The sequence below is a fragment of the Oryctolagus cuniculus genome, chromosome 3, assembly GCF_964237555.1.
Source record: "Oryctolagus cuniculus chromosome 3, mOryCun1.1, whole genome shotgun sequence".
NCBI lineage: Eukaryota > Metazoa > Chordata > Mammalia > Lagomorpha > Leporidae > Oryctolagus > Oryctolagus cuniculus.
In genome coordinates this window covers 172,376,186-172,520,364 of record NC_091434.1, presented here as the reverse complement: position 1 = coordinate 172,520,364, position 144,179 = coordinate 172,376,186, and positions in this window count along the sequence as shown.

Genomic DNA, 144,179 nt, shown 5'->3' with positions numbered 1-144,179 from the left:
AATGCACCTTCTGTGTCTAAGAGCATGTGACAGTCATGAAAAAACAACATTGTTCTATGAAAAATACGGTGAGTAGAGAAAAGACTCAATAACCAAGTACTGGATTATGTGAAAATAATAAAAAAAAAACAGTATGATGAATAATTCTTTGTGAAAACTGAGCAGTTCTGGGGCTCCTGTCAGAGAAGGACAGATGAGGACATAAAATGAGCCTGGTGAGCCTGTCTCCTTGGATGCAGAGGAAATATCTCCCCGCACAGCATTCAGTGTGCTGGAGGGCAGAGCAAATAAACACATCCTTGCCCTTTGGTGTTCTCATCTGTGGTGTGTGATCCCACTTTAACCTTGGGACAGATGGCCAGGAAGCTATTCCAGGCGTTAATCGGATGATTCCTTTGAGAGACTGATGTATCTCCCCATAAGAAACGCCGTCTATATGCAGATACGTACAGCATGCAGTCACACATGTTCATGATTTTGGAGGTACGCAATGCCCTCATTATTTTTTGCTTATCATGTTAGTCCTGGGCAGCTTGAATATCAGTAGGCAATTCCTTCTGTGCAGGTTTTCTGAAGGTTCTTAATGTTAAAGCTAATTATGCTACCATAGCATTGGTCCCAGTACCTTGTTAGCTAGCTAGTTCTTAACAGGAATTTTTTCCCCCTCATTCTTTCTGAGTTTTTTTTTTCCCCTGCCAAATAGCAGATAATGATGAGCACAGATAATTTGTGATGCAGAGTGAGGAATGGGAGGAGGAGTAAGGAAAGGCTCTGCTCATTAGATCGTGACAAAGATGGTAGAAACCCAGGACATTAAACAAAACTGCCTGAGTCGGGGAGATAAGGAAGTCAGTGGAAATTCAAAATCCTTGTCTGGATATTTTCGGGTATATTTTGAGGTTCCACATCTTTTCTGGTTATATTCCGATGCATCAGTTGTTCTCTGAAATGGACTTTTTCTTTAGAAACACAAGTTCTGCAGTGCCTAATCTTAGACAGCTCTGAACTGGATTTTCTCAAGGCCGTTGTCACAGCTGTTTGCACAGCTCTTCAGTGCAGGCCTCTCTTCACCACCATGCAAAGCCCTCTCTCTTGTCTTTGGTGTCCAAGCCCCCACTCCCTGATTTACTCATCAAGCTCTTCCATATGATTTACAACCATTGCTTCCAGGAAGTTTGCTTAGGAAGCATACTGTTTTTGAGATTTTGCAGTTGACTAATATCTTGACTGAGGATTAATTTGTCTTTTAGATTGAAAGCCTCATTTTATTATATTCTATAGTACTATGTAAAAGTTTGCTCTTTTATTTAGTGCTTTTCATGCAATGAGGTTTTTTTTGATGAACACTTTGATAATCTCTCATCCTCTTAAAATTTTATAGTAACGCGTGTTGCTACTTGTCTGTTCTCATGTCATGAGATTGGGCACTTAATGGGGTTTTTCCCCAAATTTTTAATTTATTTGCATATATGTGAAAGATAACAGACACAGAAAGACAGAGACATTTCCCATCTGCTTGTTCACTCCCCAAATGCCTGCAAGAGCCAGGGCTGGGCCAGGTCAAAGCCAGGGGACTGGAACTCAATCCAGGTTTCCCACATGGGTGGCAAGGACGCAAATACTTGGGCCATCAGAGCTGAGACTCGAACTCTGACAGGAGACAGGAGACTTTCCCTCCTACTTCCTTTTTCCTACTTCTTGCTTGATCTTTCTGTTTTCATGTTTTGAATGTGACTAAAGTACCTGGTGATTCCAAGCTGTCTGTTTCTATTTCCTAGAATTCACAGAAAGTGATTTGGAAGATCTTTCAACGCTTGACCTTTTGCAGGATAATCTTTACAGGCCACTTAATTGCAGAACCCTCAGTTGAGGGATTTATTTTGATGACTCTCTTCTGCTGATCAGTTTCTTCAGAAACAACATACCCCACTTCTTACTTCAGAGAAATGAGGCCAGGTACCAGAATTTTCTGAATCAACATAGAACAGAAGGCAGTGAGGCGCTGCATTTGAAGGAGGCTTTCGTTTTATCCCGTTTTCAGCATGTTATCACTGATCTCGTGTGTACCTAGTGCCCACAAACCTAATTCTTTCTCAACTTTCACTCCTCCAGTAACTTCAGAGTGGAGATATTAGTCAGCTATGTATTTTATGTAAACACTCAGGCAATTCTACTTCCACTGTCTCATGTCCTCAAGCTCCACCCTGCACCCTCACATTAAGATCTCTCAAAAACCTCTCATTCCTGGGGTTTTCTGATATTATTTGGCATAAATCATCATCACACTAGTTCAGTCCCCTTATAAACTAACTCTAACTCTCTCTCTCCCTCTATCTCTGTGGGGAGCAACTCGGACTAGACTAAGTTACTGGAATTAAGACTTATTCTATGCATCTGCTTTCCCACAATATGGTGCTGAGAAGGGAAACAGCTTCTACACAGCTGCCTCCAGTTCAACCAATAAACTGTGGGACCTGCTCCTGATTGGAGGAGAGCAGCGTACTCGGCGTGTGGGCAGCCGAGTTGGGATTGGTGAAAGAGGACTATAAAGGAGGAGAGAGACGGCATGCACCAGGAACATCTAAGGGGAACATCTAAGGGGAACATCTAAGGGGAACACCTGTGCAGCCCCCGAGAGAGCCGGCCGGCGGTGTGCCACTCCCCTGCGGAAGTGGGGAAAGTGGCCAGGGGGAACCGCCCTTCCACGGAGGTGGAAGGGACAGTAGCCAACCCGGGAAGAACCAGCAGCAAACCCGGGGAGGGCCGAGCAGACGAAAGAACAGCGCAGGGTCCTGTGTTGTTCCTCCACGAAGACGGGGAGCGACAATCTCTATCTCTCTCTTTCTCTCTTTCTCTCTCCCCTGCTTCCAGTTCTTTTTTTTCTCCCTATATCAATCCCAGCAATAGTTTGTCCATTGTTGGGGTATTTGGTAAAAAATACAAAAAAATAATAAATCTTCACTCTTTTTCCTTGCCTTACTTCTAAACCATTTCAAAAAGTAAGACAAAAAAAAAAAAAAACACTAAAATTGTGAAATGTTAATGATGATATTAAATGCTTCTTTTATTGACAAGAGAGTAGATTTCATATTACTGAGCCTAGAATGAAACAGATTTCCCCACTTGGAAGCACAGAACAGGAGGCAACTCTAACCCTGAGGTGAAGCTATTTGTATGGACCCAAAACATAATCTGTACCACCCTCAGGCAGCTGGCTTCTTACACAGCAAAGAACACACTGGCTACACAAACCTGCTTTCTTCTACAGATCAGATCCTGTTGAGCGGAATGAATAGGTAGAAAAAAGCCGAGGGGATTTCACCAAATGGTTTGTATTCACGAGGAGGTAAGCATGAGAAGGAAGAAACACCACCACCTCCAATATTCCTCAGGTTCTTGTCTCTTAACTCACTGGCTTAACCATAAAAGTTCTGGTCGGCTGTGATGTGATACCTCCCTCTTGGGAAAAGATCTATCCCAGGAATCCATCATGATGAGACTCTACATTTAACAGCTGCTCATTTGTTTTACCTCTTGGATATGGGTCAAAGACAATGCATTAATTAAATCATTCTCAAGGCCACTTTGTACCCAAGGCTGAAAAGTCATTCCTTATTCTTTTTCCCTTCTCACGTTATGGCAGCCACCTTTCAAGAAGCCCTTGATCAGCTCAAATGACATCATAAATGATTTCAATAATAAGTTACATAAAGGCAAAATAATAGAAATTCCAGCAACATAGAGATGTTTTTGATGCAAATATAAATCCCCTACAATTCTCAGAGTTCCTGGTTGTATGTGTTGGATGGGGGTGGGGCAGATTCAATTATTAAGTCCCCTTGTAAGTCAAAGCCCAACGATCAAAAGACGTATAGATCCATAGTTAAATTATATTATCTTTCTGTATTATAATAGGTCAAAGAAATTTAAGCCCACCCAAATTTCTTCCTTCTGCTCAATTCAAAGCCTAGTTGTGTTTGTGTAGGTGTTCAAATGTAGTGGGGGAAAAGTACACATTATGGATCAGATTTCCTGGGTTTGAATCTGGTGGGCATTATCCAACAGTTGTGTGACCATGAAGTTTTTTTTTTTTTTTTAACTTCTGTGTCTCACAGATACTTAATTTGCAAAGTGTCAAGGGCCCCGTCATCCAACTCAAGAATTTGATGTGAATATTTTTTTAAAGATATAAATCTAGGGGCTGGCTCTGTGGTACAGCAGGTTAACACCCTGCCCTGAAGTACTGTCATCCCATATGGGCGCCAGTTTGAGACCTGGGTGCTCCACTTATGATCCAGCTCTCTGCTATGGCCTGGGAAAGCAGTAGATGATGGCCCAGGTCCTTGGGCCCCTGCACCCACATGGGAGACACGGAAGAAGCTCCTGGCTCCTGGCTTTGGATTGGCACAGCTCCAGCCATTGCAGCCATTTGAGGAGTGAACCAATGGATGGAAGACCTCTCTCCTCTCTCTCTCTCTCTCTCCCCCTGCCTATTCTCTCTCTGTGTAACTCTGGCTTTCAAATAAATAAATAAATCTTAAAAAAATAAAGTAATACATCTGAATTCCATAAAAGTTTTCTTGGAATGCAATAAGGCACAACAAGCAATTTATTCTCTTCCATGACTTCAACCTGTACTATCCGCCCCAGAAATGGGTAGGATTCCTTTGGGCCCTTGGAAGTTAAATTGATTGATGAGACATCTTTCTCATTTTAGAATTCAAGTCACTTATTTCTGTTTTTATTTTCATTTTATTTGAGAGGCAAACAGAGATTTTCATCCACTGATCCCTGCCCAAGTGTTCACAACAGTGAGGACGGACTGGACCTGGTTGAAGCTACGACCCAAGAACTCAATCTGTGTCCCCCATGTGGGTGGCAGAGACCCAAGTATTTGGACCATCACCTGCTTTTGGAATCATCACTTGCTGGAATCAGCAGAGGAGCGGGGCTGGAACACTCCTATAAGGGATGCAGGCTTTCCAAGCAGTGCCTTAGCATCTTGCCTAATGCCTGTCCCTGGAATCCAAATGAATAACAGAACATCTTCAAGTGTGATGACGCTGACTACACTTACCAGATTATACAAAATTCCCAGGGGCTGGAGAGAAACCACAGGCAAAATTATGCTCCCAGAAGTCCGCATTTGGAATTGCCAAAAATCGTGGTGCATTCTCAATGATAATTGACTACAAGTGCACAAATAGAGAACATCTTTATTTAGTTTTGCCATCATTCAAGTAATTTATAATCTGATCTGTGAATTTAAAATGCCTATCAAGACACTGATATAGGTGCACACATTTTCAGTAAATGGTAGAGGGTGGAGGGGATTGCCACATACATACTGTTTGTTTTCTTGAGAGGCATTTGTGTAATAGCAATTGTGCTTACTAAATATTTTGAATTCGGAAACTTTCTTAAGTTCTCAGTACCTTCAGAACTTCATAATTTCCTTTCCCACTTTGAACCCCATGTATCCATGTGCCTATGATAAAATTCAGAGAGTAACAGGGAGACACTGGATAACTGTGGCCAGCTACTCCTTTCAAATGCACTAGACAAAGCTATGAGCTGTGGGGTGAGTTTATCACCCAGCACATAGAAGGATACCCTAAAAATGAGGAGAAATTCCACTAACATTTTTTCTTTCACTTTATCATAGAAGATACATTGTACTTTGTCAACTTTTGTTTAGTTTTGTTATAATCTTTCTGTAATTCTGTCTAAATTTATTAATTTTCTTCCCCCTACTTTCACTGGATTAATTCTAAGTTTTTGAATTGGACAATTAACTCATCAATTTTACCATTTCTACTGTTCATTCTATAAAATCCTATTATTTTAGCCTCATCCTACATGTTTGGATTGCTTAGCATTATGAACATAATTCATTTAAAAATTATTAAGAAAGGGGCCGGTGCTGTGGGTAGCAGGTGAAGCCACCTCTTGCAGTGCCAGCATTCCATATGGACACTGGTTCGAATCCCAGCTGCCCCACTTCCAATCCAGCTCTCTGCTATGGCCTGGGAAAGCAGTAGAAGATGACCCAAGTCCTTGGACCTCTGTACCCATGTGGGAGACCCAGAAAAAACTCCTGGGTCCTGGCTTCGGATTGTCTCAACTCTGGCTGTTGCAGCCATTTGGGAAGTGAACCAGTGGATGGAAGATATCTCTCTCTCTTTCTCTCTCTCTCTCTCTGCCTCTGCCTCTCTGTGACTCTGCCTTTCCAATAAATAAATAGATCTTTAAAAATTATTAAGAATCCATAATGATGTCTTCTTTGTGAATTACTTAGCGGAATATTTTTAAATTTTGAATTCTGGGGCCTGCACTGTGGCATAGCATGTAAAATCACATCCCATATGGGTGCCTTTTCGAGTCCTGGCTGCTCCACTTCTGATCCAGCTCTCTGTTATGGCCTGGGAAAGCAGTAGGAGATGGCGCAAGGCCTTGGGCCTCTGCACCCATGTGGGAGACCTGGAAGAAGCTCCTGGCTCGTGGCTTTAAATAGGCACAGCTCTAGCCATTGCAGCCAACTAGGGAGTGAGCCATCAAATGGAAGATTCTCTCCCTCTCTCTCTCTCTCTCTCTCTACCTCTCCTTCGCTCTCTGTGTAACTCTGACCTTCAAATAAATAAGTGAATCTTAAATAACTAAATAAATTTTGAATTCTTTAGAAGGTTTTAATCCTTATCTTTGCTAATTTAATTGTATTATAGTAGTGAAATAGGTTCTATGTAAGACTAATTTTTTGAAACTTATGGAGACTTGCTTCAAAGCCTATCATGGAACACATTTATAAAGTTCCATGTTGATAAAGAATGTATTGCCTACTTGTTGGATGTGGTTTTCTTATATTATATAATCTCTATCTGCCCACCTAGACTTGGAAATCTCTAATCTTCCTTATCATTTAGCCCACTTCTTTTTGTTTAATCCTCTACCCCACTTTTTTTTTTTTCCTAATCCTCTGTGCCAAAGGAGGCTGACATTTTCAGAATGCATCAAGAACAGAGTTAATGGCAGAATGCAGAATCCTGATTCTCCCTCACTGGAGGCCTGATACTGGCAGTGGCCACGTTTCTCCCCTAAGAGCCATGGCTTCTGTCACAGCAAAGTGTTCTACAGCTATTGTGTAGCAGCATCTTCCTGTGGTTCAGAGACATCTCTCTTCACTCACTTCTTTACACTCAGAGATGTTCTACGCTACAGCTGGCTCCTGGAAACTCTCTCTTCCCTTGCTGGTTTCCCAATACTCTGCCTACAACTCCAATACATAGTTACCTTATTGACTCCTATTCCATTAACTCAGCTGAAAGTGCTATTTATACATATGTATTTGTTAACATTGCTAATTGTGTTGTTACTTTTTATATCATTTCTTTCTGTAGAGGAAGGTCAATTATTAACAGCAATGTCTTTCTTTTTAAAGATTTTTGGAAAATTTATTTGAAAGGCAATGTGACAAAGAGAAAGAGAATTTTACTCCTCAAATGGCTGCAACAGCCATGACAGGTGCAGGGTGAAGCCAGGAGCCTGGAACTGCATGGGGGTCTCTCCACATTGGGGTCTCTCTCAAGTTCTTGGGCCATGTTTCACTGCTTTCCCAGGGCATTAGCAGGAAGCTGGTTTGGAAGCAGAGCACACAGGACGCAAATGGGCACTCTAAAATGGGATGCCAGTGTTGCATGCAGCAGCTTAACGCTGTGCCCATAACACCAGTCTAACAGCAACCTCTTAAACTACAGACATGTTAATGGTATGGTAAATAAGTTATTCTCTCAGGATAATTCTTTGGGGAATTATCATTTAGTTAATTGTTTTGAAGTTATTCTGTTTATAACTAATTGACTTGTTTTTGCTGCTAATTTCACATTATAAATTATTTAGTTAATTGTTTTGAAGTTATTCTGTTTATAACTAATTGACTTGTTTTTGCTGCTTATTTCACATTATAAATTTTGATTTCTTGAGTCCTAATTTATACACAGCAAAACTCACCCATTAGTATAACCCCTATGAGTTTTGACAAGTGCAGATTCATCCAACAATCACCACAGTAAAGACTTAGAGTAGTAGTATCACCACCTCCCTGAAATTCCTTTATAGTTACCCACTTCTCTTATCCCTAGTTACCCAATTCTCTTATCCCTACCTCTTAGAAACCACTAAGCCATTTACCTTTCCCAGAATGTCCCCTAAATGGGCTTGCATAACGTATCACCTTTCAAGTAGATAGTCTTCATTTAGCTTATTGCAATTTAGATTCACCAACATTTGGCTTGTAACCATAATTTGTATATTCTCATTGCTGTATTACTTATACATGATAGTAGATACATACATACATACATATATACATATGAGATAAATGGAAGAGGAAGAGAGACGGGGGGTAGATTTATCCACATGTTGCACAGGTGGAATATTGTCAGATTTTTTACTATAAATAAAAAGTAACCATTTGAACACAGAATACTAATCACTACAGTCTGAGATGGGTGGAAAGGAAGGAAGGATAAAGGAGTTTGGATTAAAAAAAAGGAAATTTGGTTGTGGTTCATTAATTGTGACAAATCTACTAACTTGAGATGTTAATAAGGGAAATGGAGTGTATGGGAACTTGTATTTCTACTTCACAATTTTTGAAATGTAAATTTAAAATTATTCTGAAACAAAAAGTTAAAAAAACTGAGCCATTATAAAATTTGCATATAGAATTTGATACTAATATTTCTTATTTTTATTGAGTATAATCAGCATAGAATTAATGAGTTATAAGGAAAGTTTATATTTGGCAAACTGTTTACCAAAATGGCTAAAGCAGCTAGATACAGTAGTTAGGGTGCCTGCTGGGATCCGTGTGGCACTGGAGAGCCTGAGATAGAGTCCCACCTCTGTTTTTGATTCCAGCTCCCTGCTAATGCAAACCCTGGGAAGCAGCAGTGATAGTTCAAGTATGTGGGTCCTTGCCACTGACTTGGGAGAGCTGGATTGAGTTCCAGACTCCTGGCTTTATCCTGGCCTAGCCCTGGCTGTCACTGGCATTTGAGGAATAAACCAGCAAATGGAAGGTCTCTGACTCTGTCCTGGCTTTGGATCAGCGCAGCATGTCAGCTGTAGCGGCCATTTGGGGAGTGAACCAATGGAAAGAAGACCTTTCTCTCTGTCTCTCTCTCTCTCTCACTGTCTATAACTCTACCTGTCAAATAAATAAAAGAAATAAAAGAAAAAAAAGAAAAATAGATATAGGATAGCACAGTGTACTTTGCATCTAGTACCACAAACTCGGGATGCAAATACAAATATATGTGCCATTTCTGTGCATTTGTAAGGTATAAGGATAATTTTCACTATCTTGGAAGACTGATTACTTCTCCTAGGTTCCATGGCTAACTTCCAGATAGCAGCTTAGCACTTTATGAGAGATGCAGCTCATAATTAAATGCATTTATACAGTAAAAGACTTAACAGCATACCGAATTAAGTTACAGGAAAGAATGTCCCACCCAATTTTCTACATGAAGCTGGTGGTAGAACTTGGACAAAGACCCAATTCCTGTTAGGCTAAATGTGTAAGGTGTTTCAATAGTAATGAGGATCCATTGAGCGTATCTCTTAAGATCTGGACATCTACAGCCACAAGGACCAATTACTGTTTAGTTTGCTTTTTTCCCCTTTTCCTATTCCAGACTCCTCATTCATATGGATATTTAGCATCTAATTATACATATTTTGGTATTTGACCAGATAAAGTTGCTCCAAATGTTCTTTGCTGGTTCTGCATCATAAAGATTGTAAATTTAAATCCTGTTAAACAATAAAAGTTTATATATATATATGTGTGTGTGTGTGTGTGTATATAATATGTGTGTGTATATATATATATATAACAATATCACATTAGTTTGGAATAGACTAATTTGTACCTTTTCATTTGGAATGAATTGGGTTTAAGTTTATTTTATTGTATTTGTGAGAAATTAATTTATGAACAAATGGATGGTATTATATAAACTTCAGGAAGAATGGTTAATCATTTTAAGAGAAGAAATTTCTTTCGATTAACATGAATCATCTGTTTTTAATAGTTGACATGTTCATTACAAATATTGTCTTTTCAATAAAACAAGTCACGGATATTCACTAAGAAAGCTTCGTTACAATGGTTTATTCTTCATGTTAGCAGAACTTTTTTTAATTAAAAAGGTAAAAAAGAAAAGACATTACGAATTCAGAACCCACTTCACCATTTCAATTAGCTTGACAGACATAAACAATTAGATTAAATCTTTGAAAAATTGTGTGTTTTAAGTTCTCTGACAGACTGACAAAATGAGAACAATACAGTAATAAATGGTGCATGTCTTTAAAAGAGATAGCTTTGAGAAAGAGCAGATACAGCTAAGTCATGCTAACTGTAAGTTGTGGGAGAAAGAACCAGGGCATCATCCAGTTGCTCACTTCCTCTTTTCTTTCCCTCATCATGGAGCAAACTATCACTTGTTTCTTCAAAACCGCTTTCATATGCCCATTTCTCTAGGCAAACTTTTCTGACCCAGAATCTCAGTTAGAAGCCATTTTTCTGTTTTTCGAAATACTTGCATAATCTCTTTCATAGTGCTTCTTGTATGACAATGTAGTAATACGTTTACATTTAAACAATTACATCTCTAATCCTCCCACTAAGCTAAGGTCATCAAACCTTATCTTACCAAAGAGAGGAACTATGTCTTCCTTCTCCATATACGGGCCCAGGAATAGCACCTGTCACAGAGTAGACACTAGATAAAAACGTGGCATTTAGGCTTTAATTCTAGAACTATTTTATACATTGACAATATATTATCAGCATAATTTTTATCATCCATAAAATTTCATCTTATACTGACAATCTTCATAGGCAGTGGAGGAAAATGAACTTACTCCTGAAATTACTTTTTCTAACTTAGTCATTTTATTTCAATATCTTTGAAGCTCTCCTCAAATTTGGCTGAAAACTTCCCAAATTTCATTCACTTAAGCAATTCTAACCCAATGAGTTAGAGAAAAGAGATTATATAGGAATAAAAGAGAAAAAATTAATTAAGAAGAGAATAAATCAGAAATATCATGCATTCAAGAGACTGAAGAAGAGTCAATATCAATATACTTTTGTTAAATACTTATTATTAATTTTTTATTATATTTGTTACCAAAATGAGCTGTCTCCTGAATCCAAGTAGTCTAGGCTTCAGAATAAAAGGTGAAAAATGATTTTCATTCTTGCAACATGTTAGTACCAAGAATGGAAGAAACCTACAGGAATTTCACTTATATACCCATTCAACTCATTATTTTTGTTCTGCCCTTTATAAGTTGTACAGGATAAGAAAAGTCATTTAACTGCTCTTTCAGTGGTAACGGAACAATGCTGAATAGCTAAGAAGATGACTATTAAGAAGAAAAGTTTATGAAAATTCCTAGTAGGCACTCAGTTTAATTTATTTTAGATAGTGTTGTTCTTTATCTGTTATTTTGGATAAGAGTAGGTTTCTTTAGATTATTAGAAACATTCAAGATGTGTAAAAATTTGAATATTCTTCTTGTACTCACATAATTAAAGACATAATTAAAAAGTTTTATGCCAATGCCATGATGTAACAACCCAGAGTGGAGAAAGCAGCTTTCCACTCATAGGAGCTGCAGAGGAGCAATGACTTCTCAAGGTCTAGCTCATCAACAGGTGTCTGTGACATTTTGTTTCATGGTAGAGGTAGTGAACAGTTACGCTTTCTCTGAGTTCTACTGCTATAGTACCTGAAGTGGGACAACTGTGACATGGGCTTCCCGCTGTCCTTCAAACAACTACTGAAATAAAAACTTGGATGATGCTTTGTTGTTAATGTTGTTCTTTCCATTGCATGCTTTTTAGATAAAACAGTGGGGAGGAAGTTCCTTGTTCAGAATCTTCTAGTTGGGAGCTACACAAACCTACTTCTGCATGGAGATTATTTTTCCCCCGATTTGGACGAGGGCCAGGGATGCAAGGTTAAGGGAGGCGAGGGAATCAAAACTCACATGATTATTTCACCCTTGGCTGATATTTCTTAAGTCCACTCACATATAAGTAAGCACATACGCACACATCTGTAAACCCTCAGACATCTCCCAACAAAAAACATGTTAGTGGACTAATACCCGCATACCTTCAAAGACATGAAGAATAGTTAAATATGTGAGCAAGAGACTTGGTAGGTAAGGGAGAGGGTGGGCAGGTAATCAAGGCACGTTATAGATAGAAAAGGGAAATAGGAGTGGGTCTACAGTGACCAAGGAATAACAGTATGCCATGTTTTTCCATTGACAGCATGAACACAACCATTTGGAGAGACAGACAGGGGCGGCATCTTGGAGTGAGCAAAGATTTTAAATTTATCTGCGCTAGGGGCAAGCACTGTGGTGCAGTGGGTTAAAGCTCTGCCTTGAAGCACCGGCATCCCATATGGGCGCTGGTTCTAGTCCTGGCAGCTCCTTTTCCGATCCAGCTCTCTGCTATGGCCTGGGATAGCAGTGGGAGATGGCCCAAGTCCTTGGGCCTCTGCACCCACATGGGAGACCCAGAGGAAGCTCCTGGGTCCTGACTTTGGATCAGTGCAGCTCTGGCCATTGCGGCCATCTGGGGAGTGAACCAGCGATGGAAGACCTCTCTCTCTGTCTCTACCTCTCTGTGTAACTCTTTCAAATAAATAAAGTAAATATTTAAAAAAATTTTTATTTGTGCTCATGGAGTCACATGCAGCCATGTTTGGCCTTCTCCAGGTGCTTTCTGATACCAATTGAGACATTTATTTATTTATTTATTTTGACAGGCAGCGTTGGACAGTGAGAGAGGGAGACAGAGAGAAAGGTCTTCCTCCTTGTCGCTCCCCCTCTTCATGGAGGAACGACACTAAACCCTGCCTAGGCTTCATATCCGAGTCACGGCACCATTATGTCGCTCCCCGTCTTCGCAGAGGAACGACACAGGACCCTGCGTTGTTCTTTCGTCTGCTCGGCCCTTCCCAGGTTTGCTGCTGGTTCTTCCCGGGTTGGCTACTGTCCCTTCCACCTCCGTGGAAGGGCGGTTCCCCCTGGCCACTTTTCCCCACTTCCGCGGGGGAGCGGCACACCGCCGGCCGGCTCTCTCGGGGGCTGCACAGGTGTTCCTTCAGATAGATGTTCCTGGTGCATGCTGTCTCTCTCCTCCTTTATAGTCCTCTTCCACCAATCCCAACTCTGCTACCCACACGCTGAGTACGCTGCTCTCCTCCAATCAGGAGCAGGTCCCGCTGTTTATTGGTTGAACTGGAGGCAGCTGTGTAGAAGCTGTTTCTCCCTTCTCAGCGCCATATTGTGGGAGAGCAGATGCATAGAATAAGTCTTAATTCCAGTAACAGTCTAGTCCGAGTTGCTCCCCACACCTCCTGTTGGCTTACCCCCCAAATGGCTGCTACGACCTGAAGCCAGGAGCCAGGTGCTTCCTCCTGGTCTCCCATGCGGGTGCAGGGCCCAAGCACCTGGGCCATCCTCCACTGCACTCCCTGGCCACAGCAGAGAGCTGGCCTAGAAGAGGGGCAGCCGGGACAGAATCCAGTGCCCCGACCGGGACTAGAACCTGGGGTGCCGGTGCCGCAGGCGGAGGATTAACCTAGTGAGCAGCGGCACCGGCTGAGACATTTAGTTTTAAAAGGCTATATCTGGTGATTATTTTCTTAAGAAAATAGATTCTTCTCTTCCACAGGACATGATTTTTCCATGCTTAACAGCAAATGCCTCCAGCCTTTAAATCAGTAATCACATTCATCTTCCATTGCTTCCTTTGCATCTTGTCACCTGTTAGCCAGACTTGACACCCTGTGCTTGATATCCATGCATTTTTTTTGTCACTAGGATGTAAATGCCTTATTTGAAATAGATCATGAATTATAATTTGCCACTTAAAAAGTTCACCAAAACTCTGCCTGTAGTAGTCAAATATGCAGAAGAATTCTGGACACTGCATATTTTTTAATTTATTGAATTGAATGATCTGTTTAACACATCCATGTCTAGAGGCAATAAGCACCTGTACATGATGAGGATTTTTAAATTGGTCTCAATTTTTAAAGAATGCACATGTCTTATTTATAAAATAGAAGACCTTGACCATGAAAATACACACACATACATATACCCACAGGAGTTGATATTTAGTCTAGACAACACAGAATTTAAAGCTGTACTCGCCTTCACAAAAACAATTCTGGGATGTTATGGACTCCTTCCACATTAGCAGACTTTCCTGGGTTTTCTTAAGATAAATACAATGGCCTGATAGCCTGACAAGCTCTGGCAAGAGCTCTGGCCTCTAGAGAACCAGCCCTGCCCGTGTGGAGAATTCTTCAACCAGCCTGTACTATTAAACAGAAGCAGAGGAACTGGTGCGGCTTGATGGATTGTCCTCATCTCTGAGGTTGGCCTGCTTCATCCCCAAGGCTCTGGTAGTGAACTCACAAAAATGAGTTGGCAGAGAGAAGAGTAGGGGAGATCATATTTTCTAACTGCTTCCTATTCTCTTGGAGCCCATGATGCTGAACTGCAATGATGCCTTGCCTTAATAAACAGGACCCTTTCTGACACTGGATCCACAGACTACTTGTGGGTAAATGACACTTAGCGGATGTTAACTACTTAGCAGGTAAGGTGCTAGTCACTTCCCCCATGGCAAACCACTGAACCCCAATAATCATTCTCACAAACTGGTACTGATATTGATTTTACAAATGAGGAAATGGGGGGGTTGGAATGACAAACACTTGACAAAGTGCACCCTGAAAATAAGTGGCAGGACCTGGAATCAAATCTGGTCAAGGAAACCACTCAAGCATTGGTGTTTGCCATGTCACGCCTTGACTCTTCAGGTGCGTGGAATGCAATAGGAGTGCAGCCACACCACAGCACACTCCAGACTGGAATCTTCCATCCAAGCCTGCTATTCTGCTGACGGAGATATAAATTTCCACCAGGCAGGAAAAGTCACAGCACGGTCTGAGAAGTTGTCTGTTCTCTGGCAAAAAATCCTTTCTCACCAGCTATAAACCTAGAGATGAACGTGAGAAGAGTGTTCTTTCTGATTGAGGTCCAACTTTGTGGCTTGGAAATCAGATGGCTTTTCTCTACAACCACACTTCTGCATCCACAAACCACAATGTGTCTGTTTACCACAATTCTTTTTTCATACCATGTAGTAACTATACAGGAGATACCTTAAGGTGACTCTTCATAATGTACTGTATGTTTCTCTCTGAAAATAAAATAAAATAAAAAAACTTAGAAGATAGGATTCTGGATGTTTTTCCACCATAAAGAAATGTTAAATGTTTGGGGGGCATATATTTATCCTGATTAGACTTTACAGAATACATACATGCATTAAACATCACATGATGATGCCATGTAAATACATCCAATTTTTATATTTATCAAGTCAGTGCAGCATTCTCAAAATTAACAGTGCTCTGAAGTATCAATATTTTTGAACAGGATATCAGAAGGTAACTGAGAAAGGGCCTGTGTTTCAGGCAATGGAAACTTGTAATTCTATCCCTGCACTTACTGGTGTGATGGATGCTTACTTAACTAAGTTCCTGTCTCCACATTCAGATACAAACTTCAGTCCAGGCTCCTCCCTGCACTGGGCACAATGGCCAATGGTCTGCCTCTACAAATGAAGACAAAAGAGGTGAGGAGGGACCTATGCTTTTCCCTGCATGAGTTTGGGTTTGAGACAGACCACACATTTCATTCTGTATTCAAACTTCCCCCATAGTCAGTAACAGTATAGAGGTGACTGATACTTTTAGGAGGGTTTCCAGGGCAGTTTTTCCCTAAAAGTTACCTGAACTCACAGAATCTTTGATTTCTCCATTGGTATAACTAGAAAAATATAGACAAATAAAAATGCACAGAAAACACACTTCAAGAATGACGTAAGAATTAAAAGCAAAACTGCCTTTATATTGCATCTCTTCAAGTGATAAATAGATTGAAGATACTAAAAGGAACCTTCAGTCACTACAGGAAGGGGAGGGGGCTTGCGTCCATCAGATTTAATGTTATTGCTTTAAGGACAGTGTTACTCCTCTTCATGTCTCTGGCAGTACCTACTAAGCCTCGTGTGCATGACAGGCACTGAAAATGTCAAATTTATTAAATTAAACTGACACAAGGTTTATAGCTAGAACATTCAAACTGAGGCTGGAGCTCAGAAAATTTTAAAAATATTACAAAGCCAAACTAAAATTTCAACACTCTATCTTGTAAATCTATGTAGATTATAAAACCTCAATAGATATCTGTTGATGTTCAAATTTTATTATCAGGTACCACCTTCATTTTGGACAAATAAAAACTATAAATATTTAAGGTGATGGGATTTTCCTAAAGATTTACTTATTGATTGAAAGTCAAAGTTACAGAGAGAGAAAGAGAAAGAGAAAGAGAGAGAGAGAGGATCTTCCATCTGCAGGTTCACTCCCTAGATGGTCACAATGGTCAGGAATGGGACAGATTGAAGACAGGAGCCAGGAACTTCATCAGGGTCTCCTTCATGGGTGGCAGGTACCCAACCAATTGGACCATCTTACACTGCTTTTACAAGGTCATTAGCAGGGATATGGATTGGAAATGGGGCAGCCAAGACACACACTGGCACCCATTCGGGATACCAGCATTGCAGTTGGCAGCTTTGCCTATTATGCCTCAATGCTGGCCCCTAAAGTGATGTTTTGATAAATGTATAAGCTGTAAAAGGATTAATACATCAGGTTAATTATAACACATCCATCACCTCACATAGTTGACTTTTTGTGTGGGTGACAAGACCATTCAAGATCACTTCTGTTAGTGAATTTCAGCTACACAATACCATAATGTTAACTATAATCATCATACTGTGCATGAGATCTTAAAAACTTATTCATCCTGTGTAACTGAAATTTTGTACCCTCTGACCAGCATTTCCCCATTTCACCCATCTCCCAAAAGCTGACTACAGAGTGCAACCATCATTCTATTCTCTGTTTACTAGTTTTATTTTTAAAATTCCATGTATAAGTAAATCATGTGATACTCAATTTTCTTTGTATAGCTTGTAACCCTCAGCCTAATGTCCTGTGGTTTCATCTAAGTTGGCAAAATAACAGGATTTCCTTCTTTTTAAAGACTTAATATTCCAGTGTATGTGTGCATAAAAGCCCATTTTATATATTGCATATGTTTACATAATAAATATATTTATATGGTTAAGAAAATGTGGACCACATATAAAAATGGGATATACATGAGTACACTCATTGATATTTAAGTGGGATCAGTATTTTTACAATTATGTTGCAGTATACAAACAAAGCATAAGTATCACTGAGGCATAGTGATTTCATTTATTTGTGTCAAAGTGAGATCCATTCATATATGCCAATGCAGAACTTCAGGATAATATGGAAGCTCTACTTTTAATTTCTGATTAACTTCCATATTATATTCCACAGTGATTATTCCAATTTACTTTCCCATCAACAGCATACCAGGGTTCCCCTTTTCTCTCCATCCTTGTCAACATTTGCTGCATTTTGTCTTTTTAAAGTCTTCACTGTGATAACCATTTCAGTCACGGGGCAAAAGTTAGCTAGTTTCACTCAGTCATACTCGTCGATTTTTACTTTTGGGGACAAATACCATCAAAAAATCAATGCCCAGGCCAACAACGTTATTTTTATTTATGTTTTCTTCTAGTACTTCTACAGTTTCAGTTTTTAAATCTAACTCCTTGATCTATTTTTGAGTTAACTGTTGTATGTAATGTGATATAAAGGTTTGCCTTTTTTTTTTTTTTAAAGATTTGTTTATTTACTTGAAAGGCAAAGTTACAGAGAAAGAGGGAGGTAGAGATCTTCGCGACTTTGGTTCACTCCCCAAATGTGTTGCAATGGGCAGGGCTGGGCTGGGCTGAAGCCAGAATCTTCTTCTGGGTCTCCCACATGAGTTCAGGGGCTCAATCACTTGGGGCATCTTCCACCACTTTCCCAGGCACATTAGCAGAAAGCTGGACTAAACCAAAGCCCATATGGGATGCAGGCATCACACGAGTGGCTTTACCCACTGTGCCAGGTGGGCTTTACCCCACCTTTATTCTTTTATGTGTGAACATGCAGTTTATGTAGCACTATCTATGATGACATCTTTTCCCATTGTGCATGCTTGGTACCTTTGGTGAAGAGCAATTGATCTGTAAGCATTTATTTCTGTGTTATCTATTCTATTCCTCTGGTCTGTAGTAGGGCCAATGCCATGTTGTTTTATTTACTATCATTTCATATTATTTTAAGATCAGGTAGTGTAATGCCTCTGGCTTTGTTCTTGCTCATGATTGCTTTAGCTTTTCAGAATCCTTTGTAGATGCATGTGAATTTTAAGGTAGTTTTATTTTCTACTTCTGTGAAAAATTCTGGAAATTTGATAGGGATTGCATTGAATCTACAAATTGCTTTGGGTGGTATAGACATTTTAACACTATTAATTAGTTCAATCAATGACATAAGATATATTTCCACTTATTTTTATGTTTTTTTTTTCTTAGTTTTCAGTGTACATATCTTATACCTCCTTGGTTAAATCTGTTCCTAATAGTTTTTGTTGTTGTTGTTTTTGCTGTTTTGTTTGCAGATAGTGCAAATGAGACTTTCTTAATTCACATTTCAGATAATTTTTATTAGTATTCTGAAATGCAACTGATTTTTCATGTTTATTTTATATGCTGAAACATTACTGAATTTGTTTATTATTTCTAACTTTTTTCCGGCATTTAAGGTTTCCTTTATTTCTTATAACCAGAAGGCAAATTAGGCTGATCAGGACTAGGACTTATCATAAGATCAGAACAGAGAAATCTGAACATACAGTCCCCACAAATCTCCAACACTAACGTCAAGGCACTGATACAGAAGGAGTCAGATCTTGAGATTGAATTGGGAATATCTTGGGAATTAGTAACATCTTTAGGATTGCCTAAATATAAAAATATGGTATCTGCTAACCTAAAATTTTACCTCTCCTGTTTATGCCTTTTCTTTTGCCTAATTGCTCCGACTAGGACTTCAGTACTGTACTGAGTAGAAGGGATGAGAGTGGGTATCCTTGTGGTTTTCCAATCTTAGAAGAAAAGCTTTTAGCTTGTTGCCATTGATTATGGTGTTAACTGTGTGCTTTTCATATATGACCTTTATTAATTGGAGGTAAATTCTTTATCTCCTTGTTAACTGTTTTATCATAAAAGTACATTGAATTTCACAAATACATTTCCTTCATCAAATAATCTGGTTATATAATTTTTATCCTTCATTTATCTAATATAATGTATATATTTACTGATCAGTATATACCAAGTCATATCTTTGTTTCAGGGATAAATTTCACTTAATTATGATGTTCAAGACTTTTAATAAGCTACTGAATTCAGCTTGCAGATTTTTGTATCTATGTCAAATACTGACCTATAATTTTCTTTACTAGTAGTGTCCTTGTCTGTTTTTGGCATTAGAATAATGCTGACTTCATTAAATGAGTTTGGAAATGTCTTCTCTTTTCAACTTTTTGGATCAGTCTGAGAAGGATTGACATTAATTATTTAAAAAATTTTGGCAGAATTCAGTCATCAGATCCTGGATTTTTGTTCGGAGGATTTTATTTAGTATTTCAATTCTGTTGCTCATTATTGATCTGTTCATATCTTCTGTTTCGTCACAACCCAGTCTTATTGGGTTGTGTCTAGGAATTTATTCTATTCTATTAAATTTATTTGTTTATAACTGTTCATAGTTCATATAATTGTATAACAATTATATAATTGTTATTGTTTATAGAACTTATGATTTTGTATAGTTGTGTGGTATCTGTCACAATGTCTCAACATTTATGATTTTTCTTATTTAAATCTACTTTCCTTTTATGGTTAGTCTTGCCAAAGTTTTGTCAATTTTGTTTATCTCAAGAAACATGCAGTTTCATCTACTTGTTCATTGTTTTTCAATTACGTGTTTCATCTATTTCTGCTCAGATCTTGATCATTTACTTCCTTCTGCTATATTTGACCTTATTTCTTATTTTTCTAATTCCTTAATGTGTAAACTCAGGTTGCATATTTTATATATTTCTTCTCTCTTTATTCCAGTATCCATCATTACAAACTTTCCCCAAATACTGTTTCTTCTGTATTCGATAAATTTTGCCATGCTGCATCCTCCTCATTTTCCTCAAGCTCTCTTTTTATTTTTAGTATGACACTTTTCTTGGCAGTGTGTTGTATAGTTTCCATGAGTTTGTGAATTTTCCTGTTCATTTTCTATTATTGATTTCTATTTTCATACAATTGGCGTTACGAAAAATACTTAATGTGGTGTCAATTTTCTTAAACATATTAAGAATTTTGTGATTTAATATTTGATCATTCCTGGAGAATGTTCAATGAGCACTTGAAAAGAATGTATATTATGCTACTACTGGATACAATGTTCTTTCCATGTCTGTTACGTCCTTTTGACATATAGTTTTGTTTAAGTCCAGTTTCTATACTGACATTTTGTCTAGATGGTCTACCCAATATTTAAAAAAATGAGGTACAAAAGTCTACTAGTATTACTGTATTGATGTCTATTTCTCCCTTCACATCTATTAATATTTAAATAATATCTAATAGTTGCTGTATTTAGTTGCTCCAATACTGGGCAAATATATATTTTACCATTGCTATATGCCCTTGATTAACTGACCTCTTTACCACATATAATGATCTCTTTTGATTCTTGACAGTTTTTTTAAAGATTTTATGTATGTGTGTATGTATGTATTTTAAAGGAAGAGTGACAGAGAGAAACAGAGAGAGAATCATCTTTCAATCCACTGGATCAATCCCCAAATGGCTGCAGCATCTAAGGCTGGGCCAAGCTGAAGTCAGGATCCAGGAACTCCATTCTGATCACCCAACATGAGTAGCTGGGCCTAAGTGCCTGGAACATCTCCTACTGCCCTACTGCCCTTTCTGGTACAATTGCAGGGAGCTGCATTGGAAGAGTAGCTGTAATTCAAATTGGCACTCATGGGACACTGTCATCACAAGCAGGGACTCAACCCACCATGCCATCATACCACCCCTCTTGTGATCGTTTTTGACTAGAAGTCTGTTTTGTCTGGTGTAAGTACAACCACCAACCACACGTGCTTTTAATTACCATTTGAATAGATCCTCTTTGTACATCACTTTGCTGTTAGCCTAAGTATGCTCATATGAGTAAAATGAGTTTCTCATAGACAACATACAGCTGGACCTTATGGGATTTTTTAAATCCATCTAGCTACTCTTATATTGGAAAAATACATTTATTCATATTTAAAATAGTTATTGATAGGTAATGACTTCCTAATACAGTTTGTTTATTGTTTTCTCAGTGTTTTGTAGTTCTTGTTTTTCTTTCATTTTCATTTTCCTCTCTTGCTATCTTCCCTTGCGATTTGATCATATTTTGCAGTGATTTGCTTTGACTCTCTTTTAAAAATTATCTATTTAATTTATTTGAAAGGCACAGTGACAGAGAAAGAGGGAGGCACAAAGAATCTCCTATCTGCTAGCTCACCAAGACATTCTGGGTTGGGCTGGGTTGAAGTCAAGAACTCTAGCCTGCTCTCTCACATGGGTGGCAGGAGTCCAAATACTTTGATCCACTGCCTTCCCAGGAGCATTAGCAGGGAGTTGGGTCAGAATCGGAGCAGCTGAGACTTGTGTTAGCATTCTAATATGGTATATCGGCGTCACAGGCTGTAACTTTACCCACTAAGCCACAGTTCTGGCCCCATGTGCTCTGATTCTTTTCTCTTAACCTTTTGTGCATCTACCAAAGGTTGTTCTTTGTGGTTACTATGAGGTTACATAGAACATTGGATAATTATGCACTCTATTTGAAGCTCATAACTGCAACTGTATAAACAAAATCTACACCTTAAACTTCTATCCTACATTTTAGGTTATTGATGTCGCAATTGAAATTTTTATGGTGTATATTTTCACAAGTTGAGGCACTGTTTTTTAATTCTATTTTAACTTTAGTATTAGTATTAAAAGTATTTAACAATGACATTATAATATGAGGATATTCTGAACTTGCCTCTATTCTACCTTTATAATAAGTTTTACGTTTTGCTTCTATTTTTGTATTGTTTTTAATATCCAATCATTTCAACTGTAAGAAATTCTTACAGAAATTCTTATAAGGCAGGACTAGTGATGATGAACCACTCCTTCAGCTTTGGTTTGTCTAGGAAAGTTTTCATACTCCTCTTCTGGACAGTTTGCAGTCTAGCACGTTCTCGGTTAGCAGATTGGTTTATTTCTTTCAGCACTTTGAATGTATCATCCCATTTTCTTCTGTTTGTAATGTTTCTTCTTGGACGACTCTTGATAGCCATATGAAGAATCTCCTGTGTGTGAGCACATTATTTTCTGGTGTTTGTTTTTTTTTTTTCCAAAAGTCTCTCTGACTTTTAAGGATTTTATTGCAGTCTCTCTGTGAAATTTCCTTTTGCTCCATCAATATTCTTGAATACTTCACCTACTTGAGCTTCATGGGTCTGGATGTTCATTTCTCTTTTCAGATTTGGGAATTTTTCTGTCATTCTTTAAATAAGCTTTCTGCCTCTCTTCTCCTCTTTCCTTCTGGGACTTCATAATCCATACATTTGCTCATTTGATGACACTCCTATAGTCTCAGAGTCTTCCTTTTCTTTATATTTATTCTTTGTTTCTTTTATTTCTTAGCCCAGGCACTTCCAAACTGCATTTTTTCAAGCTTACTTTTTCTTTATTTTAGCAAGTGTGCTGTTGAAACTTTCTACATTTTTTTTGCTTCAATAATTATGTTCTTCAAGAATTTCTGTTTAAATTTTTTTCTAATTTTGAATCTCATTCATGTATTGCTTTTCTGATTTTGGTTTTCAGTGTTTTCTCACTGAACTCTTAGAACATGATTCTTTAGATTATTATAACAATACAGTTATGGAGATCTCCATTTTTTTCATGGTTAGTATTGGAGAGTCATTTTGTTCCTTTATCTACTGAATTTTTTTAATTTATTTTCTTATTTTGAATTAAGTAATACTTGTACATTTGGTATGTGTGGGGAGTGTTAGATTATAATATTTCAACCCATATGTGCAACATAAACTTGATCAAACCAGGCAATTAAACTTCCAGTTTTTTGATTTTTCTTGGTGTTTGGAACCTATCAGCTTCTCTCTTCAGTTGTTTATATAACATACCACACATTCTTTCATTCTTGTAAATTGCAGTCAAGCCACTGTGCTGTAGAACACAGTCCCATTATTTCTACCCATCTGTATTTTGATACTTATTATCCAACCTCTGCCCATTCCTTCTCCTTTCAACCTTCCCACCCTGTAGTAATCACAAATTTAACTTCAGAACAACCATTTTTTAAAATCTTCCACATATGAGAGAGAACTTGAGGTATTTGTCTTTCTGTTTTTGGCTTATTTCATTTCATGTAGTGATCTTTAATTCCACCTATTTTATGCAAATATCAGAATTCCATCCTTTTTGTGGCTGAATATGTCATTGGGAATATATAGCACATTTTCTTTATCCATTCATCCATTGATGGACACCTACGCTCATTCCCTATCTTGGCTGTTTTGAATTGTGCTTCAATAAGCATGGTCGTGTAGGTTTTCCTAAATATGTGTATTTAATTTCCTTCATATATATATTCAGAAGTAGGAAGGCTGGGTGACATGATAAATTTATTTTTAGTTAGTTGAGGAACATCCATATTGATCTCTGTAATAGCTATAATAATTTACATTCCCATCAACAGTGTGTAGAAATCTGTTCCAACATCCTAACTGGGTTTTCTTTTTTTATAATAATAATAATTCTACATTGAGTGAGATAATGCCACACTGGGGTTTTGATTTACATTTCCCTGATAGCTAGTGATACTGATCATTTATTCATGCATTTGCTGGCCTTTTATATTTCTTGTTTTCTTTTCTTGAGAAAGATCTATTCATATCAGTTGTCCATTTTTTAGTTGCCTAACTTGGGGCTTTGTTATTGATTTTTGAGTTCTTTGTATATTTTGGATATTATTCTTTATCAGGTGAATAGCTCACGTCAGTTGTTTCTTCACTCTGTTGATTGTTTCTTTTGATGTATAGAAGAGTTTTAGTTTGATAGAATTCCATTTGTTGGCTGTGCTTTTGGTGTATGATCCAAAGAATCATTGCCTATGGCAATGTCTTGAAGCGTGTCCTTAGATTTCTCTCTAGTTATTTCACAGCGTCAGGTCTTACACTTAGATCTTTGGTCCATCTGACGTGATTCTGTGTAGGGGAAAAGAGAAGGGTCATTGTTTAATCTTCTCCATACAGACATAGAGTTCTCCCAGAACCTTTTACTGAAGGGGCTGTCCTTTCTGTAGTGTATGATTTTGGTGCTTTTGTCAAGCATCAGCTGCCTGAAGATACAGGAATTCAGTTCTGGAACTGCTATTCCATTCTGTTGGTCTATGTTTTTCTTTTTATGACAGAATCCTGTTTTGGTGGTGATAGCTTTGAATTGGGCAATGTGATTCTTCTTTTTTTGTTCTTATTATTCAAGTTGTTTTGGCTCTTTGGACATTTTTGATAAATTAGTTGAGATCTATGTGATTCTCACTCAGTAGAAGTCATTATTTTCTGTCATTTAACCAGCATTAAATTTCAGATTTATCTGAAACTGTAAGTTTTTTTGAGGTGACCATGTTGTATAACTAAGAAGGTAGCATCACAGCCCAGTTTTATGGGAAATCACCCAATTTTCCAGGGGACGAAATCACAAGGCTGAAAGCAATGTATTTTGTGTCTATGAGCAAATTGAATCATGCCTGAAAAATCAGTGACTGAGTCACATTTTAAGAAATTCATGGATTTTTTTACTGAGAACAGAAATAACACTAATGTGTGACTATCCCCTGTTGTAACTTTAGCCTTACTCAACAACTATGTGTATTTGTATATATTTGCATGAGGATCTTCTCACTTTATTGAATATCCATGGTTGGTGAGAGTAATAGATAAGTTGTACACAGTTTTTGAAATGCCGCTGAATACTAAAAATCCTACTAGTCGCTTTTACCATGGAGGCAACATGAATGAAATCAGCATTAGAATTACTGAGCATACATAGTTAGATAAAGCTATTTGAATACACTACTTTATGTTTCAGTTTTTTAATCATTAGAATAACAATAGTCATACATGCCTAATAACGTTTATAGGGAAATTAAACAGTATACATAAAGCTCTAGACCTATGTGGGATCATAAGAACAAATCTTCTTATATTTGAACACATTTCTGTTGACTACTCATAGTAAGAAAGGTGTAAATACCATTTTTAGAGACCTTTTGTGAAGGGGAGAAAGACATTTTAGAGACCTATTGTGAGCCATATGAATTATTATAGATCATGTCATTTAATCATCTCAATCATACATCAGGTAGTTACTATGCACATCCAACAGCTATAGAAAAGTGAAGTTCAGAATGTTGGGTTAAACTTGTCATAAAGTGACCTAGCTTATTAGTGAAAGATACAAGATTGGAAATCAAGTCTCTATCCATTTCAAAGTGCATGAATTATTTTTCTTATTTAGAAATCACTTTATGAGTGAATGTAGAAGGCTCATATGTATCTATCTTGATTTACTAAGTCTTCATTAAGCATCTTCTTAAGTAGCCAGAAAAATTACAAGAAAACGCTATAAGTTATATAACTTGGTTTCTGGCCGCGTAGTCTTTAGAGTCTGAGGAATAAACATTTTTGAACTGCCAGAGAGACCTCTCTCCTTCCTGGGGAGAAGGGAGATACTTACACAAGCCCAAGAAAATGGAAATTGTCACCTGCACAGCCAAATCAGCCTGTCAGCCAGCCAGAGTCAGACAGCGATTGCACAGCTGACATCTGTATCTCCTTATTAATCATATGCCCCAACTTGGCCAGAGACACAGACTCCGAGAAAGCGGCAGCAAAAAACGCCAGCTCTTCGGTTGCTCTTCCCTCTATCAGAAATGTAGCAGCATGAATATGACTAAATTGATATGTTGAGGGGAGAAAAAAGCCATCAGTTGAAGGTCTAAATACTGCAACGGTCCACATTATTGCTCAAGGCAGTGTTTTTACAATTTCATACGTGAAAATATGCGGTGTATTTGTGCACTGTTGCCTATTTTTTAACCCATTTAAGCAATTCCATCATGTTTTCCTGGATACCTTGATGTATCCTGAAGCACCGAGTATGTGAATCACAAAGGACAGTCTTTGCTATGAATAAAAAAGGGCCACTTCAGGACCTGCATTGTGCAGCCTCTGCCTGCAATGCTAACATCTTGTGTGGGTGCCCCTCTGAGTCCTGGCTGCTCCACTTCTGATCCAGCTCCCTGCTCATGCACCTGGCAAAGCAGCAGAAGATGGCCTAAGTGCTTGGGCTACTACACCCACATGGGAGACCCAGATGAAGCTCCTGGCTCCTGACTTCAGCCTGGCCCTGCCCTGGCTGTTGGGGCTATTTGAGGTGTGAACCAAAAGATCTCTCTTTCTCTTGGTCTCTCCCTCTCTATATATAACTCTTTCAAAATAAATTAATAAATCTTTTTTAAAAATGAACCATTTCTCAGAGATCTCTTATTTATTTTATTTATTTTATTTTTGATCCTTTTGTGTCCTAGATAGGACTTGTGTCCTATGATGCTTTTTTATTTTTTTATTTATTTATTTTTATTTTTTTCACAGGCAGAGTGGACAGTGAGAGGGAGAGAGACAGAGAGAAACGTCTTCCTTTTGCCGTTGGTTCACCCTCCAATGGCCGCCAAGGCCGGCGCATCGCGCTGATCTGAAGCCAGGAGCCAGGCGCTTCTCCTGGTCTCCCATGGGGTACAGGGCCCAAGGACTTGGGCCATCCTCCACTGCACTCCCTGGCCACAGCAGAGAGCTGGCCTGGAAGAGGGGCAACCGGGACAGAATCCGGCGCCCCGACCGGGACTAGAACCCGGTGTGCTGGCGCCGCAAGGTGGAGGATTAGCCTAGTGAGCCACGGCACCAGCCGATGCTTTTTTAAATTCTACCCTGTTAGGGATCTTCCGTAAGTCTGGAGTCTCCTTTAAGCTCTAAGAACCCAGGTCCTTTCTCCACGGGTGCTTTCTTTTGCCTGCCCTAACTTTAAGGTCTGTTCCTTCCAAGCTTTGTGCGAGAATCGAGGGAGGTATACATAGAAATGTATTTTTCAAAACATAAGAAAGTATTTAATATTCATAAATATCATATGTGATTACACATATAAATATTAGCATCAATATATGTCTATGTATGTCTGGGTATTTATCTATTTCTATATTTGAATATAGAAATGTGAGTTATATATGTATGCTACATATAATTTACATGTATATTGTCCATATTTAATTAGATTCATATATGTTTATACATATATATATATGTGGGGGCATATACATATTCATATCTTATATATTGGGGGGAGAGAAAGAAATGGCACTATTGCTTTAAATATGGGCCCTACAGTCACGTATCACTGTGGAAAGTGGCGTGTCTTTTAGGAAGTTTGCCGGCAATACTGCGCAGAGGCTAACAGCAATATCCCCACCGGATTTCTCTCAGTGTATTGAGACACTGAAGGTTGTATCTGTCTAAGTGGATTTATGCCTCATACCACCTCCTGTACCTTAATTAGGCCTTACAAAATGAGATGAATACTAAGACAATTTCTGTAAGGAAACTGTGGTATGACCATAATCTAATAACACTAGACCACATAAAGAAGACAATGGCTGAGCTTACACTTCTATTCTATTATATTCTGCAAACATCTCTGTCAACAACTATAGAAACAAAAGTATTTACTGTCAAGATTGTGATACCTGGCAGATATTAGAGTAATTAAATATACAATTTTATTTATGTAAAGTAAAGGAGAAATTTTAATTATGGTTGATAGATTAAATGATTTGGAGGAAACAAAAACTTGTTCTATAGAGAATATTTTTTATAAATTGGATATTCTGAAATACTACCATAGTTATGTGATTTTGTTGCTGAATTGAAGTTAATCAAATAAAACTATGTCTGGATACTTTATTAACTTAGAAGGAAAATGCAAAACAACTTAAAAGCATTATTTTCCATCTAATGTAAAAATGTTTCATGTAAAGATTTGATTTGTTTGTTTAAAATATCAAAGTTCAACTTCCTCCTTTATATTCACATGAAAAATTTCTTGACATCAGGAGGATGTATAACAATAAATAACTGCAGTGTCTTGAGTAAATGTAAGAGTGCAGATATTCACAAACTGTGGTTGACACACAAAAGAACTGATCAGCATGGATCTGGAGGGCTAAAAATTAATTTGAATGTTCTTAAATTGACCTTTTAATACCAATCAAGGAGATGACAGGATGTTATTTCAGAAGTAAAAATAAGTACTTGGCAGATAACCCTTAAAACACAGTGATGTACTTATTACGGTAACTGTAGGAGGGAAACTGACAGAGTCTCTCTTTGACCAAACTCTACTCAAGATCCCTAAACTTTTCAACAAGACCACAGATTTTGGGCTTCCATGTTTGTTTCAGAATCCTGGCAGGTCAGTTTAACCAGGATCCCACACTTTCTAGGTCTGATTACCCACAGCATCTAATTGGTCCCTCTTTGTCACTCCCCCTCTTCGTGGAGGAACGACACAGGACCCTGCGCTGTTCTTTTGTCTGCTCGGCCCTTCCCGGGTTTGCTGCTGGTCCTTTCCGGGTTGGCTGCCGATCCTTCCACCTCCATGGAAGGGCAGCTCCCCCTGCCACTTTCCCCACTTCCGCAGGGGAGCGGCACACCGCCGGCCGGCTCTCTCGGGGGCTGCTCAGGTGTTCCTTCAGATAGATGTTCCCAGTGCATGTTGTCCCTCTCCTCCTTTATAGTCCTCTTCCACCAATCCCAACTCTGCTACCCACACGCCGAGTACGCTGCTCTCCTCCAATCAGGAGCAGGATCAGCTCCTGCAGGTTATTGGTCGAACTGGAGGCAGCTGTGTAGAAGTTGTTTACTCCTCTCCCAATGCCATATTGTGGGAGAGCAGATGCATAGAATAAGTCTTAATTTCAGTAACTTAGTCTAGTCTGAGTTGCTCCCCACACCTCTTCTCCCACCATCCCTCAGGGCATGTCTGATCACCTTGCTCTGCCTTTGGCAAAAATCCTTTTAGATCAGCTTCACCAGAATCTGTCCGCTACACTGAGATTTCCTCTTCATTGTTTTCCATTCACCCTGTTCAGGTGCTGTAAACAGTTACTTCTCATGCTACATTCGGAACTGAGCCCAGTTCTATACAGAGACCCTTCTTCAATCCCCAGTAAAATCTGGCTTCAGCCCTTCCACTACCGTCCATCTCTGGGTTTCTGTTTTCTTCTGGTTGTTGTTGTACTTTGTTTTGTGGTGGTTGTTGTTTTTGACAACTACTGCTGGAATGAAGCTTGCAAGACGTAGGGAATACTCACAAGTGAAGCAGGACAAATAGACTGGTTAGTTAACTGTATCCTTTGAAAGAGCATGGCCTCTCAAGGTTATGGGAAACTGTCCAGGAAGTGAAACGTCATGGTTATATTTACAGTACAATAAAATCATTCAGGTATAAAATTAGAGAACTGTATGGAGGAGCTAGCAGTTTGGAAGTGGATTAGCCAGTCAGAAAACACTTGAAATATTACATAACAAATGGTGCCGAAAAGACCTTGAGGCCATGAAGACACGAGATAAAGGATGGAATGGAAAATAGAAAATAAAAAATGCTCCTCACACGTAATTGAAAAAAAAAAAAAGGAGAACAGTCTAGGGCTCAGAAAGAAATGTAGAAGAATCAGAGTCATTCACTGCACATTCAATGCAGATACTCACATTAGGGACTTAGAATGCAAGGCATGTAGTTCCAGCTATCTAAAGGTGCTCTCTCATCTGATCTCTTCTCCCAGAATTGTTTTCTACATTTCCAAAATATACCGCTTCTCTAATTACTGATAATACCATGATCATTAAAGGGGTAGAAATGGTGGCCTGGGGGAATATGGAATACAGCTAAAGCTTGTTCACTGGGGAATCTAATGACATTTAAACAAGAGAATTGAGCTAAATGTTTTTTTCAAATGATCACATCATGTAAGAGGATTCCATGTTAAACACTGTAGAGTAATTTGTAGTAAACTTAGTTCTTGGCAATGCTGGCATATGCCAAGCTACAAGTGATCAGTTGGTAATACTGCAATTGTCCAGTCTATGCAATATGTGTTAGCCAACTCATTGAAACTAATGATGGAAAGTTATGCATTCAGAGGCTAGACTGTGTTGGGAAAATATAAAACTCATGTAGAATGAAGATCACTCGCTATTAAGTAGGAAATAGTATATATAGCAGGCAAACATAAGTCAAAGTGAGAAGTAGAAGACGTAGGGGAGCCATTGTTTTTTCCAGTGGTACAAAAACTATTATTACGAATTTGATGGATAATTTGTTGCAATTTACCTGCACTCTTCCAGGAGGCAACAGAAAATGTCAGAACATGGAGAAGATGGAATTCTGGCTTTTACTGTTTACTGGAGTAGACTAGGGATTGGAATGGACTATGGTCGATGATCCAACACCATGTGCTCTGACAGCAGTGACTAAGAAAGGACTAACTGGGAGGAGCAGTATCTGGGAAGGTTCTTAGAGGAGATGAAAACTCAGTAGGGCCTTAATGAGGTGAATAATTTACCAGAAGTGGGGCCAGTGCTGTGGTGCAGCAGGTTAAAGCCCTGGCCTGAAGCGTGGGCATCCCATATAGGCGCCAGTTCTAGTCCCAGCTGCTCCTCTTCCAAACTAACTCTCTGCTATGGCCTGGGAAAGCAGTAGAAGATGGCCCAAGTCCTTGGGCCCCTGTCCTGCACCCACGTGGGAGACCTGGAAGAAGCTACTGGTTCCTGGCTTTGGATCGGCATAGCTCCGGCCGTTGCGGCCATTTGGGGAGTGAACCAGCGGATGGAAGACCGCTCTCTCTCTGTCTCTCCTTCTCTCTGTAACTCTGTCTTTCAAATAAATAAAATAAATTATTTAAAAAACAAAGCATTTACCAGAAGAAAAGAGAGGGAGAGAACGCCACATAGATAGCACATTTTGTGCAGAAACAGAGAGATCAAAGATTGTAGCCTAAATTGACCAAAATGAAAGATTTATTTGACTATGTGAGGCACTTGGTGAGATAGGAAAAATGGGAAAAGCGAAGTTGTCATGAAGAGACACACAAGCTAGGAAAGAGAAACACACTCTACCTGGATAGGGACAGGACTTGTATGCCAGTCTGAAGAACACGAGCTTGCTTTTCTTTGAAAAGAGGAGTAATAGAAGTTTTAAACTGAGAAATAATAGGAGGATACTTCAAAAAGGTTTGTGGAAAATGCATATTAAGAAATAATTATACTTGGATTTCAACTTTTTGCAACAAATTAAACATCTTCTCATTCCATTTTCCCAAACTTTTTTCCCTGTAATCCTTCATATATCATAAAGATCATTCTTATATCAATGAGTAAAACAGAAAATATACTGGTATTGTGGAATTTCAGAAAGAAGCTGTTAATATGGCCAAAGGCATTTTCTGACTTCATCTCTCTTGTGAAATGGAGAGCATTAACCATTTTTGTAAAGGATAAAGCAATAATGAGTTTGAGTAGACAGTCTGTGGTTGCTAAGAAATTGTAGCCTCTCTGGTGTCTGCCACTAAATAAAAACCATCTCATTTATTCCAAAAATTCCAACTTCTTTTTTCTTCTTAGTAGAAAGCAAAATGGAACAGAAACATATATCAGCAAAATCTTTCTTCAAAAGTGCTAATAATACTTTAAAATACTTTAATATCTGATTCATTTTATGCTTTCAATAATTTTTAAATCAACAATTATTATCTTCCTCTAACAGACTGCAAATATTCAAGTGTACTGATTAGTAACATCAATTTTAATTATCACTTTCTCTGCTATTTGACAGCATCCCAAACTAAGATGCTCACAATGAAAATAAAAAACTTTTCTTTTTACATAAAATGCATAAGAAAATCATTAAAGTATCTCTAAATTTCCAAGGAAATCATGCCCAATATCATTTTCTTGTATGTAAGGGGAACCTGACAGTAGATATTCATCTGAACATCCAAATTCTTTGGAAATTCCAGACATAAGGGATACCAGGTTCATTTGAGGCTCAGTCCTCCAGGGTGTTCTTTTCACCTGCATATAAACGCTCTTCCCTATTAACAAAATGGGTTTGACAACCAATATCACTCTTACTAATTGCTCCTTGAAGTTCTCTAGAATTACTTTTTTCTTTTGTGAACCAATGATAGCACTTAGCTCATCAGAGGCCTGTTTTGAGGAATAAATATTTTAATCCATTTAAAATACTTTGTCTAATGTCTAAAGTGTGTATTCAATACACTGTAGCTGTTATCAATATTTAGAAATCACAGAATCAGACCTAAAAGTAATGTCAATGATTCTCTGAGCAACCAAGCGTTATGATTTAATAGAATTTGGCTCCCCAAACTCATACAGATGTTTAAACTCCAAAGTCTTATGTTAATAGTTGAAGGGTTAAGGGGAGAGACTTGATCTAATTATGGCAACTGAGAGGCGGCTCTGGTGGGAAGGCTTCAGGTCTCTGGAGGTTTGGTGTCTGGAGGGTTGGCTACATGTAACCTGAGCAGGCTTCTGTTGTCAGCTCCCTGGTTTACCATGCAATCATCCCTCTGCATTTCCTCTGCCACTACCTCCACCGGAAGCCAGGCTAACTGGTCTACCTGATCATTCACTGTGATAACCTTCTCTCCAAAGCTGCTCCTCTAGAGTATTTTAGTTAAAGCTGACTAACAGACCAGCTAATTTGGTAATTAAGAAATACTGAGATCTTGGACTGATGTTGTAGTGTAGTGGATAATGCTGCCACCTGCAATGCTAGCATCCATATTGGAGCTTGTTCATGTCCCAGCTGCTCCATGTCCAATCCAGTCCCTGCTAGTCACCTGAGAAATGCAGAAGATGACCCAAGTGTTTGGGCCGATGCACCCAAATGGGAAATCTGGAAGAAGTTCCTAACTTTGGCCTGGTCCTGCCATGGCTGTTGTGCCATCTAGGTACTGAACCAGCAGATGGGTGATGCCTCTCTGTTTTCTCCCTATCTCTCTATAGCTCTGACTTTCAAATAAATATTTAAAAAAATACTGAGATCTAGACAGAAAGACACTGCCCAGGGTCACACAGCTAATTCTTTACAGTGCCAAGATCATAACCCATATCATTTAGATTCTGGGCTGGCATCCTTTCTGCTATCATGCAACAACTTTCGTGCTGCAGGATACACTGTGAGATGTTTTGCAGTGGATGTGTGGCAGCTCTGTCTGACATAAATGTGTGTAGCTAAACTCAAGCCATTTGGATGTGCCCAAGGGATTAGAAGAATAAACAAGAGCGTGCTTCACACTCTGGCGCAGACTGAAGAATCAAACACATTGATAACGTGTGCTGCTCTCTTTCACCTCTGCATTCTTCAGGATTTGTAGATCTTCTTTCCGCAGAGGGAGCTGACTTCTTTGAAAGACAGCTAGGGTGAGACGTGGGCCCTGAACCCCAGAGTGCATAGCAGGTGAAACAGCTGCAGGAGCCCCAGCCCCGACACGGAGCACCCGCCTCATCTCCAGGCTGACAGATATCTGCCAGCAGCATCAGATCTGTCAGCTTCTTCACTCCTCTGGAATGAGCAAATAGTCTGGGCCCTGATCTGAGATGAAGACAAGACACTAGCATCCTCAGTAAAAACTGCACTCCTGCACACACATGCAATAGCAGTTTATGACAGGAGAAAAGGGTAATCGAATTGGCCCATATTTAGTACATTAAATGACCATGAATAATGTCATACTCCACTTGGGAGAGGCAAATGTCTCCCATCAGGACCCAGCTCCAGCAATATCATGTACAATACTAAGAATTTTCCAGGCCGGCGCCATGGCTCACTTGGCTAATCCTCCGCCTGCAGCACTGGCACCCCGGGTTCTAGTCCTGGTTGGGGTGCCAATTCTGTCCCGGTTGCTCCTCTTCCAGTCCAGCTCACTGCTGTGGCCCAGGAGTGCAGTGGAGGATGGCCCAAGTGCTTGGGCCCTCACCTGCATGGGAGACCAGGAGGAAGCACCTGGCTCCTGGCTTCAGATCAGCGCAACGTGCTGGCCATAGCGGCCACTTGAGGGGTGAACCAACGGGAGGAAGACCTTTCTCTCTTTCTCTCTCTCTCTCTCACTGTCTAACTCTGCCTGTCAAAAAAAAAAGAATTTTCCATAGAGAAATGTTTAGTTTTTAATAGCAATAAAAATAAAAAATAATTACACTCTAAATAGAGCTATCTTCACAATGCATTTCTGTCTTAAGCTTCAAAATCTCTGCAAGAGACTAAAAAAAGTTAATTCCTGAGTTTATTTTCTTTTTATGTGGTAAAATAAGATGATCTCTAAGGTCTTCTTTATTTTGTATAACATTGAGTTTAGCCATTTAATGTTTAATTGTACCTACTGATTGTCTTTCTCTATGATCATTTACTAACCTGTACTAGGAAGGGTTCCTATTGGCCGAGGAAGAGTTTTTAACAAAGTAATTTATAGGCACTCGGGTAATTTTCCAGAATTATTGGAACCTATTTAGCCTCTGAATCACTGAGAAAACAGTAGTCACATCTAAGGATCAAGATATGAGAAGAGGTGTGGTGGAAAGAGAAGGCCATGCCAAGATGGTCACTGGCAAGCGAGCGTCAGTTACTCAGGAATGGCTTCGAAACCAACCTGGCAACAGAGCCTGCCTGGCAACAGGCTGTGATTGGATGGCTTTGGAAGCCACATGGCAATGGAGCCTGCCTGGCAACAGGCTGTGATTGCTTAGGGCATAAACCGTCACTTTGCCCTGATTGGCTGCCTTGGCTATATAAGCTGCTGTACCAACTGAAATAAACGAGTCTATGGGCTGCTCGCCTCCGGCCTCTTTTCACCCAACTCCTGTGGTCTGTGTTGTGACTCCGTACCTCTTGCCCCCACCACACTCCTCTTCTCAGAACAAATCAACCTCAACATCTGGCGCCCAATGTGGCTGAGAGAGAGACAGCGTGTTGGAATCAGTGAGGTCCCCCCTTGATTTCGGCAAGTAGGCCCCTCAGTGTTTTGTGCGCTGTTCAGTTCTGTGAGGGTGAGCACAGGAACAGGGGGGTATCTTTCTCATGTCTGAGCACTGAAGAGCGGTGTGCCATGCCAGCTCTAGCCAAAGGAAAGACACCCACAGCACTGCTGCCACAACAAACCTCAGCGGTCACCACACAGACCACAGGACTCCACACACGGAGTCACCACACAGACCACAGGAGTTGGGTGAAAGCAGGCCAGAGGCGAGCAGCCCATAGACTCTTAAGCCCCTTTCCTTGTCCTTGTCCTCAGTCTAAGTGACCCCAGGTTAGGCACACACTGCCCAGAAGTGTACTGCCGCTTCTTGGCTCCTCCTTTTACTTTAAGTTCACCTGGCAAATTCACGTAAGGGACTGATCATCCCAGAATTCGGAACCAAGTCATCTTCCTTCACTCATGAGAGGTGACACTCCAGAGACACTGTGTGGTCATACGGCCTTGATCTAACGAATCAAGGAAGTCCCCCACAAAGCACAGGACATACGTATGATCTGATACACCACTGTCTGTTTGTCTAACGTAGGGAACACCCTGCATAATGCCATCAGCCGCTGAGGTTTGTTATGGCAGCAGTGCTGTGGGTGTCTTTCCCTTGGCTAGAGCTGGCATGGCACACCGCTCTTCAGTGCTCAGACATGAGAAAGATACCCCCCTCTCAGAATCCTACTCAGATTACCAAACATAATGAATCTGTGAGTGATAAGAGCCTGACACTCCAGGCCTCTGCCTCACAGACAATAGGCGATGACTTAGGGAGAGAGAGCTCTGACAGTGAAAATGAAATGACAGCAGACAATGCTGCAATGCCTAGTCAGCCACCCCCCAAATACCCGTGGGATGAACTTAGACGAGCTCAAGGTAATAACCCATGCGAGGTCATCCCATCCATTCCCAGTGAGGATCCCCACATTTGTGGCAGTCCACAGGTACCATAGGCTCTCAGGGCAGTCACTAGACCCCATCCCACCTGCACGTTTGCTGTTAATGTCAAAGTGGACACAGAATTCAGACCCTGGATTCCAGTGCCTGTAAAAAGGCTTCTGCTAACCAAGGGCCAAGGATATGCTTGTGTCTTTCCAGAAAATGTGGGACAGCCCATTTAGGTACCAGCCAGAAACATCAAGCCTGCAACTGACAGTCAACCAGAACCAGCTGAACAAGACTGAGAGTTCACCTTGTTAGTGGATGCACCTTCTACCAATTGTCAAGCTACTGCCCTATCATCATATCCTGAGGAATGGCCCACAGCCGCATCTGCTACTGCTTTATAGACCACTTAGCTCTGGTCAGCCACTCAAATGGCCCACAGCCTGTGTGCAGTCATGCCATTCCTGATTACCATTGTTCCTCATTCCTACCCCTATCTGAGCAAGCACTCCTGTGGTCTCCTATTTTGTACGCTAGTTAGTCAATGACAGGTAAGATCAATCTAAGATAGGCACAGCTGCATACAGAGACCACATGGAAACGGGGTCAACAATGGTATGGCCAATAATCTTGCCTCCTGTTGTTCAATATAAACAAAAAGGGGCAAATGTGGTGGAATGAGAAGGTGAGAAGGTCATGAGAAGGTGAGAAAGACATGAGAAGGTGAGAAGGTCATGCCAAGATGGCCACTGACAACAGAAACTGCCTGGCAACAGGCCGTGATTGGATGGCTTCGAAACCCACCTGGCAACAGAGCCTGCCTTGCAACAGGCTGTGATTGGATGGCTTTGGAAACCAACCTGGCAACAGGCTGTGATTGGTTAGGGCAGTGTCAGCATCCCAAACAGGTACCAGTTCAAGTCTGGCTTCTCCAATTCATATCCAGCTCCCTGCTAGAGCATCTAGGAAAGCAGCAGAAGGTGGCCCAAATGTTGGATTTCTGCACCCATTTTGGAAACCTGGAAGAAGCTCCTCACCCCAGGCTTCTGATTGGTGCAGCTCCAGTCATTTTGGCTATTTGGGGATTGAACCAGCAGATGGAAGACCTCTCTCCCTCTCTCTGGCTCTCCCTTTCTCTGTCTGTAATTTTGACTTTCAAATAAAATAAATAAATCTTTAAAAAGTAAAGAGATGAGAAGAAAATAACAACAATAATACTTCAAAACATTTTGTATTTCACAAACAACTTTCTGTGCAGGGGTTTACACAATGTCTACAGAAAACCAATGGAGTAAGTTATTTTCAGAGTTTTTCTGTGAAATCTGTAATTTGGACAGGTAGTAAAACTTGCCAAGGACTCACAATCGTAGCCACAAGTCAACAACAGGCCTCTGTCAGTCCTAATCCCCAACACCAGCCTACACTTGTCTCCTGATGTGGGATCTTGTATTCACAATGAAATACATATGTCAGGTAAAGAAATGATAACATAGCCGGCACCACGGCTCACTTGGCTAAGAACATCTACCCAGGCCAAGTGGGAGTTATCCCAGGTATGCAAAGATTGTTCAGCATTGGCAAATCCGTCTACATGATATATCACATTAACAAAGTGAAGAACAAAAATCATATAATTATCTCAATAGATACAGAGAAAGCATTTGATAAAATACAGCACCCTTTCATGGTGAAAACTTTACACAAATTAGATATAGAAGAAACATTTCTCAGCAAAATCAAGGCAATTTAAAACAGACCCATGCCCAGTGTCCTACTGAATGAGGAAAAATTGGAAGCATTCTCACTGAAATCCAGAACCAGATAATGATGCCCACTATCACCATTGCTCCGCAATATAGTCCTGGAAGTTTTAGCCAGAGACATTACGCAAGAAAAATAAATCAAAGGGATACAAATTGGGAAGGAGGAAGTCAAATTATCCCTATTTGCAGATGACATGATTCTATATATAGGGCATCCAAAAGACTCCACTAAGAGGCTATTGGAATTCATAGAATAGTTTGGTAAAGTGGCAGGATATAAAATAAACATACAAAAATCAATAGCCTTTTTATACAGAGACAATGCCATGGCTGATAAAGTGCTTTTAAGATCAATTTCATTCATAATAGCTACAAAAAAGTCAATACCTTGGAATAAGTTTACTCAAGGATGTCAAAAATCTCTATGATGTGAATTATAAAACATTAAAGAAAAAAACAGTAGAAGACACAAAAATGGAAAAATCTCACATGTTCATGGATTGGAAGAATCAATATTATCAAAATGTCCAAACTACCAAAAGCAATTTACAGATTCAACGCAATACCAATCAAAATATCAAGGACATTGTTCTCAGATATAGAAGCAATGATTCAGAAATTAATATGGAAACACAGGAGACCCTGATTAACTAAAGCAATCTTATACAACAAAAACAAAACCATAAGCATCACAATAACAGATTTCAATACATACTTCAGGGCAGTTATAATCAAAACAGCCTGATACTGGAACAAAAACAGATGGACAGTGTGGGGAGCAATTCGGACTAGACTAAGTTACTGGAATTAAGACTTATTCTATGCATCTGCTCTCCCACAATATGGCGCTGGGAGAGGAGAAAACAGCTTCTACACAGCTGCCTCCAGTTCAGCCAATAAACTGTAGGACTTGCTCCTGATTGGAGGAGAGCAGCGTACTCGGCGTGTGGGCAGCCGAGTTAGGATTGGCGGAGGAGGACTATAAAGGAGGAGAGAGACGGCATGCACCAGGAACATCTATGGGGAACATCTAAGGGGAACATTCTGCTGAAGGAACACCTGTGCAGCCCCCAGAGAGCCGGCCGGCGGTGTGCCGCTCCCCTGCGGAAGTGGGGAATGCGGCCAGGGGGAACTGCCCTTCCACGGAGGTGGAAGGGATAGTAGCCAACCCGGGAAGAACCAGCAGCAAACCCGGGGAGGGCCGAGCAGACGAAAGAACAGCGCAGGGTCCTGTGTCGTTCCTCCACGAAGACGGGGAGCGACAGGACAGACCAATGCAACAGAATAGAAATCCCAGAAATCAACCCATGTGCCTACAACCAACTTATTTTGACAAAGGTGCTAAAACCAATCTCTGGAGCAAGGATAGTCTCAACTTCTGTGGATAAATATCAAGGAATATAATTACTAGATCATTTGGTAAAACTATGTTTAGCTTAGTAAGGCAGTCCAAATTGTCTTCCATAGTATCTGTCATTTGTCTTCCCACAAGCACTGAATGAGAATTCTCTTTGCTCTATGAACTTACCAATACTTGATATTGTTGGTTTTCTGGATTTTGAATCAGTCCATCTTTAATCTCACATTTCTATAATTTTTTATCATTCTAAGATATATAGTATTAGAGAACTTCCAAATATATACTTTTCACTTAGTCTCATACCGAATATCCAATATCTGCCAAACATACAATGCTTCTAGTTTTCCCTCAAAAACAGCATTCTGCAATTATTGATAGGAATGAAAAACCAGTACTTGGCTCTACCTTTGGTAACTCATGGTTAGATGATTCACAGAATCTTGGATGTGCTAACAGGAGCAACTGCAGAGATCCTAAACCCTGAAAGAAAAGGCAGCTACTGTAAAAAGGGAACAGAAATGTAACTGCAACCTACCTCCTTATCTTTATTATGGAATTAAAGTCTTGATATCCAAGGAAAGGGCAAGAATAACTGGTCACAGGTTATTAGTGAAAACCCATTGTATGTGAAGGATTGGAAGAAAAAGTAATATACTCTTGATAAAGGGGACAAATTAAATACTGGACCAAGAATGACAGCTACAGTACTGGCAAGTGTTTGTGTAGTTCACATTCTTAGTTTTAAAGACACAATATATGCTTATGGCTGAAGTTAAAGTGGAACATCAAAAAGTTTCCCTTAACTCACACCACTGGCTATCAGTGATTGAGTATTTGTCATATTTAAATACTGCTAAGGCAACTCTAAGAAATCTACTCTTTTTAGGCACAATTTAAGATGAGAAGTATGAGCATGGAGCTGAAACTGAGGTAACCACTTGGACAAATCAGCTCCTCCAACCTCATCTACTGCAAACTATAAATGATAACCAAGAGGAATTTGAATATTGTGGTATGGGGAGCCAGAAGAGTGAAAGACCTCAAACTCAGGATTAATCTTGGCTGAATTTCCACATGCCTTCACACTAAATCGTAGCAGAATAAAAGTATGCCAATTACAACTAATAAAAACTATTTTTTAAAAAAGCTATACTTTTTACATGTCTGTGTTTTAACAAAAATTAATAAAGTAAATAAAAAGTAAAGAAAAAAAACAACAGACATAAAATAGCTAAAAAGTCAACAGAATCAAACTTATATATAATGACCCTTTTGGAACTATTAAATAATCATGATTGGTATGATAAATGATGGCATGGAATATCAAATAACCATTCTTTTTTTGGTTCAAGATTTATTTGTTTATTTGAAATACAGAATTAGAGAGAGAGAGAGAGAGAGAGAGAGAGAAATAGAGAGAGTTCCATCCATTGGTTGACTCCCCAGATGGCTGCAAAGGCCAGAGCTGTGTTGATCCAAAGTCAGGATCCAGGAGCTTCTTCTAGGTCTCCCACGTGGGTGCAGAGGCCAAAGGACCCGGGCCATCTTCTACTGCTTTCCCAGGCCACAGCAGAGAGATGGATAGGAAGTAGAGCAGCCGAGATTCGAATAGGTGCCCATATGGGATGCCAGCACTACAGGCAATGGCTTTACCCACTATGTCACAGAGTTGGCCCCTCAAATAACCATTCTTAGTATGATAAATGCCTCAATTAAATAGGTACACAGCAGTTAAGTTCAGATTGGTAATGTTAGCAGAGAAACAGAAACTGTAGGAAAAACAAAATTAAAATATCAGTATGAGTTGAAGTGTGCTTTCAACAGGCTCAACAGTGGAATCAAAACATCCAAGGAAATAATAAGTGAATTCAATGCAGGCCAGAAGAAATTACACAATATAAAACTCAGAGAGAAAAATGCAGAGGCATAAAACCCAAAAATTTGCAAGAGCTGTAAGAAAAGATCAAATGTTTTAACATATATGTTATCAGAATTCCACAAAGAAAAGGCAAAGAAAATAAATAAAATGTTTTTGAAGAAATACAGACATACAGAAAACCATAGATCCAAGATACTCAGAGAATATTAAGTGAGATAATTTTTTTTTAGAAATACATACTTTAGGGGGCAAGCCTTGGGTGAAATTTAAGCCTCTGCCTGCAATGCCAGCATTTACATATGAGCCCCGATTAGATCACCAGCTGCTCCAATTCTGGTCCAGCTCTCTTTTTATGGCCTTTGAAAGCAGGGGAAAGATGGCCCGAGTACTTGGGTCCTTGCGCCCATTTGGTAGACCTGGAAGAAGCTCCTCGCTTCTAGCTTCAGCCTGGCCCAGCTTCGGCTATTGCAGCCACTTGGGGAGTGAATGAGCCGGTGGAAGATTCTCTCCCTCTCTCTCTCTCTGGATCTCTGCCTTTCAACTAACTAACTAACTAACTAACTAAATCTTAAAAAAGGAAATGCACACATAGGCATATCATATTTCAAAGGTGGTAATAAGAACAATTTGAAGGCAGTCAGACAAAATAGAAAAAAGACCACAACATAACAAAGAAAACCGAAAATTTTTGATAGAAACCATGCCACTCCCATTTAAAAAATGAACACTGGAATTATAAAATATAGAAAGGAAAAAATAACTATCACCCCAAACTTCTCTACCCAGTGAAAATATCTCTCACAATTAAGAAGACCTTTTTCAACCAGACCTCTTTAACAACGAAAATTAATTTATGGGCAGCACATCTACAGTTCTATACTACAGGGTCCATTCAAAGAACTTCTTTAGATACACAATTGAACCTAAAGAAAGAAGGGGAGAGCACTGGAAATTGAAAAAAATACTTTTCTACTTCATTTCTCTACAAAATAACTGTCTACTTAAAGCAAAAATAACAGTAAGACAATGTGTGTACATAGTACATGTAAAAGAGAAATATATATAAAAAAGAACATTGGATGAACTGAAGCAATTAAGGCTACAATGTGAGATCTTTATACTAAATAAGATGTGTACAAAATTATTTCACTCAATCATATAAGTATGCATGAGGATACAATTATATAAATAAATAAATGATTTCATAGTTTAAATTAGAAAGGAATCCTTTCCTTTAAGAATATTCTGATAACTGTAAAAAGGATTCAGAAAATAGAAAATAATCATTAGACCATGACAATAATTACTCCGGATGAAAAGGTATGCTCATAGTTTATAAAACTGTTGGACAGGGTATTTCCTGTAGCAGCTGGGGTACTGTTTGGGATACCCATATCCCATATCAGAATGGCTGGCTCCAAATCACAGACACAGTCCTGATTCCAGCTTCCTGGTAATGGGTACCCTGGGAGGCAGCAGATGATGCCTTGAGTATTTGGATCCCAGCTACCCAAGTGGCAGACTGGATTGAGTTTCTGGCTCTTGGCTTTGACTTGGCCCAGTAATGGTTATTGTGGGCATTTGTTGTGGATTGTCCCTTTGCCTTTCAAATACATAAAATAAATATTTAAAACATAGAATCAGTGGACATCAGTTTGAAAAAAAATAGGGTGTTTGAATAGTATAAAGTTATTTCTTCCAATATATTCACCAAATTTAAAGGGAAAGTATCAAATTTACAATAAAAGAACCAGATTTTACCATCTTAACCGAGTGACCAAAGACGAAAATCACCACAAATAAGACATATTGGCCTCCTATGTAATTTGTAGAATTCATTACAAAGAGTATTTTGTAATGAATCACTTTCATGGATTTCTTGGTCCCCCGAAATACATAAACAAAATCATGAGAAAATCTCAAAATTACTCCAATTGAGGGTCAGTCCACAAAATAACTGACCAGCATTCTTTAAAAGCCAAGGTCATGAAAGACCAATGGTGATTAAGGAATTGTCAAATAATATGAAATAGCAAAGAGACATGAAAACTATATGCAGTATGGAATACTAGGTTGTACCCTAGAATAGAAAAAGGATACTAATAGAAAAATGGGTGAAATTCAAATAAATTCAAATCAATGTTTAGTTAATCATGTTCCATAATTTTAATTTTTAAATTTGAATTAAACATTTGCTCTTTTAACTTATACATTTTTTTATTTATTTAAATGGAACCTGAGGCCGGCGCCGTGGCTCACTAGGCTAATCCTCTGCCTAGCGGTGCCGGCACACTGGGTTCTAGTCCCGGTTGGGGCGCCGGATTCTGTCCCATTGCCCCTCTTCCAGGCCAGCTCTCTGCTGTGGCCAGGGAGTGCAGTGGAGGATGGCCCAGGTGCTTGGGCCCTGCACCCCATGGGAGACCAGGAGAAGCACCTGGCTCCTGGCTCCTGCCATCGGATCAGCGCGGTGCGCCGGCCGCAGTGCGCCGGCCGCGGCGGCCATTGGAGGGTGAACCAACGGCAAAGGAAGACCTTTCTCTCTGTCTCTCTCTCTCACTGTCCACTCTGCCTGTCAAAAAATAAATAAATAAATAAATAAAAATAAAAATAAATGGAACCTGAGTATATGAAATACAGGAAATTTGTTTCCTTTATATAAATAAAGAATTTAAATAAGAAAAGAGTCTTGGATTAAAAGAATTAATATCAAAATGTTCATACCATTAGAAGCACTTTACAGATTCAATGCAATCCCAATCAAAATACCAATGATACTCTTCCCTTGATCCACAAAAAAATTGCTAAAATTCATATGGAAACACAAGAGATCCCGAATAACTCAAGCAATCTTATAAAACAAAAACAAAGGTGAAGGAATCATAATACCAGATTTCAAGACATACTACAGGGTAGTTATAAGCAAAACAGCCTGATGCTGGCACAAAAATAGATGTGTAGACCAATGGAACAGGATAAGAATTCCAGAAATCAATCCACACATCTACAACCAACTAATCTTTGACAAAGGAGGTAAAATCAATCCCTGGGGCAAGGACAGTCTCTTCAACAAATGGTGCTTTAAAAGGTGGATTCCCACACGTGGAATTATGAAACAAGATCCCTACCTTGTACCTAATACAAAAATCTACTCAAAATGGATGAAGGACTTACATCTACTACCCAATACTATCAAATTACTAGAGAACAATGGGAAAACTCTGCAAGACATTGGCATGGGCAAATATTTCTTGAAAAAGACCCCAGAAACACAGGCAATCAAAGTCAAAATTGACAAATGAGATTGCATCAAGTTGAGAAGCTTTAGCACTGCAAAAGAAATACTCAGTGACTATGCAACCGACAGAATGGAAGAAAATATTTGCAAATTATGAAATGGTAAAGCATTAATAACCAGAATCTCTAAAGAGCTCAAGAAACTCAAAAACAACAAAACAAATATTCCAGTTAAAAAAAATGGTCAAAGGAGTTGAACAGGCATTTTTCAAAAGAGAAAATTGAAATGGCCAACAAACACATGAAAAAAATGCTCAGGATCACTAGCCATCAGGGAAATGCAAATCAAAACCACAATGAGATTTCAAAATTCTAGCTAGAATGGCTTTCATACAGAAATCAACAAAGAACAAAAGCTGGAGGGGGGAAGGTACCCTAATCCACTGTTGGTGGGAATGTAAACTGATGCAGCCATGTGGAAGACATTATGTAGATACCTCAGAAATCTGAAAACAGATCTACCATATGACCCAGCAATCCCACTCCTTAGAATTTATCCCTAAAATGAAATCAGCATATGAAAGAGTTATCTTTACCCCGTGTTCATTGCAGCTCAATTCATAATAGCTAAGACATGGAATGAACCCAGATGTCCATCAACTGAAGACTGGATAAAGAAGTTACAGTCTACGTATAACATTGAATATTACACAGCAGTAAAAAAAATGAAATGCTATCTTTTGAAACAAAATGGATGTAACTGGAAACCATTATACTTAGTAAGTAAGCCAGTCCCAAAAAGATAGATATCATATGCTTTCCCTGATCTGTGGTAACTAATAAAGTACCTAAAATGTGATGTACTGATGTGAAACCAACATTTTGAGATTCAATGACTGTTTGCATTCCTTGTCTCTACTGTTGAAGAACAGTGTTATTTTTCTTCATAATATTTGCTGGACTTTTTACCTAGTGTGGGGTTAATCTTATGAGTATTAAGTAAACTGAAAATAGGTCTTTGTAAAAATAATGAGTGGCAACAGGAGAGACAGGAGGAAGGGAGGGGGTAGCATAGGTAGGAGGGAGTAGGGTATGAAGTATCACTATATTCCTAAAACTGTATATATGGAATGTATATACCTCAAATAAAATTTTAAAGAGGAGAAAAAGGAGAAAAAATATTTATTCATTTTTTTCATTCATTCATTTAAAATGTAGAGCAACAGTGAGGAGAAGAGACAGAAAGAAAGTGATCTTCCATCTACTGGTTCATTCCACAAATGCCCACAACAGCCATCATTGGGCCAGAACAAAGCCACAGGCCAGTAATTCCATCCTGGTCTCCCCAATGGGTGCCAATTGTCCAAGCACTTGGGCCATCATCCACTAGGCAGATTAGCAGAAAGATGGATGAGAAGTTGAGCATCCAGGACTCAAACTAGGTATTCCCATCTGTAAGGCCAGTGTTCCAAGTGGGGGCTTTACTCACTGTACCACAATGCCAGCTTCCATGGTAATATATTTACATTAGGGGGAACTGAGTAAAGAATATATGTAATTTCTATTCTATTAACACAGCATTTTTAAATGTAAAATTGCTTCAAAATAAAAAGTAAAATGAAAATAATTTTTTCACATAGTTCAATAGATACCTGGGGTTGGCGCTGGTGCGTGGCAGGTTAACGCCCTGGCCTGCAGCACCGGCATCCCATATGGGTGCTGGTTTGAGTCCCAACTGCTCCACTTCCAATCCAGCTCTCTGCTATGGCCTGGGAAAGCAGTAGAAGATGGCCCAAGTCCTTGGGTCCCTGCACCCACGTGGGAGACCTAGAAGAAGCTCCTGGCTCCTGACTTTGGATCAACACAGCTCTGGCCTTTGCAGCCAGTTGGGGAGTGAACCAGCAGATGGAAGACCTCTCTCTCTCTCTCTCTGCCTCTCCTTCTCTCTCAAACTTTAAAATTCTTCTCAGAGCTTCTCACAGTCTGTTATCTAGAAATGTTTTGAGAGCATTTTAAGTGAGTTCTGCTTAGAAAAAGGATGTTCAGCATAGAAAAGAATAGACAGATACATGATTGATAGATAATCTAGTTTTCTTTACTCTGGTAATGCACTGTTAACAATCTCATATTTATATGAAATCATATAGGTATGTAGATTAAACAAAGGGAGTAGAGGAGTGGAAAATATGACACAAGTATGAATGAAAGAAAAAGTATAGATTATGAGAGAGGGAAAAGAAACTGGCAGCTCAGTGCCACAGCATTGTAAAATCATGACTCTCAGGAACTGTGTGGGATTCAAGCAAGGACATTTGTTTTGTTTTTTGTTTGTTTGTTTGACAGGCAGAGCACTTGGGCCATCCTCCACTGCACTCCCGGGCCACAGCAGGGAGCTGGCCCGGAAGAGGGGCAACCGGGACAGAATCCGGCGCCTCGACCAGGACTAGAACCTGGTGTGCCAGCGCCCCAAGGCAGAGGATTAGCCTATTGAGTCACGGTGCCGGCCGACATTTGGTTTTTGCATGAACATTGTTTCACATGAAAAAACAGGATAGAGAGGGCATTGTTAGAACTTGAATTTTTCAGCCTTCTTAAAAAGATTCTGTACGTAACTGTATGCGTGAGTGCTGGAGGTTTTGCCAGTCTGATTTTGTGCTCATGGGTAAACACAGTGCTTGTTTTTGGGCTCTCGGGCCAGTGAGCTTGTTGATGAATGTTTAGCTTTCGGTGATCCTCTCTTATTTCTCTTCTCTAGGCATGTTTCCTAACAGTCTGGGAGAATGTCCCTGATGGAACTGAAACATCTTATGTCTGAGACATTTTCTGTGCACGACCCCTATCTTACAAGATTTGAGTTGATGACCCAGTCACAGTTCAAAATATTCTTTTAACAGATAGCATTTTCTCATTTTATAGCAGCTATTTTATATCACATTTATAATAATAATAACTGCTTTACATTTTTTACTTTCTCAGAATATTTTACTATTTTCTTTCATCCCAGGGAAATTATTCATACTTTTATGAAAATTAATAATAATTATGTCAACATTTGTAAAGGATTTGATTTTTTTCTCTCCATCTCAGTTGAGAAAGCACAAAAGAGAAATTGAAAGATAAGGCAGCAAAAATCAGCTGGCAACAACCATCTTTTGGCTAGAAAGTCTGTAAAATATACAACGGATTTTTGGAAAAGATTATAAAGACATATGTATTTATCTTGCTCACTAATGCCTATTACAGAACAATGTAGCATTTGGGAATTGAGTAGTCATTGAACTGAAAAGTAGCTGCTTACTTATATAAAAATTTGTTTTGTATTTGAAAGATTAAAATATGCAGCCTTTCCAATAAAATGTTGCTTTCATATTCCACAGCCTTATAAATTATCAATACCTTCCAGAAAATAATATTGTTAGTTATTTGTTTGACAATTCTCAATGCATGATAGATAAAATATACTTAACAAAATGTGGCCTTTGATGCTCCCAATAACATCATTATATTCTGCAGGAAATTTCCATTCTAAAATTAATTTTGTCTTTGGCACTGTAGAATACATGGAGGAAACCTCAAAGGACTTGGTCCTCTCTCTCCAAGCACCCCAAGAAAATATCCATTCTGCATCAGCATAGCAACCCATCAAGTTCTATCATTTCATAGTTTTTATGACTCTGAAAACAGTGTCCACCACTGTTCTGATTTTAGAATAAACTCAAAATAATTATCTCATTACGATAAGAATGATATAATAACAAGACAAGAATGCTTATACAGCTTGCTGATAAGTGGACATGGGATAAAAAAGCATAAAATTTAAGTTAATATAATCAGAATGGGACTTTTAATGCAGTAACATGGAAAGTAGGTAAAAGCCCTTAGTTTCTAACCCCTTTTAGGAAACATTTTGGGAAGGTTTCATGCCACCTACAACTTGTGTCTTCCTTTTAAAAACTCAGAGTCCTCCAAGGCCTCCTTTCAAAATGTATACACATACAGAAGTCATTCCAAATTTTTAGAGTATTTGTAATGAATTTTCATATATATGGCTGTGACAAAATTATTGAAAGACCTTAGTTTGCTCTCTGTAGTACCAAATAAAACCAAAATCCCTTTCTTCATGCAAGTTTCCAACCAATCATTATACTAATATAACAACATTACAAGCAAGATCAATGACTATCTTTTGATAACCAATTATAAAACTATATAAGATATGTGAAGCAATTATTTGTAGGCATTGTACAAGAGATGGGAAATGATTATGATCTAAGGGAGACAGAGAATTCCCAAGGTTAGCCCCACAATTGTCCCAGTGCTCTGCCTTGGATAAAACTCCTCAGTGATGACAAAGAACCGCTGGAAAGCAGTAGGCCAAACAGCTGCCAGAGTTCAGAGTTGAGGATAGTTTGTGTTCGCAATAAACAGAATGTAGAAGCATAGTAAGACATAAGGTTTTCGGTACAATGCTTCCAAGAGCATTGGCTTGGAGTTGTTTCAAATTAGCTCAGAATAAAGCTACTCTGAAAACAGCATAATAAAACTTACTAGTAAAACTTTAAAAGATTCCCCTGATGACCAAATAACCTAACAGTGTACAAGAACAAATTCCATTCTTTAGAAATATTCATTATTCAACAACATAAAACTCATGATTTCCAACCCAATCAAAAATTACTAGACTTTAAAAGTTGGAAAAGATTATCAGTATTCAGGAGAGAATCAATCAAGAGAAAAAGACTTAATGAGAAATGAGTTGTCTAGCAGAAGCGAAGCTATAAATATACTAAAGGACATGAAGGAAAACAAGAATTAAACAAAGAGAAAATTGAAAACACTAAAAAAGTGCAACCATTGAACTTTTAGAAATAGAAAATATAATATCTAAGATAAAAACGTACTAGAAGGAATTAATAGCATATTGCACGTCACAAAAGTAAAGACCACTAACATGAAAGCATTATATTAGATGTATCCTAGATGAAGCATACCAAAAGAGAGAGAGAGGAAATTATTATCAGAGCCCACCTGACTTGTGGTATAATATCGAACAGACCAAGAAATCTGTAATTAGAGAATAAGGGGAAAGAAAATGCGAGAATTAAAATATTTGAAACTAAATACAGACCATATTTTCTAAACCTGATGAAAATCAAGACTCAGAGACTCAAAAAGTTCAACAGACTGCAAAATAAAAACAAAATTTTCACAAAAAAGCAAGGAGAATCATAATCAAATTTCTGAAAACCCATGAGAGAAAAAATAAAGACAGAAAAGACTTGAACAGGTAAAAATCACAGCACAATTTTTGAAAGTAATGAAAGCTAGAAGACAACAAAGCAGCATGTCCAATGTGCTGAAAGGAATATACTGTTAACCTAGAATTTTCTATCATATAAAAATACCTTCACAAAAGTCAAGTCATATATAGATATGTTTCAGATGAACAAAGGCCATTAGAATTTGTGGCCTATAAATCACTATTTTAAGAGATTCTGGGGGCCAGCGCTGTGGTGCAGCAAGTTAATGCCCTGGCCTGAAATGCTGGCATCCCATATGGGCACCAGTTCGAGACCTGGCTGCTCCACTTCTGATCCAGCTCTCGGCTGTGGCCTGGGAAAGCAGAAGATGGCCCAAGTCCTTGGGCCCCTGCACCCACGTGGGGGACCTGGAAGAAGCTCCTGGCTCCTGGCTTCAGATCAGCACAGCTGTGGCCACTGTGGCCATCTAGGGAGTGAACCATCAGATGGAAGACCTCTCTCTCTCTCTCTGCTTCTCCTCTCTCTGTGTAACTCTTTCAAATAAATAAATAAATCTTTAAAAAAAAGATTCTAAAGGAAATAAATTAGACTAAAAATGATAGCAGAAACAAATTTGGATATACATCAACAAACAACAGTAGGAACAATTACACAGTGAGAATGATAAACACATGGATTAATATTCTCATATTGTATCATTATATAATCTCTTCAAGAGATCGATTTTTAAGGACATGGATCAGGGACTGGCATTGTGGTATAGCAGGTATAGCTGCCACCTGCATCACACATGTGTACCAGTTCGAGACCTGGCTGCTCCACTTCTAATCCACCTTCCTGGTAACACACCTGGAAAAGCAGCAGCAGAAGATCCAAGTCCTTGGGCCACTGCCACCCACGTGGGAGACCTGGAAGAAGCTCCTGGCTACCAACTTTGGATGGATCCAGCTCTAGACTTTGAGGCCACTTGGGGAGTGAACTAGCAGATGGAAAATCTCCCTCTCCCTCCCTCCCTCCTTCTCTCTCTCTCCCTCTCCCTCTCTCTCCCGCATGCATGTGTATATATATGTGTCTGTAAACTCTTTCAAAAATAAATCTTATAAAAGACAAAAACAAACATGTGTGGCATTTATTACATATATAGGAACAACACATATTACAACAATTGCACAAAGGATGGGAGGGGTAAATTTAATGATGATGTGTCAGCTTTTTTACTACATGAGAAGTAATACAATATTTATATGTAGACCTTCATAATGTCAAATTTATATTTTATACCCAGAGCAAGGGTTGGCAAACTATAACCCACAGACAAATCTGGTCTCTTGTGGACCCAACTTAATCAAACTTATTTGTTTCTATATAATCTATGATTGTTTTTGTTTGACAAAAGCAAAGCTGAATAGTTATGATAAAAATTGTATGACTCAAAAAACAGAATATTTGTCATGTTACATAAAATGCTTTCCAACATCTGCTCTCAATTAAATTACTACTTTAAAAATAGAAGAAAGAGGTATAGATAATGAACAAATAGTGAAGAGAAATGAAATCATAAAAAAAATCAGTACAACAGACATTCCAAAAGGCAAAAGAGTAGAGAATAAAATACAGATTGAACAAATAGAAAACCGATAGTAGATAATAGTTTTAAATATAACCATATCTGTGCTTATATTAAAGATATATACTCTCAAAAACTTCAATTAAAAGTTAGAAATGGGGGAAGCTTCTGTGTAGCAAAGGAAACAATCAATAGCATGGAGTAACTTTTGACACAAAGGGAGACAATATTGCAAGCCACTTATCTGACAAATGATTAATATCCAGAATATACAAGGAATTAAAAAAACAAGAGTGCATTTAAGAAGTAGGCAAAGTACCTGAATAGACAGTTCTCAAAAGAAGAAATATAAATAGCCAACATTTATGAAAAAAATCACTACTCATCAGGAAATGAAAATCAAGACCACAATGAGATTATTACCTGTTCACTTTCAAAATCACCATTATCCAAAAGACAGAAAGTAACAAATACTGATGAGGATGTGAAGAAAGAGTAGTACTTAGATGCTGTTGGTGAGAATGTAAATTAGTGCAGCCACTGTGGAAAATAGTATGGAGATTAATTTAAAAACTACAAATAGAAGTGCCATATGATCCTCCAATCCCACTACTGGGTATATACCAAAAAGATATGAACTTACAGCATCAAACAGCAACCCACCTCCCCATGTTTATTGCAGCACTGCTCACAAAAGCCAAAATGTGGAATCAACCAAGGTGTTCATCATCAGAAAAATGGGTAAAGAAAATGTGGTAGGTGCATATGTATATGTATATATATATATATGTATATGTGTATATATATATATATATAATGCTATTCAGCCATAAAAAGAATGAAGTGCTATCATTTGTACCAAAATGGAAGAACCTGAGGGCAACATGCTGAATGAAATAAGTACGACACAGAAAGATACTACGTGTTCTCCTGCATAATGTGAATCCTACAAAACAAACTCAATGTGCACACAGAATGTTAATTACTTGAGATGGGCAAACCCACTGCCTGCAATGCTGGCATTCCATATGGGTCCTGGTTTGTGTCCTGGCTGCTCCACTCCCAATCCAGCTACCCACTAATGTGCCTAGGAAAGCAACAGCAGATGACCCAAGTCTTTGGGCCGCTGCCACACATGTGGAGACCCAGACAAAGATCTTGGCTCCTGGCTTCAGCCTGGCTCAACCCTAGTCCTTGTCTCCATCTGGGGAGTGAACCAGAGGATGAAAGATATCTATCTATCCCCTCAATTCTCTCTGCAACTCTGACTTTCAAATAAATAATATTTTTAATTGGCGAAACTTGTTTCAAAAAATAGGTTAACTGAATATGATTGACTGGTTGTGACACATACATTCTAATATGAGATGTTAATAACAGGGGAAGCTTAGTGTGAGTGCGGAGTACATGGAAACTGTATTTCTTCACAATTTTTGCTTCTTTAATGTGAAACTATTCTGAAATAAACAGTTAACAATAAAGGAAGGGAAGGAGAAAGAAGGAGAGAGGAAGAAGAGGAGAATGAGGAAGAAAAAACAGGAGAGGAGGGGAGGGGATAAGAGGGGAGGAGAGGAGAGAAAACGGAGGCAGGCATTTGGCACAGCAGTTAAGATGCGCTTTGGGAGGCCTACATCTCACGTGGGAGTGTCTGAGTCTGAGTTGTTGCTGTCTTCAAATTCAAGCTTCCCGCTTATGTTCACCCTAGCAGACAGCAGGTAATGGCTCAAGTAGTTAGGTCCATGCCACCCATGTGGGAGACCTGGGCTGAGTCTGGGCTCCCAGCTTCACTTAGCTCAGCCCCAGCTGTTGCAGACATCTGGGGAGTGAAACTGCAGATGAAAAATCTCTCTCTGTCTCTCTGTGTTTCTCTCCTTCAAATAAATTATATTTTAAGTCAGAAATTATAAGATTAAATAAAAATGCAAGAGTAAAAACAAGAGAAATAAAATCACATAAGCACACAGTCTCATTTATGAATATTTTAGCAAGAAGCTAAAAGTGCTCAAATTCCCCTTAAATAATGAATATGTAAGCAAATTTTAGTACTGCCCTACAATGGATAATTACTCAGCAATACAAATGACTAAGTAGCTGATACAGGTGTCAGCTATGTTTCACCACCATTCTACTAAATGAAAGAAGCTGCCACTAAAGATTATATGTTATCTCATTAAATTATTTAAAATTCTAAAAAAAAGGTAAAACTATCAGGAGGGAAAAGAGAATAATTGTTCATATTTGCAGTCATGGGAGAGACTGACTACAAACGGTGACAAGGAAACAGTGTGTGGGGGGAATAGAAAGATCCATATGTAAACTGAGGCGGTCAGTTGCACAAATGCATGTTTGTCAAAGTCAATAAAACCAAACAGATGAACATGATGACTTTTATACGATATAATTTATATAGTCCAATATCACACTCCATAAGTAGGGTTATTACAGTACCCAAAAAGTATGCTCAATAAATATATGGTAATATTGATTCACTATTAATATTAAATAAAATATAATACTATCTTCAGCAAATTATATTATTGTCATTAATTATATCAGTATAACTCAGTGAAGCTGATTTAAATATATTTATGGGTAGGTTTGTTATTTTTAAAAGCCAAAACTCCTCCATGATGTTATCAGATAGGTGGTAGCTACCTTGGAGTATAATAGTGACAGAAAGGATAGACAAGATGGTTTTTTAAATATATTTGTAATATTCACTTTCTTGATTTAAGTGCCAACTACATGGATATTTTATTTGTGTAAATTTCTCAATGTATTTTCCCAGTACATGTAACACATCAATAAATTTTAAATAGGAATATAAGCAATAGCAAAGGGAAAAATAAAACACTGGAATTTCTTAATGATCTTAAATTGTTTGCACATCTGTATTGCAATCTTTCATCTTTAAAATGAAATAAATTGAAAAAGAATAGTAACTATTCACCATGAATGCACTTGCTATTAACAGTTTGAAAGTGTCTCTTAAGATCTTGTTGGAGGCAGGTTTCCACTTGATAAGGCATCATCAAGAGAGCCTCACTTGTGGTCGGGTGCCCTGGTGACAATGGTAATGGCTGGATTTCCTGCTGAGGAAGTATGCAATCATCTCAGCTATGCCTGAAGAATTTTGAGTGGTTAATGGACTTTGCATTCAACAGCAAAGTATGACATGACACAAACATTTTCTCATACGTTATTTTCAATATTTCTGATTAAACCAAGGGGTGTCTTTAACAGGTCAACAATTAACCCTTTTTAGCAGAGAGCAAGAACTGTGTATGATATATAATGATAGTTTTCCCAGTGAAAAATTTCCTTATGAAGTAATATTTTTAAAATTTTTATAAGGTGTATTTATTCATTTAGGAAGCAGAGAAACAGAGAGAAGAGAAAGAAGGGGAGGGCTGGGGGCAGAGGAGCTATCAGTCTTCCACCCACTGGTTCATTCTCCTAATGGCTGCAAGAACCTGGGCTGGGTCAGGCCAAAACCAGGAGCCAGGAGCTTCTTCCAGGTCTCCCATGTGGGTACAGGTGCCCAAGTACTCAGGCCATCTTCTGCTGCTTTGCCAGGTGCATTAGCAGGGAGCTGGATCAGAAGTGGAGCAGCCAAACTCAAACCGGGGTCCATATGGGATGGCAGCACTGCAGGCAGAGGCTTAATCTTCCATGCCACAGCACTGGCCCCCATGAAATAATATTTAAAGAAAACAGACAGGAACCTTGAGGATAGATACAGAGTGATAATGTCATATTAGCATTGGCGGCACTTTAGGTGCCACGTTTGTAAGGAGAAATCAACAAAAGAAACAATTTGGATAGAAAGGAGTTTGACCAATAATTATTTCCAGCATATTGAATTTCTCCTGCAAAATAAAAAAATGCTTCCAGTTTGGGCAAGAGAGCACTAAAAAGAATGCTACTCTGTATACTGATGGACACTTAGATAGAGAGATTGATATGAGATGAACTACATGTCATGACTTCATAACTTTTCACAAAATTAAACTGTATACTTGGTGGGGGAGGCCTTGCTTTTGAATGTATTGCTGTTAAAAAAAACTATTTTTCCAAAAAAGATAATAAAGTACTGTAAGCCAAAGTCAATTCTTGGCTGAATACTGCAGGGACTTCAGAGTTGACTGATTCTAAGAAATGAGACTGCAACTTGTGCAGTTGGTTGTGTCTAGAAGTAAGTCCCCTGTCACACAGGAAGTAGAAAAGAATCCAATGTTCCCAACAATAGCTCCCTGCCTGTGAGGATACAAAAACATGTTTTAATCTGTAAAGAAAGCAGACTTTGCCTTGAAGATACCAGCTCTACAACAATAGGGTGCCGAGGGTGACAGTGTGTTTTGCTGGTCATTTGCTGCGTGCAGCAGCACTTGGAGCAGGACCATTTAACTCTTTTGTTATTTATTTCAGCAATAAATTGAGAGGTGAGGACAGGGTCTTCCTGAAAACTTTAAATTGACCTCCTAGTGGCTCCATGAGCAAAAGAAATAGAATGAACAGTCACCAGAAGACTGAGTCATCCTGCAGCGAAAGCTCTCCAACACAGCACACTGCCACGTTTTCTGCTTTAAGTGCTATGTAGTCTACAGAACAGCAGACGGATGAATGTGGCCAAAGAACCTGTATGAAGCTATTCTTTAAGGGTGTGAATTTTACTGCTTAGCTGCAGTAGAAAGACCTCCAATTCATGTATCTTTATTATAAAATAGCATCCTCACTTGGGTATAAATATCAAAAGATTAATGTACTTTGCTTTTGTTGGCATATCTATTGTCAAATGTAAGCTAAGTGCCTTCTGCTTTTATGACTGTTTTAAGAGTATGAAAGACATGGCTCTGTCTATCTTCAAGGGTATGCAAATTTTCTGAAATCCAAACATATTTAAGAAATGCAAACACATTTGTATTGACTTAGAACTATAACCAAAGACTGAGCTTTGATTTGATATTTAAAAAGTATTTCTTTATAGTTTCAACATCTCTTTATATGCAACATTTCATTTAGTTATCACAACCCTGTGAGGTAAATATTTTTGTGATTTCAATTTGATAAATAGGGAAACTGTAATTCAGGGAGATAGCTATTTTAATAGCTTTAATAAAGGTTGGAGCTGCTTATAAACTGTAGTTCCATTCAATCAGGAGACATTTTGAAAGTAGCTATTTTGTGCCAGATACAGACAGAGGAAAAAGAAAATCAAAGCAGAATGCCAGTATTAATGAGATATGGTATAGCAGAGAGCTAGAAAATAATCTATCAGGGCCAGCACTGTGGTGTAGAGGGAAGCTACCACCTGTGATGCTGGCATCCCATGGGAGCATTAGCTTTAATTCCAGCTGCCCTACCCATGTGGGAGAGCCCGATGATACGCCAGGCTCTAGACTATGTCCTGGCCCAGCCCTGGCCATTGCAACCACTTGGAGAGAAAGCCAGCAGATGAAAGATTCTCTCTCTCTCTCCCTCTTTCTGTAACTCTGACTTTCAAATAAATAGATTAAAAAGTTATCTATCAAAAGGCAATATTGTTGTTAGCCAGAAAGTAAGTCTAGAATGGCATAGAAACACACAGAGCATGGGCATTTAATGCAGTTCAGCAGTGTTAGGAAGGACTACTGAAGGCTACTCAATTAAAATTTTAGGGATCAATGAAGATTAATTAGGTAAAGCACTGCAAAAGGCATTTAAGGCAGCGGCATCAGTAAATAACAAGGAAGGGAGTTCTACCTGATCCTGGAACCAAGGAATCCACAAGCAGGGCTGGCTAGTGGGAGCATGGGCTCTAACAGCGCAGTGATGACAACTGAAAATACTGATGTGAGCGGCCACGTTTTGAGAAACCTTCAAATACTGCTAAGGAGGTTGGAGGGTGGCTTAAGGCAACAGGAAGACAAGAAGACATGTTAGTTGGAATGTACCATTATTATATTTGTTTTTATTATAAAAACAAAACAGAGATACCTAATGACAGCATATGTGAGAATAGCTATAAATGACAAGCAGGCCTGGATGCAGGTAAATGAGTTAAGAGGCTGAAGGAATTTGGAGCCCACAATAAAGGCAGTTAAGAAGGAAAAAGTCACAAAGATACCAAGGAGAATACAGAACAGAGGCAACTGTGAGTTTACAGACTTGGTCAACTCTGGATATTAAAACATACAGAATGTCCATGGAGTTCAATCTCACGAGGTGCGCTGAACTCGAATGTTCAATGGGGTGGTTAGGTCAGAAACACTGGATATGTAAGTCAAGAGGCCAGAAACCCAAACTAAAATTCTATTTTTGTTTCATCAGTATTTACATAAACAAGAAGAAAGGATTAAATTCGTCAGACAGAATATTAAAAATGAACACTGAAGACACACCCCTGGAAAATATGCAAAGAAACCTGAGAAGGAGAGAAACCTTAGAAAAATGAAAAACAAAGAAAAATACACAGTTTTGAGTTGGGTATAGTGGTCAGAAGTACTCAGTACTGAAACCTCAGTAAATGTGGATTCTGCTTTCATGGATACAAGCAACCATTGATAAAAGCTGTTAAAAAGAGTTTACATTTGGACTTTATACATACAGACTCCTTTCTGTCATTACTCCCTTAGCATTACAGTGTAACAAGTATTTACGTAGCATTTGCATTGCATACGTTATTTATAAGTATTCTAGAGTCGATTTGAAATATGTTGGAGGATGTGGGTAGGTTATATGCAGATACAATACCATGTTATTTAAGGAACTTGAATATCTATGGATTCACGTAACCAATTGGGGCCCTGTAATCAATTATTCAGAGTTACTGAGGGCATCCTACAAATTTCTTCAGATGCAGGATACAATGGAGACTCCAGTGAGAACACTTTAGTGAGGCAGCATGGACAGATATGTATGAACCACAGATAAAGTGAACATCACGATTCCTTCTGGAAACTTGAATGAAATTGTTCAGGGTGGCACAGGACTATCTCCTGGACCCAAACCATATCCTGGTCAATTTATTCTGACTCTAAATTTCTGTTTTCCACTTTTCCTTTCTCTTTTTAAAAAAAAAATTTGAATAAACTACTAAGATTATTTTCTTCTGACCAGATTTGTCCAGGTGGTTAGAATTTGTTGCTTATGAGGTAATAGTTCTCCCTCAATGACAGTTTGCACTCTTGACCTCAGCTAATGGCTCTGTAAATGTGCACCTTTCGACTGAATAGAGGAAATGAGGAATTGTGAGAGTCTCAGAAATCTCATTATCAGCCTGTGCAAACCACAAGTCACGGATCTGTAGTATCCTCCTTGAGTTAAAGCATAGGACTCCTATTGATGCTAAAAACAAACAAAGAAACAAGCATGTAAATCTTTAGAGACTCAAAAACAAAGGTAAGAGTTGTGCTATATTCCTAGGATTCTAAGCTGCAAGAATGGTCACCACCTCCTTCATGCTCCGATATTTATAATAGCCGAGCTAGTCCTAAATAACTGTGAGATTTTCAGTGTTCCCTGTTCTTCACTTCGTTGCTTTTTGATTACTCAAATTTCACATGTTGTTTTGGCCATTTTATACTGAAATTCCCTTTCCGACAATACACTCTTTTAAATTTTATTTAAGGTAAAGAAATTTCATGTCTTTTATCTATTCAGACTTAGGCAGATACTGATACTTCCCACCCTACTGTCCTTCTGCCCATGATTCCCCCTCTACTCTTCCTTCCTCTCTTATTCCCTCTCCTATTGTTTATAATGGTCTACTTTCTGTTTACTTTATACTCAAAATATTAACCCTACACTATGAAAAGAGTTCAACAAATACTAAGAAGGAAAAACGTGGTTCCTCAACAGTGGAGGCAAGGACTATAAGCAAGCATCGAATCTCCAAATGTCAATTTCACTCCTATACATTACATTTTCGGTACTCTGTTAGTTTCCACAGATCAGGGAGAACTTATTGTATTTGTATATTTGGGACTGGCTTATTTCACTAAGTATAATGCCTTTCAGTTGCATCCATTTTGTTGCAAAATATAGGATTTCATTCTTTTTAATGGCCGAGTAGTATTCCATAGTGTATATATACCATGTTTATCCAGTTATCAGTGAACGGACATCTGGGTTGAGTCTGTATCTTAGCTATTGTGAATAGAGCTGCAATAAACATGGGGGCATAGATCACTCTTTCATCTTCTGATATTTACTGAACCTGCCCTCTTTATGCCAGGCATGGAACCACTTTGAGTCCTTTCGTGACTGGAAGCAACCTTGTCTTCGAGGAGCACACAATTTTGTGGCAGAGAGAGGAAATGCGAAATGCTTTTCTTGACAAAGCTTCCTCTCTCTTGGCCGTATTGCAACTCCTACATATCCTCCCACTCTGTGTTGTGGAACCACTTCTTCCCGAAGCCTTTAATGATGAGAACTACAGTAGAAGCTCTGCTGTGTCGGCTCTCCCACGGCAGCCGTGGCAAATTAAAGCCCCAGCCATTCCCTATGGCAAACGCTGGCTAACTGTCCACCCACTTTGCCAAAGCGGGGTTTCTTCAAGGACAGGACTTTTGAGTTGGTGACATTTCCTTTCCAGAGACCAACCCCGTGCATTTCAATTCCTTACACAAGTTTGTTGAATGTAACTTTACTATAAAGCAATGAAGGATGCATCATAAGAGAAATATGAAGTCCTAAAAGCATTCAGAAAAGAGAGTACAAGGTGGAGGCTTTAAATAAGCCTAGAAAGTTTGAGTAGATTTGGACCGGGTAGAAATGAAGCGAGGGTTGTGTGAGGACTTTATACAGAGCGATTAGTGTGGAAAAAAAAAACCAAACATCTAATGGGTGTCTACAGCAGGTGCATGGGAGAAAGTGAAGGCTATCAATGAGGCTGGACTGTCGCAACCAAAGACTAGCTGGCTGAAGCAACAGACATTTATGATCTCACAGTTCCAGAGGCCAGGAGTCTGAGGTTGAGGTGTCAGTGTGGTCAGATTCTTGTGAGATCTCCTTTCTGGCTTTCAGACAGTTGTCTTCTTGCTGTGTCATCAGATGGCAGAGAGAGAGAGAGAGAGAGAGAGAGCGAGCAGACTGCTGTATCTCCTTAGAAGGACACTAATCCCATCAAATGGGTCCTACTCCCATGACTATATATAAATCTAATTATCTCAAAAATTCCCTATCTCCAAATACCATAACATTGGAGCTCAGAGCTTCAGCATACCCCTTTTGGTGGGGGACACAGCTTAGTCAACATCAACCAAGGAACTAAATTGGGAAGTTACAATAGAATCCAACCCTGAAGAATTGTATGTCAGTTCAAGAAACTTGCTCATCCATGACCATAACCACATTCAGGAATAAATTCATCCCTGTAGTTTTAACACTAAAGCAAGACAAGGCTATGTGCTTAATAGAAAACCATGTCAAATGAACCTTTCTTAGAAGTCTTCCAACTCAACATATGAGAATGTTAAGCCAGGGAATTATGGCTTTTCCAATGGTGAGACAATGTAACTGCAGGGTAAGTTAGCACTCATGGTTTCAAAGCCTGTGGACTGCTTAGCAGTGGGTCAGATGTCTTTCAATTCAAAAATCCAAGGACCACTTTTCTATAAGACTGTGAACAGACAGCAATTATAGCCATGACTCTGAATGTGTAGTGCGTGGCTTGTTTTACTGACACCCTGGAATATTTCAGGAGCTTATGTTTCAGGGGTCTCATCTGAATATGACTACTTGGCTGGTGACATGGCTACAGTAAAACTCCGAAACTTGGAAAATTCTGCCTTCAGTATCCATGGAGCCCAAGTAAGTATTTAATTACTGTAGTTGTTTTAGGTTGTGGCTTCAATACCATTAGTTTGCCATTTGGAGCTGGGGAATGTCACTATGGTATGATGCTCATACAGTCCTAACAGAGCTCGGGGTTTTTATTCTAATGCCCATCCATCTTTACTTGACTGTGTTTAGATGGTATGCAAAGCTATGCAAACCATTTCCTTAGAGGAACCACTCTAAAAAGTCATGAATATTCATCTGGAATTTTTCAAAATACTGCCAGAAAGAAAATATGGGTGCTATAAATGAAACAAGAATGTCAGAATGTTGAAAAATGTTGATATCCAAAATGTATATGTTGATATTACAGGATATATACATGGTGGTTTAATATACAGTCTTTCTTCTTTGTGTATGTTTTTAAAGTTTCAAACTAAGTATATTTTAATGGAGAGCTTAGACTCCAACAAGCACTGCATATTACGCTGGCGTTCTCCCAACTCACTGAAGACGTATCATTCGATGAGGATTCAGGACAGTTTGTATACTGGATGCCTTGACAGAGGAAGGCAAACCACTACTCTTTTCTGCGGGGCTTCTGGGGGCAAGTGCTGGTGTGAAGCAGCAAACTAAGTGCCAGTGCAGATGTGTTTGCAAAGTCATCTTTTTATGATATATGTCATGATGGGGACAGCTTCTCTGTATTTTCTTGACAGTGCACAATGAAGCAGTAAGTACCTATACTTTTTTTCTAGTTAGATAAAGTTGTTAAACTGGGAAATAATGTTGTATAACATCTCTCCTGCATCGTCTTTCATATGGAGACAAATTCATTTTTGTTCTCCTGGAAAGCAGTGCTATTTCAGCTGCATGACAGGCAAGTTTTGGGGTTATAGACATTTCTCAGTGATGCCCCTGGTCAAATGTAATAAAAGCCATCAGTAGGGATCATGATGACTTCATCCAACCAAGCTGTCCGCTGTCAAGTTAAGGAACTCAGAAAGTTCCAAATCAATTATACAGTCTAACAAAAGCACAGCAAGGCAGGTACAAGATACCAGAGCCAGAAACAGTTTGAGAAACTGCAAAATGTAAGATCTTACCTAAGTTTTGCCCCAAGTCCTGGGGTGGGGAATGGGAAGTAGAGTCTGCGAAGAGAACCTGGTCCCAGCTTTCTTTGGATTTCTTGCTAACCTTGTCCCTGTGTCACCCTGAAGTCTGGCGTGGGTCCATGGAGGCCTCTACCTGCTCTATTCCCATATACCTCCCCGGTCCATGACATCAGCTGTGTGTTGGCTGTGTGTGTCAGCCCTGAGCGCAAGTGACTCCTGCAGGATTTCCTCAGGCTCACCTGAGGCATTTCTCTTTTCTCCGCATTCTTACCACCATATTATGACTGCTGTTTCCTTTTTTTTTTTTTTTTTTTTTTGACAGGCAGAGTGGACAGTGAGAGAGAGAGAGACAGAGAGAAAGGTCTTCCTTTGCCGTTGGTTCACCCTCCAATGGCCGCCGCGCTGCGGCCGGCACACTGCGCTGATCCGATGGCAGGAGCCAGGTACTTATCCTGGTCTCCCATGGGGTGCAGGGCCCAAGCACTTGGGCCATCCTCCACTGCACTCCCGGGCCACAGCAGAGAGCTGGCCTGGAAGAGGGGCAACCGGGACAGAATCTGACGCCCCGACCGGGACTAGAACCCGGTGTGCCGGCGCCGCAAGGCAGAGGATTAGCCTAGTGAGCCGCGGCGCCAGCCCTGTTTCCTTGTTTTTACTCTGATGCTGACTGGGTACTCTTGAATTTGCAAATGCTCCTTTTCTTTCTGGACTTTAACAGTTCATGAAATCCAGAGACATGGCAGCTCAGGCACACACTACCCAAGTATGAGACATGGGGTCTGATCAGCGCCTGGTCAAATACTGTTGTGGTTCACAGGCAATACGGTTACCTGATCACAAGCCATCTTGGTGATATGCAGCCATCCCTGGGAGAAGTTCCACTGCTAAGATCGTCTATTAAACTCTAAACTCGACCATTCCTTAAAACTATAACATTATAAGATTCACTATGTCCATTACGGTCAGCAGCAGCTGAGTAAGCAGCACAAGAATACAAATTAGGAGCAGTACACTCAGATTTATTAGGGGAACTTACAGGCCTCTAAAGCAGCTGAGCGCACGTCATCCTCCAAGTCTTCGCTACCTACCAGGAAGAACAGGTGAGCCAGGCCAGCTGGCTTCTCATGGTACATGCACCAGCAGAGGGACTCTGCTTATACCACTCTACACAGTCCATTCGTAGGGTAGTTTGAAGGGACTGGCAGTCTCTAGTTTACTATGTAACGGTGAAAGCTTCCTAGCTAGGAATAAGGCCTTTTTCTACTTGCCTTTAGCTGGATGAATTTGCAAATTCATACTCCTGGTGTCAGCTTAGGGCCTTGAGTTTCTATAAACCAACCTAGCCCTGCTAAAAGAACTCACTATGAAGTTTCCAGGAGAGGAAAGGCATAGAACCAAATAGGACTACAGATAACAGAATATTTATCCATCCACTCTTACTATGTTTTTGCCATTGTTTTTTCTGCTTGCTCTCTCATTAGAGTAATGTTTGCCATTATCATCTTCATATCCTTTGCATAAGAATAACCTGGGAGATATGTTATAAATTCGTGTCAGGAAGGGTGTTGGGCACAGTGGTGAGAATGCCCGCAGCCTGTACCACAGTTCTTGGATTCAAGACCCAGCTCTACTTCCAACTCCTATTTGTGCTACTGTGATGCCTCAAGTTCTTGGATCTCTGCCACCCATGTGGGGAACCTGGTTCGAGTTCTGGGCTCCTGGCTTTGACGTGGCTGTAGCAGGTACTTGAGGACTGAACCAGTGGGTGGAGGCCTCTGCTTACCTCTCTCTCTCTTTCTCTCTCTACCTTTAAAATAAGGAAAACTATTTTTCTTATCAAATTCCAGTGTCTAGGCCCCATCTTAATCTGAGTAAGTCTGAATAAAGGAGGTTAGAGCCAGAAATAGGTGCAGTAAAGTTTAATGAACTACATTCTAGAAGAGTGTTTCTCAAATTTCCCAGTTACCTTTGTTAAAAAGTCCAGTTCCCAGAATACATTTCAGACCTACTGAATCAGATCCTCCAGGGAGCTTCCAATGATCAGGGACTATTTCTAGTTCATCTCAACACTCCCAACTCTAGCAGAGAGCTCAACATACAGTATTAAAAGCATTAACTAAATTGTGACAAAAGTGTAATTGTGAGGCTTTTTTAAGAATTTGAAAGAAAAATAAAAGAATTAAGAGAAAAGTATAATTTTATTTTTCAAATTATGGAACATTATTTTCCTAAAGGAAGTTGCCAGAAAAGAAGTTGAATCAGAACAGTACTGATCTTCTGATCCTAGAAGTAGAAAAAAAAAAAAAAAACAACATAAAAAACAAAAAACCTTTTCATGAATGAGAAAGAAATTAACACAATCATTTACTCATAGGAGAGCTTAGAGAACTTACAGGAAACCTCTCACTATCTCTGACCACTGAGGCAGTTTGAATAATAAACTAAGGGTGGAGTCTAACCATTCTTGGGCAACACTGACTGAATAATGTTGTGGGCAGGGAGGGCACCCACTGGTTCACTCCACAAAGGCCCACGATGGGCAGGGTCAGTCCAGGAGAAAGGCCTCAGTTCAGGTCTCCCATGTGTGCGGCAGAACTCAATTAGTTGAGCCATCTCTGCTGCCTCCTAGTGTCTGCACTGGCAGGAAGCTAGAGTCAGGAGTCAGAGCTGGGTATTGATCCAGGTACTATGACATGGGATGTGGGATCCTGACTCCTGTCTTAATCACCAGGCTAAATGTCCATGCTGATGGTATCATATTAAGTATGGATTCAAGGAACATGATGGCCCATGCCCCTGGAATCTCCTTAAATTCTAATCTCACTGATACTGCAACTCCAAAATTGCTACAGAGTAGCCCAAATCCCAGAATGGGAATATATATATATATACATACATATATATATGTATATATATATATATATATACATATATATATATATGTATGTATAAGAATCGTGATAGACATAACCACCAATTATATATAAAGTTAGAGACATTTTGTGATATTTCACAGCACATTTTTATTTTTCAGATGTAAAATCCCTTAATGAAAACCACAAGGTGTTATTTCAAGGAAAGACTAACCACTATGTGATATTTCATTATTCCCCCTGTTCCTATGCTACGCCAGCCTCCCCCAGCAATGCCCATCCCATTTTAGCCACCTTTTTGCCTTTGGGAGACCTTCAAAGAGATAGAAAGCAAAATGGAAAGTGAAAGTTTAGGAAAAGAATTGAATACTATTTTTGCAAAATTGGATTCCAGTGGCTCCTGAAGCTTCTGAGTAGAAATGTCACTGGCAATGGGATATGCAGTGTGGGGAGCAACTCGGACTAGACTGTTACTCGAATTAAGACTTATTCTATGCATCTGCTCTCCCACTCGCCAACTTGAGTGATGACCTGCAGGAGTTGATCCTGCTCCTGATTGGAGGAGAGCAGCGTACTCGGCGTGTGGGTAGCAGAGTTGGGATTGGTGGAAGAGGACTATAAAGGAGGAGAGAGACAACATGCACCAGGAACATCTATCTGAAGGAACACCTGTGCAGCCCCCGAGAGAGCCGGCCGGCGGTGTGCTGCTCCCCCGAGGAAGTGGGGAAAGTGGCAGGGGGAACCGCCCTTCCACGGAGGTGGAAGGGATGATAGCCAACCCGGGAAGAACCAGCAGCAAACCCGGGGAGGGCCGAGCAGACAAAAGAACAGCACAGGGTCCTGTGTCGTTCCTCCACGAAGAGGGGGAGCGACAATGCAGGTCTGAATCTGGGGCAGAAATCTGGGTTTGAAACACATATTTGAGCATCACCAGCATATGGCTAGTAATTGAACTATGGGAGTTGATGTTCACGTTTCTTCCTCTACAGCCAGACTTCTGAGTGTTACTACTGCTCCTGGGGACTCTTACTAGATTCAAAAAGTTATCTTTTAAAGGAACAGCTTAGTTTTATATTCCAAATCATAAAACTTAAGATTCTTTCTGTTTCTTATGCATGAATGAACAGTCGCAGACTGAAATGTTATCAGCTTGAGTTGACAATGGAGTCCAAGGAGAAACCAACGAGAAAGAGAAAAGTGTTACTAACTGTGGAATCAGAAACAATGTAAATGAGAAATCTGTATTTGTAGAATAGTTTTTCTAGAATATTTAAGTAATTAAGGATAAATATAATTATATAATTTGGATCATTTAATATACACCTACTGTTTAAAAATCAGTTCTATATAGAACTAATAAGGGTATTTATATCCCCCCAATATTTGGCTGCTATATCACTCTTTAAAGCATTGGAATTGATACGATCTGTAGGAGTTTCCATTTGAATACTTCAACTTTGCTGGGTCTCACTATTTGGCTAGGTATTCAGGTATATAGACTTCTCTGGGAAGTATCAGTACCCATGGGTGTGTGTGTGTGTGTGTGAGAGAGAGAGAGAGAGAGAGAGAGAGAGAGAGATCTGAGCTCCACCTTTTATATTTCATCAATAGCTATTCTAAAAATCAAAGAAATGAGTTTTTCTAGAAAGAAGAATAAATTAAAGACAAGATGGAGCCATAATCATGCCTTAAACTTCGTCATCTTTAGTAATTATTGTCTCCTATTTCGGGGGAGGAGAGAAATAATTAATCTCTGTTTAACTATTCTTTATGCATTCTGTCTTCTCTCATAATATTCTCCTACCAATTTATATTCCTCTCTCTTAAATATTTAAAAGCCGTCTAATTTTTCATCCAGTGTGTACCTAGGCAGATGTAGCATGTTTAATTAAAGGATTTGCCTTTACCTAGACTTTATAATTGATTTTTTAACCACTTCACAAAAATCTTGCAAAAACAAGTAATTATAAAATGCTAAATGGAGTTTCAAATTTAAACAGTCTTTGGCATTCCGTGGGTTTAGTGTGATAATAAAACTCCTAGGATTATCTGTGCTCTTACCCTGACACTTCAGAGTGTATGAATAACCAAATAGATTTGAAATTATTTATGGAAATTTAGGAACAGATATTATTAAAACTATAAAAGAACCTAGAGATTTTCAAATCCAAATACTATACTTCTCCCCTCAAAGTAGATATAAGACTACAGGGAATTATAGTGACATAGGAAAGTCAGAAATTATTAAAGAATAGAGTTTGTACAGTTTATTCTCTAATTAGTGCTTCCCCATAATTTTACTCACCTGAAATTTCTTTTAATTAGAAACAAAATATTTTTATATAATAAAATGTTATTGGCTTCTAAGTATGACTTGGTGTTTAATATGAATGATGGAAAATTATTCTCAAAACTCTATTTTTAGGTCCATACAAAAGTACTCAACATCACTCATCATCAGAGAAATGCAACTCAAAACCACCTCACTGCAGTTAGATTGACAATTATCAAAAAGACAAGGTTAACAAGTACTGGTGAAGATCTTGAAAGAAAGAACCACTTGCATACTCTTAGTAGGAATATCAGTTAGTTTATCCATTGAGGGAAACAGTATGGAGGTTCCTCAAAAAACATTAAAATAGAACTGCCATATGACCCTGCAAATCCACTGCTATCAATATATCAAAAGGAAATGAAATAAGTCTCCTGAAGCCATATCTACACTCCCATGTTTACTGTGGCACTATTCAAAGTAGCCAAGAAATGGGAACAGCCCAAGTGTCCATCAACTGACAAATGGAAAATGCAATGCACATATACAATGGACTAGTATTCAGCTATGAAAAGAATAAACTCTGTCAGCTGTGATAACACGAAGCAACTGGAGGCCATCATATTAAGTGAAGTAAGCCAGGCACAGAAAGACAAGTGCTACAGGATCGCACTCCTAAGAGGAATCCAATAAAAGTCGATCTCACAGAAGTTGGCAGTAGAATCATAGTTACCAAAGGCTGAGGAGAATTGTAAGGAGGGGAGGATGAAGTTGATTGATGGGTACTAAGTTAAGTTAGAAGAAAGAAGTTTCGGTGTTCCTTTGCATAGGAGGATGACTACAGATAAGGAAAATGTACCATGTACACACATACATATATATTTAAATCTAGGAGAAAGGATTTGAGTGCTTTCATCATAAAGATATTAAATGTTTGAGGAGATACATATGATTATCCTGATTTGAACATCACTCAATGTATACATGAGTCAAAACAGAACATGGTACTCCATAAATATGTATAATTTTATGTATCAATTTAAAATCATTTTAATTAAAATGAAGAAAAACTAGATTTAAAAAGAAAAACACTATTTTATTGTTAAATTTGTTTTTGTTCGTCTGTTATCAACACTTACAGTTTATAATTCTGATTTGGCTAGGAAAACATTCAAGTCTGTTATTGCCAACTATAAATTTATCCCAACTTGACCAGAGAGCTTATGAGAGAATTTATTGAATTGAGTATACTGTACTTGTCACATATGCTTATTCAGCTATTAAATCAATACGGAAAAGACTCAGGCCAGTGGCATATCTTTGTTCTAACTTTTTATTGGTTACTGATGACGTCACATTCTGTTCCAACTGCTTGATGTGATCAGCTAAAAATCAACTCTTGGCCTTTTTTTTTTCTCCCAGTGATCAACAGGAAGCCTTCATGGCATTTCTGGGATTTTTACTTTATTAAATCAGAACTAAATAATAAATACAAACAACAAGTTACAACAGTTTACCCATTTGTAAGTAGAAAATGATGTCCGGTAACCACAAATTCTTTGTTGTATATCTCAAAAAAAAGTATTTTGCCTTAGTTTTGAAGAATATTTTCTCTGAATGAGACTTTTCCACTGACATTTAATTTCCATTGTTTAATTTTTTCCTTTTTTCTTTCATCACTTTAAACTAGCCATTCCATTGTCTTAAGGCTTGTGTCTCTGATAAAATTCTTGGCAATTTTTTGTTTCCCAATTTCCCTGGCACTGTTTAATCAATCTGAATTTTTTTTCTCCTGGCTATGGGTTACATTTTCATGTTTATTTATGTGGATTTTTTTTAATTTGATGCTGATTTGAAGATTTTGTTATTGAGCACTGGATGTTATCATTTGTCTTATAGTATATGAAATGTATTTTGGCTGGAAATTATGGTACTTGCGAATAACTTGATATTTTCAAGGTGTTTGTTTGGCAAAAATATCTATAGGAGATTTTATTCCAGGACTATTTTACCTATATTCTAAGAATTCACCCTTCAGGGACTTTGATTAATGCCCTGGAGGCACAGGGGACTTTTCTACTCTGGATAAATCTGAATGTTTATCAGCCCTGTGCATGTTTTGGGAAATGTTAAGCATTCCTTGCCTAATGTCACAGACTTTCACTCTATACATGCAGATTGTGTTCATCAATAGTCTCAAATGGACAGTGCAGATTTTTGGAACTATATCTGCTGTGCAGTAATCAGCTTTGATTCCCTGTGACTTATTTTCTTGAAATCAGATCTTTGTTTTTTCAACTCAACAAGTACCGAGAGCTGTGCTTGGGTTCCCCCTCTTTCCCCAGCAACCAGAAGTTGACTCCCCACATCAATCTGACACATTTTGTTTCTCTTCTCTTAAGGATCCAGACTGGTGTTGCTAGTTGTCCAATATGTAAAAATTGCATAGTTTTTTTTTTTATTTTTGCATGTCAATGGATGAAAGACTAGAAGAGTACTACTTTCTCTGTCATGGCATCAGTGTAATCTATATCTTTGTTTTCTGTGGATTATCATCACATATGCTACCAAAACCTCAAGCAATATCATATTTCCTAAACCCATGTTCTGTGTTATTAGAATTTCTGCCTGCCTATTGGTCCCTATTATGTACATTTATGTGCAAGATCTTTTTAAAAAAGATTTATTTATTTATTTGAAAAGCAGCATAATAGGGGTAGAGAGGGCAAGAGATGGAGAGAGAGAAACAGAGAGATAGAGAGATTACATCTGCTGTTTCACTCATAAGTGCCTTTTCAACAGCTAGATGTGGGCCAGGCCAAAGACAGGGGCCAGAAATTCCATCCTGGTCTCTCACATGGGAGACAGGGGCCCAAGAATGTGGGCCATCTTCTGATGCTTTTCCAGGAACATTAGCAGGGAGCTGGTTTGGAAGAAGAGAGCCCAAGACTCCATCCAGCACTCCAATATGGGAAGCCAACATTATAAGTAGCAGCTTAACCCACTACGCTATAATGCCAGCCCAAAGAACTTTGTGTTTACCTAAAAGTATAATGGATAATTTTCAGGCAACAAATGAGACTTGCATTCTGTCCTTAACTGAACCACAGTCAGCACATTGACTGGTATATTGAAAGGATACAGTTGTGCAGTCATGCCACCAAGAGAAACAGCTGTGGTGGAATGAGAAGGCCATGCCAAGATGGCTGCTGGCAAGCAAGTATCAGTTACTCAGGAATGGCTTTGAAACCCACCTGGTAACAGAGCCTGCCTGGCAACAGGCTGTGATTGGATGGCTTTGGAAACTGCCTGGCAACAGGCTGTGATTGGTTGGAGCATAGACTGCCCCTTGACCGGATTGGCTGGTCTTGGCTATATAAGCTGTTGTACTAACTGAAATAAATGAGTCTGCGGGTTGCTTGCCTCAAGCCCGCTTTTACCCAACTCCCAGGGTCTGTGTGGTGACTCCACGCCCCTTGCCCCCACCACGCTCCTCCTCTCAGAAATGAATCCACTGCAACATTGTTGAGAAATCAACTGCAACAAACAGCCAAGGTAGAATGAGTGAGGAAATGATAACTATTTCAGTGGCAGTGTTTTTAAATGTCCTCAATTATGGGTTGTATCCTCATTTTTTAAAGGTGGAACTGTGCAATATTCATCTTAGAATGGAAAAAGCGCTGTGGGTTCTCGCCACAGTGCAGGGCTGGTCCCAATGAGCAGAGATTTAGTGGCCTGATTTATACATTCTCCAAGGAAGCGTCTCTTTCTGCCTTGAAAGGAAAAGCTGATTTTTCACTTGTTTGTTTTTATTTTTGGTGGAATGGACAAAGTTAGAGAGGAAATGGAAGTGGAATAGCGGCCAGTAGTAAGCCACATTAAAAGGGCTCTCTGTGTCTGGTCTATTCAGCCCTCCTCTTTAGTAATCATGAGATTTTGATAAACCACCAATAATAATGATAATGGAGACAATGAGATCCAAGTGCGTCCCCATCAAAGCAGTGCAGTGCTGACCCTAACTTCAACCAGTAGGGGATTCAGTGTCTAAAGACTGAGACCTTCCTTGACTTTTTGGTCCATTCTTTGAGTCATTTATATAGTGATTATTTTTTCCTAAAAGAATTTTTCTTGCCACATCTCCTACGGCTTTTACTATGATTTTTATGTTGTTTATGTCCTAGGTTTATATTTAGTAATATCAAGTATTATAGATGATGATTTGATAAAATGGTAACAAAGAAGTTTCCTAAATTATATTTCTCTTTCTGCAACTCCTGCCAAGGAACATGAACTTATCGTAGTTTTAGCTTTGTCATATATATCTCATTACTTCAAACAACAAATCAAACCTATATCTCTGAAGCATTGAAGTAGATAGATAGATAGACAGACAGACTGATTTAATTCAATTTGTGTTTTGCCAAATTTATGTCTGGATAACTTGAAATGAAATGAAGTTGAGAAAACTACCTCAATATTTAACGTGTTAAAATTTTTGAGGAAACTTACAAATATATGAACTTTCATTTCTCGTCACATTTGTACTTAATATTCTCCAATATAATAACATCTTATTTTATGTTAGTATGCATTTACAGTATGAAATAAGCCTTGTAAGTCTAAATACTATGAAATATATGATAAATGTAGGACTGAGGACATGAGAAAAATGGGGGCAGCAGATAAAGAGAAGCAGAGAAAGGGAAAACTCCTTAAGGTCAAAACTTGAGCATCATTGGAAATCAATGCCAGAGACGTCATAAGATGTGAATATGTACAAACACTTATGCTTGCTTCAAATACAGCTTTGCAAGCCACCATCAAAGGCTTAGTATATAAAATTTGATATGCTTTCAAATAAATTTTCAGTTCTTTTAATTACTATGACTTTATTATATCAATGAATATCTCCCCTATGTTCTAGTAATAATTCCATTGACTTAAACAAATGACATCCAGATTATATGCAGTTACGGTCCATTGTTTCCTTTTTTTTTTTTTTTTTTTTTTTAAAGCTTGGGCATCATCAATCGGATGCTAATATCATCTTACTGGTGAGACTTAGTTTCTCTGGCCAGAGATTTTTCAGGTCAGTAATGGGATTCAACAACTTAGCCAACATTCACTTGTTAGTTGTTTCTTTTTTTTAAAGATTTACTTTATTCATTTGAAAGACAGAGCTACAGAGAGAGGTAGAGACAGAGAGAGAGAGGTCTTCCATCCACTGGTTCACTCTCCAGATGGCCACAATGGCCGGAGCTGCGCCGATCCAAAGCCAGGAGCTGAAAGCTTCTTCCGGGTCTCCCATGTGGGTGCAGTGGTCTAAGGACTTGGCCATCTTCTACTTCTTTCCCAGGCCATAGCAGAGAGCTGGATAGGAAGAGGAGCAGCTGAGCCTCGAACTGGTGCCCATACGGGATGCTGGTGCTTCAGGCCAGGGCGTTAACCCGTTGGCCACAGCGCTGGCCCCCATTGTTTCTTTTTATCATTTGTTTGGCAGTCATACTTTTCCATCATTAAATTAGTAATATAAATAATATAAAATTTTGGTAAGGAGAGTGTCAGCAGATTTTCAGCAGTGTGGGGGCTAATGCATGAAGAAATACTGAGAAATAAGATCTTACTTTGAAAAAATAGATGGGAAGACAGTGTAAAAACAGTAGGAGATGTGGCAAGAAAGATTCTTTTAGGAAAAAAAATCACCATAGAAATGACTCATACGTTAAATACACTTTAAGCCTCACAGGGATAGGAACCTTTATTCTGGTGATGGCCAAAAGGATATTTATAACACCATTTGCGGTCCATACAAAATTACCAACTTAAAAATTAGCTTGTTGGAGATTTACTGAAGTTTGATTCTTTCCTGCAGTTGTCTTGGCAGGACCAGAACAAATGATTTCCTGGGCCTGAAATTGGCCATGGCAGGATGGTCCCCGTCCCTACTGAGATTTTTGTTAGATATAAAAGAGGTCAAAATCTAACACCTGTCTTTGAAGGTTTTGCAAAAGCAATACCAATGACAACAATTCCACAGAAAAGGGGCCCAGTGCTGTGGGCCAGCATTCCACAGCATTCTACATTCTAGACCAGCATTCTGCATCAGAGTATTCTTTGGGTAAAGTCCCACCCCTCTACTTCCAATCCAGCTTCCTACTAATGTGCTGGGAAAACAGGGATGATGGTCCAAGTACTTGGGTTCCTGTCACCCACATGAGATACCGAGATGGAGTTCCCGGGTCCTGGCTTCAGTCTGGCTCAGCTCTCACTGTTGCAGGCTTTTCATGAGTGAAACAATTGGTAGAAGATCTCTCTTTTATCTCTCCCTCTCTCTTTGTCACTCTGCCTTTCAAATAAACAAACAAATCTTTAAAAATATGTCAAAAAGCCACAGTCAAACAGATATGGAAACAAACTCACATGTAAACATACTAAATGCAAAAAATACAAATATCCCAGCAATGAACTCATATGTTATGGCCAAGCAGCTAAGCACTGCACTTCAATCACTCTCTGCCAGGGGCTTCCTGGCTGCTCCTGAGTCATTTCTCCAGATCCATTCTCTTACATTTTCTGCCATCTGCACCAGCAGAATTCCACTTGCCGGACAACTTCAAATTGGTTATAGAGTGGTGTTGGGAACTCACAGAGTAGGAGGGGAAAGTGCGAAATGTCTTGCTTCTTCTGGCTGTAGCAGGGCAGGAGCCGTGATCACAAAGGAACAGGGAAGCCCTTATGCCACCATTCCAGCTCTCGCTGGATCACCGAGTATTGATTTGTCCCTGGTTCCTTCAACCTTAGGAGCAATAATAGCTTCCGGCTGCTGCTAACATCAGACTTTTTACTGGTTTCCTTATCACTGCCTCAATCCCATGAGTAGTCCTTTTGTTAAAGTTTCTGATTTTGAGCCATTGGGAATGATTTTTTCTTTGCCTATCAGGAACCTGATTTATATAACGGGTACTTTTGTAGCCTTTAGTTAGAGTCTCATCTGTCTTCCACTGTGAACATTACATAAATATAATTGTGTGTGTATTTATGTAAACACAAACACTTAGGTGTAGCTTACCTAAGGGAATACAGACTGATGTTCTCATTCTGAGAAATTAAGAACGCCAGTTGATGTGAAACATTGCTGTTGAAATCTGTGTATGTAGTTCATACAGAGCCACTGTTTTTGGAATGGCTACCAAAAAGGTTAGTCAGCTTCCTGGTTCATTCCTAAAGATATCAAACCAATGTCTTCTCAGAAGCCTGACAGGATCATTGTGGGTTGGATTTTGGTATACAGTATTTTCATTAGAGACTCCATAGTTACAGGTCCATTGAGTTTGTAAATTCCACTTACACTATATTTGTTAAGACATGAAGCCTATATTTGAACACCACCAGTGAAAAGAGTAAACTAATTTCTAAGGTCATCACAACTTTGAACAGCTTTAGTTGTTGGTGACGTTTCCTGCATGTACATGTAAATGTTTTCCCATGTGACTTCCCTCACTGGCCCTGGTCCTACCCTTCAGTGCTGTAGGTCTCAGGTCACTGCCACATGATCAACTTTTGGATATTTGAATAGGGTCATTATGATCTTACTGAATTTTGTCTTTTCCACCATCTTTGTTAAACTCTTCAGAAGCTGTATAATTAGACAGTGGGTTTTGTTTGTTTGTTTGTTTGCTTTAAATGGAGGGCAAACATTTTGCTTAGCAGTTAAAATGTCCACATCCCACGTTGGCATCCTTGGTTCAAGTCCTGGCTTGCTCTGCTTCTGATCCAGCTTCCTACTAATACACGCCGTGGGAGGCAGCAGGTGTTGGTTTAAGTACTTGGGTCCCACTCAGTGAGAGACCAGGATTATGTTCTTCCTGGCTCCTGGTTTCAGCTGGGCCTAGCCTCAACTGTTGCAGACATTTGGGGGAATGAACCAGAACTGGCAGCTCTCTTCTCTGTTCATCAAATTACAAATAAATAAATAATACAATTTTTTTTGGACAGGCAGAGTTCCATCATCAGAACCGGCTAATTAGCAAAACTTTCTTACAGATTTAACTCTACAGCCCCCATTTGTGTCAATCCAGCTTGCCTTCCATTACGCTCTAGGAAAGCTGCCTGTATTTCAGCACAAGCCCCTCATTCACCTCACGTAGTGGAGCAATCAGTCCGCAGACACATGACGGCTAGACGTCAGATCTTGCCTAATCTGACAGGAATTTACCTATATTAGACTCTAATCACTATGTACCAAGAAAAAACTATATCCTGGTCCATCTAGAAATGGGGGAGAAGTGCTTGATCTTGTACATTTCTATTTCACCCTCGCTCTACAGGGGATACTTTTCCCAAATACTTTGCTTGTTAAAAATATTTGCCTCTGTCAAGTACCACCTAGGGTTTCAGAGGCAGGATTCCCATGTCTTCAGGTACCATATTATTATCAATGATTAATTTAACTGACTTTGGAACCCGTTTCCATTTATCGTCACTCATTCTTACAGTGTCTGTATCAACGGCTTGGTTTTTATATACAAGGCCAGGAATAAAACATGTCTTGATTACAGTAAATATTCATTAAAAGATTCATTCACTATTTCCTATATGGAGGGCCCTCTCTTAAAGTTGAATACACGGGGAAATGAGAACTTTCCCCCTTGGTCTGATTATTGGACCCTTAAGTACCTGGGCTCCAGCTGTTAAGTATTCTGTCCTATGCAATGTCTATTTTTTTATTTATTTGACAGGTAGAGTTACAGACAGTGAGAGAGAGAGAGAGAGAGAAGTGTCCCTTCCGCTGGTTCACTCTCCAAATGGCCACCACGGCCAGCGCTGTGCTGATCCGAAGCCAGGAGCCAGGTGCCTCTTCCTGGTCTCCCATGTGGGTGCAGGGGCCCAAGCGCTCAGGCCATCCTCCACTGCACTCCCCGGCTACAGCAGAGAGTCAGACTGGAAGAGGAGCAGCTGGGACTAGAACCGGCAGCCATATGGGATGCTGGCACCGCAGGGAAGGATTGACCAAGTGAACCACGGCGCCAGCCCCTGCAATGTCTATTGTTAAGAGAAAAATATTCCTATGGCCCCATAATTTCTATATCATTGTGAGCAAAGGAGAGAGAAGATGAAGATGAAATAGATAGGGAAACAACGAGGGTCCAGTTACAGGAATCATACCCACTGAGTGTTTCAAGCAGTGAATTATTACTAGTGTCACCATTTACTCATTTATCTGTTTGCTTTTCTGACATGTTTATTGTCCCGAGCAGCAGCAAGATAGTTTCCCATCTACCGTCGGCCTTACCAAACATCGTGTGTTAAAAGCATGACAGCATATAGTGGCCATAACCCAACTGAGATGACCTGATGTCATAGAAAGAGCGCTGGAATGCGGGACCGAGATGTGAGTGCTGGCCCTAGCTCCACCTCTGACCGTCACACGGCCTTGAAGGATCCCCATCATGTTCCATGTACTCCATTTCTCTTCAGTGAGAGGCTGGAATTCTTTGGCCTCAAGGCTCTAATAGCTCTAATTTTCTGATTATCTCACTTTGCTAGGAAAGCCAGGAAAGGAAACAGAGCAGTCAGCGTGTCCGTTCGCAGAGGCAGCTGAGTGCTGGCACAGGAATTCAGGACTGCATGTGGGAATATGTGATTATAGTACAATCATTATGATTCATCAAGAGAATAAATTCCCTTGTTGGTTACACATACACACTCCCCACCCCTTCCCACGCATAACTTTTACTTCCTGGTTTAGGAACAGTCTAAAAGCAGGGAAGGGTGTGGGTGGAGTGGGAAGGAGGGAGGGAAGGGAGCGAGCAGTGTTCTGTCTTGGAAGAGATTTTTGGAAGCTTTTTCTCTTGCTCATTTATGCCACCTACGGTGCTTTTATTCTTCCTTGCTGAATGTTTGATTATCCCAACCAGACAGAAAGTAATAAGTCAAAATAGTTATTGTCATTCCTTTTCAAGCATAATAAGCTCAGTTAAACATTTTCATACACACACAAATGATGACTTAGTTCACTGAATAAAATTAAAAGAAATCAAAGTCAAGAACTCCAGTCATGCAAAGGAGAGGGAAAATTCCATAAAAGGGAAACTTAGGACACATCTCTATGCCTACAAGTGAGACAAAAATCACCCGAATTCACCTTTAAAAGCAATGCTTTTCCTTTCTGTTATCTGATTAGTGAGTCCAGTCTAACAGCGCTAGCTTAAAAGAAGAGTATATGAGTAGGTCTTACTTGCAGGTATTCAGCTCAAAAACTTTTTGGTGAAGGAAGTTGATTGCCATATTCCTTGTATAACGGCAGGAAAACAACTGTTGACTTGAAATTCTTTAATAACTGCACAAAGCTCATCACAATCAGAGAATGGGTTTTAGTTAAGGTTTCTGTGGTCCTCAGAATTAAATGTGATTTCTGGTGGAACCCAGGTATCCCAGACTAATTCTCTCTGCTGCTTCATTAAGTACAACTAAAAATCCTTGAAATAATTCAAGATGTATTCAGTGAAGTACACTGAAATAGAAAGAGAAAGCTGGACTGAGTAGGGACCCCAGACCTAAGGGACAACACAGAATCAGGATGTCACAGGACCTCCACTCAACAACAGGTGACCCAGGCTCAGTGTGGCAACAGAAGACAACCATTATGTACTGAATGTCTACATCTGCCGAAATTCATGTTGAAGCCCCAATCCCCAGTGGGATGGTATTTGGAAGTGGGATTTTGAGATGTGCTTAGGTTTAGAGGAAGTCATAAGATTGGGTCCCTCATTATGGGGATATTGTTTTTATAAAAATATACCTCTTCCTTTCTCCCTCTCTCCTCCTCTCTACTTTCCTTTCCCCATCCCCTCTCTCTCCCTCTCTCTCTCTCAGCACACAGAGGAAAAAAAAAAATCTGAGCAAGGACAAGGACCCAGAATGGAATCCAGCCTTGGTGGCACATCAATTTTGCATTTCTAACATCCTAGCTGGGAAAAAATAAATACCTGTTGTCTAAGCTGCTCAGTCCATAGCATTTTGCTGTAGCAGCTAGAACCAAGACGGTGGCCCAGTAGCTCATTCTTTCCCCAGATGGATCAGAAACTCTGCAGGAATGCTGGGAGGGACGGGTGGCCCAGAAAGGGGGATTTACTAGGAATTTTCTAACAAGAATTGTCCGAGGACACAGTTCCCTTTCTTGCTGTCTCTGAGGCTCTGTGCCACCACTGAGACACATGTGTCATCAATGACACCAACAGGCTGTACTGTTTACTTAATCACTCAATTAATAATTACTTAGCATTTATTTGGTGCCAGCCACTGTTCTAGGTGCTGGAATATACTAGTGAGAGACAACAACAACAAATATCAGTCTTCATGCCTGATGCTATTATTCAATTCAGAATTTTAAGACAACTAAATGAGAACACTAAGAAGCCTGTCATGATAAACTTCAACACAAATACTCATGCTCAGATGAAGTTCAAGCACTCACTGTTTTCTAAGAAACAGTTAGAAACCTTAACCTGGAGGTTAATAATGGGACTGCATTTGGTCCCTTCTGCATTGTCACCCAGGCTTCACAGACTGTCTTACCCATGCTCCTCACTGTTGCAAACCTGGCAAGTTTGTGACGGATGAGTTTTTCCCTTTATCAGAATTCTTACTCTCTGCATCAACAGTTATTCACAGTTTAGGTTTTAGACGCGGTTTTCTACAAGGCTGCTAGGAAGACTGTTCATCTCCAGAGTGCTGTGTAAGATGCCAGCTGCTGCTTCAGTCCAGAAAGGCATCTGGTGCAGCAGTGCGTGGTGTTCTGCTCCACCATCAGCACGCACGGGCCTTCTGCTCCTTAGCATCTTCTCTGGGATCTGCCCAGCACTGTGCGATGGCAATAGTTGAATAGCCCCTAACTGATTGTAAGAAAAAGTAATTTCCTTCTGAATCTGATCTTAAAAGACATTCAACATGGGGCAAAACCATCAAATCTCTGTTATGTTCCTAAACATACAAGCGATTGCAGTTTTCCGAGGATTAATTTGTTTAAATATTTCAGGCTAACTAGATAATAGACACTCAGACAAAATGGGACAACATGCCTCTCTTTTGCCAGATTTGTATCATACTTGCTTCAGGTATAAAATATTTGTCCATTCAACTTTACAATTAAATGGAATGTTTTTAACATGTTTAGATTGATTTTTTTTTTTTTTTTTTTTTTTGGACAGGCAGAGTTACAGACAGTGAGAGAGAGAGAGACAGAAAGGTCTTCCTTCCATTGGTTCACCCCCAAATGGCCGCCATGGCCGGCGCTGTGCTGATCCAAAGCCAGGAGCCAGGTGCTTCCTCCTGGTCTCCCATGTGGGTGCAGGGCCCAAGCACTTGGGCCATCCTCCACTGCCTTCCTGGGCCACAGCAGAGAGCTGGACTGGAAGAGGAGCAACCAGGACTAGAACCTGGCACCCATATGGGATGCCGGCACTGCAGGGGGAGGATTAACCAAGTGAGCCAAGGTGCTGGCCCCTGATTTTTTTTTTTTTTTTTTTTTTTTGACAGGCAGAGTTAGACAGTGAGAGAGAGAGAGAGAAAGGTCTTCATTTTTCGGTTGGTTCACCCCCCCAAGTGGCCACTACGGCAGGTGCATTGAGGCTGGCATACTGAGCTGATCCAAAAGCCAGGAGCCAGGTGCTTCCTCCTAGTCTCCCACGCGGGTGCAGGGTCCAAGGACTTAGGCCATCCTCCACTGCCTTCCCGGGCCACAGCAGAGAGCTGGACTGCAAAAGGAGCAACCGGGACAGAATCCAGTGCCCCGACAGGGCCTAGAACCCGGGGTGCCGGCGCTGCAGGCAGAGGATTTGCCAAGCGAGCCACGGCACTGGCCTTTTTTTTTTTTTTTTTTTTTGACAGGCAGAGTGGACAGTGAGAGAGAGAGACAGAGAGAAAGGTCTTCCTTTTGCCGTTGGTTCACCCTCCAATGGCCGCCGCGGCCGGCGCGCTGCGGCCGGCGCACCGCGCTGATCCGATGGCAGGAGCCAGGAGCCAGGTGCTTTTCCTGGTCTCCCATGGGGTGCAGGGCCCAAGCACCTGGGCCATCCTCCACTGCACTCCCTGGCCACAGCAGAGGGCTGGCCTGGAAGAGGGGCAACCGGGACAGAATCCGGCGCCCCGACCGGGACTAGAACCCGGTGTGCCGGCGCCGCTAGGAGGAGGATTAGCCTAGTGAGCCGCGGCGCCGGCCTTTTTTTTTTTTTTTTAACAAGCTGTTTTTGGAATAGTTTTAGAACTACACAGCATTAACAAAAATAATGAAAGTTCCTGTATACTCTTTATCCAGTTCCTTTAATGTTAGCATCTTACATTATTTTATTACATGTGCCAAAACTAAGATATTGACATTGGTTCATGATTATTAATGGACCAGTATTTGGATGTTATTAGTTTTGGCATTAATTCTCTGTTTTTCTTCTAGGATTCAATCCAGAGCACTACATTGGTTTTAGTTGTTACATCTCCCTAGTCTCAACTAGTTGTGATAATTTCTTCATCTTTACTTATTTTTATGACATAAATACATTCATGTTTTTCATTTTCAATAGAACAAATTAGTGGAACACTAATATAAAAAACTTGCACATGTACCACCTAGATTTTAGAATGTTAAAATTTAGTTGTATTTGCATACTAAAAGAAAGAATAATATTAGGATTGGCATTGTGGCATAGCAGATAGAGTTGCCACCTGCAATGCTGGCATCCCATATCCTAGCTGCTCCACTTCTGATTCAGCTGTTAATGGCTGAATATTATCATCAGCAGCAGATATACCAAGTGTTTGGGCCCCTATTACCCACTTTGAAGACATGGATGTAGCTCCTGACTCAGCTCTGGCCTTTGCAGCCATCTGGGTAGTGAACCAGTTGATGGAGAATCTCTCTCTCTCTCTCTCTGTCTCCTCTGTACTTCTGACTTCCAAATATATAAATAAATCTTAGAAAAATAATACTGCCCATTTAATTGATGTTTCTTATATGTTACTTCACAGTTTCATTTACTTTTTTTTCATTTTCAGACATAAACTGATGAAAATTCTCAGTAGAAAGAAGCAAACTCAATATTGGCAAAGACAGTATGACATTTATAAAAATTTGAAAAACTGAACTCATTACTATGTAAATACACTCATTTATACTCACATTAAATCCTAGAACCAAAAGGAATTTATTGAATTCTTCATCATTGCCCTCGAATTCCCTTATATCTTTTCAATTAAATTATCAAGTAAATCATTTATTATTTCTCAGTTTTTGGCTGTCTAAGATTATTATTTATTTATCGTAACTATTGAATGCTACTTTAGTTGGGTATAGAAGTGCAGGGTGAAAGTTATTTCTTCTCAGAATGCAAAGATCAGGCTTTTATTTCCTCTGCAATCTGTTACTGTAAGTAAAATGCTGTCATCATCTAATATAGTAATATACACAACTAATTTCTTATATACTTGTTTATATATTTGATTCCCCTTTTTTAAAAATATTTTTATTTATTTGTTTGACAGTGAGAGAGAGAGACAGAGAGAAAGGTCTTCCTTCCATTGGTTCACTCCCCAAATGGCCACAATGGCCGTAGCTATGCCGATCCAAAGCCAGGAGCCAGGTGCTTCTTCCTGGTCTCCCACTTGGGTGCAGGGGCCTAAGCACTTGGGCCATCCTCCACTGCCTTCCCAGGCCACAGCAGAGAGCTAGACTGGAAGAGGAGCAACCAGGACTAGAACCGGTGCCCATATGGGATGGCGACACTGCAGATGGAGGATTAACCTAGTGCATCACAGCGCTGGCCCCTCCCTTTTTTTCTTATTTTAAAATTTATGAACACTGGTCTTAGAGAGCCATGTTAAGTCAAATTTGCAAATGAGTGATGAATTAGAGCTCATACCAACAAGCATTTTTTGCCATCAGTCATATAAATATCCCATATTCTTAAGCATATCCCATATACATATGAGTACAATATTTTCTGAACTAAAAATTTGATCAAAGTGTCAGAAGTTAAGTGAAGTCAAGAATATGTTATTACTGAACCTTAATTCTCTTTAAGTTCTCTACCATGTTGCTTCTTAGCAACATTCTTAGGTGATGTCAAAGAGAGTTTCTTAGCTTAAGAACTGAAAGTTTTCAGGCTTATCGATCATGATGCTAAAGTAATATTAGCTAGGACATAAGGCTCTTAAATAGCTCATATCAGCCACCCTATTTTTCAATAAATGCTTAATGGATTGGGAATATCATGCTAGGGACATATATATCATTATAACATTGTCAAATACAATAGTTCAGGGCCGGCACTGTGGTGCAGTGGGTTAACATCTTGCAGTGTCGGCATCCCATACGGGTGCTGGTTCGAGACCCAGCTGCTCCACTTCTGGTCCAGCTCTCTGCTATGGCCTTGGAAAGCAGTACAAGATGGCCCAAATCCTATGTCCCCTGCACCCATGTGGGAGATCCAGAGGAAGTTTCTGGCTCCTGGCTTTGGATCAGCGGAGCTCCAGCCATTGCAGCCAACTGGGGAGTGAAACAGCGGATGGAAGGCCTCTCTCTCTTTCTATCTCTCTCTCTCTCTCTCTGCCTCTCCTTCTCTCTCTGTATAACTCTAACTTTCAAATAAATAAATAAATCTAGAAAAAATACAATAGTTCAAAACAGACTTCAAAATATGCTTTTTCTAAAAGAGGAACATATTGTGTTCTTTTCCTGCCTTGAATAGTTTTTCTTTTCACTTCCTTTACTTTAGGAAAACATTTTTTAAGATGCCACAGTTTCAAATAAGCCTTATACATTCTTTAAAAGCAGGAGTTTTTAAACCATTTTCAGGAAAGCCATAGAGTTCCACAAGCCATTTCATATTCAAGTCCCCTCAGGAGGCTATGAATGGGCAGGAATCTGTACCCCAGCTCCCATTATATTCAAAATAGATATTTGTGATAGGTTTAATATATAATTAGAATTCTTTAGAAACTTTTATGGAAAAAGAAGAAAAAGAAGTACCCTCTTCTTAAAAAGATAGCCAATCCCATCAGCTTAAAAAATGTCTACTCTTCTACTTTCTTTGCCTACAAGCTGATACAAACAAATCAAAAACAGCATTGGCTGAGACAAAATGAGAGTTGTGTACTTTTTTAAAAGGAGGTGAAATAGATAGATAGATAGATAGATATAGATATGGATACAGATACAAATATGATCACAAATAAGCTACAATTTGGGTTTAAAACTTCTTGCCTTGGGCAAGCATTTGGCCCAGTGGTTAAGATGCCTTTTGCAATGTCCACAGGCCATAATAGAGTGCCTGGTTCCAGTCCAGGCTCCACTTCCAGTTCTAGCTAATGCATAATCTGGGATGCAGCATGTGACGGCACATATACATGGATATCTGTCATCCATGTGGGAAACCTGGATTAAATTCTCTTCTCCTGGCTACACCCTAGCCCAACCCAAGCTGTTGCAGGAATTTAGGGAGCAAAAAACTGGATGAAGGAGATTCTCTCTCTTTCTTTCTCTCTCCCTCCTTGCCTCCCTCCCTAACATATTTTTAAATGTTTTTTTAAAAATTAGAATTTTAAAAACTCTGCCTACCATAAAGACATGTACATTTTTAAAACCCAATGACAAACACAAAACAATGCCATTCAATTGCTTCTAAAATATAATCGTAGTATTAGGGGCTGGGCATTTAGTCTAGCATGCAGAATACTGGTTAAGATGTAAACATCCATATCAAAGCTACTGGGTTAGATTTCCTGCTGCAGCCACTGCAGACCAAGGTGGCAGCAGAGGGTTGTTCAAGTAGCTGGGTCCCCACTACCAAACAGGAAGACCTAGACAAAATTTATGGTCCCAGTTTTGGCCACAGGCCTATTACTGACCATTATGGACATCTGAGGAATGAATTAGGGGATGGAAGTTCTCTGTGTCTCTTGATAAAATAATATGTTTAAATATATAAATAGTATATATTTATTCTTACGTCTTTAACATGTGACTATAATATTATTACCATCAAGTTCTTCTTTACTGAGACAAATAAAACTTTCTGAAGAAGAAAAATTTGTTCATAGGCATAAATAACTATAGAAAATTCTCTAGCATAACAAATTGGCTGTAAATGAAACCTTTCTAGGTGATTAAATTCTTTATAGAAAGAAACTTGTAGTTATAAAAATACAGTTTATTTTATTTCCTACTCTGATACAAGAATACCCATCTTTGAATTTATTTACTATTGGTGTTTAGTGCTTAGAATACAAAAATATTCACTATGTAAGAAACATTACAAAGAAATGTTAAACAGAAAAGTACTGTAAATTTCAAACAAATGTCTTCTAGGGGACACTTGAGGTATACTTTATTTACCTATAAAAAGTTATGGTATTATAGTCTATCTTAAGATAATTATTTAAGGAGTTCCAGGAAATTTGTGCCAAATATAAAATGCACAATCATACATTATCTTCAGTTAAATTTCTTCAAATTCATATATGCCTCTACAAATTCCGCATACTTCACATCATTTAGGACTCCTTCATTTAACTTAACAGCATCCTAATTTAAATATCAAATATTTGGAAAGAGTAATCAAAGTTTGGTAATCAAACTGAGAAGGGGAATTTTGATTTCGGGACAATTCCCCATAACTGCATTGGCAATTTTGGTACTTCAATGTCAATTTTCTGAATTTTAATATTCTGTTTTATGGTTGTCTTAAATATGCATGAATTCGAAAAACTACACTTTTTTTCAGTGAGAGAAATAGAGCCAAAAATAAATATTGAGCTCTCTGAGTCAGTTTAGGCCTTGGTGTTGTCAGTAAGAGAGAAAGCAAAGAGGGGGGCGCACAGCAGATGTGGAAGTATGACTTGGAACCTTCTGGCTGACTGTGTCGACAGTGCTCCCTGGGCACAGAGTGTAGCAGGCTGCAAACGGCCCAATGGAAACATGCTGTATGGAACTGGGTTGTCTTCTGCAATTCTTGCGTCTGTGTTCTGCTTGCGTTTCCCTGTTTCTCAGTTTTTGTGTTTCATTATGGTTTGGGAGCTCCTTAATGAAGACGCAGCGTCTACTGAAACAGCTATTTCATCTTCATTCCTATCGTACCACCCACTGTCCTCTTCACTTGGAGTCTGTACACAGTCTGGAGTGCTATTTTATTTTTAAAAATTTTAAGGCAGTAGTTAAGAGTGAAGACTTCGCAGTCAGAGGACCATGGGCTGGGAACCTTCCTCTGCCATATATTAGCACTCTGTGCACTTGCAGAAGTTATTGAAACTCCCTGCTGTGGAGTTGCTTCATGTGTAAAATTGCAATAGTAATATCGTTGAAGCTGCATGAGCTATAGGGCCATTAGATGGTATTATATTTGACCAGAGTCTGAAATCACAGTCCTGCCTTAATGCAATCACCCTTGCCAACAATGTCCTTAAAACCAGGACAAATCTAGCTCAAACAAAACAAAACAAAACAAACAACAAAACTCTTGTGATATAGGCTAAGACTTTGTCTCTTCCTTTTGACCTCAAACCAAAGCAAGCCTTGCCTATTCCACTTACACCTACACCAAAGTCTGAATTTCATTTTCATACAGAATTTTTCAAATTACCAAATAAATAAATAAATCTCTACTTTCTAGTGACAAATAAAAAGGAAAGAGAGAGAGAGAGAGAGAGAGGCCATTTATCCCAAATCTTAGTGTGTAGTCAACTGGAGTCACTACCCAAGTATGGTTAGGTAAAGAGAGTGAGCAGAGAAGAATTCTAGCTATTACTGATTAGGATTGTGTGCAGATTCTTACACCTAAGGGCTGAGGTGCAGTAGGAAAGCTGGAAGCTGATTGGTCCATATCTGGATGCTTCCTTTTTGAAGCGGGATAACTTGACCTTGATATCAACTTATTTTTAGGGGATTGCTAAAAAGAAGAAAATGTTACAGAGTGACATCACATGCTTTTCCTTAGAAACCAACAGATATCTTCCTAACTGGTTCATTATAAAGACTAAACAAAATAATGTGGCAAACACAGAGAACAATGCTGAGCACACACCCAGCTACTGTAGGTGGCACACAGGGGAGCTGCCGGTTGAACTGATACATCATTTGCTCAGATTGTCTATCCTGCTTTCTTCCCTTTGTCTTCCCTGCAGGAGACTGAGTCTTAGGCTGCACTAGCACTTTGAAGGAGATCACTGCATTTTAACCTCTTCAAAGAATTTCCCTTTGAGCTTTGTGCAATCAGGACATAAAGGTAGAATGTTGTGTATCATTGCTTTGAAAAGCTCAGGACCATTCTAATTGCCTAGCAGGAGAGAGGGACTGTTCAGAGGGCTTTCGTACTAAGATGAGCTAACAAAAAAAAAGGGCTCCATGTACCTTAGCTCCGTTGGTTTTTTGAAAATCAAAAAGTCTGACAATGCATGGTGGGGAAGCAGCTGTGCTAGTGCTTTTCCAGCAGATGAGCTTCATGTTTACACGGCGTGATTCCAGACACACTGCCTTTCTGGAATGAGGCTGTCTTAGAGCACAGGCTCTTGTTACAGATCTCTTCTAAAGAATGGCAAGGAAAACACATCCCCTCAAAGGAGGTTCTGATGTTTATTACCACTTAACATGCTTGGAAATGTAGGACTAACTCTGCGAATACTGATCATTTTCCTCCTATGCTCTGTCCCTGCAGTTCTGAATCTGCCCACGACACGCTTTTTCCCTGGGCATGGACCACTGGAAACACGAAGCAGAATAACCAACTCCATTCCTTATGCTATATTTCAATGAAACATGATTTCTCATTAAGTTAGAGCATAAATATTTTTCCTGGATATTGGAAATGACCTTTAAATATGCTTAAGAAAAGATGTCATTTACAGAAAGATTGAAAGAAAGATGATGCCATAGACACTAAATCCTCTTGTTACTTACAAATCATCTCTTAACTGAACTTTGGTTTCTTTCCTATTTCTAGTGAAACTTTGACTTTATCTCACCACAGGCTTTGGAGAAGAGTGAGCTTGAGCAGTTTATCACTTGTTCTTTGTATTATAAAAGTCCTATCGTGCTTATTTCAGCTTTTTGCCTTAATTAACAGTTACTAATCTCAGGGCTTCTTGCTTGTTTTCATGATCATTGGCTTAGCCCATCTTGTTATGCAGGAGAAATTAATATTTTTCTCTTTTTGTATTCCTTATTTCTTGATTCCTTTCCAAGACATAAAATAAATGTTAGTTGTTTTCTCAACACACATAAACTATGCATTCAATTGCATGATCATTCCTTGCTAACAAGACAAGTTAGTTTAGCACCCAACTTGGGTGTTAATTCATTAGACTACCTCTATTCTCCATCAGTATTTAACTAAAATTACATCATTTCTTGGCCAGGACTTTAGTGTAGTGGTCTGCTCAATCAATCCTGTTCTAAAGATAGCTATTATGCATCTCTAAATATGTTCAATATCTTTGTAGACATTGCTTGAAATTATTACATATTACCTGGTCTCATCACAGAGAATGAAAAAATCAAAATTTGTTGTTCTCGCTTTTGTTTTGTATTTTATGCCAGTTTTTCTTATCTGGATCTTTTATTACATTCAATTTATTTTATAATCACAGACTTAATACCACCAACCATTATGTTCAATGAGTAAGAACATGAAAGACTACTGTTCCACAGAAATATAGACAAGGACTATAAACAATAATCCGGTTGTAAGGTGTCAGTGAAATAAGCTAGTCCAAAAAAGACAACTATCATGCTTTCTCTGATATGTGGTAGTTTATACAGAATACAAAATAAAACAATGTATAAGAATGAAAAATGTTTTGAGAATAGAAGCACAGTAGATAAAGAATCGGAGCTCTATGCTGCCATACTTAGAAAATCTCTTATGAGGTACATTCCCTTTTGAGCAGTGCCAGCACACGCATCCCTGTTTTCCTACCATGCTCTGTTGTTACTCTTGTTTACTGATTCTTTTTCTTAGTCTCTAAACACATTCAAGGATCAGCAGAACTCTAGGGACTATCCCCAGTGAATAGTATAGGGGAAAATTCATGTGAAATCCTTGCCTTTATTAGAAGACTTAAGGTAGATAAATACACCTTAAAATCTCTGCCCAAGATTATACTTAATTGTTTAAAATGATTTTGATATTGAAAGTAATTTTTATGTGCCTTATTTTAACAGATGTTGTCAATCTTGTGTCAATACTAAAATGATGGCTTACAGAAGCATTACGTCTGTAAACTGAACAAATGACTATGGCAATCCAAGCCTTTAGGCAAGGAACTCGTGACAATATTCCCTGACTCTATATGTCTTCAAAGTTGGACAGATTCAGAGTCTTTAAATTGCTGGCACCAAGAAATTGAGTAAGTCTTATATAACAATCTAAAATTATGTCACTTTCTTAGTAATGTATAACCATTTTTGAAACACATTAGCTATTAAAAGATCCATGGTTTTGGGTAATAAAAGAGATATGGATCAGCAAAGGAGATAAGTAGTGTGTGGAGGTAGAGAGCAGATAGACATGGATAGAACAAAGTTTTCCCGGAATGCCCTATGGTGTGTCTCAGTGTCATGGAGAATGACTATGTTTAGCTTATGACCTTTGAACTAAAGAAAAATATTTTGCTTACTTATAATCACATTATATTTTTCAATGCAATAGAGAAGAGTGGTTACCCACTCTGGTGACAGATAATCTGTTTTCAATCCTGAAAACACTATTTAATATCTCACAGCAAAGCTGCTTCTGTGCCATATTAGGATCATAATTTCTAATTAATAGATTGTTACAGGGTTAGAGGAAATGTCACCCTAAAAGAATAGATATTAACACTGTATTTCATTTATATGCTATAATTAAGTTCCTACCACAATGTAAGAAAAACATGAGTTGTAATGGCTAACCTCCTCCTTTTCTCCATGAATGAGCAAAGTAGAATAGTTAAATAAGAATAAAACAAAATACACATAGCCCTATCTCATGGGGGTATATCCCAAGGTCCCCAGTGAATGGCTGAAACTGAAGATAATACTGAGCCATATACAAAGTGCTATTGTTCCTGTATGCCTTACACCACCAACACACAGAAACAGTTGATCCGTTCTTTCATGTTTTATACCCAGTAACTTCCTTTGCATCATCTCTCTTGTGATTTGTGGTGATAATCAGGTTAAAAAAAAGGTTACTTGAACACAAGCACTGCCATATCATATGAAACAATTGATTTGATTACTGGCATGGCTACTGTGACTAACAGGTGAGTCGCATAAATGCTGTGGGTATGCTGGAACAAGGAATGATTTGTGTTCCAGATGGGTTGGAGTGAGATAGCAAGAGATTTTCATTACTGTCTACAGAATGTTGCACAACTTTCACTTCTAAGCTGTTCATTTCTGGAATTTTCTGCCTAGTACCGTTAGACTGCAGTTGATCAGATAGCAGAAATTACAGAGAAGGGAGTACTCTTATAGAATAATTCTGTGTATATTAACATAAATGCACATCATTTGTACAATGAAGCAAGGTGAGGATGTAGAGAAAACATATCTCGAACAACAGAGTGAAATGCTTCATGGACTGTCTCCACAATGAAACAACATAATTGATTAACAACTTGAAAAACACACCCACCATTTAACCTCTAAGAATCCCCATGAGAACACAACGCAAATGAAGAAACGCTTACTGAAGAAAACATGCATGATTTTGATAAGAAGAGTCTATTGCATTTGAGTCATATCACACTCTTTCTCCCTCCTCTAAGTTCTGCATTATGAAAGTCTCACTCTGGGCAGGTGCAACAAGAACAAAAGCCCCCTCTCCCTCCAGATCACAAAGAAGGGCTACCTTATCGCCTAGGAAGGATATGTCACCAGCATTTCTTCCCCTCCTCAGCACCGCGCTTGCTGAAACTCTGTTTCAGAAAAGGGTTTCTGGGCCTCCCTTTGATTCAGACTTCATTCAGAAAGTGGAAACCTTCCTTCAAGTACAGCAGAATGAGAACAAAGGAACCGAGACCCTCCTTGCCAAAATTTACTCTTAATGAAGGAAGCCCATGTTGTGGAGAGATACCAAGAAGACGGAAGCTACAACCTGAGCCCGGTGTCCTATTCCTGAAGCACAGGTATTATTGTGAGATAAGTGGGCTTCTGCCCCTGTTCCCAGCTCAGGTATAGTGGTGAAAAATTTAGCCCATGGGAGAAAGAGAAGGTACATAAATCTCTAAGCTCTCCTTATGTAAAAGGACAGTTTGAAAGAGTGTTAAGGAGTTCAAGCATAAGAGAACTTTATGAAAACAATGGAAGTTACAGAAGTAAGCAATTAAGAGGAGGATGTTAGCTCCATGAGGGCCAGAACTGAACCATAAACTAGGTGGATGTTTACCAAGAAAATGAGGGAACGAGACATGTAACAAGAGCCTTATCAAGGTCAGAATCAATCTTAAAGTTGAGCCTCAAAGACTATCCTCTGCAGAGGGACATGAATTTAATTTGATCAGAATGAAGAGCAATTTCATCTCTATGGAATTATAACTTAATAATCTGGCAATTAGCCGGCGCCGCGGCTCACTAGGCTAATCCTCCTCCTAGCGGCGCCGGCACACCGGGTTCTAGTCCCGGCTGGGGCGCCGGCTTCTGTCCCGGTTGCCCCTCTTCCAGGCCAGCTCTCTGCTGTGGCCAGGGCCCTGCACCCCATGGGAGACCAGGAAAAGCACCTGGCTCCTGCCATCGGATCAGCGCGGTGCACCGGCCACAGCGCGCTCGCCGCGGCGGCCATTGGAGGGTGAACCAACGGCAAAAGGAAGACCTTTCTCTCTGTCTCTCTCTCTCACTGTCCACTCTGCCTGTCAAAAAATAATAATAAAAAAAATTTAAAAAAAATAATCTGGCAATTAATGGAAGCTAAAAGCTAGGTGTGGTGGGTGTGGTGTGATACCAACAGAATCAAATAGCATAACAAAGACGTCAGGGAGAGAGAGAAACATTTCCCTGCTAAAACTACAGTCACTGCATATAATAAAACAGAATATATAAATAAAGAGATAGAAGTCATATAAAAGAACCAAATGAAATTCTGGAGTTGAAAACTAAAATGAAAAATTCACTAGAGGGGTCTGATATGAGCTGTTGGAAAAGAAGAATCAGCAGAATGGAAGATAAATTGAAAGAGATGAAACACTGAAAAAATAGAGATAAGATGAAAACAAAGAAAAATGGACAGTGCCTCGAAGAAATGTGAACATCATTAAATGCAGAAATATAATATGGAATACCAATAAGAAAAAAAAGTAGAAAGATAATAAAAGATCTAATATGTTAGTACACTAATATTTAGTCAATGATGGACTAACTCTAAGCTGATGGTCTCAGTATTGTAACCATCCAGTGATACTGTAGTCATTTTCGATTCTGTGAGTACACTCTATGATGTCTGCACAATAAATGAAACACCTCAGAACACATCCAGTTGCTAAGTGATGTACGTCTATAGCATAAAACAAAATGTATGCAATTGTATTCCAGTACCTAGAGAGAGTATCCCATATCAGAGTGCCTGGTTTGAGTGTGAGTTGTGCTTCCAATTCTAACTTCTTCTGAGCGCACATCTTGGGAGTAAATAGATGACTGCTGAAGGATAAGGTTCCCAGCCGTTCATGTAGGGCACCAGGACTGAGTTGCAAGTTTCTAGCTTTGGCCTGGCTAACCAGAGTTGTTGTAGGCAACTGGAGTGTGAATCAGCAGGTGGAAAAGCTACTGCTGCTTATTTTTGCTGTTCCTTTCAAATAAAAAATAATTTTAAAAATTTATATAATTTCCCAGGGAGTTATTTTAGTTTGTTTATCAAATATTAGTTGGTTGTATAGATGTGTGGATGAATTTCTGGTGTTTCATTTGTCCCAGTGGTGCACATGTCTATTTCTGTGCCAGTACTAGGCTGTTTTAACTGCCCTGAAGTAGGTCTTGAAATCTGAGACTATGATGCCTTTGGCTTTCTTTTGGTTGTTTAAGATTGACTTAGCAATTTGGGGTCTCTTGTGTTATTCTATGAATTTTCACATGGTTTTTTCTAGATCTGAGAAGAATGTTGTTGGTATTTTGATTGGAATAACATTGAATCTATAAACTACTCTGAAGAGTATGAACAATTTGATGATATTAATTCTTCTAATCCAAGAATATGGAAGATTTTTCAATTTTTTTCTTTTTGTTTCTTTTCTTAATATTTTATAATTTTCATTGCAGAGACCTTTCATGCCCTTGGTTAAATTCATTACAAGATATTTAAAATCTTTGTAGATATCACGAATGGAACTGATATTACAAGATTTTTTTCAGCCATTTTGTTGTGTGTATACAAATGCTGTTGTTTTCTGTATGTTGATTTTATACCCTGGAACTTTGCCGGGCTCTCTTATGAGTTCCAGTAGTCTCTACAAAGCCATGATCATACCCTCTCCTCTATTGAAAATAGAGGAGATCAACCATGCCCAACTTGGATAGCACCCTGGATTCTTTTTTTTTTGGGGGGGGTCATTTATTTATTTATTTAACTTTTAGTTAATAAATATAAATTTCCAAAGTACAACTCATGGATTATAGCAGCTTTTTCCCCTGATAACCACCTTCCCATCCGCAACCATCCCATCTTTCACTTCCTCTTCCATCCCATCTTCATCAGATTCATTTTCAATTATCTTTATATACAGAAGATCAATTTAGTATATACTAAGTAAAGATTTCAACAATTTGCACCCACACAGAAACTGTTTGAGTACTAGTTATACAGTTACTTCACCTAGTACAACATCTTAAGGACAGATATTCTACATGGGGAATAAGTACACAGTGACTCCTGTTGTTGATTTACCAATTGACACTCTTATTTATGACATCAGTAATCACCCATGATTGTAACTGTCATGAGCTGCCAAGGCTATGGAAGCCTTTTGAGTTCACCAACTCCAATCTTATTTAGACAAGGCCATGGTCAAAGTGGAAGTTCTCTCCTCCCTTCAGAGAAAGGTACATCCTTCTTTGATGGCCCGTTTTTTCTGCTGGGATCTCACTCACAGAGATCTTTCATTTAGGTCATTATTTATTTATTTATTTATTTTTGTGAGAATGTCTTGGCTTTCCATGCCTGAAATACTCTCATGGGCTTTTCAGCCAGATCAGAATGCCTTAAGGGCTGATTCTGAGGCCAGAATGCTGTTTAGGACATCTGCCATTCTATGAGAAAATATTTGTAAACTACACAACTGATAAAGGCTTAATATCCAAGATATATAAAGACTTCAGGAAACTCAACAACAACAAAATAAGCAATCCAGTTAAGAAATGGGCAAAATTATGTGAATAGGCTTTTTTCAAACAGCAGAATTCAAATAGTCAACAGACACATGTAAAAAGGCTCAGGATCACTAGCCATCAAAGAAATGAAAATAAAGAAGCACAATGAGGTTTTGCCTCACCTGTGTTACAATGGCTATCATTCAAAAATCAGAGAAACAACACATGCAGGCTAGAATATGGAGAAAAATACTTTAATCCAATGTCAATGGGAATGTAAACCATTACAATTATTATGGTAAGAGTATGTAGATTTCCTTAGAGATCTGATAATAGATAACCCAACCATCCCCCTTCTGGGAAATTACCCAAACAAAATGAAAGTATTATACAAAGTGTTATTTGTACCTCAGTGTTTATTGCAGCTCAGTTAACAATAGCTAACATGTTGAATCACCCCAGATTTCCATCAACTGATGACTGGACAAGAAAATGTGGTATGTATAGTATATATACACTATGTAATACTACCCAGCCAGCTGGCACCGTGGCTCAATAGGCTAATCCTCCGCCTGCGGCACGGGCACACTGGGGTCTAGTCCTGGTCGGGGCGCTGGATTCTGTCCTGGTTGCCCCTCTTCCAGCCCAGCTCTCTGCTGTGGCCAGGGAGTGCAGTGGAGGATGGCCTAAGTGCTTGGGCCCTGCACCCCATGGGAGACCAGGAGAAGCACCTGGCTCCTGCCTTCGGATCAGCGTGTTGCGCTGGCCACAGTGCACCGGCTGCAGTGGCCATTAGAGGGTGAACCAATGGAAAAGGAAGACCTTTCTCTCTGTCTCTCTCTCTCTCACTGTCCACTCTGCCTGTCAAAAAAATAAAAAATGAAATCCTGTATTTTGCAACAAAATGGATGGAACTGGAAATAATTACGCTTCATGAAATAAGCCAGTCCCAAAATGACAAATATCATGTTTTCTCTGTATGTGGTAATTAATATAGAAAACAAAAAAGTATAAGAATGAAACTGACATCTTATGATTTGACTATTTTTCACAGCCCTTGTCTAAATTCCTGTGGAATGGTGCTTTTTCTACTTTTTACTTGTTGAGCATTATGATTATTGGTGCATTAAGCCCATGACTATAAAGAAAATTTGAATTTGCTATTGCAATAATTAAAAAAAAAAAAACAGAAAGGAGATGGACTTGAGAGAGGAATGAAAGTATGGCAATCTTCTTAGAATTGTATCTATGAAACAAATGAAATTGATTTTCTTTAGATTTATAATTGTTTTATATAATTATGTAATAATTACAACTGTGCATTATACAGTTTGTAACATATATAGATACAGATATACAACAATCATAGCAAATGGGGGAAATAATATAGTTTTCTGTATGTTGCTAGAATTAAACTAGCAGAAATTCAAAGTAGACTCTGACATGTTCAGATGTATATGGTAATCCCTAGGGCAAACACAAAGAATGACCCAAAATATTATGCAAAAACATTTGGAAACTAAAATATTATAGAAGTCAGTATTATTTAATTCAAAAGGAAACAGTACAGGAGGAAAAGAGGAGCACGGATGGAAAACAAGCATAAAATGGTGTATGTAAATACAGCTTCAGCAATAAAACATAGGATGGATGAAGAGATTAAATAATTTTGTAAAAATGTAGGCATTGTTAGACTGAATACTAACCATAATCCAAATATATGTGGTATATAGAAACTTCACTTTAATTAAAAGCAAATACGTTGAAAGTAAAAAGAGGGAAAATGATATAGTATACAAATACCAACTACAAAAAATTTACATTAGATAGATATTAGATAGATAGACAGACAGTTAGAGGTTTTTGTCTTTTAACATTGTTGCAGAGACATTTGAGAAGAATAACAGAGGGGCAAGTGTTGTGGTGCAACAAGGGGCTTAAGCCACCCCTTAGGACTTTGGCATCCCATGTCAAAGTGCTGGTTTATCTAGCACTTATTTGCTTCACTTCAAATCCAGCTCCCTGCTAATATGCCTGGAAGGCAGAGAACATGGCCCAATTAGCTGGGACCCTGCCAGCCATATGGGAGCCCTTAGTGGAGTTCCTGCCTCCTGACTTCAAACTGGCTCCGCTCTGGCCATTGCTGCCATTTGGAAAACAAATCAGAGGATGAAAGACTGAAAGTATGTTATCGTAAAAATTAAAAGATAAATAACAAACAATGAGGAGACAGTGTGAGAGTAAGAGAGGGAGGGAAGATAGGCTGGGAAGTATCATTTATGCTCTTAAAACTGTACAAATGAAATATATTTGTTCCTTTGAATAAATAAAAAATTAAGATCTAAAAATTTTTTAAAAATTTCTCCACCCATCATTGCCTTTCAAATAAGTAAATAAATATTTTAAAAAGAAAAAAGTCAATATATCAGAATATTTAACAGTCATAAACCTGTACTAACCACAAAACTATAAAATATATCTAAAAACGTCTGCTTTGAAGGAAGAAACAGACAATCCAATTAAACAACAGCACTGGGGCTTTCCAATTCTGATTCGGTAATGAATAGAATTATGAGGGAAAATATCAACAAGGAAAAATAAGGCTTCAACAACACTAGAAACCAACAAGAATCAGATGGTCCATACCATACTATGTCCCAAACAGCAGAATATACTTTCTCTCACTGCACATAGGAACAATCATCAGTATAGTTCCTAACTCAATCCATAAGGAACTCTCAAACATATAAAAGAAATAAAGTCATAAAATGGTACTATCTTTCCACAATGAAATGAAATTATAAATAATTAACTAAATGAAATTTGGAAAATTCACAAATATGAAGAAATTAAGCAATGAACCCCAAATATTCAATGGATAAAGAAGAAATCAGAAACGAAAGTAGAAAATCCACTTAGGCAAATTACAATAAAATACAGTATACTCAAATTTACAAAGAATATTAAAGTATTATTTATTTAGAAGAAAATTTATGTGACAAATGCATACATTGGATGTATAGTAAGAAGAAATGTCTCAAGACATAAAAGCATAAACAAGTGCAAACTAAACAAAGTAGCAAAATAAATTATAAAAATAAAAGTAGACATAAACATAATGGAGATATCAATTTCTGACTCCTTTGAAAAGATAGGCGAAATTAACACATCTTGAGCCAAGCTAATAAAGAAAAAAAAAGCCGACGTCGTGGCTCACTAGGCTAATCCTCCGCCTACGGCACCAACACTCCGGGTTCTAGTCCCAGTTGGGGTGCCGGATTCTGTCCTGGTTGCTCCTCTTCCAGTCCAGCTCTCTGCTGTGGCCAGGGAGTGCAGTGGAGGATGGCCCAAGTGCTTGGGCCCTGCACCCCATGGGAGACCAGAAGAAGCACCTGGCTCCTGGTTCGGATCGGCTCAGCGCGCCAGCCGTAGCGGCCATTTGGGGGGTGAACCAACGGAAGGAAGACCTTTCTCTTTGCCTCTCTCTCTCACTGTCTAACTCTGCCTGTCAACAAAAGAAAGAAAGAAAAAAAAAAAAAACAAAACAAGATTCAAAGACTCAAATCACTGACTTTTACTATCAAAGAGGACACTTACTAGTGAACACATAGAAATAAAAAAAATTATAAGGGAATATTTTGAACAACAGTTCATTCAAAAATTAGATAAATGGGAAGAAGTATTCAAATTTGCAGACACAACTGTCAAAGCCAATTCGAGAAGAACATTCAGGTAAAAAAAGAATGAAATCTTGGATAATTTGTGACACAACTGATGAAACCAGAGGTCATCACGTTAAGTGAAATAAACCACATACAGAAAGACAAATATCACATGCTTTCCCTCTTAACGTGGAAGCTTCCAAAGCTCCATCTGAACACAAAATAGGAATTACTAGGCGGGGGAGGAGAAGGGGTGGGGTTAGGGGAGTCTGAATAATGGCTATGCAATCTGAGTTTGATCAAAGGAATAAGTTCCTAGTGTTACACAACTTAGCACAGTGACTACAGTTCCCAGTACCTATCACATACTTGATCAGCAAATAAAAGGAACTCCCAAGGCTCTGATCATAAAACAATGTCAAAGTGGAAATGTTAATTATCATGATTGGATCATTCACACCATTCTCGTGTACTGAAATGTCACATAGTACCTCATAAATATGAACAATTATTGTTTAAAATTCTTAGAAGAAATAAACAACTTGAATGGATATAAAGAGATTGAGTTGACAATTGTAAAATGTGCTACACAGAAAAACACAGGTCCAGATGTTTTTTCTGGTGACTTCCACTAGCAATTTCAATCATAGATATAGCCTTTAAATGATAATTACCTATAATACTACACACATCTGACAAACAGAGAATGGACATTTCTGAATATGTTCTATGAAGGCTGTATTGCCTGAAACTCAAATAAAAAAAAAATCACAGATGAAAACTGTATACCCATATCTCTTATCAGTATGAACACACAATTCCTCAACATAATACTAGCAAATGTCAGCCACAGTATAAAAAAAGGAACATACACATTGACCAAGTGAGACTCATCTAAGAATGCAAGGTAGGATCAACATCAAGGGAATATACCATACCACACCAATACAATAAATGTTAAAGTACATTATCATCTCAATAGAAACAGGCAAACAGTGGATAAAAGCCAATATTTTTAATGATAAAATTACTCAACATTCTATAGAAATAGAAGGGAATTTTCTCAGTCTAAAAAAGGGCATTTACAAAACAAAAAAAAAACACAACAACCAAAAAGAAAAAGAACCACAGTTAACACGATTCCGAATAAGGACAACTCAGTGCTTTCCATCTAACACCCAGAACAAGAGAACAAGATCTACATTTACTACTCCTATTCGACCTTGTGCTGGAAGTTCTAGGCAGGGCAATAACACAAGCAAAGAAATGAGAGAATCCATAATGCAAAAGAATTAGAATTGTGTCTGTAACTTACATGATTTAGTATATAAGAAATTCTAATGAATCCACTAAAAACCTATTAAAACTAATAAATTTTAGTCCAGCCATACGGTATAGAAAAATATAGTATAAAAAATCAATTGTATTTTTACATACTAGCAATGAGTCATATAACTGAAATTAATCAAACATTTCACTTAACATAGTACCAAATAAATTAAGATATTTAGGAATCAATTTAGCAAAACATGTTCAAAATTTACAAACTTTTTTTTAAATAGTGCTGCAAAAAATTTTAAAGAAACTACTAAGGAAGTTAAGCAGGAAAACAATCCATGGATTGGAAAACTTAATATCATGATGCAGAAAATACTATATTGCCAAAAATTATCTATTGCTTGGACAATGAAATGAAAAAATTAAAGTGTTAAGGAAAATAATTAAAGAGGAAATTTAAAATAAACAGAAAGCCACTCCATGATTGGCAAGCTTAATATCATAAAGCACGTGATACTACAGCACGCCAAGTACGATCTATAGTTTTAACAATGATTTGCTATATAAAACAATGATTTGTTTTATAATACCAATCAAAAAACAAACTGACTTTTTGTAGAAATTAATGATCCTATCTTAAGTTCATATAAAAATACAAGGTATCTGGAATAGCCAAAACAATCTTAAAAATTAAGTGAGAGAAGTTATACTCCCCTATTTCATAATTTATCACAAAGCTATAGTAATCAAGATAGTGGTTAAAATAAGGATAGACAACTATCAATTATAGAAAATCAAGGGATTGAAGAGGGAATCCAGCAATAAGACCTTACATTTAAAGTCAATTTATTGAACAAGTACCAAGAAAGTTAAATAGTCTTTTCAGAAAATGATTTTCATAAGTATTGGACCTCTGTATGAAAAGGAGTGTGGTTGAACTTCTTTCTCTATCCACAAAAGTTAAAGTGGATTATGAAACTAAATGTAAGAGTTAAAATCAGAAAACACCTAATGTATGGGAATAAATCTTTATGAAAGTAAGTTAGAGAAATTCTTCTTGGATATGACACTAAAAACATAAGTGAAAGAAGAAAACCTAGATTATATTCATCAATACCTCTTTTTATTTTTTATTTATTTATTTATTTTTTACAGGTAGAGTGGACAGTGAGAGAGAGACAGAGGGAAAGGTCTTCCTTTTTCCGTTGGTTCACCCCTCAATGGCCACTGCGGTCGGCACACCGCACTGATCTGAAGCCAGGAGCCAGGTGCTTCTCCTGATCTCCTATGTGGGTGCAGGGCCCAAGGACTTGGGCCATCCTCCACTGCATTCCCGGGCCACAGCAGAGAGTTGGCCTGGAAGAGGAGTAACTGGAGCAGAATCTGGCGCCCCGACTGGGACTAGAACCTGGGGTGCCGGCGCCACAAGGCGGAGGATTAGCCTATTGAGTCGCAGCGCTGGCCCATCAATACTTCTTTTAAAAAATTGCTTTTCAAAGGACACTGCTTAAATTTTAAAAATATAACACATATCGGGAGAAAATAATTGAAAATATTTCTGATAAAGGACTTTTATTCTGAACATATATAAACACCAGTTAATGACAAGATAACTAACTCTTTTTTAAGCAGGTAAATAATTTGAGAATTTTAAAAATATATATTGATACGATCATTAACTACATGAAAATATGTTTAGTGTCACTGGCTATCAGAAAACTATAACCTAAAAGCTCAATTACAAAACTCATATACACTAAGTGGGCACTAAATGACCGGTGTTAATAATTGTTGACAAAGTTGTGGACAAGTTGCACACTTGTACTGTTTGTGGGAATATAAAATGGTACGGCTACGTACAATCTGGCAGTTCTTCAAAGATTAAAGGTAAAGTTAGCATATGTCCTGGAAATCATATTCCTGGCAATATACGCAAGAAATTTAAGTTGCATGCACCCAAAAGCTTGGCAGGAATGTCCATGGTAGCATCGGTTATAACAGCCAAAAGTAGAAACAACATGTATCAACTGACGAATGGGTAAACCAAATGTGGCAGATATACACAGCAATATGGATAATTTGTTATGCAGCAATAAAGTAATGAAGTAGTGAGGTAAGCTACAGCGTGGATGATTTCTAAAACATTAAGCTAAATGAAAAAAGACAATGACAGAAGATCACATAATGTATTTTCATTTGCTGGAGTGACCAGATTAGATAAATAGAAAGCAGATCAGATTTTCTGAAGGGTGGGAATGAGAAACATGCAGAGGTAGGTTGGGGAGCAGCGTATTAAATTTACAGGGTTTCTTTCTGTACAGATAAAATTGTACCAAAAATTATATTGTGGTGGTGATCACATAATTCTGTAAGTATACTAAAAGTCATTGAATTGTAGAATATAAATTGGTAGATTATGTATGTGAATCATATTAAAGGATAAGCGAGGAGGAAATGGATACATGTTCTTTAACAACTGTTTTTGAAAGTGAAGATGGTGGAAGAACAAAGTCGAAAGTCAGAATGCAAGAAACTATGAGTGCTTCTGACAGGAGAGAAATATGTGATCTAAACTCAAGTATTGAAAAGCTGGTCCGAAAAGATGTAGTAATCCATTTTCCTAGAGAAGCACGGAAATTCTGTAGAGAAAACAGTTTCAAAAATTTGTGTCAAAGAAAATTATTCCACAGATTTATTGTAGTTAGCAATTGATGGCTTTTATAGTTTATAATTGTATTTCTTATATTTACAAGTTACATAAATACAAAAGATATGCCCTGTTTGGGTCCACAGACACTCTGCTTGAATTAAATGCTAATTGTCATGATATTTTATTCATGTCATTTTCATCAGATTTGAACACATTTTCTTATTTGTATTCATATCAATAATAATAATAGTAATAGCAGTCCAGGTAAAATCCTTTGCTATTAAACAGCTTTTAATTTTCAATAGATGTCTATCTCAACCCTTTTAGAAGATCAATAATACTCTTTTCTTCTAATTTCACACAAGATTTCATACCAAAATGTCACAATCTGAACATTACCCATTTATGGACATCACGTTACCATGATGACAAACATTTTAAAATCACCATACTTCAAACTCACTCCACAGATTTCCTTGGCCCTTCCTTATTTTTGTTTGTTTTTTCAAACCTGTTCTCTCATTGTTATAGATAAAAATTATTTCTGTTGTTTGTTCTAATAGCTAACAATCGTGTATGTGGGGTATTCTGGTGAACGTCATCATCCCATTTTCAAGAATGAAAGATAACAGCAATATCAGGGTTCTCCCGAGAAACAAGAACGCTCATTTTTCTGTTTGAGCTCTCAGCGTACTGAGTGCTGCCCACCGCCTTGGGGAGAGCAGTGGTCATGCACTCCGCAGATTCAAATGATCATCTCTTGGAGAAACACCATCACAGTCACATTCCAAAATAGCGATTCACCAGCTGCCTGGTAACCCCTTAGCCCAGCCAAGCTGAAATACAGAATTAATAATCACAACATCTATCTCCTTCCTTTTCAAATTGTTTTCATACATGGGAGTTTGTTTATGGCCACTTTTAAGATACCCGTTTAAATAACACTGACTTCCTTTAACTTGCTATTTGAAAAGACAAAAGTAACAAATATTGATTAAAAATAATCTGTCTGCAGATGTAGACAATTAAATTAGGAAACTACTGCATGCAATGTAACTCCCACAAAATAGCCAGAATTTAGAATCAATCCTAATGTCTATCAACAGATGAATATATAAAGAAAATATGTATACATACACAACAGAGTACTATTGGACCATAAAAATTATGAAAATCCTGCCATTTGCAACAACATAAATGTACCTGGAGGACGTAATATTAAATGAAGTAAGTCAGACACAGGAAAACGCCATGCAATGTCAGCCATGTGTGAAATACAAAAAGTGTATCTCATGGAAGTTGGGAATAGAATGGGTGTTACTAAGGACAGGCAGGCATGGAAGGGAGGGGAGAATGGGACAGATTGCTCAGCAAGAACAATGTTAAAGCTATACAGAAGGAATAGATTTTATTGTTCTTTGTCACAGCAGGGTATAGATAAAAAACGGTAATGCATTTTAGTGCCTACCTCAAAATGAGAAAATCTTGATGTAAAAATCATAAAGAAATGCTAAAAGTTTAAGTTGATGGATATGCTAGTTATCCTGAGTTGATCAACAGCCAATGTGTACATGAATCAAAACATCAGGTGGAGGACCCAGTATTGTAGTACAGTGGGTGAAGACGCCACTTGTAATGCCGGCATTTCTTATCAGAGTGCTGGCTACAGTCCCAGTTACTCTGCTTCTGATCCAGCTTCTTGCTAATGCACCAGGCAAGGCAGCAGAAAATGGCCCAAGGTATTGGGCCCCAGCCAGCCATGCAAGAAACCAGGATGTAACAATTCCTGGCTCCTGCCTTTGGCCTGGCTCTGGCCTGGCCTGGCTGTTGCGGCCATTTGCAGAATGAATCTTTTAGCACATGCACGATCACTGTCTCTTTCTCTGTCACTCTTTCAAATAAATAAATCTTTTTTAAAAAAAAATCACATTGAACTTCATAAATATGACAAATAAATAGGATATGTCTATCAAAAAATAAAATAATTTTCTTAAAATAATAGTTGATATTACTCTTCTAAGTAAATTATATGGTCTGTTAATTTAATAGTAATAGCAACACATTCAGGATTTACTATTATTATCTCTATCATAGCACATGTTAAAATACCTGAGAGGAGGTAAAAATAAACATGTGGATCAAGAAAGAAAACTCACATCACAGAATAGCCAAAGCACAAAATAGCTGATTTTTCCCCCCACGGACTCCTTTAAGAGAAAGTAAATCAGGGCCAGAATTGTGTCGTTCTGGGTTAGGCAACTGCCAGCACCTCATATGGACACTGGTTTGAGTCCCAGCTGTTCCACTTCCGATCCAGCTGCCTGCTAGTGTGCCTGGGAAAGCAGTGCAGGATGGCCCAGGTGCTTGGGCTGCTGCACCCATGTGGGCAGCCTGGAAAAACTCCTTGCCTCGCCCTGGTCATTGAAGCCATTTGAAGATCTCTCTGTCTCGCTCTATCTCGCCCTCTCCCTCCCTCTGTAAGTCTGACTTTCAAATAAATAAATAAATCTTAAACAAAAAGAAAAAGGATATTTTCAATACACACAGTAGTGACGAGAACAGTCCAATCAATCCCATTTTCCCCAAAATCCAGCTACAACAACCATCAACTCATCACTCAACCTTACTCATTAATACCATGTTTAAAAGTTTGTTTATTTATTGCATTTATTTGAAAGGCAACATGAGAGAGATGGGGTGAGGAGTGGGAGGACAGAGCGAGCTAACTTCCATCTGGCCTTTCACTCCCCAAATGCCTGCAAATGCAGGGCAGTCCCAGGCCAAAATCGGAAGTGAGGAAATCCACTGGGGTCTCCTCCATGGGTGACAGGGACTCAATTACTTCAGCCAGCACCTGCTGCTTTCCAGAGTACACATTATCAAGAAGCTGAGGCAGAGCAGAGCTGTGGTTTAGATACAGGAAGCAGCATCACAAGAAAGAGCCAGTTTAACCCACTGTACAATGTCCACCTCGTACCACCTTTTAATCGTGCCCCATTGAGCATTCAATGCAAATTTCACAACTCAGAACCTGATGTGCCATTTTTCCATAAACATTTACAATGTATCTCTCAGGGTTAGAATTCTTATAACATATTTACAACATCCTTATAATACCTAAAATGAAGACTACCCCTTTCATACCATAAAATGTAATTAATCTCTGATAGTTCCTCACCTTGACTGGTTTAATTAGAATACTCATAAGGTCCACACATTGCAACTGATTAGTATGTTTCTTCTTCTATAAATCTTTCCCTTTTTTGCAATTTACTTACTCCAGAGATCACTCAATGTACACAGGTAGCATCTCAGAGTCTATACATGCTTAGAATGCACCATACAGGTATATTCCAACAGGCCTCTCTGCATCCCGTACTTTCTTTAAGATTTATTTATTTATTTGAAAGGCAGAGTTACACAGAGAGAGAAGGAAAGGCGGAGGGATGGAGGGGGGGGTGGGAAGGAGAGAAGGAGGGAGGGAGGTCTTCCATCCGCTGGTTCACTCTCCAATTAGCCACAACAGCCAGAGTTGTGCTGATCCAAAGCCAGGAGCCAGACTTCCTCCAGGTCTTCCCACATGGGTGCAGGGGCCCAGGTACTTGGGCCCATCTTCTACTGCTTTTCCAGGCCATAGTAGAGAGCTGGACTGGAAGAGGAGCAGCCAGGACTTGAACCGGTGCCCATATGGGATACTGGCACTGCAGCTATGTCACAGTACTGGCCCCCATCCTGTAGTTTCTGTAGTTAATTTTGGAGCCTAAGTTTCAGCATTTCAAATATTAAACACATATTTCATAGCTGGTGCAAATTTTTTCATAAATAAATGTTGGTCTCTCAGGAGAACTGAGAATGCACACAAAGAAAAATCTACTTCATATCAATTGAGTTAAAATTAAACACAAGAATGAACTGAGAAATTTTGCTTCCAATTTAACATCCAAGGCAGCCATCAGATTATAGAGAAGCAGACATAAGGGGAAAAGAAAAAAAACAGGACACATATTACCCTGAAGTTCAGTCGGAGTTTCCTGGACCAAGCAACATAGATAAAGCACCCTGCAAGCCTGAGTTTGACATCTTTCAAACTGACTCACAAGTTACAAATAGGTAGGCTTTGTTCTTTGTTCTCTCATGGTTTGTCTTCTAATATTTACTGCTGGAGTTAAGTGCAGGATCACTGGTTACATATTTCTTAGCAACAGTGTTTAATTTCTATAAAAGAGAGCAGGAAATCAACTTTCAGAAGTAGTAAAGGGTATCAGCAAAACACAAACCCAAGCTTTCCTAGGAAAGATGAGACTGAGAAAAGTCTGTTGGGAGTTACCATAATTTTCTTTCTTTTTTTTTTTTGAATTTTTTAAAACCATAGAATAAACTGAGCCCTTTATCATCCATTCTAAATTCAATTCTGTGGAATAGACTCCAGGAGAGGAAGCCGTTCACCACAAATTCTGTTTTCCCATATCTATGCCTAAGAGATATGCAATTCCTATTTTTGAGTCACCTGTAATTTTAGAAAAAATATATTTAAGGGGCCAGAGCTGTGGTGTAGTGAGCGAAGCCGTGGCCTGCAGTGCCGGCATCCCATATGGGCACTGGTTTGAGTCCCAGCTGCTCCACTGCTAATGATCCTGGGAAAGCAGAAGATGGCCCAAGCGCTTGAGTCTCTGACCATGAAGGTGACCCCGAAGAAACTCCTGGCTCCTGACTTCTGGCTTCTCATAAACCCAGCTCTGGCCATTGTGGCTATTTAGGAAGGGAACCAGAGGAAGATGTCTCTCTCTCTCCCTCTCTCTCTCTGTAACTCTGTCAAATAAATAAATAAATCATTAAAATCATGTTCAAGTGTTTGCTTGTTTATTTGTTTGAAAGAGTGCCAGAGAGAGAAGGAGGGACAGAAAAAGATCTTCCACCCACTGGTTCACTCTCCACAACAGCCAGGTCCATACCAAAGCCAAGATCCAAGAACTTCACCCAGATTTCCCACAAGGGTGGCAGGGACTGAAGCACTTTATTGCATTATCACCACTGCCTCCCAATGTGCACATGGCCAGAAAACTGGAGTTAGGACTGAGCTGAGACCAAATCCAGACACTCTGATATGGGAGTAGGCATCCTAAAATGTGCCTAACTGCCGCACCAAACATTTGCCCCTTTCTATAGTTTTGATGGCACAAAACCATAGTGCAGAGTAGACTATTACAGGAGATGATCTTCATTTTCATGCAAAAGATATAAAAGCTTCTTCATATGGTGAAAATACTAGTGTTTTAGGCTACAGAGCCATGGTTTAAATCTGATACACCAGTTTACAAACCCTGTGATCTTGGCAAGTCTTTTTTCTCTGAGAGTGTGAACTCAAAAGTAAAATATGAAAATTAAACATCTTGCTTTATAAGCATGATGCTGCTATCCCAATTTTTATTACACTATCTGAGGGTGTGGCCTGAATTGATATAGAATGATTTCCATAGGTGACTCTGAGGCATATCTAGTTGTGAGTAATATAACTATATAGTACTGCTTCATCATTGTTTGAATAGGCATGCCTTTTATATCAGAACACTTTTCCATAAGTTCACTGACCATTAACTTTTCAAATTTCATGAGTTAATTTATTCATGTGCTTTTGTATTTTTCTGCTTGATTTTTATGTTCTCATAGATTCTATCATTTTATAATAATGTTATTAACCCACTACTTATGATTTGAATTTTTTTCACTTTTTCTTTTACTTGCCTTTTAATGTATATGGTGAAACTTTTTGAAATAAGTTGTATGAATAATTAATACTTGCTTATGTGTTTGTACTTATGATAAAAAACTTCCAAGTCCTAAGATCACCTTAATGTTTATGTAAAATGTATAATATGCAATATATAATATATATTACAATACACATACAAGTCTTTCTTTGCATGGTAGTTTAGGACTACAAAAATGATTGTTACAGCCAAAACTGGAATAATATAATAATCTACAGGAAAGTTTATAATAGTTATTTTTAAAATTTTTGTCAAGGTATTACAATTCAGGTATTCATTGTTATAATTGTATAGAAACATGCAAAACAGACAAATATTTGCTAAGCATAGCAAAATGTAAATAATAGATAATTTAAAAATTAGAACTTTCTCTTTAAAATATTGACAGTAATCTGAACAGTGTTTGCCTTCATATATAATATGACAGACAATTGCTTCTGCACATTAGTGTATTGTCATTCTCATTTAAGTTTGTATTCACTTCAAAAATTTTATCTTTTGCGCTTGCAACACTATGAAATATCTCCAAGAGTCCTTCAGTGTAAAATTTTGCCAATGTCAGTTGCTCTTGGACATCTGGATCCTTTCTCATTACAGCCACTTTTCAATTTTACACCTATTATTATCAATTTTCACTGCTGAGCTATGCTCTTATCTGTGTTGACCAATTCCCTTTTTAAATAATCCATTTTTGTGAAATGTCCTGTGAGTTTATCAGTGGGAGAGAAGGACACAATGCAACTGTAAGCTCTCTTAGCTATGCATGAACTAACAAATGTGCAGTGACCAATCACCTGTAAACTTGGAAAGAAATGACAGGAATGGTCCTTCAGCATTTATCATGATTTGCTGAACCGCACAATGAAGAACTGGCAGCAAAGTTTGTACGTCATGCAATTACTCTCAATTAATATACTGCAGCATCTGAAATTTGAACTGGTTGTTGGACTAACATTTTTTAATTAAAACATGGTAACAGAAATTCATGCGTAACAGACCATGCAAAGTGAAGTCTCTCCATAATAACCAATATTTACTTAATTTCTTTCAAGGTATTATTTGTTACATGTAAGTTTATTAACTAGGACTTCAGAATTAATTTGCTTTCAGAGATCTTTTGTTAGTATATGAGTATAAAGAACATGTTATATAATAGCAATCCCACATGAAATAAAATCATAGTCTAAGTTACAATTAAAAAAGTTTAAATCCCATTATCTTTCTTTGCACATTGTTGCTGAAGAAATATTTAGGTACTAAGTCCTCCACTTGTTCTAGGTAGTCCATCTATTTGTTATGTCTGTGAGAATAAGGAGCATATAACTTTACAGAGTTGCATCTGTATAATGCATGTGTTATATATGCTTTTGTATAATATATGTATTATATATACCTAATCTTCAAATGAACCTGAACATCTTTTAAAAATATGGGAGTCAATGTTATTTTGTAGAGGGTTATGCCGATGCCAGTGATGTGGGCATCCCATATTGGAGTGCTGGTTTGAGTCCCAGCTGTTCTGCTTCTGTTGGAGTGCTGGTTTGAAGCCCAGCTGCCTGACAATGTGTCTGGGGAAGCAGCAGAAGGTGGCCCACGTACTTGGGCCCCTGCACCCACAAGGGAGACCCAGATGAAGTCCCCAGCTCCTGGCTTCAGCCCAGTCTAGACCTGGTCATGGCAATCATTTGGGGAGTGAGCCAGCAGATGAAGATTTTCTCTCCTTCTCTCTCTCTCTCTCTCTCTGTCTCTCCCTGTCTCTCCCTCTCTCACTCTGCTTTTCAAATGAAAAAAGTAAATCTTTTTAAAAAGGATTTTAAAATTATAAAATGTAAAATATTAATATTTTCCTAAGTATAATTTCTGAGTATTGATATGTAAAAACTATAATTTTTGTCAATTTTCTACTGCTATTTAAAATCTCTTTTAGTGTGAATAACTTTCAGCTGATCTAAGTGAAAAATATTTGGACATAAATATTGGATTAAATGTCACTTTCCTCTGACATGTATTCAGCTTCTATTTTCTCATGAGATACTACATCCTTGTCTTGAAAGACTGAAATGCCTCCAGTGTTTCAGCTTTAATCTGAATGTCAGAATCTTCTATCTTAAAAAAAAAACACTCAGATTATTACCTGTCATCAATTAAATTCTGGTTATTTGGGCAATAGAAATCTATGATCGGATATACAAATGAAGATCCTAATGCTCTACTATCCTTGCATTCCGGCAATAAATCTTACTTGTACGCATCTTGTTGCAGAGAGAAATCGATTTGTCTTATTTTTGCTGAGCATTTGCAGATCTTTTCAGAGGTGATGATTATGTAGTTTTTCAGATCTATATTTCCTGGGTTATATTACAAAAATGATGGCAACGTAATAAAATAGATAAGAATCTGATGAGTTATTTGTTCCTTGCCAGGAGGAATTTAATAGAGTTATTTGTGCCCAATTTTAAATATGACTAGCAATAGCCCAGTATCTTTTGAAGTTACAATTTTATAGAATGGTTTAAATATCTACCATACTTCCTGCTCTTTTCAAATACTTCTATCTCATCTGAAATCTCTATCATCTGATAAAAGTGGTATCTATTTTACCAAGGATTTTCATTTTTGCATAGAGTTGTATAACCTTCGAAAATCATCTGAATCATCTATCTTAATATCTGAATCCCAGTATTTTTGTGTTGTAGATCTTTTTTAACAGTAGTGGAAATTTTCCAACTTTATTAACTTTGTCAAAATCCCAATATTTGGAATTAATTGACACTTTATGTCTTTCTCCCCTATGGGTCATTCATTGTTGCTTGCATTAGCATAACATGAAAACGGTTAACATGTCTTGGGAAAATATTTGAAAAAAAGCATATTTTTAAAAGACCCAAGATGCACAAATACTTGCTACTAATCAAAAAGAAGCAGACAAGGGTGGGAATGTGGTGTAACTCTTCAGCTTCCGTTTGGGACACCTGCAACCTTCCAACTCTGAGGGCGTGGGTTCAAGTCCTGGCTATGCTTTACATTCCAGCTCCCTGCTAATGTGCACTCTGCACTGCAGCAGGTAATGGCTCAAGTACTTGGGTCTCTGCCACCTACATGGGAGACCTGGACTGAGTTCCTGCCTCCTAGCTTCAATTTGACAAAGTCCTGGCTATTGGGTATCTGGAGAGTAAATTAGCTGATAGAAGAGTCCCAATCGTGTCTGTCTGTCTGTCTGTCTGTCTCTATCTCTCTCTCTCTCTCTCTCCCCTTCACCCACCCTTGAAAAATAAATACAAGGAAAATAAAATTTAAAATTATAAAATTTAAAATGAGAACCCAATAAAAACAGCAGAAAAAAAAAAGAAATTTTGTAAAGATCACAGATAAATACATGGGAAGACACTCAGTCATTAGGGAGATATAAATTTGAACTTCAATGAGATACTTCAATATACTTGATAGCATGGTTTAAATTCAGTAGACTGGCAATACCAACCACTGGATAAAATGCAAGTAGGAATTCTAACACATGGTTGGTAGAAATAGGAAATAATTAAAACATTTTCAATAACAATTTGACAATTTCTTTAAAAATTAAACACACACTTACAATGAGACCCAGAAATCCTACACCTGGTTATTTACCTAAGAGAAATGAAAATATATGTCCATAAAAGACTTTCACAGAAATGTTGATGGCAGCTTTACCCATAATAATTATTACAAGTTTCCATAACTGAAACACGGATAAACAAATCATGGTGATTGTGGTGTATACACCTAAGAGATCACTAGTGAACAATCAAAATACAAAATATCAGCACATACCACAAATGAGGCAATCACTAAAGTTTTAGGCCAAATGAAAAATGGTTCTGCGCGTGTGTGTGTGTATGTGTGTGTGTGTGTGGTGGTGGAAATATAAACTAGTACGACCATTATGGAAGACAGTATGGAGACTCCTCAGAAATCTGAAAATAGATCTACCATATGACCCAGCTATCCCATTCCTGGGAATATAACCAAAGTAAATGAAATCAGCATATGAAAGAGTTACCTGTACTCCCGTGTTTCTAACAGCTTGATTCACAGTAGTTAAACTATGAAATTAATCGAGATGTCCATCAACTGATGACTGGATAAAGAAAATGTGATGGATACACATGATGGAATACCATTCAGCCCCAAGAAAGAATGAAATCCTGTCTTTCTCAACACAACTTATTCATTTGCAGATATTGATCTTAGCTAAAGACCCCCAAACCATAAATATCACTTCTTTTTTTATCTTGTGGCAGCTAATAGATAAAGTACAAAAAAATTCCTTAATGTATATGAATGTAACTGCCATCTTGGATCCTGGAATTTGATTATTCTTTATAGCCCTTGTCTATATTCCCTCAGAAGAGTGGTATTTAGTTTTTACTTATTGAAATCTTTATATAGTACTGGATTAAGCCTTTGATTACAAAGTATATTAAAATATATTATTGCAAAAATTAAAAACGGAAAGAAATGAAGGAGGAGGGAGGAAATATCATATTCTTAGAATTATATCTATGAATTATATGAATTATGTTGTCTTTAACGATAAAAATTGAATCTATGAAATATATAGAATCAGTTTTCATATTAATATCACATTAACATGAAATATATATATATATCTGATTTAAAAATCTGAATAATGAAAATTTTGTTTGAAAATTTTAAGTCATTAAAAGATAAATCTGGGGGGCTGGCATCACGGTGTAGCAGGTTAAGCCTCCGCCTAGTACTCTGGCATCCGATGTGGGCACTAGTTCAACTCCCTGCTACTTGTCTTCCGATCCAGCTCCTTGCTAATGTGCCTAGGAAAGCAGTGGAAGATGTCTCAACTGCTGGGGCCCCTGTTCCCATGTGGAAGACCTAGAAGTTGTTCCTGGCTTCCACCTGGCCCAGTTCTGGTTGTGGCAACCATTTGGAGAGGGAACCAGCAGATAGAAGATCAATTTTCTCTCTCTTCTCTTTCTCCCTCTGCCATTCTGTCTTCCAAATAAATAAAATATCAATCTTAAAGAAAGACAAATTTTGAAAGAGAATATTCAATAAACATGGGGAATAGAAGAAACAAAAAAATATGTGTATGTGAATATATATTCATCAGCTGGTTCACTCACGAAAGGCTCACAACAGCTAGGACTGTCTGAACCAGGTTTCACACATGAGTGGCAGAGATCCAATAACTTGAACCATAGAATATTGCAAGTAACTCTAAAAATATTGTTAAAATAACAAAAATTATAAAAGGAAAAAGAAATGTCTAGCAACACCAGAGATTTAGTTTTTTTTTTTTGTAGTTGACAATAGATATAAAATCTTATCTAAGATTGGTCTTTAAATATTTCATTAAAATTGATAAATAAATAAAATCACAACTATTTATAATCTGGTAATATCACTTAAAAATTCTCACTCAGCACACCTTACTCATCCACCTCCTATCCTCACTGGTCACCATACATCTCCAAATTTCTTTAAAAGGTATGAGTAGTGGGACCAGCATTATGGCACAGTGGGTTAAGCTGTGGCGAGCCATGCTGACATTCCCTTTTTGAGCAGTCGTTCGAGTCCTGGCTGCTCTACTTCTTACCCAGATCCCTGCTAATGTACCTGGAAAAGCAGCAGAAGATGGCCCAAATGCTTGGTCCCCTGCCATCCATGTGAGAGACCTGGATGGAGTTCCAAGCTGCTGGGTTTGGTCCGGCCCAGCCCCAATTCAGATGTTGTCACCAATTTGAGAGTGAACCAGTTTTTAAGAGATCTTTTTGTCTCCCTCATTCTCGGTCACTTTGCCTTTCATATAAATAAAAATGAACCTTTAAAAATAATTAAAACTATTAATATCAAGGTATTTGGCAGACAAGCCTTTTTGACTTAACAGAAAAATGTCTTTAAAAATAGTCTTATGGAATATAATACATGCCATTCCTTCTCAATAATTTTGTGAGGTTACTATAAAACTCATGACAAAGTTACAAAGTGATAGCACCAGAAGAGATCATTAAGGATCACTTTCCCTCAGCTGTTCAGGTCATCTCCATGTTTATTAATTTTCTGCCTATTGATCTGTCAGTTACTTAAGGAGGAAGTTGAAGTCTAAAACTGGAATGGTGAATCTGTATATTTCTACTTTTTGAGCAGCTTTTCTTTCATGTATTTTGAAGCCCTGTTGTTTATAATGATACAATAATGACTATTATGTCTTCTTGGAGAATTCCCTGCCTTATTCTCATGTGATGTCCATCTTTATGATAACCTGATGGTATATTCTGTAAAGCCTACTTTGAAAGAAATTAATATAATTACTCCAGCTTTATTTTGGTTGGCATTCATATAGTATGTATTTCCCAGCCCCTTTAACAATAAAAATTTGTTTATATTTAAAATGTGTTTCTTATACACAATATGTGACATGACTTGCTCTTTTATTCAATCTTTTTTTTTTTTTTTTTTTTTTTTTTTGGACAGGCAGAGTTAGACAGTGAGAGAGAGAGAGAGAGGGAGAGAAAGGTCTTCCTTCTGTTGGCTCACCCCCAAAATGGTCACTATGGCTGGTGCGCTGCGCCAATCTGAAGCCAGGAGCCAGGTTCTTCCTCCTGGTCTCCCATGCAGGTGCAGGGCCCAAGGACTTGGGCCATCCTCCACTGCCTTCCCGGGCCACAGCATAGAGCTGGACTGGAAGAGGAGCAACTGGGAGTGAATCCGGCTCCCCAACCGGGACTAGAACCTGGGGTACCGGCTCCGCAGGCAGAGGATTAGGAAGTGAGCCGTGGTGCCGGCCCTCTTTTATTCAATCTTACAAACCCTATATTTTAATCTGTATCTTTAAACAATTAGCATTTAAAGGGGTGATTGATTGGTCAAGTTAAAATGAGCATTTTCTACAGATGCTTATGAATAAATTTTCTTCTTTTCTTTTATTCTTTTCTTGGTACTCTGGATTTAATTGACCACTTAAATTATAATATTTTATTTATTCACTTGACATTCTTTATGCCTTTTGTTATTGAACAGTTTTGGTTATTGTGTTAGGTTTACAATATAAAGGTTAAAAAATATGTCTACATTCTAATAATATTATGATTATAACATAGTATGAGGACATTATAGTGGTCCTTTCAGGTTACTTCCTCCCATCTATTGTATTATTGTTTTCATCATCTCATTGTTACTTATTCTATAAAGACACAATGCATCCTTACTCTTTTAGCTTTAAAATTCAGTTATCTTCTAGAACAATATTTAAAATTGTATTTTACGGTTATCCATTGATGTTTGCGATGCCTCTTTTCTTTGTATAGACCATGGTCTCTAGCCTCTATTATATTCCATGTGAAAAAGGTTCTTGTTCATTATTTATGCTATGAATTGATTCCTTCATTTTTCCCAATGGGAAAATCTGTATTATTCTTTACTAATGAAGAATATTTACAGCAAATCTAGAACTTTGTTTAGATATTTTTCTTCTTCTAGCAGTTTAAAGATGTTATTCTTTGTCTTGCTTACACAATTTCAGGTGAGAAATCTGATTTGAAAGTTTTAACTCTTATTTTTCTGTTGATAAGGTTTTTTTTCAATTTATCTCAGAATCACTGTAAATATACAAGCAAAATTGTGAAAGGCAATACAGAGTGTTCACACGTGTTCTTGACTCCATTTCCCCTGTTGTTAGCAGCTCATGTTAGTATATTTTGTCACAATAAATGAATCATACCAAATTTCCTCTTTTTTAATCCAAACTCTTTCTATGTTTTCCACCCCTCTCAGGCTCCAATAATCAATATTCTGTGTTCAGCTTGATTTTTTTTTTCATTGTTGCTCCCAAGTATGAGTGAGAACATGTGATTTTTGCCTTTCAGTATCTGGCTTATTTCACTCAACATGATGTCCTCCGGTTGCCTGCACTTTGCTATAAATGACAGGACTTCATTTTTATATGACTGAATAGTACTCCATTGTGTGTGTGTGTGTGTGTGTGTGTATACTGTATTTTCTTTATTCATCTGATTATAGACAACTTGATTCCATGTTTCAGATATTATGAACAGTGCTGCAATAAACATGGGGTAGCTGGTGTCTCCAATACAAGAAAACTGAGACGTGGGATTGCTGGATCAATGGGCAGTTCTATTTCTAGATTTCTTTAAAGAAATTTCCGGCCGGCGCCGCGGCTCACTAGGCTAATCTTCCGCCTAGCGGCGCCAGCACACCGGGTTCTAGTCCCGGTCGGGGCACCGGATTCTGTCCCGGTTGCCCCTCTTCCAGGCCAGCTCTCTGCTGTGGCCCGGGAGTGCAGTGGAGGATGGCCCAAGTGCTTGGGCCCTGCACCCCATGGGAGACCAGGAGAAGCACCTGGCTCCTGGCTCCTGCCATTGGATCAGCGCGGTGCGCCGGCCGCGGCGGCCATTGGAGGGTGTACCAACGGCAAAGGAAGACCTTTCTCTCTGTCTCTCTCACTGTCCACTCTGCCTGTCAAAAAAATAAAAAATAATAATAATAATAAATAATAAAGAAATTTCTGTATTTTCCATGGTGCATGCAATCATTTACATCACCAACAGTGTCTGAGAGTTCCTCTTTCTCCACATGCCCTCCAGCATTCGTCACTCTCCTTTTGGTAATAACCGTTCTGACAGGGGTGAGGACCTATCTCATTGCGGTTTCGATTTACATCACTTGATGGCTAGTGATACTGAATACTTTTTCATATGTTTGTTGGCCATTTGTATTTCTTCTTTTGAAACCTGTCTATTTAGGTTCTTTGCTCATTTATTAACCAGATGCGTTGTTTGCTTGTTATTGCCTTTTTTTCGGTTCTTGATATAATTGGAGGTTAAGTGTTTGTCATATAAGTAACTGACAAATATTTCTGCCATTCTATCAAATGTTTTCGCACTCTATTGTTTGTTACCTTCATTGTACAGAAGTTTCTGAATTTGATCGAATCCTATTTCTTTAATTTTGTTTTTGTTGTCTGCACTTTTGGGATCATAACCAAGAAATCATTATTTACACCAACATCTTGAAATGTTTCCATTATGTTTTCTTCTAACAATTTCACAATGGCAGGTTATTATATTTGCCTTCAAGCTATCTCGAGTGGATTCTCATATATGGTGAGAGGTACGGTTCTATTTTCATTCTCCTACGTATTTATGTCCAGTTTTTCCAGGATCGTTTATTGAAAAGACTATCTGTTCTCTAATGTATTTTCTTGGTACCTTTGTTAAAAATTAGTTGGCTATATGTATGGGGATTAATTTCTGTACTCTCTGCTCTTTTGAGTTGATCTATATGCTAGCTTTTATGCTAGTATCATGCTCTTTTAATTACTATAATTTCTTAGTATACTTTGAAGTAAGGTATTGTGATGCCTCCTTCACAATATTTTTTTGTTGTTATTCAGGATTGCTTTAGCTAGTCTCTGTCTTTTGTAGTCTCCTGTGAGTTTTGGGTCTTTTAAAATAATTCTGTAAAGCATGCTATTGACATTTTGATGGGAATTGCACTGAATTTATGGATTGCTTTATGTAGTATAGATATTTTAACAATATTAATTCTTTCAACTCAGGAATAGAAAGTATCTTTTCATTTTTTTGTGTTCCTGATGATCATGTGTCTTTTCTATATGGCTGTCTTCAAGGTTTTCTCTTTATTGGTAGTTTTAAGCTTTGAATGAAATGTTCCTGGATACCTGTTCTCTATTCTTTTTTCCTAATGGATGTTCTGTGGCTTCCTCTATCTGTGGTCTTGTGTCTGTCATTAATTTTGGAAAATTTTCAACAGTATTTATTCACATATTTCTTCTTTCTGTTCCTTCTTGGTTTTCCTTCTGGGATTCCAATTACTCATGTTACAACTCTATCACATGTCTGACTGATATTGTTACAGATCTTGAACGTTCATCTTCTCTCTCCCTCTCCCTCTCCCTCTCCCTCTCCCTCTCCCTCACTCACACACACACACACACACACACACACACACCAGTTTGGGTGATTTCTATTGACCTTCCTACAAGTTTACTGATACTTTATTCTGGTTCATTGAGTCTTCTCATGACACTGTTTCTGGCATTCTTCACCTGTGTTGCTTTGTCTTCTTTTAAATGTCACAATAGTTTTATTTTTATTTATATAAAGGGAACAAATTCCATGTATTTCATATACACAGTTTTACAACAATAATGATATTTCCCACCCTCCCTTCCCGTACTTCCATCCTCACTTCTCCCTATGAAATATTTATTTATTTAAAAGTCAGAAATACAGAGAGAGAAGGAAAGAGAGAGAGAGATCAATCTCCCATCTGCTGCTTCTTTCCCAAATGGCCCCAACAGCCAGGGCTGGCTGGGACAGGCTGCAGCCAGGAGCAAGGGGCTCCTTTTGGGTCTCCCACAAGCATACAAGGACAAAATACTTGGGCCATCTTCCAGTGCTTTCCCAGGAGCATTATCAGGGAGCTAGATTGGAAATGGAGCAGCCAGCACTCCAACTGGTGCCCAAATGGGATGCACTGTAGGTAGAGGCTTAACATTCTGTGGCACAGCAGGGGATCCTTATTTTTCCTTTAATTTTTATGGTGACATACTTTAAATTTATTTTATAATCACAAGCTTTACCTTCCACTAAATAAAGAATTCAACAAGTAATAAGTAGAGAAACCACTGTTCCTCAAGAGTATAGACAAAAGCTATAAACAATAATCAAGTCTCAAAAAGTCAGTTTTGCTTATACATTTTTGTATTCTGCATACTAACTCAAATCAGGGAAAATACATATTTGTCTTTTTGGGACTGGCTTATTTCACCAAACACAGTGGTCCCTGATTGCGTTGATTTTGCCACAAAAGACCAGATTTCATTCTGTTTTATGGATGAGCAGTAGTCCATCATATGTCTGTACAACAATTTCTTTATCAAGCCAGCAATCGATAGACATCTGGATTGGTTCCATATCTTAGCTATTGTGAATTAAGCTGCTATATACATGGGGGTACAGGTAACTCTTCTATTATGCTGATTTCATTTCCTCTGGGTAAACTCCCAGGAATGGAATGGCTGGGTTGCATAGATTTATTTTCAGATTTCTAAGGAATTTCCATATTTCTTCCATAATGGTTGTCCTGGTTCACATTCCCACCAACAGTGTATTAGAGTACCCTTTTCCCAAAATCCTCTCCAACATTTGTTACCTAATTTTTGATTTTTGGATGATAGCCATTCTAGCTGGGGTGAGGTAAAACCTCACTGTGGTTTTTATTTGAATTTCCCTGATGGCTAGGGATCCTGAGAATTTTTTCATGTGTCTGTTATCCATTTGTATTTCAACCTTTTAAAAATGCCTGTTCATATCCTTAGCTCATTTCTTAACTGGATTGCTTATGATGTGTTCTTGAGTTTCTTGAACTCATTATGTTACCGTTCCTTAAAATAAAATATTTTCATTTCATTCTTAAAGTTTCCATGTGTTCTACTTAACTTACCTCTTTAGACTTGCATGTTGTCTACATTTTGCATGAGCGCCTTTAACATGTTAAATTATTTATATTAATTAAATTTAATATAAATTAATATAAATTTTTTATATTAATCAAATTTTAAAAATAAATTATTTACAAAATACATTAAAACAAACATACCTATGAAGTAGCACTGATGATCTCTGTTGTTGTATTTTCTTTTTTATTGTAAAATCTTATAATAGTAAATATAGCAAGGGCTAGAGGTTAAATAAAACTTACTCATAAATTTTACAAAATTAATTCATAAAATTTCATATATTTTCAAAAATAAATTAATTTACAGGTGATATAATACCAAGAATAATGACATTGCCTTGCTCTCTATTAGCCATATCTCAAATGCCCAGAAAGTCCATATTTTTCTTTAAAATTTTCTTGTTTTAGCTTAGAAATCTACATATTCTTCCTCCATTCTTGGTCTACATATAACCAAAAATCACTGATTCTCAAGACTGACAGTTATCTTGATAGGACAGCTACAGATAACCTACATTATCTTCCCCACAACTGATCATGCCAGTTTTTTAACTGGGACACATTTCTTCCCTTATCTGACCACTGCATTTTCTCTCTTTGTCTCTCATGTCATGTTTATTACACTTGATGTTTTTTAAAAAATTGGATTTTCCCAATAATTATGATATCTCTCTTCCTTTCAAACAGTGGTGATCTGGGGCTGGTACTATGGTGTAATGAGTTAAGCTGCTGTCTGCGGTGCCTGCCTTCTGTATAGATGCCTATTCAAATCCCAGTTGCTCCACATCCCATCCAGTTTCTTCTAAAGTGCCTGGGAAAGCAGTGCAAGATGGCCCAAGTGCATGGACCCCTGCACCCACACGGGAGACCCTGAGGGGGATCCTGGTTCCTGGGTTTGGTCTGATCTAGCTCTGGTCATTGCAGCCATTTATGGGGTGAAATAGAGGATAGAAGATCTCTCTCTCTCTCCCCCATCCTTCTCTGCCTCCCCTCTCTGTCTCTGTATTTCTGAATTTCAAATAAAATAAATATTTTTTTAAAAAGTAGTGATTTTTTTTTACCACTTTCCACTTTGCTCTCTTCCAACCACTGATTCACTCCCCAAATATGTGCAACAGCCAGGGATGGGCCAGGCTGAACCCAGGAGCTTGGAACTCCACACAGATTGACCACATGAGTGGCAGAGATCCAAATATTTGGACCATCATCTGCCACTTTTCCAGGCACATTAGTAGGAAGCTGGATAAGAAGCAGAGAAACTGGGACTTGAGCCAGCAATCCAACAATGGAATGCTGGCATTGCAAGCAGTGTCTTCAGCCCCTGTGTCACGATGACAACCCCAGTAATGCATTTCTGACATCCCTTTTCTATAAGCACTGATACACAGTGAAGAAAAGCTGCTCATTTCGATGGCCTTCTCCTTCCTCTACTTTCATATCTTTAGGGTCTAATGAAACTCCTGTCCAGGGCTTAGGGATGATTCCTGACTTCCATCCATTCTGGCCTCTCTTATTTGACACTAAATAATGAAAAAGAAATTCAGGCGGGTGCCGCAGCTCACTAGGCTAATCCTCTGCCTGCAGCGCTGGCACTCTGGATTCTAGTCCCGGTTGCGGCACCGGTTCTGTCCCGGTTGCTCCTCTTCTAGTCCAGCTCTCTGCTGTGACCCGGGAGTGCAGTGGAGGATGGCCCAAGTGCTTGGGCCCTGCACCCGCATGGGAGACCAGGAGGAAGCACCTGGCTCCTAGTTCCGGATCGGCACAGCGCGGTCATTTGGGGGGTGAATCAACGGAAGGAAGACCTTTCTCTCTGTCTCTCTCACTGTCTAACTCTGCCTGTCAAAAAAAAAAAAAAAAAGAAAAAAAGAAATTCAAACAAAATAAATTCCTCCCTGGACTATAATTTAATGTGATGTATTATTGGAGTAAGTGCTAAAATAGTCAAAATTTTTAATTTTACATGGTGGTAGGATTGACAATTTCTTCATTTTATGGAAAATATTTATATATAGAAACACACTGTGATAAAGATAATAATATGTTAATAGGGGAAATGGATGTTTACACAAACTCATTTTATTACTATCACAATTTTTGCTTGTCAATTTAAAACTATTTTAAAATAATTTTTTTAAAAAAAGAAATACATGTAATAGTTTAAACTGTATAATCAAGATCATACATTTTGCATCTCATTTTGAGATTGTATTAGCTACTTATATGATACAATACTGTCAGCTTAGAATGGAATACAGAACACATATGATAAAGTATTTAACTAATTTTATCTTGGTTTATGTTTAATGTTGAAAGTATGAACTACTGGGCAGCTTCAACTTTTTTCCCTCACACTCACATTTCCCAAACTGTCAGATTAGGCTAGGTTCCAAACTATGCTGTAAATTCAAACTGACTTGGGAGCCTTTGGACCATTCCAATACTTTTTTCCATCCAATTTGCAGAAATGCTTATGCCTAAGGCCCTTATCCTGCAAAAGCTAATTTGGAATGGATGTGACAGGAATTCTGAGCTTTTGTGGGGAATGTAAGAAATAAAGCATGCACTAAAAGCAAAAATTAAAGTAATATTTACTTTCAATATGTGCCTTTATACAATAGCTTTGTTTTCCAAATATATTGCATTACATTTAGCTAATCATCAATAAGGTTTCCTTTTATGCACTTTTTCTTTGAATATTTGACAGTTGCAATCATTTGAAAAAATACATAAATACTGGAGTGGCAACCAAAAACAGTAATCATAAATACAGATCAGTGGTCTGAATCACTAGCTGTTTTGTGACCTTGGGTAAACTATTTAAACAACCTTAGCCTCAGCATCTTTATCAAAAATATGGGAAATATAATAATGTCTAAGTCATAACATTGTTAGGTCAATGTGTGCTGAGTATTCCCCACTTGCTCATCTCCTATTCCTTCACTCCTAGATCAATTTTTCAACCTTCTATGTCCTATTCTACATTCCAGGAGGGTTCATCCCCATGGACTCAATTATATGGCATCCCTTGCCCTCTGTCTTTCAATTGAGCTCAATTAATGAGAGACACAAGCAAGAAATCTAGAAATGGAAATAGTTCAGAGGACGTCTTCCTCTTCAGCCCTAGTTTACACTGTGGTTCTGGCGGGGGCTGTGTTCCTCGCCTTCTGAGGCTCCTGCTCTCCCCTCAATTTTAGCAGCAGCACTTCCTCTCCTCACACCCTCAGCTTCAGAGGTGGCAACCACTTCCTACTATGGCAGATTCTGCCTCCATTTTAATCATTAATTCCCACCCCTGCTCACACTTATGAAAAAAAATTTTTATTTAAAAGTAGTGTTTTGGAAAACAAAATGTGTTTCATTCTGCTATTTAATTAAGTGTTTTGAATTGATCATTTATGAGTAATAAGCATGTTTCTCTCCAACCTTCAGCATCCAGCACTGGATTTTCACTTGAGGTTCTTCTAATCTCACATTATTTGCATTCCTCTCTTTATGAATATTTTGTATCTGTTATTTTTTTTTCTCATGAGGGACTACGAACAGAAATTGCATAGAACATTAGACACAGAAACCTCATGAAGTTGGGAGGAAAGAAAGCCAATAACTTCTACACAATTTCTCACACCTTTCTTAATTTGAGGATTTACATATGATTCTTAGGCCTAAAAAATACATTGAGAAACAATTTTCAGAGGATCACACATGTATATAACACATACCCACGCACACCCCTAACCCAGGTCAAAATTTCAAAGGATTAGTTGAATGGTTTTTCCTGCATTTGCATTCACTTTCACTTCAGAATAAGTTACATTTGTTTAAACAATGGTCTTCAGTTTTCTCTCACACATTCCTACAAGGAGTCATAGAGCAGGCACCTTCAGTAGCCACAAGTGCCCCCTGGCTCCTATGAAATGCTCCAAAGATTATTATAAGAACTCTCTTGGTTCTGCAGAAGAGACACAGTAAATATTTTCCCCAGAATCTTAAGAACTGTCATCTCTGCCTTGCTCATTCTCAAGGCTGAAAAGAAAGGCAAGGAAAAATAATTGGAACTGTGTTCAGGATTTCAGACCAGCATTGCTTTTTTTTTTTTTTTTTTTTTTTTGCCGATGCAGTTCCTTATATTAAGTGTGACAGAAGTTACATATTCTGTGCCAAAAGAGAAAATAAATGTTTACTACCAGACAAGCGAGCTGAAACCAACAGCAAGGGATAAGGGACGAGTAGACACAAAGCCACTGATGAAGGCAATACCAAATAGACAATTTCAGCAAATCTGAGCTCATTCCCATTTATATAAATCAAAGCAACTCAACCAAGCAGAAGACCCAGATTTCTGCCAGTTGAGTGTCAGCATTTTATCCAAGGAAGTGGAAAGAAACTACTATAATTTTCATCAGTTATTAATCCTCAGATGTACACCCCGATTTCTCACGCTTCTTAATTTTTGAGCTCTTGGTTGCATTTGAAGAGACCAGAATTATTTTGGGAACATCGATGTATTGAAAGTATCAATGGCCGGCGCCACGGCTCACTAGGCTAATCCTCCACCTTGCGGCGCTGGCACACTGGGTTCTAGTCCCGGTCGGGGCGCTGGATTCTGTCCTGGTTGCCCCTCTTCCAGACCAGCTCTCTGCTGTGGCCCGGGAGTGCAGTGGAGGATGGCCCAAGTGCTTGGGCCCTGCACCCCATGGGAGACCAGGAGAAGCACCTGGCTCCTGCAATCGGATCAGCGCAGTGCGCCGGCCGTGGCGGCCATTGGAGGGTGAACCAACGGCAAAAAGGAAGACCTTTCTCTCTGTCTCTCTCTTTCAATGTCCACTCTGCCTGTCAAAAGAAAAGAAAAGAAAAGAAAAGAAAAGAAAAGAAAAGAAAAGAAAAGAAAAGAAAAGAAAAGAAAGAATGAGGGGCCAGCACTGTGGTGCAGCGGGTTAAAGCCCTGGCCTGAAGCGTCAGCATCCCATATGGGCTCAGGTTTTAGTCCCAGTTGCTCCTCTTCTGATCCAGCTCTCCGCTATGGCCTGGGAAAGTAGCAGAAGATGGCCCAAGTGCTTGGGCCCCTGCACCCATCTGGGAGACCTGGAAGAAGCTCCTGGCTCCTGGCTTCAGATCAGCGCACCTCTGGGCATTGCAGCCATCTGGGGAGTGAACCAGCAGATGGAAGACCACTCTCTGTCTCTACCTCTCTCTGTAATTCTGTCTTTCAAATAAATAAAATAAATCTTTATAATAAAAAAAAAAGAAGTCTGTTTTCTATTCCTGCTTCTTCCCCCATATAATACATAAGACTGATCAGGGACTCTGTAAATTATTTAGTTGGACTAAATACTTGAAGTTTAATTATTTTCTTTTACACAGATATTAACAATTAAATGGATAGTAGAGTAAAATGCCCGGATTGGACCTTTTATTTGCAACCCAGAGCACCCAGTAAAAGAGTCTTGATTGAGAAATTATATTAGCCTAGTCAATTTTGTCAAAATGCATTTTATTCTGCCTTTACTTTCCCATAGAATCTTCCTTGCAGGATCAACTGTTTCCAAGTGCAGGCACAATCCATTTCCTACCACAGAACAATTTAATGTGGGGGCATTTCTTATGCGAGCAATTTTCTGAGAAATATGATAGGCTGGAAAGAAACTGGAGTTGATTGTTCCTAAGTAGTGTGATGCGGAATGAGATTGTTGTACACTCAGGAACAACAAGATAAACATACATGTCATCTGAAATTACACCTATCAAAATACAGTGAAACAGCACCCATGGATTATTTTCCTCTAGACTATAATCTTTAGCTTCTTTGCTTCTTTATACATTTTGCTCTAATCCTTTGACTTGAAATCAGAACATTCAAACCTCAGAGCTTAGTCACTCTGCCAGATACTATACAAAAAAAATAACTATGAGGGAAAACTCTTCATTGTTATAAATTACATTAATATGGTATATCCCAGATATCACAAAATTATTTAAAATTTTTTGAATGCATAAAAGTTTGAAGCATTGACTAACAGAGCATATAGCTATACTCTAGATATATTTAAGTGAGTTATTATATTGGTACTTCCAAAATATAGTACTTTTATTTTTAACAATTTTTATTTATATAAGGCCAACAAATTTCATGGATTTCATATATATCAAATTGGGAACACAATGATAATTCCTACCCTACCCTCTCTCCCACCCTCTTTTCCCCTTTCTTTCTTATTGTTTTAATTTTCACAGTGACATCCTTATAGTTTATTTTGTAATCATAAGATTAACACTGCACTAAGTCAAGATTCAACAAAAAGTAAGATGAAGCAAAAAAAAAAAAAACACTATCCATAACAGTATAGACAAGGACTATATACAATAATAAATTCTCAAAGTGTCAATTTTACTCATATATATTAGATTTTTTATACTCTATTAGTTACCACAAATCGGGGCAAATATAGATATTAAAGTGTTCGATGGTGCCTATAAAATAATACATTGAATTCAGTGTCTTTTTCAATTCAGCTTAACATGTCCTAAATATATATTGAATAAATCAGAACTTTGAAGTTCTCAGTTGGATACTGGGCTATCGTTAAGTCCCATAAATCAATTTATACCTCATTTCATGAAAGGACTACAAGGGAGACTAAAAAGGTTAATGCAGTTGTAAAATCTAAGCTATTAAAGAATATTTTAGGACCTAGAAGAATTTGGTGGTTTTTAATTTAATGATATATGAGGTATTGTAGAATCTAACAAATTCCTCAGAAGATTCATAAATTTAATATACCATTTTATAATGCATGGATTTCAGACACAATTGCATTCCTTCCGAAGTAATATAAACTAGGAAAATGAGGTTAGAAGAAATTGATCATCACGGTATTCAGTGAGACAAATCAAGGTGAATCCATGAGTGTCATGAATCCTGATATTAAATTAGGGGTGTGTGTGCGTGTGTGTGTGTGTGCGTGTGTATGAGAGAGAGAGAGAGAGAGAGAGAGGGAGAAAGACAAATTTCTTTCAACCATTTAACATTAAAGATAAAATGCTACAAAAGTCCCAACAACATAATTAACATAATAAATTTCTTGTTTAGGGATTATAATTTCACTTGCATTCTTGAAGCTAACAAAGTGCATTTTGATAGCTTTTAATTGTAAAAAATATGGGAGGGACGTTATGGGGGGGAAGCCATTGTAATCCATAAGCTGTACTTTGGAAATTTATATTCATTAAATAAAAGTTAAAAAAAAAATATGCATCTGAACTATCATGAGACTGACCCTCAATAGAAAACCTAAAAATAGCTCACATTTTACTTAACTAAGATAATATTATTTAAAATCATCTTCAGGGTGGATAATATGTAGTAAATTGAAATACAATTACTATTAATAAACAAAATAACTATTATACCACTAATAGGCATAAACAAGTTACCATGTTTATTAACAACTCCTTACTGATACAATTATCCTCTAATCTAACCATAGGGAAAAAGTTCCAAATAAAAGCTTACATAAATAAAGAATTATATATTACTAATTTTAATCAAGTTGATATAAGTTAGTTTTAGACATCAAATGGCAACTTCATGAAACAACCTTCAAACACTAGCAAGAGCAAGGGACAACTCTACACAGAGTCTCTAACCAGTAGATTAATTATCTAAGCTGTATGTTAATTGCTGTACTCAGTGGAATGATTTCCACAAACTCATCATCCACAGCAGGATTTACTCAACACATTGGTCAGCCTGACCTGAATCCCGTCTCCTTTAGGAAAAGAGATGTCTGCCATGGATGGTTTCCTACCATTTTTTGTGAAGAAAAGGCCAACTCTATATATGGTTTAAAAAACTCTATAAACATAGTTTATTAAACCTTTGGGGTTACATCAAATAAATGTAAGATAAAAAGGCCTTAATCAAAAGCACCCTTTTCATATCCTCTGTCAAACTGAATAAGCAAAAGTGCAAAAGAACATAATTTATCATTGCTGGAATATCCACAAAAATAGGCAGATATTCCTTTTTTGGTCATTTATATTTCTACAACCTTAAGTTCCAAAGATCTCTAAGTGCTTCTTGAAATGTAATGCCATTTCCTCACCAAATTCCCCTCTCTCTAGTTAAATCACTTTCTTTTTTTTTTTTTAATCTTTCCTAGAAACCTTTTATTTAAGATATATACAAACTTTATACATATCTACAAATTTAGTAACATAGTGGTTCTTCCTACCCCAACCTCCCTCCTGTCTGCACTCCTGTGTTAATATAAACAAAACTACATATCCTTGCTTATGCGGTTGGTCACATTTTATACTATAAATTCCCTCTTTGGATAGCAAACCAACAAATTTAATACTTATACTTTAAAAGAAGATCTCAGAAAAGTGGGATGAAATATTTTTCTGGCTGTTTTTTATTTGTATTAATATAAACAGAATAGATTTCATCTATTTCACAGATACAATCCTAAAATAATCATACCTCCCTCCATCTCTTCCTCCCTCAATCCCCTACCCTTCCTCTTTATCCCTTTAACGTTTGCAATAACATAGCCTCAATTTGCGAGAGTACGTAGTGTTCCCTGTTTTTCTCTGTATATTCTTTTTTTTTTTTTTTTTTTGACAGGCAGAGTGGACAGCGAGAGAGAGACAGACAGAGAGAAAGGTCTTCCTTTGCCGTTGGTTCACCCTCCAATGGCACTGCGCTGATCCGATGGCAGGAGCCAGGTGCTTCTCCTGGTCTCCCATGGGGTGCAGGGCCCAAGTACTTGGGCCACCCTCCACAGCACTCCCTGGCCACAGCAGAGAGCTGGCCTGGAAGAGGGGTAACCGGGACAGAATTCGGTGCCCCGACCGGGACTAGAACCCGGTGTGCCAGCGCCACAAGGCGGAGGATTAGCCTAGTGAGCCGTGGTGCCGGCCCTCTGTATATTCTGTAGTCCAACTCAAACGGATTTTCACCATCTCAGGCCATGGGTGAGGTACTTGTCCTTTTCAGAGCTTTTTATATTTGGTTATCTTATAAATCCTCTGGTTCTCCTCCCTCAAGTATAAGCAGTGTTGTTTTTTTTTCTTTGGAGGAGAATTTGTGGCATATTCCAACATACTTTTGAGAGGGGCAGGTATGGCCATTTAGTGTGAATTTTGATGATTGACATTATCTGCCTGAGAAGAACTTTTGGCATCATCGTGGTCATCCTAATGATCCTATATTTACCCAATAATTAGCATGTGCTAGTCACTCTGATAAGCACTACAGAAGCATCCACTAGTTATCACAATAAGCCTATAAAATTGTTATTAATATTGGAAATTCCATTTCAGATATCAGGTAATTTGTCTAAGGTTACACTCCTAAGTCAAAGATAAATTTGAAGAGTTCTGTACCAACCTGGAGGTAATCTAGTGTTGATTACTACAATGCATTTCTCTGGAGAACTTAGCAATGTTCAGTTAGAAGATCAAGTCCAAAAATCCTACCTTCACAGCAAACAAAGCTTCAGAATGAGTCCCAGCTGGAAACTTGACAGCTGTTTTGAGTGTAAGGAGAACTTTATCATATGTTATACAAAAATTATAACTCCAATATATTATAACTAAAAGCTGGAGTTATTGCCAAACATGCAAAAGTGTACATGATATAGAAGAGCCCAAACAATGACACCAGCTTTGTGGCATAGAGGGTTAAGCCACTATCTGTGATGCCCTGGGCGCCAGTTCAAGTCCAATTGCTCCACTCCCAATCCCACTGCCTGCTAATGCACCCAGGGAAGCAGAAGATGGCTCAAGTAGTTGGGCCCCAGCATCCATGTGGGGCATCCAGATAAAGCTCCTAGTTTCTAGTGTCAGCCTGGACCAGTCTTGGCTATTGTGGCCATTTAGGGGAGTGAATCAGCTGATGAAAATCTTTCTGTGTCTCTATCAGACAGATAAATAAACCTTAAAAAAAAAAAAGAGCTCAGATAAGTTGCTTTAAATCCCATTCATGGAACTTTTAGTTAATGCCATATAAAAGTATTATGTTACATTCTCAAAACTATCTGAACAAAAACAGCATACCAACGACTGCTGTATAATCCTGAATAAGGAAATTTGCTACAGAAGGTAGAAAAGCCCTGTTTCCATAAAGAAAAACTAATGTGGAAAATGAAATCCTTCTTGGAGGATATGCCCATAGAAAAGAGCCTTCCAAATCTTATGTCCATTTATTTTAGACCATTATTGAGGAAGAACTTAAAGACAGACTGAATAAAAAACATTCAATATGGTGTGGAATTTCAAAATATCTATGAACTCAGACCTTATGAGAAAAAAAAATGATATGTATTAGATACCATGAGAAACAATAATGGTATTGGATTATATAATATCTAAATTGGGCCTGATGCTGTGGCATAGCGGGTAAAGCCATCACCTGCAGTGTTGGCATCCTATATGGGCACTGGTTTGAGTCCTGGCTGCTCCACTTCTGATCCAGCTCTCTGCTATGGTCTGGGAAATCAGTAGAAGATGGCCCAAGTCCTTGGGCCCTTGTACCCATGTGGGAGACCCAGAAGAAGCTCCTGGCTCCTGGCTTTGGATCGGCCCAGCTCCAGTGTTGTGGCCATTTGGGGAGTGAATCAGTGGATGATAGACTTCTCTCTCTCTCTGCCTCTGCCTTTCTGTAACTCTACCTTTCAAATGAATAAATGAATCTTTTAAAAAAGAAAATATCTAGGGTATGTAATATTTGTGGAGAGCATCTGCCCAAAGAATCACAAAGTAGTATAAGTTAGTTCTTGATCTGCACCTAACAGGAACACAGAGTAGATAACCCCACAGCTTTACCTGTAAGTTGAGACTAATTTTGTTATTCTCAGTAGCTTGAACATTCTTTAAGATTATGGACATATTTTCACTAATGTAGTCTTTGCACAAAAATAAGCAAGGCATAGAACTGTCATTCCAAAAATATTTATAAATAAATGAACTATTACAATAAGAATTTAGAATAAAAATCTATAGAAATTGGAACTCAACGGAATTAGGATTGAACAGGAAATTATGTCTACATTCAGGTTAAGACTTGCTCCTCTCTGGCTTTTAGACGTGGCTCTGTTAAAGCTCCAAAGTAGAAGCTTATTTTCAATATCCAGACATACTCAGGTCTCTAGGATTGAGGAGGACAAAAAATAAGAATGGGATATGTGGTTTGAAGCTCAATCAATAAATATCTTATGTTTTGCACTTCAGAAGCTTAATCCTCAGGTGTCTTTTTTTTTTTTTTTTTTTTTTTTGACAGGCAGAGTGGACAGTGAGAGAGAGAGACAGAGAGAAAGGTCTTCCTTTGCCGTTGGTTCACCTTCCAATGGCCGCCGCGGCCGGCGCACTGTGGCCGGCACACCGAGCTGATCCGATGGCAGGAGCCAGGTGCTTCTCCTGGTCTCCCATGGGGTGCAGGGCCCAAGCATTTGGGCCATCCTCCACTGCCTTCCCGGGCCACAGCAGAAAGCTGGCCTGGAAGAGGGGCAACCGGGATAGAATCCGGCACCCCGACCGGGACTAGAACCCGGTGTGCCAGCGCCCCAAGGCGGAGGATTAGCCTAGTGAGCCACGTCACCGGCCAGGTGTCTATCTTGATAAACCTGTTTGGAGAGCACCAGAGGTCAGATAAGTTACAAGAGGCTCCTGTGCTGTACAATTCAAGCACAGATCTAAGGAGGTTGCCTAAAACATCACACACTTGACATAATAAATAGTGAAGGGTCAAGGCATTCCTAATCATAAGAGAGAATAGATCTTATGGTTCTTATCTATATTCTTTGTCTTCATGATCAAGAAGAATACATAAATATATATACACACATAATAAAATAACTAAGAGGATTACTATTTGTCCAAGTTAGTAGCTTTATGCATTATCAATAGCATTCTCAGCTTTAAAACTTTTTCTATAAATATTTATGGTAGATGTTTATAATCATAATTTCTAGGTATTAGTGAATAGGGACCACTCAGATTATAAAATTTGGAAATAACCTACCATTAGTCACATATATTTACAGACCCTTACTATTTCTGAGGTCTCCGACAAAGCCATATCTTTCACAAATTTTTAAAGCTAGGTCACATTTAATTTAAGCCCTACTGCCCCATGCTGTAGGTGTTTCATACCGGTTTGTCATGTAGAATGTTAACTTGGAAAAGTGGTTGGAATTTTTTTTGTATTCCAATGGTCTGTCCTTAGAATTATTCGTTCTCTTAGAATAACTGTAATAACAATTATTTTTTAAAAAACAAGATGGAAGTGTAATTTGAAAATTAAGAATATAAAGGCATTAGTTGGATAAAGTGATTTGTAGTCTCACAGCAACAAACACATTTCTAGAACATTGTGTATGTGTGGTTCTTCTGATCCAGCCATCAGCTGCAACTTTTCCTTTGGGTTGGTTTTCTGAGTGGAAAATGAGTTATTCCAAACCACTCACCTATATACATTCTATCATTTATACCCAATAAAATTTTTCTTCAAATGGCCATGGTTAAAATGAAGGGAGTCTGTGACTGAGGAAAAGTTTCTACTATAAGTCTACTATGACTGCTGCCAACTGACAAGCTTTAAAACGAATAGCCAGCTCTTTTTTTCAACCCAGATTGTTTTCAATCTTACTTATTGACACTGACTGTATGTTATTAATCCAAGCTCTGGAAAAAGATACAACTGGTGATTCAATTGTAGAAGTAAAAGAATAGGTGATATTTCACTTAAAAGAAGATGCACACAATGTTTGTATTGTTACATGTGTATATATTTTCATGTAAATGATCCAAACATGTGACTCCAGATATTACCTCTATTCTCATGCTTCTGCAACTGAATCCCCAGTTATACCTCTCATCAGAGCGTAGATGAATATATATGACTCTACTAATCATTTCAATTTGAATAGTGCACAAGGGTAGTGGAATATTCCACTTTGTTCAAATATCACCTTACCTCTTGAAATCTATCCGTACCTTTCATTTCCCTATTCTTATGATGACATTCAGAGCTATTCTCTACCCTCATCTAATATCCATGTCATATGTGTCCTTTTAGTCAAACCACAGTTCATATTTGCATTTCATATGCTAACTAGACCATAAATGAAACACATAGTACTTCCCTTCAATATTTTTTCTCTAGAACAGTATTTCCAATGTTATTTGTTTATTAAATACTCATGTCACAGCACTGCTTGACACTGTCAACAGGCAAATCCCCAATATTTCTGAAAAAGATGAACATTTTATAATTACATAATTTTATGTTTCCTGCTTCTCTATCATCTACTAACTCTCTTTTCTTAATAATTCTCCACTTGCATTCCTTGCTCTTTTGTACCATTTTACATTGTAGCCTCCCAAAATATCAATTATTATCTACCTTTACTTACTTTATCTAACAAATCCCTACTCAACTTACCAAAGTCTGTTCAAATATAACTCTTCCAGAAAAACCTTCCCCCAAACCTATTTCAGTCCAATATACCAACTCTAGACTGCCTATCAGCCCATTAGTACCTTTACTATAACTTATAGGATAACCACTGATGTTGTTGTTTATTTCTCTAAGTGAAATGTAAAACCTCAGGATCACTCTTGAACACACCCTTTCTCTGATAACCTACCCACAAACCATCATAAACATACACATGAAATCTCATCATTCCGTGCTGCCTCTTCCCTGCTTCCCTAGATCAAGCTACCAACAAGAGCCTGGACTTCTGCAATGACTTTTCAGCTGGATTTTCCATGTCTTCTGTTGACTCCAAAAAAATACATTCTCAACACAGCCGATGGAGGGGTGATAATTTTAAAATGTAAATCAGGCCGTGTCATTTCTACACTCAAAGCTACCCCATTTCACATTGAGAAAAAGCCAAATCCTGTGTTGTAAATCAAGAGTTCCTCTGATATAAACTCCTACTATCTCCACATGCTCACGCCATCTGCCACCACATTTGTCCTATATGTCATTGGATCACATTGCTTTAGGGTCTCTGCAAATGGCAATGCTTGCTTCAGAGAGCCACATGGGTAGCTCCTTATTTACATCAAGTCTGTGACTAAATATCACGTTTTTACTCAGGCCTACTCATATTATTATACTTAAAATTACAGCCTGCAATCTCCATCCAACACTGTCCCTCTTTAGTATTTATGCTCATTTTTCCCAAAGAACTTATGACATTCTAGAGTATGATAGTGTTATTTATTTTCTTCTTCCTTATGCTAGAATATAATATTCACAGGAACAGAAATTTTTGATTTTTCACTGATGCATTCCCATCCAGAAACCAGGCTTAGATGGCTGGTGAAGGTATTTTCCTGACAAAATGAACCCAAAAAAGCTGTAAGAAGGGATTGCTTCTTCAAATATATGGAAATAAGTGCAAAAAAGCATCATAAAGTACCTGGGAAACATAAAAACACCAAAGGAAACTAATAAACCTCCAATATCTGAGTCTTAATAAAATGAAGATATAAGAACTATGGACAATTTACAATGAGCCACTTCAATAAATTCAGTAAATTACCAAAACAAAACCCATAGACAACTAAATAAAATTAAGAAAATAATACATATAGAAAATCAAAATTTCAGTAAAGATATAGAAACCATAAAAATAAACAAAACCAAAGCTGAAGAGTATAAGGATGGAATATAAAGAATCAATGACAGATTATTTCAAATACAAGAAAGAACTGGTGAACTTAAAGAATGAAAGAATACTCCATAAACACCATCAAATTACAAGACAGACAGCAAGTATGAATAAAAAAAACCTGAAAACACAAAATAATTAACAATGTGCAAAAGTAAGTCCTTAACCATAAATATTTACTTTAAATCTAAATGTAGTAAACTTTGAATCAAATTGAGAAACTGCACAGATTAGAGAAACAAGATCAGATAGTATACTGCCTACAACAGACTTACATTATATTTAAGAACAAATGTAGGCCAGCGCCGCCGCTCACTAGGCTAATCCTCCGCCTGCGGTGCTGGCACCCTGGGTTCTAGTCCTGGTTAGGGCACCGGATTCTGTCCCAGTTGCTCCTCTTCCAGGCCAGCTCTCTGCTGTGGCCCGGGAAGGCAGTGGAGGATGTCCCAAGTGCTTGGGCCCTGCACCCACATGGGAGACCAGGAGAAGCACCTGGCTCCTGGCTTCAGATCAGCGCAGCGCACTGGCCACAGTGGCCATTTGGGGGGTGAACCAATGGAAAAGGAAGACCTTTCTCTCTGTCTCTCTCTCTCTAACTCTGCCTGTCAAAAAATAAATAAATAAAAATAAATAAATAAAAGAACAAATGTAGCTGCATATGGGCTGTAGCCTAGCAGCTAAAGCCAACACCTGCAGCGCTGGCATCCCATAGGGTCGCTGATTTGAGTCCCAGCTTCCCTGCTTCTGATCTAGCTCCCTGTTAGTGCTCCTGGGAAAGTAGTAGAGGTTTAGACCAAACCCCGGGTCCCTGCACCCATGTGGGAGACCTGGAAGAAGGTCCTGGCTCCTGGCTTCATCCTGGTATAGCTCTGGACACTGTGGCCATTTGGGGAGTGAACTAGTGAATAGAAGATAGCTCTCTCTCTGTGTCTTTCTGACTCACTCTCTCTCTCTCTCCCTTTTCCTGTCTCTCCTTCTCCCTCTAACTCCACCTTTCAAATAAATAAATAAATCTTTAAAAAACACACAGCTAATAAATTCAATGTTGTTTCATGGCAGAAACCTCTCAATAAATTAGATAGGAAAAAATATACTTCAAAATATTAAAAACTATATATGACAAACCCACAGCTAATATCATACTGAAGGAAGAAAAACTTAAAGCATGTTTCTTCATATATCTAACAAGACAAGGATGTCCACTTTCACTACCCTATTTACTGTAGCATTAGAAGTATTAAGAAGCACAATCACGGTAGAGAAAGAAATACAGGATATCAAAATTGGAAAGAAGCAAGTCAAACTATCAAATGTGCAGGTGGCATGAATTTATACATGGGAAACCCTAACAAGTTACAAAATAACTGTTAGAACTGAAAACAACTTTGGTAAATTTGTAGTATACAGCAATAACAGATCTACAGATCTTTTTGTAGACCAATAATGATCTCACTAAAAGGAGAATCAAGAAATAAATCATTCACATAGCTCATAAATAAAATATATTTTTTTGAAAAGTTTAAAAAATTTATTTATTTTTTTACGGCTGGCGCCGCGGCTCACTAGGCTAATCCTCCGCCTAGCGGCGCCGGCACACCAGGTTCTAGTCCCGGTCGGGGCGCCGGATTCTGTCCCGGTTGCCCCTCTTCCAGCCCAGCCCTCTGCTGTGGCCAGGGAGTGCAGTGGAGGATGGCCCAGGTGCTTGGGCCCTGCACCCCATGGGAGACCAGGAAAAGCACCTGGCTCCTGGCTCCTGCCATCGGATCAGCGCGGTGCGCCGGCCGCAGCGCGCCGACCGCGGCGGCCATTGGAGGGTGAACCAACGGCAAAGGAAGACCTTTCTCTCTGTCTCTCTCTCTCACTGTCCACTCTGCCTGTCAAAAAAAAAAATTATTTATTTTTTTAAACTTTTATTTAGCAAATATAAATTTCCAAAGTACAGCTTATGGATTACAGTGGCTTTTTCCCCCCATAACTTCCCTCCCACCTGCAACCCTCCCATCTCCTGCTCCCTCTCCCATTCCATCCACATTAAGATTCATTTTCAATTATCTTTATATACAGAAGATCGATTTAGTGTATATATATATATATATGTAAAGATTTCATCCGTTTGCACCCACACAGAACATAAAGTGTAAAATACTGTTTGAGTACTAGTTACAGCATTAATTTGCATTGGACAACACATTAAAGACAGAGATCTTACATGAGGAGCAAGTACACATTGACTGCTGTTGTTGACTTAACAATTTGACACTCTTGTTTATGGCATCAGTAATCTCCCTAGGCTCTAGTGATGAATAAATTTAACTGAAAAATTTAAAAATCCTATACTGAAAATGATAAAACATTGATTAAAAAACATTAAAAAATGGGAAGATATTCCATGTTTGTGGATTGAAAGAAGTAATATTGCTAAAATGTTCACATTAACTAACCCATAGCTGGATGAATATGTATATTCACCGTAACACTTATCAATATTCAATGACATTCTTCACAAAATTATAAAAAAAAATTATCCTAAAGTTTGTATGGAAAAACAGAAGACCAGAATAGCCAAAATGATTCTGAACAACAACAAAACAAAAACAAACAAACAAAAAATAAACCAAGCTGGAGGCATCCTGATATCAGATTTCAAGGCATCCTACAAAGTTATGATAATTAAACAGTATGGTACTTGCATAAAAACCAGCACATACATCACTACAAAGGAATGCAGGAATGGAAAACCCAGAAATTAAATACAGCTAAGCCATTTTAACCATGGTCCCAAGAGTATACACCAGAAAAGCATACTCTTTTCAAAAAGGTTGTTGGCAAAAATAGACATGCATATGTAGAAAAAAGAAATTAGATCCAACATTACCACCATATACAAAAATCAACTCAAAGTAAATAAAGACCTAAGTGTGCAACCTGAAACTATATAATTTGTGGAATAAACATAAAAGAAATGCTTCGACACATTGGTGAAGGTAATTAACTTTTTGGGTAGGATCCCAAATGTCAAGCAACAAAAGAAAAACTAGACAAAAGGGATTCTATCAAATTGAGGAGCTTCTATATAGCCAACAAAACAAATAATAAAGTGAAGACACTTCTGACAAAATAGGAGAACGTATCTGCAAGATACTTATCCACCAAATGACTAATATGCAGAATATATAAGCTCAAAAAATTCAGCAGCAAGAACACAGAAACAATCAATTCAGTTAAGAAATGGTCAAAAGACTTGAACAGACATTTCTCAAATAAATAAATAGAAATGGCCAACAACTATATGGAAAAAATGCTTGTTATCACTGGCCATCAGGAAAATGCAAATCAAAACCAACATGAGTCATTATCTCACCCTCATTAGAATGGTTATTATCAAAAAGACAGAAAGTAACAAAGTCCAGTGAAAGGGAAAGCACTTATACTCTGTTGGTGGTGACAATGTGTATTAGTACAATCATATGGGAAACAGTATGGAGATTACTTTAAAAACTAGAAACAGAACTGCTGTATGATCCAGAAATGTCACTACTGGGTTTATAGCCAAAAGAAAAGAAATAATTATCTTAGAGATATCTTCTCTACCATGATCACTGCAACACTACTCACAATAGTCAACATATGGAATCGACCACGGTGTTCATCATCAAATGAAGCCATGAAGAAATATAGTTTCTATAAACAATGGAATATTACTCAGACATAAAAAAGAATGCCTTTAGCTGCAACAAAATGGATAGAATAGGAGGACATCATGTTGAATGAAACATAGAAAAGAAAATCAATCCAAACACAAAATATCATTTTCTACATGTTGAGAGGGGTGGGTTGAGTTAGGCAGAATTTAGATTGCAGATACCAACTCAGAGTTAAATGTAAGTTTATGCTATTACACAGCATAATTGGGCAACTAGAGTTCACAATAGCTGATCAAATATTTTTTGAGCAAGTAGAGGAGGCAAGTTCCAGGGCTCTAATCATTAAGTTATGTCGAGGAAATCTTGATTACCATGAGGTAAAGGATAGGTAATGGGTATGGAAATGTCATGTGGTGGCTCCTAAATACGTACAATTACTGTTGATGAAATTATCTTAATGTATATGGAGGGAACACAAGGAGAAGAGAAAGAAGAACACAGAATAACAAAGGAATTCTACACAAAAGAAACACGGACATTTCTGTAAAGTTGTGAAAGACAGAATGCTCACAAATTCTAAAAGAAAGGCTTTGGCACCTTGGTCAAGCAGTTACTTTGCCATGGTAAGTATGAAAAAAGGAAACTTGTCAAGCTGGTTGCAAATGCAGTCTCTGAAGAGCATACAGAGCTTTTATTATTATTCTGTGGTGATAAATGTTTTTACATGTTGTCAATCACTGTACTATCTATGATACTTCTCCCTGGGATAACGGAATTCAACCAAGTTTAAGTTATCCCAGCATCAGAAAGGGTCCAGAGGTAAATTAGTGAAGAGAGCATTTAAATAAAAGGAGCAGCTTGAAAATATCACAGAGGGAATGGCATATAAATATTAATAAGAATAATTGTATTCTACTTTAAGCAAACATCATGAAAATCATGTTGGATTGAATGATGGAAAAATTAGTCTAGAATTGAGTTACAGCAAAAATAAATTAGTCTACAATTGGAATTTTTTTCTCTCAGACTATACCAAGCCTTGATGAAATCATTAAGTTTGACAAATAACTAATTAAACAGATCAGATCACTTTTCATACTTCTCCATAAGGAATGTTACATCAGAAAATAATCAATCAATAGAAAAGCCTATACTTCTGTTGTCCCAGAAAAGAAAAAAAATTCTAAGCAGGTTAATTAAAAATAGAGAAAACAGGTGCATGCGTTATTGAATGAATGGTTAACATTACAATGAAAAAGGTTATTTGAGAGTTAGCTAGCCTAGGTTTTAATTCTACTTCACTACTCGCCATGAGAACCAAGACAAGTTACGTCACCTCCCGAGTCTCAGTTGTGTCAACTGTTAAACAATTTTGAAGATGACATCTTCAAGATGGCAAAGATATCCTAACCTTCACTGCACACACACACACCCAGTCACCCCAGAGAGCTAGCCATAAACCAAAATTGCCTAGAAACAGCTCAAGAACCCCGTAAAAATATTCAGCAACACAATGGGGCCAAAAAAGTGGGAATATTCATTCATTCATTCAGAAAGGATTCCTAATGAGAATGGTATCCCTCAGAAGACACTGAGACACTGTTAATCAACAACCTTTCTGGCTGGGGAACTCCCAAGAGATGATGGTAGCTTCCCACTCTCCTGCTAAGCAGCAGCAAAAGGACATTTGTACATCAGGCATAACCCGAATCACCACAAAGAGCTATGCCCCACCCCAACCCCAGCTACTCTCACTCTGAACAAGCCTGGGATCCTGTCCTCAGATCCCCAGCGGCTTTGTAAGCATCGATCCCTCACGTACTGTCACCAACACAGTGGTGAGAATGCCTGTGCCTGAGGACCAGTGCCATTACCACCCAAATCCCAGCATTGTAGTTCATATATGTGTGCCTGTGCTTCAGGTGTTACCATCATGGGTACTCCATGCAGAAGACAGAGTGGCTAAAAGTTGACAGAAGAAGACACAGCTATAGGTAATGTATCAGAGACTCACTTCCCATTTCATGACACAAATAACTGGAAAGTGAGGAGATAGGAAAGACATTTCATGCAAACAGAAACCAAAAAGACCAGAGGTAGTTATACTTATACCACTATTTACTGATAAAAGGATCAATTTATTGAGAAGAGCTGATAATTATATTATATATATATATCATATATATATGTGTGTGTGTGTGTGTGTGTGTGTGTGTGATAAGGCATTGGAGCACCTAAATAAATGAAGTAAATATCTGTAGGTCTGAGGAGAAAGCATGGCCACAATATAATACTTCGGAAGGCTCAATACTCTAAACAATTGATGGATCACCCAGATGGAATACGATCAATGAGAAAGTATACTTAAAATCAAATGAAATTAACATGCATAAATGGAATATTTCATTCAACCACAACAGAAGACACTCGTTTCTCAAGAACACATAAGCATTTCCAGGTTATATCATCTGTTATATCACATAACAAGTCTCAACAAATTTATAAAGATTGAAGTTGTATCAAGCATTCCCTCTACCATGTAGTATGAAACTAAAAGCCAATTATAGGAGGCATTTCAGAAGACTCACAATATGTAGAAGTTAAGCAGTACTTTGCAGAAGAATGAATGGATTAAAGAAGAAATTATAGAATTTTTTTAATCTTGAGGTAAGCAAAAATAGAAATAAAACATACTAAAATGTATGGGGTACAGCAAAATAATTTCACAGAGATAAATTTACACCAAAAAATTCCCGTGTCAATGAGATGAAAGATCTAAAATAACAACCTCACTTTATGCCTTAAGGAACTAGAAAAAGAACAAAAAACTAAGCACAAAATATAGAAATAAAGGTGCAATTAAAAGTAAATGAGATAGAGGCCGGCGCCGTGGCTCAATAGGCTAATCCTCCACCTTGCGGCGCCGGCACACCGGGTTCTAGTCCCGGTCGGGGCACCGGATTCTGTCCCGGTTGCCCCTCTTCCAGGCCAGCTCTCTGCTATGGCCAGGGAGTGCAGTGGAGGATGGCCCAGGTGCTTGGGCCCTGCACCCCATGGGAGACCAGGAAAAGCACCTGGATCCTGGCTCCTGCCATCGGATCAGCGCGGTGCGCCGGCTGCAGCGGCGGCCATTGGAGGGTGAACCAACGGCAAAGGAAGACCTTTCTCTCTCTGTCTCTCTCTCTCATTGTCCACTCTGCCTATCAAAAAAAAAAAAAAAAAAAAAAAAAAAAAAAGTAAATGAGATAGAGATGAGAAAAGATTAATACATCTGTTTTTGCCAAAATATAATAATCAATTTTACTCTACAGTGAAAATAATCAAGTAAATAAAATATTAAGGTACAACTTAAATGTAAAAGATAAGAAATGACTGAATAATTATACACCATCAAATTGGATAACCTAGAAAAAAATGGATAAATTCCCAAACACATGCAAGCTATTAAGAGTGAGTCAGGATGCAATATAAATCTGAAATATCTATAATTAAATGAAGAGTGAATCAGTAATGAACACTCTCCCATACAAGTAAGACCCTGACCTAACAGCTTCATGATTGAATTCTATAAAACTCTCAAGAAGTCGATACCAATATACTCAAACACTTAAAACATTAAGAATTGGGAATACTGAGAAACTCATTTTATGAAAAGAGTAAAGTCTTAATTTCAAATTTGGAATTCTACAAGAAGTATAAAGTTACAAGTAAATATCCCTGATAAACATAGATGCAAAAATTCTCAACTAAATCAATAGCACACTAAAAAGATCATATACCATGCTCAAGGGGGACTTACTTCTGTGATGAAAGGCCAGTTCAACCAACATACACACTTCAACATAGACCATATACCACTTTAATAGAATGACACAATAACAACACATGATCATCTCAATAGATGCAAAAAAACCATTTGACGAAATTCAGTATCTTTCGATGATAAGCTAGAACCCTGAAAAAATTAGGTGTGGAAGAAACGTACCTTAACATAATAAAGGTTATATATGGTAAGCCTATCATTAATGGTTTTTAAAAAATCCCACAACTGTTCTCCTAAGGTCAGGAACAAGATAACCATTCCTTCTGTTTTCAAAATAGCACTAGATGTTCTTACCAAAGGCAATTGGTTATGAGAAAGAAATAAAAGGCATCTAAATAGAAAAAGTTAAGGTGTCTCTGTCTTTAGATAACAGATTTATATAAAAACTCTACAAAAAGCTCTTAGAACTAATAAAGAAAGCAAGTAAAGTCACAGACTACAAAATCAGTATATATAATTTACTATTAGTTCTATACAATAACAATAAATTATCTGAAAAGGAAATCGAGAAAACTATCCCATTTGTAGTAACTACAAATAAAGAATTAAAACACTTAGAGATAAATTTAACCAAGAACATAAAAGATATGTACACTAAAATGTCTAGCACATTGGAGAAACTGAAGACACAAATAAATGGAAAAATATTCTAATTCTAAGATTAGAAGAACTAATGTTAAAATTAAAAATGTCTATACTGCCCAAAATGATTTATAGGTTCAATGCATCCTCATATCAAAATTTCAATGACATTTTTCACAGAAAAAAAAATACCTAAGATTTATAACAAAACCCAAAAGGCCACTAATACCCAAAGAAATCTTGAGTACAAGGAACAAAGTCAGAGGCATCATATTACCTGATTTTAATGTATCACCATGCCTTAGTAATAAAACAATTATAGCACTGGCATAAAAACAGACATATGCCAATAAAAACATGAAGAGCCCAGAAAGAAATCCAGGACATTAAAATCACCTAATTTTCAGCAAAGTTGCCAAGAACACACAAGAGGAAATGACTATCTCTTCAATAAATGGTACTGGGTAAACTGGATACCCACACAGAAGAATGAAATTAGACTTTCAATTTATACCATATAAAAATTCAATTCAAAATTAAATAATGTATTAAACACAATACCTGAAACTATAAAACTAATAGAAGGGAACTGAGGGGAAAAGCTTCACAGCATTAGTTTAGGCAATATATATTTATATTAGCCCAGTAGCATAGGCAACGAAAGTGAAAATAAACTATTAGGTTGACATCAACCAAAAAGCAAAGGAAGTAATCACTGAAGAGACTGAAGACACAACCTAAAAATAGGATAATACAAAAGTATTTGCAAGCCACTACTCTGGTAGGGAGTTTATAATCAAAATATATAAGGAGCTCAAACAACCAAATGGCAAGAAAATCTACTTTAAAAGTGAACAAAGAGTGGCAGGTGGTGTGGCATAGCAGGTAAAGCTGCTGCCTGCAATGCCAGCATCCCATATGGGTGCTGGTTCAAGTTCCAGCTGCTCCACTTTTAATCCCACTCTCTGCTATAGCCTGGGAAAGCAGTAGAAGATACCCAAGTCCTTGGGCCCCTCCCTGCACCCACTCTGGGGACCTAAGAAGAAGCTCCAGGCTCCTGGCTTTGGATCGGCCCAGCTCCAGTCATTGCAGCCATCTGGGGAGTGAACCAGTGGATGGAAGACCTCTCTCTCTCTGCCTCTACCTCTCTGTAACTCTGCCTTTCAAATAAATATATAAACATTTTTAAAAAATGAACGAAGAACTTGGTTAGGTGTTTCCCTAAAGTATACATACAAATGGACACCAAGTATATGAGAAATGGTTAACAAAGCTATAAAAGGTAAAGAGAAGTCTTTGTAAGGATGTGTAGATAAGTGAATCCTTGTACACTGTTGGTTGGAATGTAAATTGTTTTAAACTTAAATTTGCCCCACAAATTGCTCCCTTTCTCTCCAATTCTGACTTTCAAATAAATAAATACATAAATAAATACATCTTTTAAAAAAAGAATTGTCATCATTTGAGACAACATAAATAAATGTGGAAGACATTATACCAAGTGCAATAAATCAGATATAGACAAGAAAATATCGCAAGATTCTACACAAACATGCAATCTAAAGTCTACATCATAAAACAGTAAAATTATGGTTACAAGAGGCTGGGTAGTGATGAAATGACACAAAAAATTTAGTTATACAGTAGACATAAGCTCAAGAAATCTATCATGCTTCATGATGACTTCAGCTCAAAACAATATATTTTATACCAGAAAGTTTATAAAATAATAGACTTTAAGTATTCTCACTGAAGCTAATTCAGGCTTGAATTCCAAGATGGCAGATTAGGGAGCGCCACACTGCGCTAGGCTAGGGAAGAACAGTAGGAAGTGCACTCTCAGTGGAGAATTGGAGAGGAGTGTGCACTGGAGGTCCTACAAGAGGAAGAGAAACACCGTGGAGCTGCGTGGGGGTGTTGTCACACGGCACAACATGAACAGAGCTGCATTGGCTGAAAGCTGGAGCAGGCAACGGTTTGGAGTCAGAGGTGAGGCCAGACTGCAGCAACCCCTGGTGATATAGCCACAGGGAGAGTGTGGCACGAGTCTGGACTGCAGGCCTGAAGGCCGGCGGTTGCTACTGGTTGCCCATGGACCCAGTGGAAGCAGAGTGGGCACGTTTATCTTAACCCAACTTCCCCACTGTCCAGCAGAGAAAGGGCTGGCACCACTTTGGATTTGGCAGCCGCTGCAGGATCATTTGTTGTATGCACACACAGCAACTGGCTGAGACAGGATGCCTTCGCGGCAGTACCAGGGCCGTGGCAAGCAGGGAGCAGCATTCAGCTAGTGGCTCCTGTGTGTGCAAGTGATTAAGAGATTCTAGCTGAGGGAACACTTCGCAGTCCCCACTGACTTTGAGCCTGGCAGGGAGGGGCTGGACAACCACGTGGGACCGTAAGGCACCTACAGCCTCCCAGGATCAAACGCCTAGGTGGAGCTGTCTCGTGGAACATCTGCCTCTCTGTTGACTGGATGGGAGGGCAGGGCAGAGAGAAACATCTGTACCCAGTGACGGTGGGAACTTGTATGATGAGACCATGGAGACTCAGTGGTACATGGACGGTGCAGGGTGTAGCTGGGTATTGAGATATACCAAGCCCAACTTTGGTGTTACCCTAGACACTCACCCCACACTGGAGCACTGACCAGAGCTCCCAGTCCACACTCACCATACTCCTCTTGATATTTGCTGAAAGTACAGAATTCCACTAAGCCACAGAAGCATAGCTCAAATATAAAAGTCTTCATAGGAAAAACACAAAACTCAACTCTACAAATGCCTAAAAACAAACACAGAAATTTAAGAAACAAGAATAAGGAAGAAATCTCTTCAGGAAGATATTTCAGAATCCAAAGATGAAGAAATTGAGGAAATGC